The following is a 139,411-nucleotide window of genomic DNA, read 5'->3' as shown; positions in this document are numbered from 1 at the left end:
CCGTCAGCAAGAGCTGGGGCTTGGCCAGTGGGGCTCGGGGAATGGCACAGTGGAGCCCAGTGGTTGAGCGTGTGCTGTGGAGGGGTCCCGGCTCCACTAACCACTGGCTCTGTGACCTCGGGTTTATCGATTAACTTCTCTGCCCTTGAGTTTCCTCATCTGTAAGATAGTGACAGTAACAGTGCCTACATAAAGGGTGGCTGGGATCAGTAACGCCAAAACAACAGAAACAATCATTAACACTTCCAGTGCTGTCTGCCAGGCACTGTTCGAAGCCTTTTTATGTATCTGTAAAGGGGCATAAAAACCCGAGCACCTCTACCTCACAGGATTACTACAAGGAGTAAATGCGTAATAAACTGTAGCTTTTATTAATTAGTAGATAAGCCTGCTTAACTTGGCTGAAATATAGAATCCATCCCTCCCCTCTTTGTTACTCTTTGTAGTAACACCCTTTATAAAACTAGTAATTCTCAGAATACTCTGGGAAATGTTGCCTAGGACTAAGCTCCTGACATAACAGGGGCTGTCTTGTTTACGGTTGCACCTCCAGTGCCCACGCCATGCCTCCTGTGCCGGCTGGCGTGGAGCCCGCTGACTGAATCCAGACCTTCATCAGCTCTCCTGTCCCATAGGCATCGAGCCCCCCCGGGAATCCTTCAACCGCTGGATGTTGGAGCGCAAGGTCGTGGACAAAGGCTCTGATCCCCTGTTGCCGAGCAACTGCGAACCGGTCGTGTCACCTTCCATGTTTCGCGAAATCATGAATGACATTCCCATCAGGTACAGCCCGGCAGCTGGGGCCGACCCCAGCAACTTGGTTTGTGTGCCCAGGCCGGTATAGAAGGGCTCTAACTCTGCCTGCTCTCTAACCCAGGTTATCCCGAATCAAGTTCCGGGAGGAAGCCAAGCGTCTGCTCTTCAAATACGCAGAGGCTGCCAGGCGGCTCATCGAGTCCAGGTTTGGCTCTGTCTCGTGACCCTGGCACAAGGGGGCTCTGACCAGAGTTGGGGAGGGCACAGGCCATTTGGCCCGCTCTCAGGGCTCTGTCGTTGCTCTTGGTGGCAGGAGTGGGGCCAACTCCCAAAGGCAGAACAAGGGTCATGATGTCAACCTGGGTGTTGATGCCCAAATGCCAGTGGAAGTAGGATGGGAGGAGGAGGGAGGGTGGAGCAGACGCTTAACAGCCGGCCCCTTTATGTACCCTCCACTGGCAGGAGTGCATCTCCCGACAGCAGGAAGGTGGTCAAGTGGAACGTGGAGGATACCTTCAGCTGGCTGCGGAAGGACCACTCCGCCTCCAAGGAGGACTATATGGTGAGTGGCCCCAGCCGGTAGGCCAGTGGTGGAAAGGCTCTGTGGCCACTGTCTCCGAGAAGCCCACTCTGCCTGCCGAGGCTGGGCGGGCCCCACGGCAGCCTCCTGTGCAGTACAGTGGGCCTGTGACAGTCATCAGTCCCCAAACTCACGTCTGTGAAGATGTTCCTCTAGGCTCCTGGCTTTCTCCCAAAGAACATTTCTATCCGCGTTCTTAATAGAATCCTGTGCTCGGCCACACACCATAAGTAGCTGCCTTTTCAACTTAATGAATGTTCAACACCTCCCTTTAGATTTTTGGAAACAGATCGACAGACTGCCTTTTCTTGGGTGTGTGTGGCCCTATTTCAGTTAAGAGCTACCACCAGATTCAATCGCCCACTTTAATGTGTCCAAAACAATTCTGTTTTCTGGCCCAAACCCATCACTTCTTTAACTCTCCACCAGCGCTAGCAATGGGCTTTCTTTTCAGGACCCTTTTTCACAAGAGACAAGGTTTCGCACTTCACGATAGTAACTGTGTACTTGACACGTAGAGAGTGACAAAGGTAGGTGTACTCACTAGCCAGAGTGACTCATTTTCACCCATCACTTTGACACGTGCAATTCAGCATAATTACAAATGCCTACAGTTAACCTTACAAATTGCTAAAAGCTCAAATTGCAAATCTGCAGTGACCAAAGAGCCCCTGTTTTACAATAGTCTTTCTCCCCATAGACTGCAAATGCCTTATAAGCAAGGATTGTGCCTGGTTTGTCTGTTTCCCCAGCAAGTATCAAGGGATTTGGCCCAGTGTAACCCCAACAATAAGTGCTGGCATTTATTGGACACTTACTGTATGCCCGGGGCTTTCAAAGCCCTTAATGGGAATGATCGCATTTAATATTCAAACTGCCCTGTTAGGTAAGTATTTTGTGTTCCCTTAGCAGTTGAGGAATAAGATTCACAGATGCTGAGGGATTTGTCCAAGTGACACAGCTAGTAAGCAGCAGAGCCTGTTTCAGAATGAGGACTGTTGGAATCTAACAGCCCTCCCCAGCCAGCCCACTAGAGCCCTGATCAGGAGTGTCTCCTCCAGGATCGCCTGGAGCATCTACGGAGGCAGTGTGGCCCCCACGTCTCGGCCGCAGCCAAGGACTCCGTGGAAGGTATCTGCAGTAAGATCTACCACATCTCTCTGGAGTACGTCAAACGGATCCGAGAGAAGCACCTTGCCATTCTCAAGGAAAACAACATCCCAGGTAGGGCGCCATCAACTCAGTATCCAGGGCCCTGACTGAAGGGACAAATGAGGCTGAGCCTCAAGGCCGCCGACTGGTGTGGGGAAGCCTGTTTCTCCCGGCAGTGCTTGGGGCGAGACCTGCTGTGGCCTTCGGCTCTGGGGTTTCAGCACTCCTCTAGGAAACAGGAGAAGGGATGAGAAAGGGAGAGCCGGAGGAGGGAGAGCAAGACAGGCCAGGGGTAAGTAGTTAGGTGGACCTGCTTTCACATCCGTTCTCTGCAAGCCTCACTGAGGTGTGACACCTGGCCACAGGAGCATGTGAGGATTCCGTGGGAACTAAAGTGCTGAGCCCCAAAAGATCCCTAAATAAGGTATTGTGACTATTACGATGAAGGCAGTGCAGGTCTCATACTTCTGCATGGCAGCAAACCCACAGCTTGCCTACCAGGCCCCAAGGCATGGTGGCCCGGGGGCCCGAGTCAGTTCGGAGCGTGTTGACGTGGGCCACCGGTTCTTGCTCCTGCCAGTTGCCTAGCTGTTTCCTTAGTTACCGAACTGTCTGAGCTGCAGTTTACTCCTCCACAGGGTGAGACTTACCGCCCTTGGTTACTGGGATGCGCGTGTGAAGCGCCTGGCCCTCGGTAGGCACTGAGGCTGTCCAGGGTGAGAGTTGGCGGCCCCTCACTATCCTCCTGCCCACAGAGGAGGTGGAGGCCCCCGAGGTGGAGCCCCGCCTGGTGTACTGCTACCCGGTACGGCTGGCCGTGTCTGCACCTCCCATGCCCAGCGTGGAAATGCACGTGGAGAATAACGTGGTCTGCATCCGGTATAAGGGCGAGATGGTCAAGGTCAGCCGCAACTACTTCAGCAAGCTGGTAAGAGCTGGGGGGTGGGGGAGGCAGGTGCCCCCAGGAGGGGGATGTGAGGGCTGATCTTTCTGGACCTGGAGTCCTCTGCAGGAGGCAGTGACGAGGGAGGGAAGGGCTGCTGCTGAAGCCCCCTGCTTTCTGTCCTACAGTGGCTCCTTTACCGCTACAGCTGCATCGACGATTCTGCCTTTGAGAGGTTCCTGCCCCGAGTCTGGTGTCTTCTCCGCCGGTACCAGGTACGGGCCTGGGGCAGCTGGAGGGGGGGCTCCTCTGCGGGGGGGGGGGGGCGAGGCTGTGCCCCAAAGGCTGAGCACGGCTGCTCTGCAGATGATGTTCGGCGTGGGCCTCTACGAGGGGACAGGCCTGCAGGGGTCGCTGCCCGTGCACGTCTTCGAGGCCCTCCACCGACTTTTCGGCGTCAGCTTCGAGTGCTTCGCCTCACCCCTCAACTGCTACTTTCGCCAGTACTGCTCCGCCTTCCCCGACACGGACGGCTACTTTGGCTCCCGCGGGTGAGAGTCCGGGGCCGGTGGGTTCCCTCTTGCCCAGGCAGCCATCCTCCAGAGCACAGAGCCCACCTTGGTCAGCTGCTTCCCGAGGCTTGAGGGCTTTGGAGCTGGGCAGTTTTGGGTGGAATCCCTGCCCCGCCCCCCACCAGCTGTGTGACCTCGGACATGTGGCTCAATGTCTGGGAGCCTGTGCCACGCCCTCACCCAGCTCGTGGTACCCCTCACCCAGCCTGTGGCTCTCAAGAGAATTAGCCCAGGTGTGGAGTAGCAGCGCCTGGTTCCGGGCACTGAGAGGAGTGAGAGGCGTGGCGGGGGCCTGGGGGCGCAGACGGGAGGGGGAGGGGAGGGGGAGCTGCGGCCAGGCCGGCAAGAGGGCAAGCTCAGCAGCAGGGGATTCCTGGGCGTGGCTCGTGCTGTGGTGGCACTGGGGTCAGAACTGGACTGGGGCTCCAGCTCCTCCACTAACCAGTTCAGTGGACTTGGGCCACCAAGCCTGAGCCTCTGTGTCCTCATCCATTCAACAGAGATGGCCACACCTTGTCCCAGAACAAATCAAGGGTGACTCTTGGCCTCTGGCCTGACCAGAGCCATCTCTCCAACTTGGCTGCCTACACACGGGGGCAGCGCCTGTTCTTGGTGGAGGGACTGGGTCCTGGTGGGACCTGAAATGCTCACCTCTGTCCCCAGGCCCTGCCTGGACTTCTCCCCGCTGAGTGGTTCCTTCGAGGCCAACCCTCCGTTCTGCGAGGAGCTCATGGACGCCATGGTCTCTCACTTCGAGGTGGGTGTGTCGCCACGGGTGGGGGGCGGCGAGCAAGATGGCCGGCCGCTGGAGGGCAAGGCCCTGATGGCCACCGTGGGCCCCTCCCACAGAAACTGCTCGAGAGCTCGCCAGAGCCCCTGTCCTTCATCGTGTTCATCCCCGAGTGGCGGGAACCCCCGACCCCAGCGCTCACCCGCATGGAGGAGAGCCGCTTCAAGCGCCACCAGCTGGTCCTGCCCGCCTTCGAGCACGAGTACCGCAGCGGCTCCCAACACGTCTGCAAGAAGTGGGTGCTGGGCAGGTGGGGCAGGAGGGCTGGGCTGCCGGGCAGGGCTGACCAGGCCGGGCCGGGCCCCTCCCTGAGCTGCTGCCTCTGCCCGCAGGGAGGAAATGCACTACAAGGCCGTCCACAGCACGGCCGTGCTCTTCCTACAGAACGACCCTGGATTTGCCAAGTGGGGGCCAACGCCCGAGCGGCTGCAGGAGTTGAGCGCCGCCTACCGGCAGTCGGGCCGCAGCCATGGCTCTGTCGGCTCCTCGTCGTCCTCCTCGGAGGCCAAGGACCGGGACTCAGGCCGCGAGCAGGGCCCCAGCCGGGAGCCTCACTCCACTTAACACATCCTGCGGGGAGGAGGAGCCCCAGGGTGCTGGTCTGGACTGCTGGCGCTCAGGCCTCTTGGGGCTGAGTGGATCCCAGGACCCTCCTTCTGGGGTGGCAGCAGGACCCAGACTGCCAATGACATAGGAAGATTACAGCTCTGCCAGGGCTTCCCCTCCCTGCCCGCATCCCCCCAACCTCCCACCTCAAACTCACTCCAAGTCCCCTGTAAATAGGCCCCGTGCCTTCCCTTCCTTCCCCCGCCCCCATCGTGTTGCCACCTTGTTTCATTTGTAAAAGGAAATACAGAACCACCTCCCCCCTCAAGAATGTGTGAGGGTCTTGAGGGCAGAGAAGGCTGAGGAACCTGGAGCAACTTCTGGGACCACAGCCAGCTACACCCAGGCTCACCTTCTCATGAGCCCTGGGCCTTCACACCCAACGCAGGGCTCCAGTATCTTAACTAACTTCTCATCCTGTCGTCCCCACGACTGGGTCCCTGGTGGCCTCCGCCTATGCTCAGGAGGTCTGAAGGGTCCAGAGCCCTGCATCGATAATCTGCAAGCCCCAAACTCCCACAGCTGGTATCAGCTTCACTGATCCCTCTGGGGAGCAGAGGGCAGGTAGCTGTGTCCAGGCAGAAACCTAGATGCCTACTGGCCCTGGAGCCACCACAATGAGTGGGCAGCCAGGTATGTTTTACAGTCAAGGGTCAGGAGGAAGAGCAGGTCAGAGGCACCTGGTCTGGGGGTGTGGCCTCTGTGCAGGCACCTGGCTGTGCTCTGAGGACCTCTAGGCAAGGAGCCAGTGCTCCCCTGAGGCCGGGGAGGAAGCAGGGTCTGAAGGTGCTCAGTGGGGCTTTCACCAGCTTAGCCATCTCTCCCAGTATCAGGCCTCTGCCCCGAGGGTCTGCCCTACTGGGCCACTGTACTTACAGAGGCAGGCCAAGACGCACTGCGGGGCTGGGCAGCTTCCACCTCATTTCCACCCTGGGGGCTGTAGTGGGCTCCTCCTCCTTCCTAAATCCTTGCCTGGTTCTGGCTGTAGCAGCACATGGACAAAGTGAGCTGACCAAGGCTGGACTCTGGTCCCTTTATTGAGACTGAGGGCCCAGTGGGTCCATCCAAACAAAAATAAACTTCTCTCCCAAAGCCTGCCTGCAGGCTGGGGCCCCCAGCATGTCCTGGCTGGGGCCCACGGCTGTCCCCTAACCCCAGCAGCACAGGTCTGGCTCCCCAGGAGTGACAGGATGCTGGCTGCTCAGCATCTGGAGATCCTAGGTGGAGCAGTGAGGGAGTCCCAGTGGGCCCCCCACCCCGAGCAGGGCTGGCCCCAATATCCATGGTCTTCGTGGGGGCCCTGGGGCTCAGTCATCGGTCAGGGTGATGACGTCATACTCGATGCCCTGATGTTGCAGCTGTTGGATGTGTTCAGGCACTGCCTCCTCCGTGCCGAACAGGCCTTGGGCTTGGGCCATGGCAGCATCGGCCACCGCTGCCAGGGGAGGGGAAAGGATGGTGAGCCTGAGGCCCAGGAACTAGGCCTGGGCCCCAGGCCCCCAAGACTCTCAGGGTCCAGCCCCATACCTGTGACAGCTGAGTGTGCTGCAGCCTCAAGCTGGGCCTGTGTGACAAGCTGCTGGCCTGGGGACACCGGCACATACTGGATCTGGAGGAGAGAGGCAATGAGATGTAGCCTTAACAGGACCCCTACCCATGGCCCTGCTCCACCTGGTCCCGAAGGGCCCTACCTGGGACTCTTGAAGGAACGGCGCCCCTTGTTCATACTGGATGTGTGTGATCTGGCCCTCCTGTACCTGGAGAGAGGAAGCCAATCCAGTTATTCTCAAAGAAGGATGTACACTCCTCTTCTCACTCCTCACTCGCGTCCCAGGCCTGGCCTACCTGGATGTGATGGCCCTCTGGGACCACGACGTATTCCTGGGGGAGCAGGTGCTGGACTCCGTCCTGGGAGATGATGTACTGTACCTGAGGAAGGGGGGAGAAGAGGCAGGTGCTGCGGCCCCGCTCCCCGGGAGCTCAGCGAGGAAGGCAGAGTAGGGGGGTCAGGGACACCCCATCAGCAATGGCAGCTGGAGGAGTTGTTTGGAAAGTACTGTTCCCCCAACCCCCTCCTGGGAATGGGGCCTGGGGGTGGGGGGGGAGGAGGGCGGGCACTCAGGCCTGAGGTGGCGACAGCAGCTCACCTGGTTATCAGATGTCACCAGGTGCTGGACCATCTGGCCATCTGCTGTAGTGATCTCTTGGATGTAGGTGGCTTCCTCCTGTCAGGGCCAGGCCAGCTCTAGCTTCAGATTTCTGTGTGCCCTCACCCCTGCCCATGACCTGCCAGCAGGGCCCCCAGCCCAGGCTCTCACCTGATTGGTCACTGTCTGTTCCTGGGCCACAATGATGTGTTCCTGGCCCAGTGCCTGCTGTAGCCGCTCTGGGCCCAGGACCCCGTGACTGGACTGGAGCGCAGCTGGGCAGAGAGGGGTGGACGCTCGCTCAGGGGCTCCAGGGGAACCTGAGACACCCCGGCCCCACCCTGGCCCAAGGGTGCCCTCTGGGGCAGTGGCTCAGGGGGCCCCAGGCGCCACTCACTGTGCAGCGTGGCCAGCGTCTCGTCGTCACTGTTCAGGATGATGGTCTGGGTGGGGGTCTGGGCCGGGGCCCGCGCGGTCGGGGTCGCCGCCTTCCTCCCATCGGGACTGTGCAGCCGCTGGATGTGGAACTTGAGGTGCCCGTTCCGGTTGAAGCTGAGGGCGAAGGAAGGCGGCTCAGGGGCGGCCCCACCACGCGTGCCCGGCAGCGCCTGCCCGCCTGCGCCCGGCCTCACCGCTGCCCGCAGAGGTGGCACTCGAAGGGCTTCTCGTTGGTGTGGGTCAGCATGTGGCGCCGCAGATCCTTCTTGTTCTTGGAAGCGAAGCTGCACTGGTTGCACTGGTGGGGCCGCAGGCTTGAGTGCTGCGCCATGTGGGCCTGCAGATGGGGCGGAGTCAGGGCACCGGCTGGGTCAGGACAGGTGGCTCCCCACGGACAGGGGAGCCAGGGACCCCGACCTCAGGCGCGGTGGATCTGGGAGGAGCTGGGTGAGAAGTACGAGCCAGACCAAGGTCTGGCACTGCTGGGTGTTGAAGGGAAGAGCCACGGGCTCCGTCGTGAGGCCGCTCCGAAAGCCCTGTCCCCGTTGACACTCAGTTCACCCCTGTGAAATGTACAGGCTCAAAGAGGGGCCTCTGAAGGTCGCCCCCAGCTCTGACATTCTGGGTTCTGGGCCCCGCTCCCCTCACTGAGCCGCTGTGAGGATTCAGCACGCGCTCGGATCTGAGAACCGATGATTTTCGGGTGAACAGACGGAGTCCCCGGAACCTGGCCTGCTCCACACCGACCCCCACACCTCCCTGGGACCCTGTGCCCTCAGTGTTCTGGACAACTCGAATTTCCCCAGCTGCCTCATGCCACCGCCCCTCTGCTCCTGCAGGCCCAGCTCAGCCATCACCTCTGGGACGTCCCCCCAGCACCCCAAGTCCACGTGACTCGTTCCCCATCTGTGCTCTGCCGTGCGCACTTAGTTCACACCGGGGACACTGTCAGGTGTTAGTCACCGCCTGGTGTGCCTGCCCGCCAGACTGAGCCCCCCGAGAGCTGGGGCCTTGCTGAGTCATCTCTGACCCCAGCGGGGAGCGGAGGGCCTGGCCTGGGGGGGTGCTCAGTCCAGGCTTGTTACACAAACGGGTGCCAGCAGAGGGACGGGGGCACCTACCCGGACCTCGGGCCACTGGCGAGCGCTGAAGGGGCAGTCGGGGCACTTGAAGGCACTAGGCCCAGCATGGGCCCGTTTGTGGCTTTCCATCTCAGCTCGGCCGGGGAAGGCCTCGGCGCAGATCTTGCAGGAAAACTTCTTTGACGACGCAGTGGCTGCAGATGGTGGCGAGGGGGGCACTACCAGGCCCAGGGCTTTGCTGGCAGCAGGAGGTGGGGAGGCAGAGCCCTGGGGGTCCCCCACTCGGCGGGTCCTGGCTGGAGACGGGGGCTCAGGGCCGTCTCTGGGCAGCCCCCCACACTGCAGCAAGGGCCACTTGGCTCCAGAGGCCAAGGCATCTGGACTTGGGAAGGAGATGGAGCCATCTGCAGTCAGCTGTGGACAGGCAGGGGAGCGTGAGGCGCGGAGGGAGGGAGGGAGGAAGAAATGGGAAGAGTAGAGGTGACTACCCCCAGCCTCACCTCGATGTGGTGCAGCTGGGTCCCGTCGGCGGCCATGATGAAGTGGGTGCCAGCTTCTTTCAAGGTGTCACTCACAACCACGGCCTGGGCTGCCTCCCCGGGGGGCTCCTCGCTGTGGGCAGAGGAGGGGGTGGTGAGGCAGCGTTCCAGGAGAAGATGGGGGGGCCACAGGAGTCCCTTCCCCAAGAAAGGCATCAACTGAGTGACTGCCACCGCAGGTTGACCCCTGGCTCCTCCCTTTACCAGCCGAACCTCCGCTGCCTCTTGCGTAAATGGCGACCGAGCGTCCAGAGATCGTCCTTCTCAGAAGTGGTCATCCCTGCCCCCTCGATGGGCATGCTGGGGGTGGCGAGGTGAAGGGCTCCAGGGGTCAAGCCCAAGTCTGACCAGGTGGGGCAGGAGGAGAGGGCGAGTGGGGAGGCAGGACCGCAAGGACCCACGGGCCAAGGGTAAAGGGCAGATGCTGAGAGACTGGGCTGCCCAGGCGCGCCGGCCCAGGGATCCTGACTCCCATCCCAGCTGAACAATCCGCTACTTGAATTCAGGGCTTCCTCAGACTGCCCAGGGGTTCAACGAACATGCGAAACGTAAACATTTCTGCCCCAAATGTGCTCAGTGTAGAGAAAGCCAAGTGCAGCTGCAGGGCCTCCAATGTCGCTAAGGAGCCTGCGCTCGTTCCTAAGGTCAGAACTGGAAACCACCTCAGGGACCATCCCGTATAAGGAGGACGTGGGCTTTGGAACCACAGAGATCAGGGTCAGATCTACAGCCTGTCTGACCTTAGGCGAGTTACTTCACCTCCCTCCTCATTTGTAAAGAGAGGGAAACATGCATCTCGTGGGAATGGTTTAGGTGAGTTCACGAATGTCAAGTTCCTGGCACAACTTAAGTGGCTCTTGACCTCCTGAAGGGACACGACACCCCTACAGCCCAATTGTTTTACGTGTATTAGGAGTTTTACCTCCTGCCAGCTAGGCTTGGGTGGGCGGGGTCCTCATTTGACTCCCCCCAGCACACCTATAAATGGCTGGGGGGGGCTCTCGCAGGCAGCAGGTCTCACCTGTAAGGTGTGCCAGGAGCCGATGTGCCCTCCTCCATGGTGGGTGCCGTGATGACGCTGTAGCCAGCCCCGCCAAACGGCCCAGGCGCCAGGGTGATCTGATGTAGGTCCGGGGCGCCTAGCTGGCTCTCGGCGGCCGCGCTGCCCCCTGGCTCTGCCATGTGGAGGGCTACCACTTGGGGAGTGGCACCTGCTGGGGAGGGCTGCCCACCAGAGGTCGCGAACCCTGCTTCCACGTCCTCTGACTTCACCACGGCCACCTGCAACGGCACCAGCGGGCATTACGGGCGGGGTCTGTGGCAAAGGAGCTGGCGTTCATGGCCCTTTTCTATCTCAGGGCCTCAAAGCTCACCCACGGTCTGGCGGGACCCAGTGCCACCACCACGCATTCACACGAGCCCAACTGTGTGTTCCTGGCAACTGGAAAGAGAGTTAACAAGAACAGGCTAGAGCGTTACCGCCCCCCAAGGGCACTGGGTAACGTCTGGAGACATTTTTGGTTGCCACAATTGGTTGGCACGTAGGGGGCAGAAGCCAGAGATGCTGCCAAACATCCCAGACGAGCAGGACAGCCCCCCCAGCAAGGAATTATCCGGCCCAAAGTGCCAAGGGTGAGAAATCCTGAGGTAGAGGAACAAGTGGCAGACCATTTAAGAAAAAAATGCAATAGTCAGAGCTCTACCTCACATCCTACTCCAAAGCCTGCTTCAAATGTTTTAAAGATTGAAACGTAACAAATAAAACTCGAGATACATTAAAAGAAAATATGGATATTCCTATAATCCTTGGGGTGGGAAGATTTTCCTAATCATGACAGAGTATGTTAAAACCTACAAAAAACAAACCATAAAATGAGATCAGAAAACAAAGAAGCTGGGGGGGGGTGGGGGGAGATGGTATTTAATAATTCACGTAAGAGATAAAAAGTGGAGTTCCCACACATACAAACAGCCCTTGCAAAGTTATAAGAAAGAGACTAATAATTTAATGGAAAAATAGATACAGGACACAAACATACGTCAGAGAAGAAATAAAATGGTCTATGAACATACAGAAAGAAACTCGATCCCTTTTGTGATCACAAAATTATAAATTAAGACCCTGACATATACTTCCATCACATGGAAGAGATTTATAAAGACTGATGCCCAGCGCTGGCGAGGCTGTGAGGAAGCACGCTCTAGTGGTGGTCATGTAACTGACATAGCTTTTTATGAGGCGTCACGCCTTGGGACCCACTGATTCTATTTACTTCTAGGAGGCTTTTTTTTCCCCAAGTAAAAAACATGTTTATGAGCACCCGAAAATCTATGTGCACTGAAGCAATGCCTTGAGTTAATGACAAGGAAGCCACCCACGCGTAAAGGACTGACGAAATAAGCTTCAGAACATCCCTAGGACGGAATGACGTGGAGACATCAGGAAGGAGTGGACGCATGTGTGTGGCCAGGCCGTGCCTCACACGCTGCAGAGGGAAGAAAAGCTAGGCTGCCCGTGAGCGCGGATGGCGTGATCCCATTTTTTAAGGATCAAGAGGTCTCTGTGTTAGTGAGCACGTGGACAAAACTGCAGAAACGCTTATTAACCTGTTAACAGTGGAATCGGGGGGGGGGGGGGGGAGGGGGGGAGGGGAGGAACCTTAAGGACTTTCACCTTCTGAAGAGAACAATTCTTAACACTCATTTTGGGTTTCACAAGCATATGTTTTTGTAATCAGAAAAACCAACCAACCAAAATGGATGATACTGGCACGAGAACGGCAGACAGAGCAATAGAACAGAACTTGTCTAGAAACAGACTCCTGTACCCGGGGGAACCCAGTGCACGATAAAGGGGATGTTTTGAACCACTGGGGAAAACGAGAGGATTCGATTTATTGCACTGGACAACATTTGGGAAAAAAATAAACTTAGTCCCCTACCTTTCTGCACACACCAAAAGTGAATTCCAGGTGGAGTAAAAATTTAAGTGTAAAAAATGAAACCCTAAGAAGAAAATACAAACGAATGTTTATATAATCTTGAGGTGAAGAGGCCTTTCTAAGGATGATACCACAGGCAAAAACTACAAAAGCCTGACACGCTGAACTATCTAAAAATGTAAAACTTCTATACACCCCCAAATGCCACAAACTAAACCCTCTGAAGATTCTAGGTCCAACAGCAGGCTCCCCTCCACAGAGCTCTGTCCCCCAGCAGCATGTTACTGTTCCAAGTTGTTGGAATTCATCATCTCAAGCACACAGTCTCCATCTTTTCAAGAGGCTGGGAGACAGGAGGTGCTAACAAACCTCTCTCCGCCTTAGAGAAGCCTGGAGAGGTGCGGGGGAGGGGGAGGGAGAAGTAAAGATGATGAACCTGGGGGAAGATGTGCTAGGCTTAAGGTGCAAGGAACATGTGAGAGGTCGGAGCTCAAGAAAGCCTTGGGAGCCTCTGGGCTGTGGGAGGTGGCATGGAATGAGGGTGCTAGGCTAGATGGGAAGCTAGTTCACACTCATGGGCACGGGCGGTGCTTACTGCTCAGCATGGCGGAGACCGCTGGTGACTCCGGAGAGCGGAGTGGGAGAGCCTCTGCCCTCCCAGGGCCTCCCTGGCACAGCGGTCCCCCTCCTCTGCGTCTGCCCACTGGGTTTCAGTGGATCTGTCTCCCACTGACTGGGAGCTCCCTGAAGGCAGGGCACGTCTGCTCCATCACTAGCCTCCGCTCTCAGTGTCCAGCGCAGACCTCGCACCAAGGGTAAAGCCGGGCCGGGGAGGAGCTCACCTGCAGGGCCGCGCTGCCCAGCTCCCGCTGAGTGCTCATGTTCAGCAGCAGGTCCAAGGCTGTCTGTGTGGCCATGGCCGTCGACTCCTCAGCTCCTGGGTCGGGTGGGACCTGAGCCTTAGAAATGGCTGGAAAACTGGCACCCAACGCCCTCCTCCCCAGCTTCCGGCCCCCACCGGCACGAGCCCTGCCCCTGCTCCCACCGTCCCTCAGAACTCACCTTGCTGGTAGATGATGGTGGCACCACCCAGGGTGTCAGAACAGAGCAGCGGGGGGGTCTCGGGTGACTGGAGAGGTGCTGCCTCTGGGGGGATCTGCGGGGTGGGAATATGGCCAAATGTGACAGGGGGCAGCTCAGATTCAAGTGCTTTCACCAAGCACCTCCTATGTGCCAGACACTTTACAGCTATTGGCTTGTTTCATCTTCACACTCTTCAAGATATTTTCAAGATATGTACCAGCTCCATGCAACAGATGAACTGACTAAGGTTAAGGATCCCACAGCTAGTAAGTAGCAGAACTGAGACTTGAACACAAGACTATCTGACTCCAGAGCCTCTGTGTTCTACCAGCACATTGCGGTGGTCCATCTTTTGGGGAGGGGAGGGGGCAGGCAACATACTCAGCTACAAGACTATATTTCTCAGCCTCCCTTGCGGCTGGGTAAAGTGTGGCCATGTGGCTAAGCAGGAGCTTCTGGTAAAGTTCACGAGGAAGGTAAGATGGATAGATGGCGGGCATCATTTTTGCTCTTCCCCCATCCCTTCCTCCTGCTTCTTGCCTGGGATGTGGCTAGGAAGGCTGGAGCTCCTGCAGCTATATGGGACCATAAGTCAATCACAAAGATGGGAGTCACATGCCTAGGACGGCTGGGAAAAAGTACTGAGAAAGCTTGGTTCCTGATGACTGATCGAGGAGTTGCCACATCAGCCCTGGGTTGCTGACCTTTGGACTTCTTTTACATGAAGAGAATAATAAACTATCACCATAGTCAAGATACTGATATTTCCACACTCTATTACTAGCACTGGAAAGCCACCCCTACTCTGAGCTTAGGGGTGACGTATCTGTGACCTCAGCTGCTCTGCACCACAATCCAGAGAGGCAGGGGTCATTTCGCTGTACTCAGTGTGCAAGTGAGGACGCTAGGGCTGGGAGAGGCAGCGTCACACTGGCATCGCAGCCAACGCTCCTACCCCCCCGTCTGCTGCCTGAGCTTACCTCAGGAGGTCCTGGGGAGCGGGGCGGAGGTCCAGGGGCTGCGCCATGCTGCTGCTTCAGCTCCTCAATCTGCTGCAGAGAGAAGAAGGGGCGACGGCGGGAAGGGGGCTCCTCAGGGTGGCGCCGCCCCCACTCCTCAAAGCTGCTTGCATGTCGGCACCGTACGTGCAGGCGGAGGTTCTTCTTGTGTCGCGTGCTGAAGTGGCAGTACTCACAGGCAAAGGGCTTGGCCCCTGCAGGTACATGTGTAGGGATGCTTGGGCTTGCCCACCCCCTCTAGGAAGCCTTCTGTGACCCCAAGATCGTCTCCAACTGATTCACTCCCTGCGCTGTGTTCCCAAGCTCAGGGAAACCCACGCTCTGTGCATGCTGGTGTGCCAGGACAGGAACGAGCCAGGTCTCCCTCTGCGCTAACAGCCTTCCTCCGAGTGCCCATTTTCAAGGTCAGGTGACCACATACTTCTCTTATGACTCATCTCCCGAAGTGTCCCCCCCCCCAACCCCGCTCTCTCTCTTCTTCCCCAGTGTGTCTGCCAGAGGGCTAGGCACCGAGGAGGAGAAAGAACCAACTTTTGTTGTCCATCTTCTGTGGGCCAAGATGTGATGCTGCTTTAGCGGCTTCCTCTGTCGAGGGCAGCGCCTATGTAAGACCTCTCTCAAGCCCCAGCGCCCAGAACAGACAGGGCTCAGGGAACAAATGGAACTCACTTTTATAACAACCCCATGGTTGGTACTTCTGATTCTCTCCTTTCACAACTAAGAAAGGCTCAGAGAGAGCCAGCAACTGGCCCTGGGCCACACAGAGAAGAGCTGGCTGAGTTGGAACCTCAGCTGAGGTTAGAGTGACAGTCCCAGGGGGGATTCCCTGCAGTAGGAGGGCTGGGGCTGCCGAGGGGGATGAAGAGGACAGAGCTGAGCCTCCGACAGGGGGCCACGGTGTGTTGGGGGGTGGCTGGCCTGACCTGTGTGCTTGACGGCCACGTGGGACAGCAGGAAGTCCTCTCGGAAGGTGCGGTAGGGGCAAAAGCTGCACTTGAAGGGCTTGTCGCTGACGTGGGAAAGCTGGTGGTTCAGCAGCGCCTTCTTGTCCTCACAAACGAACTCGCAGAACTCGCACTTGAACCTGGAGGTGGTCGGAGCGGGGAGAGCTCAGCGACAGGGCGCGGTGGGGCACCGCAGCCCCAGGGGCCTCGTCGGGGATGTACCTGCGGTTGGCGACGGCCTGGATGTGCGTGAGCAGGTGCATCTTGAAGGTGTAGCGCTTCTTAAAGGACTTTCCACACTGTGCGGGGTGGCGAGGCGGGTCAGACGAGGGAGCCCCCAGGCGGGCCCCCTGCCCCCAGCCCCCAGCCCCACCCACCTTGTCACACATGTGGGGCTTCTCGGTGCTGTGCGTCTTCATGTGTTGCGTGAGTCTCTTCTGCATGGGGTAGACACGGCCACACACAGGGCAGGGGAAGGAGCTCAGCTTCGGGGTCTGGGAAGGGACAGAAGGGGCCGGGCGGAGAGAAAAGGGGAGGAGAGAGGGTGAGACCGTGCCTCCCCCCCACCCCACAATGCCCCAGCCACCCTCAAGCAGGCTCCCTTCCCGGCCTGGGGCCCCAGACTCACCGGGTCTGGCCTCTTCTTCCTGGGGGAGAAAGGCACAGGAGTCAGACCATCTTATCCCCAAGCCCACCCCAGACCCTCTCCCACTGACCAGACCCAGCCTCAGCCCTGACTGTCCTCAGCCCTGACTGTCCTCAGCCCCGACCCAAGCCCCTTTCCCTTAGAACAGTATTCCCCCAACTGGAGTTCGCTGGGGAAAATGCCAAGAGGTGTGCTGTAAATAAAGTTTCAAAGTCAACTAACTTTAGGAACAGTGCATTCTCTTTCTCTCTCTCTCTGTCTCTCTCTCTCTCTGTCACAAAATGCATTTGCATTTTAAAGGCTCTGAGAAGTCCTGCAGGGAAAAGAGCTGTTGAACCAGGTTTTCGACCTGGTGTCCCTAATCTTACGTGGACATAGAACTCCCCCTCCCTTTTTATTTTTTTTAAAGAAACACTTAAAAGCGGGAATTCCCTGGCTGTCCAGTGGTTGGGACTCAGCGCTTCCACTGCCGGGGGCCCGGGGTTCAATCTCTGGTCAGGGAACTAAGATCCTGCAAGCCACACAGTGATAATTCAGTGAACAATCACTAGGCCCTTGAGGATTTTTGTTTTTTCCACCCACTTGTCCTGCATCTGCCCTATCAGTGCCGTGAGAGATGGAGTATGGACGTGGAGCCTGGAAGACCTTCAAATCATTTTCTGAGACCCTTTAGGTACACAATTTCCTTTAATCACCTCAATAATGACTGTCCCCAATTTACAAAGCTCGAAGCAGGAGAGACCGAATAAGGGACCTCTAGACCCTGACACTGCCCTGTTCTGAGCCAAGTGATCTGGGATGAATCGCCCTGCCTTTCCCACATCTGTACTGTGCTGCGAAGCAGGCTGGCCCCGAGCAGGGGCTCAGTAAGGGGGAATCCGTGGTCACCCTGGGCCTCCACTTCCCCACCCCCACTGACCGGTCCCGGCTATGCACGGCTGCGTGCCGGATGACGTCCTTCCGGTAAACACTGGTGTAGCTGCATTCGTCACACTTGTAGGGCTTACTGCCCATGTGGTTAAACATGTGCTCCTGGGAGAGAGGCAGAAGGACAGGGGGCTGGGGTACAGCCTCCCTTCCTGCCCACCCGCCCTGTGCCTACAGCCGTAGAGTTGCCCCCTCCCCACTGCACCCCGGAACAACCCCCGCTCCCCACCACTACTGCAGGGGTCCAGAGGACAACTTCTAGGTCCGGGTCTGAGGGAGGAAGCGCTGCGTGCAGGAAGCACAGGGGCTCTGGCCATCTGTGCCCGAGCCACCCCCGACCCCCACCCGCAGCCAGCTCTGCCTCACGTTGGCCAAGCCAAGCTGCGGTTTCCTGCGTCAGTAAAATGGGGCTCTCAACACCTATGACCTTGTCGGGCTACGTGAGATCATAAAAAGGAACCCCTTTCTTGAGACACGTTACCGCCACCTGCTGGGAGACTTTCTAACACACTGAATTCGATTAAAGCAGTTGCACTGCCATCTGCCAGGTGCGGTGGTAGTGAAGCAAGTCTAAGTCTATGTCATGCCACTATGCAGCGTGAGGCCTACCACAGTGTGCCCTCGGCCCAGACGCGCACCCTGACACGGGGCAGGAGGGTGACCGCGGGTGCCCGTGACCTCCACTCCCCCTCGGGGCCTTCTCCCATCCAGCGTCCCTTCTCCCCCTGCCCTCCCGCGCCTCCGCTTCCCTCGGCCGCACCTTGAGCGAGGACCAGCGGCGGGAGCGGTAGCTGCACTGCAGGCACTTGAAGAGCTGGGGGTTGCCAGCCTCGTGGGAGTTGACGTGGAAGCGCAGGTCCTCGTGGGACAGGAAGCGGGAACCGCAGATGCGGCACAAGAAGGGCCGCAGGAGGGGTTTGGGCGACTTGTAATAGTACCTGCCAGGAGGGTGTTGGGGAGAGGTCTGGCTGGGCCAGGGGCCTGGCCACTTCCCCCTGCCCCCAGCCCTCATCTCTGCTCGCCGCGTACTTGCGGTATTTCTTGCCGAGGAAGCGCCTGGAGGGTCGCCCACGGCGGCGGGGCGGGGCGTCGGGCTCGTCCTGGCAGGACGGTGCTGCGTTCTCCACATCTGACTGGCTCACGCCGGGTTCCACGGGGGGCCGATTGGCCTTGCCCAGGGCCACCAGGCGTCCCGGGCCTGAGGAGCTGGGTGCCTCGGGGTCTTGTGGCTCCGCAGGGCTCTGTCCAGTCTGGGAGCTGACCAGAGGCTCTCCTTCCACACCTGCCATGGACACACCAGGACAGATGTGGACAGCTGTGCCAGAGGCCAGCCAAAATATCCTCCCCCCCACACACTGTCACAGACCACTGATGGGCCCGTCAGGTCACAGGACAGACGCAGGCAGCCCGTGGTTAGAGGGCAGCGTGGACATATGCCCCCTCCTGCAGCTGACGGGCTGTTAGCACAGCACGACTTAAATGGGACAGTCTGGAGCAGCACTGGGAGAGCTGGGACCTCGCGGCCAGGAGACCTGCGGGTAGGCTAAGCTCTGTCATCGACTTGCTGTGTGTTCTCAGGCAAAGCCACTCCCCTCTCTGAGTCTCATTTTCCCCATCTGTCAAATGGATATAATTGTTGCTCTAGCGACCTCATGGGAACGTTCTAAGGTCTGGGGAGCAACAGCAACACTTAAACACTGGTTTTCCCAATGGAGGCTGGGTAGTTGGAGGGCAGACGGGGGGAAGGGAAGAGACATCACCGCACACACTCGCAAAGCCTCTGACGTCTGAACATCCGAATGCGTTACGTATTCAAAAACACTAACAGCATTTCAATGTAATGCTTAAAAAATTCAAAATTCTATGCTACAGGCAATGCGGGTAACATTTTGTTTCTTAATGGGGTGCCAGGTTATTCAGGTGTGTTCACTTTGTGAAAATTCACTGAGCTGTGAATTAACTAAGCTGATTCACTTAGCATACATGTGCTTTTCCACACATACACTTCAGTAAAAAGTTATTTGAAAAAGAAGACTAAAAAATACAACACCCACAACCGCATGTACAAAAACAGCTACCGTGTATTTTTTCCATGTCTAGTTAAGCCTTAAAAAACGATCCTAAGAGGCGGGTGCTATCACCTCCATTCATAATAAGGGAACGGGAGATTCAAGAGGCAAAGTAACATGCTCCAGGGCACACAGCTGGTAGGTGGCAGAGCCGGCATTCATGCCCACGGCGGGTCTTTCCTGTCCCCGGCTTGTAATGCTCCAAGTCCGTGCTTCTCCAACATAGTCTCAGGCCTCAGACTTGTTCTCATTTTAGTAATAATTCTTAAAACTTATCTTATTAGTTCAGTTATAAATACTCAAACTTCCGTGCTGTGACAACTTACCACCGAAAAGCCTTTTCAGAAAGCTGCTATATCCTAACTCTCAAGCTTGGTATGGGAGAGCTTTCCCCTTTACGAGGAGGCCTGCAGGTCACCCGGGTGGGTCTGAGATGTGCTGCTCTGCAAGCACGTCTGCAAGGGCTCCATGGAAGCAAGCGGGGAACGAGGCCACCCCTGGGCCCCACCGCACAGCCCCTCCCACAAGTAAGTCTCACCGTCCAGGAGATCCGAGGTCTCCAGGCGAGGCAGCTTCCGGGGCCGGCCAGGTCTCCTGCGGGGTCTCGGTGTACTGGGAGTGGGGCGCTGGGGCCGTAGCTGCCGCCCCCGGGGCTCATCCTCAGCAGGGTTATAGTCGCTGTCCTCTGTGGGGACAACAAAAGAGGGGCATCAGCCTTGACCTTTCAGCCCTGACCCCTTGCCAGCTTCCCTGGAAAGAGGCCCACTTCCCTTTCCCTGCCTGCTCCTCCCTTCAAACCCACCAGTGATGCCTCCTCCGGGAAGCCCTCCTGATGTCCCCCTGGCTAACTGTGAGCGCCACTCTCTGGTCCCTGCAGTCCTTTCTCTGTACCTTCCCTAACACCTACCACTAGCTCAGATGGCACCTTTATGTGAATCAGAAAAAAACACTCCTTCCTCAATACACTTTACGGCCATTGTTAGAAAACAGTTGTCTAGTCACTCCAGTATACAAAGTAGGACTATGCTATCCACTGAGGGAGCCACTAGCTCCCTGACTAGCCATATGTGGCTACTGAGCAGTTGAAATATGCCTAGTCTAAATGGAGCCATAATTAAGTATAAAATACACATCAGATTTCCAACAATTAGTATGAAAAAAAACCGTAAAACTTACTAATAACTTTTCATAATCATTGCATATTGAAATAATAATACTTTAGACATAATGTGTAAATAAAATATATGACTGAACTTAAATTCATCTTTTTTTTACTTTTAACATGACAACAAAAAACACACGTGGTTTCCATTCTATTTCTGCTAGACAAATGTGAACGTGACCCTCTTAGACACAGTACTATTTTTCAGCGCATGGCCCGTACAGCTGCACACAAAGCTCCTGGTCCCAGAGCTCCAACTCCTCTATCTTATGCTGGAGGCACTCGTGGCTGCGTGTGCGCCAGTTCCTCTTCCCTGGCCCTCCCTACAGGCCACAGGGAGCTCGGTATTTGCAGATGTGGGTGTGGGTGACAGGCCCGAGAGCCACGGTAGCCTACCTTCCAGGTCATCGATGGCGCCGGCGTCTATGATGTCATCATCGTCTTCCTCCTCTGGGCCCTCTTCCTCCTGGGTCCTGGCGGAGGCGCCCCACTTCCGCAGACGTCCCTTTTTTCCGGCGGCAGCGGCTGCTGGCGGTACAACAAGCTTGCCGCGTCTGACTTTTGGCACCCCAGCCCCACCTGTGCAGGCGGCCAGGCAGGCCACCGTCAACGCACCTGGGCAGAAGTGCCGCTCCCGCATGTGGCGCAACAGTGTGGCCTTGGCGCTGCTCCGGTACTGGCACATCTTGCACTTGAACTGCTGCACCACCACCACCTCCATCATGGCCTCCAGGCTCTGCAGGTCTGGCTCCTCGGCGCCAGAACCCAGGCGTGGCTGCGCTGGGGAGCTGGGCCCACCCTGCACCTCCTCAGGTGGCTCCAGGCACGTGGATGTGGATGTGGGGCCATCGGCTAGAGCCTCGATGGCTGCCAGGCTGTGGGCCAGGGTGGAACTGGACATCGGTGATACCATGGGGGCCCCTGGGAAGGTGAGGGAATCAGAGGGAAGGAAGTGGAGGGGGAGGCCGGCCACGAACTACAGCTGCCCTTCCCAGGGAGGCCCAGGGATCCTAGAACCCCACTCCCCACCAGAGTAACAGTGGAGGAACTGAGAGGCCCAAGGCACTGGAGAAGCTGCCAAGATCACACAGTGAGTCTATGGCAGAGCCTCCCTGTCCTACTCCCCCGCCCACGGCAGGGTTCCCTGGGTCTGGCGCCTGGATTCTTACCATCGTCTGGTCCCTGCAGGATCAGGTACCGTGTGGTCTCGGAACCACTCCCCTCAGCACTGGTCACGGTGATGCAGCCTGGGCAGAGATGTGAGAAGGGGATGCACAGCTGATAAGGACAACTGTCACTGCCCACACTCATTCTGACTCACCCGTGCGACTGAGTCCGCTGCCCCATTGCCCACTTCCCGTCCAGGGCAGGGCTGTTGAGAGGTCTGCTGTGTGTGACATGCTAGCCCAGTAGCCAGTCCACAGCTGCCCACCTTTAACCATTAAAGGAGGACTGGCTTTTCAGGCCATCCCAGGGCTTTTCCAGGTGCTACAACCTTTACACGGATCATTAATAATAAAAAGTAGTTTGGTAAATCATGAGCACCCGCTCTGGAGTCACTGTCTGAGCTCATGCCCCAACACTTGCTGATGACAGCGGGTACGTTAGTTTACATCCTCTGTGCCTTGGCTTTCTCATCCAGACTGTGAGAACAATAACAGCATCTACCTTTTGGGGTTACCAAGAGAATTAATGAACTACTGCAGGTAAAGTATTTAGAAGAGACTCCGGTACAAAGTTAGGTATCACTGTTTCTATATTTATTGAGTGCTTTCACATGCCAGGAACTATACCGTACTATCTCATTAAATCCCCACATCGTTTACCACTATGAAACGGGGTTACTGTTTCCATGTTACAAACTCAGAGTGGTAAGGTTATCTGCCTGAGTCTGCACAGCTGGTTCTGCAGGGAAACCCTTATGGGGCAACTCTTGCCCCCTGTGGCCTGACTCACTCTGGATGAGGTCGGGCCCGATGGTGGACTCGATGATCTTGTCAATGGCCGAGCCCAGGTCTGAGGAAGAAGCCGTGCAGTCGGACACCAGCATGTTGGGGTCTGGGAGTGCGCTGGAGTGCACCAGGGCTGGGAGGCCACCTGTCACCCCTGCCACTGGCCCGTGGGAAACAGAAGATGAATCAGGGAGGTAGCCATGGGGCAGGGGGTCTGTGCTGGAGCTGCTCTCGGATACCTCCTCCTGGGGGATAGGAAACAGGCAAAGGGGGAGTTTAGGAGCCAGTAATGGGGCAGGGCAGGCTGCCCCCCACCCTGGCCCAAGGACGTGGTGGGTGGAGTCACCCATGCCCTCATACTCATTGAGGACCAGTGAGAGAAACCCTCTAGTCACAGACACCCCCAAGCACAAGCGCCAGGGTCCCTGGCTCCGGCCAGGTACAAGGCCCCACGTTTCCCACACCTCACACAACAGCCAGGTGAGGTTATTCTCGTCAGGCTTTCAAATAAGCTGTTCCCTCTGCCTGAAACGCTTCCTAGCATCACACCGTGGCTAACTCCTACTCAGCCTTCTCACTGCCGTTCAGCTGGTACCTCTCCTGGGAAGCTGACCCTGACCCCCAAAGCCAAGTTAGGACCTCTCCATCCTCAGTGCTATAGTCGCCTGTGTCCTGCCATCGCATTATGGTTCACTCTGCAATGTTACGTCTGCCAGGTCAGACTCCATAAGGGCCAGGACCACATCTCTCTTGTCTCCTGCTGTATCCCCTGGGTCCAGCACAAGCTGGGCACATGCTAAGTCCATCTCTGCTGAATTAATAAAACCCCTGGACCCCAAAGTGGGGGCTACTGTTGTGCACCTCTATAATGTGATGTCCTGAAAATGATCACTATCTTGCAGACAATGACAACGGTAATGGCTGATACTTATTGGTTGCTTAACATGTGCTGAGCCCTGTGTTAATTGCTTTGCATATATTAATTCATTTAGTTCTCAAAAAAAAAAAAAACCTATTGAGGCAAGTATATTTATTATGCCCACTCTACAGATGAAAAAACTAACAGCTAAAAGTTTGGGTAGCTTATCTAAGATCACAGAGCCAGGAGGTGGCAGAGCCAGGAGACTATTTTACAAAGCGTTTCCAAGAAAATGTCTGGTGGTTGCTCACAACAGAGCACCCTCAGGAGTAGGTACTTCTGCTCCGTTTTAAAGATGGAAGACCGAGGTTCAAAGAGGTGTCCCAGTGAATCAGTGGTACAGCCAAGACTTGAACCAGGTCACCTGCATCCCAAATAGTGAGGACAGTGGGTAGTGCAGTGGGTCAGCCCACAGCCTAGATTTGAATCCTGGCGCTGTGTCTCAGTTTGCTCCTCTGTAAGATGTGGAAAACAGTGGTATGTGCCTTACAAGGTATGAGACTTAAATGAGAAAATCCACGCTAAGGGCCTGGCATGGTGCCCGGCTCACAGTAAACCATAAACAAATATTAGCTATAAGCAAGCCTTGCTGGCTTCTTCCCCTTGGCCGCCAGGCCCTGCTGCCTGCGGTCCCTGCCACCACCCACGCCGGCCAGCAATGTCCATACCAGAGAGCTGGTGCCGCGGTCCGAACTCTGCCCCACGCCAGAGTCGTCGGCCTCGGCTGGCCCCGGAGCGGCCGCGGCGTCGCTGCTGTCGGCCGACACGGCTTCCGAGGTGCCCACACCCAAACCGCTCTCAGAGGGCTCCTCGGGCCGGCCAGGACCAGGGGCCGCGTCGCTACTGCTCTCCACCTCGTTCTCCTCCATCGGCTCGGGGGGCGGCCTGACAGGGGGGCCCAGGGTCCGGGGCCTTCACTCTGCGAGAAGAGGTGACGGGGGCTGGAACAGGTGGGCTTCATCCCGGGTCCCCGCGGCGCACCCAGCTGCACCCATATGCCCATTTCGCAGATGCAAACACTGACTCGCCGACGGGGCGGGGCTCTCTAGTGTATTGCGAGGGGAGCTTCGGGAAAACAGTACCAGGAAGCCTTGCCTCCCAGTCTCGGGTCCTTCCCCCATCCCCGGAGGGTGGTCCGTGGCGGGTAATCTTGACCCTTTTCTCCTCCCCTCCATGATTCCCGCAGAGTGGTTCACTCTACGGGCCCCGTCCGGGCTCAGTGGTTCAGCCCTTCGGTCCCCCGAGTCCCCCCGGGTGCAGAGGCTGTGGTACAGCCCGCAAGCCCCCTGGGTCAGCGGCTCGCTCCCCCCTCCCCTGGTTCCCGTGCGGAGGGAGCTGACAGCGACGGTCCCGGGGCCTGGAGACTCGGGGCTGTCCCCGGCGCTGCCTGAGCTCCAGGCCCGACGCCATCTTGTGGCGGCTCCGGGTTTCCGCTCAGGCAAGTGCGAGAGCGACTAAAGGGCCTGGGACCCCGGGGCCCTGTTCGGACAGCCCCGCCGGCCCGGGACCTCGCCCCCGGGTATCCCCGCAGTGTGGCTCCACTTCACGGCAGGGTGCAGTGTGGCGACCTGACTCCACCCGTCGCTCACCTGATGCTTTCGTAGCCGCGTTCCTCTCCGACTCCGGCATCGACGAAGTCGCCATCCTCTTTCCCCCGCTGCGGAGGGACCCATCGGCCTTCCGTAGGCCGGGACTACTTCCTACGCCGGCCCGGAGAAAGGCTTCCAGTGTGCCGGGAGGTGGCCCCGAGGTCTCAAAACCATACTAGAGTTCTCAGAGAATATAGGATTTTACATGTCTCCTAGTATGGGTGACGGAGTCCGCTATGGGTTGGGAGCTACTTTCTCTCCGGCGGAGGAATACATAGGAGTGGCTACGTGACGTCACTGCTGGGTCCCTTCCCTGGGCCGCAGGGCTGGGCGCGGCTCAGGCTGGCCCCACGTCCGGGGGCGAGGCTCCCAGTGGCCTGGCCACGCCCTTCCCGGAACAGCTCAGAAAAGCGTGAGACTGGGATGTTTTGGCTCGGTGGGAGAGGAGTAAATGTTACCGGTCTTTTCGCCTGGCTTTCAGCCGATTATTTTACGCTCTCAATCGAACCCAATCAAATCCTTCCCGATTAGGTTTGACGTGTCCTGGAAAGAGGGGAGCATATAATCCTTGTTTTACCGATGGGGAAACTGAGCCCCCGAGATGGGAAGTGGCTGGTCCAACGTCACATCTAGTAAAGGGACTTGGAATGCAAGCCCCGATGGCTGGAGTTGGGGAAATGGAGAAGAGTCAGTGCAGGGCCCTTACTGAGCTCTGTACACGTATTTGTTAACATAATAGAGCTGGGAAGTCAAGGCATTCTCCATAGCCTTCCTCTGCTCAGTGTAGATGTATTTAAAGGTCTGCAGCCTTTCAGAAAGGTATGACCGTCCTTCTGATGCCCGAAATGCCACTTTTGGCAACACCCTCTGCTTAAGCCTTTTTAGCATTTTGCGCAGGAACCTGGCGCCCCGGCTTGTCCTGAAGTCTCTGCGTTGCATAAGTTGTTTTCGTCGATTGAAAAATACAAATTTGGCGGGGGGTGGGGTGGGGAGAGCGGGGAGAATCTAAAAAAAATCCTGCAAAGAAAACCTATTTTAAAAGATAGGGTGCTTTGAGCTGTTATGATTTGTTGCACCTGAGTATGAGGGGGTTTCCCTGCTCCTTTCCTAGGAGCAGGTTTTGTTAGGGGGAATAGAGCATGAGGTCTCTGGATTGGCTATGCCTCCTCGTTCCCCCTCACCCCCATTCAGCAGGACCAGGCCGCCGAGCAGCCCTGGAAAGCTGGGTGAACAAGGGCATGACAGCAGGTTGGTTTTGTACCCACCAGGCAGTTTTCCAACGTGAACTTGATTCCTCAGCCCTACAGAGCCACCTTCAACCCCCATTCCATGGGAGTAGGATGTATCCTGCCTCCAAACAAGTCACCTCCCTCAAGGATGTCAGGGTACTCAGGAGTAGCTGCACACCACCCAATCCCATCCCCAGCCCAACTAAGGCTTAATCCTAACCTTGGCCTTTGCCACCACCTTTGCACAAGATTGCAAAATATCATGATACAGAAGGTAATAGCTTCGTCATGGAGCTCAAGACCAGAGAGGGAAAGCTCATGGCCCAAGGTCATGACTCCTTGAAACAATATATCAGAATTCTTCCATTACAAAGAGAAGGAAGCCAGCCTGGTTTTCTGACTGCCAATCAAGGGTTCTTCCCACCAGAACATGCCGTGTGTAGTTCTGGCCTCAGCTTTGATGGGGAGATTTCTAGAAGCAGTGAAGGGGCTCTGGGTCAGAAGGACGTTCAAGTAGACCGTTAAGAGAAATGCTGAGGAGAGGAGCCAAGAGGAAAAGAAGAGGGAAGGCATTTTCCATGAGCACCTACCACATGTACCACGTGCCAGGCACTGCACATGTGCTTTGCTGCATCAGGGAAAGCAAAGGGGTTGCTTAAGGAATCAGGGGTTGTTATAGTCTTCCAATGTAGAGAGGAGGAAGCTGAAACTCAGAGAGGGGAAGTGACTTGTCCAAGGTCACACAGCCTAAAGAATAGAGCTGGCATATGGAGGCAGGTCTCTGATTCTAAAGCCTCAAGCAATTTAGGTACCATGTGAAGTATGCATAGTAATCATAATACTTAAGATATTCTGTGCCAGAAATAGAGATACAGATGTAGAGAACAAACGTATGGACACCAAGGGGGGAAAGTGGCGGGGAGGGTGGTAGTGGGGGTGGTGGTGGGATGAATTGGGAGATTGGGATTGACATGTATGCACTAATATGTATAAAATGGATAACTAATAAGAACCTGCTGTATAAAAAATAAGTAAAATTCAAAAATTCAAAAAAAAAAAAGGATATTCTGTGCCTGTGACTGTACTAGGCACTTTACCTACATTATTTTATCCTCACAACTACTCTATGAGGTAGTTGCCATTATTATTTCCATTTTAAATATGAGAAAACAGGCATAGGATCGTAACCGAATCTAAGTAAGGGTGGAGCTAGGATTGAAAATCAGGCAATCTGGCTCTAACCTCTGCACTTTTTTTTTTTTTTTTTTTTTTTTTTTGCAGCACCGAGCAGCTTTTGGGATCTCAGTTCCCCAGTTAGGGGATCCAACCTGGGGCCCAGGAGTGACAGTGCTGAGTCCTATCTACTGGACCACCAGGGAATTCCCATAACCTCCACACTTTCTGATTGCTGTACTATTTCTGTAGTATTTCTCATGTAGTTATAATACTACTACCTGATTCATATATATATATATATATTTGGGGCTTTTTGTGTTTTTTTGGTTTTTTGGGTTTTTGTGGCCTCACCACATAGCTTGCAAGATCTTAGATCCCCGACCAGGGATTGAACCCATGCCCCCTGCAGTGGAAGCGTGGAGTCCTAACCACTGGACCACCAGGGAATTCCCTACCTGGTTCTTAGTTGATCCTTTAACTCTCTTTTCCTGAGCCAGGCAGCTTGGTTACTATTTTTTCCCGTTTTACAGATGAAGAAACAAGCCCAGAGAGAGAAAATTACTTGCTTAAAAGCACACAGCAAGTTTCCTGGTTCTAATGGAAAGGGCTGGGATTCTAGGCCAGATCTCCTGCAGCAAATAATAATCATACTAGCAAATGCTGACTGAGCACTTACCAAGTACCAGGTGCTTCATATGCATTTTTAAACTGTATTCATCACAACAACCAGAGATCCTAGGTACTCTCAATAGTCCCAGGTTACAGATGAGGAAACGGAGGCTCAGGAGCAGTGAAATGACTAGTCCAAGGTCATGCGCTTGATGGTCAGTAGAGCTGGGATTGAAACCCTCGTTTCCTGACTCCCGGCCCAGTCCAGTGCTCCTTCCACTGTGCTAGGTGCCCCAGGAGGGCAGCAGAGCTCAGAGCAGGCAGTCAGCAGGTGGGTGCTCTGGGGCGCATCTCTACCTTCTCTTTCCGTGTCACTGCCATCTATGGGTTTAGCTAAACCTGTTCTTAAAAGACCTATTTATAGCTTAACACTGTACCACCGCTCGGGATAATGAGTGCCTTAAGTTGACTCCCCATGGTGTAAATTAAGTCTTCGTTTTATTCGTCCTAAATCTTTCTCTGTCAGGATTGGAGGGAGAAAGGGGAAGTGGGTAAAGGCCCTAGGACCAGAACGCTTAGATTCAGAAAACAGGCTCTAGTCCAAATAGTGTTTGCCTAATGCTGGCAATTCCTGAGACCCAGGCAGCAGGTGACATTTATGCAAACATCTCATCTGATCATTACAGAGATATGAGGGGTAGGCAGCGCCTGGATTTTCATGTCTTTTAATCTGCCTTATTTCCTGTGATATTCCCAACACTTAGCACAGTTTTGCAGTCACAAGGAGCCTACTTAGCACAGTTTTGCAGTCACAAGGAACCTACTAGATACCTATTTGTTGAATGACTGGATGAATCTCCTTTTTTAAAAAAAATATTTATTTATTTAGTTTTTTGGCTGTGCCAGGTCTTAGTTGCAGCATGTAGGCTCTTAGTTGCGGCGTGTGGGATCTAGTTCCCAGACCAGGGATCAAACCCAGGCCCCCTGCATTGGGAGCACGAAATCTTAGCCACGGGACCACCAGGGAAGTCCTGAACCTCCAGTATATAGACAAGGAAACAGAGACACAATATCAGCGGTCTGGCCAGGAAAACAAGAGGAGGGCCAGATGATTCTAAAGAGGAAATCTAATTTAGAGAATTAGAAACAAAGTTGTTGGAAGGGCTGAAAGAGTGACTAAGGGAAATTGAGGCAAGCAAACCTGAGATTAGCAACTCAGGAAAGGCATGCCCTCCCGGAGGGCTAGCACTATAAAGAGGGGAGATGGTACTACCTAGACCAGGAACTGGGGCCACCCAGAGAACAGCAGGAACCACAGTGGGCCTTTCTAGCAGGATCTGAAACCACGGAGGAGACACTGTAGCTACTGAAACCACAGCTCTCTCCCCCTGCCCTCCCCAAGACTGAGAGAGGTGGGGAGAAATACCTCAGCTTTTCCCTTCTTCTTACTCTCTGATCTCTCACCAAAGCTTCCCACTGGCTGAACGGAGCCAGAAGTTAGTTGGCAAGGGAGCCCAGGAAACATGGTTTGCCATATGAAGTGGAGGAGGGCAGAGAATGGATTTGAGATTAAACAGAAAAATTGGCCTCAATAGTCCCATACCTAGGAAGAGGCCACGTCATGTATGTGTTGTCAGGCAACCCCCCTCTCCACAACTCCATATGATTCTTCTAGGCTCTTCGCCTTTCCACATCCACCTTAAGCATCACCTCCTCCAGGAAGCCTTCCAGGACTCCTTCCCAGTGGTTACTATCTCCCTAGTGTGAGTTCCCCTAGTATACTATATGTGTCACTGTCATAACATATACCACAGTGCGAGGCTGCCAGTTACCCACTGGCTTCCTCAATAGATTGAGCCTCTCAAGGCCAGACCTGAGTCTGATTTGTTTCTCTGCTGGGAAGAAAATGGTTGTAGAATGAGTCAGCTCTTGGTAGGGGTGATGTGGGGTCTGGAGTCAGGCCAAATCTTGGCTCCAAATATCCCAGCACCTACATTTATATGTTGTGTGACCTTGGACAGCCTTCATTCCCTCTGAGTCTCAGTTCCCTCATCTGTAAAATGGGAACAATAGAAACTTTGAGGGTAAGAGGGAGACTCTATGGCAGTGCAGTGAAGCTCAGCCTCTGGGATCAGACTGTCTGCAGTCAACCCCCAGCCCCTCTTTGTGTTACTTAACTCTCCACGTCTGTTTCCTCACCTATAAATTAGAGATGATATTAATACTTAAGATGGAATCTGAGAGGAATTTATGAAACCATGAATGGGAAACAGTGTGAGTGCTCAGGAAGTGGGCCTAGTAGCATCACGGATGGTGCTTAGCCCCAGGGCTGAACATTGAATAGGTAAGTTCTCAATGATATACATCAAACAGGGATCTTGTCTTGTTTACCACTGTTGCCCCATTACCAAGAACAGTTCCTGGCACATAGTAGGTGCTCAATCAGTCTCTGATGGGCCACTGAACAATGGCTGAGTTACATACGGTAATGTTATTCTGCCTGTGAGCCAGTGCCGGTATGCCGGTCCCCTCTGCCCCAGGAAACACAAAGGATGTGGCTTCTACACCAGCCCAAGCCTGGCTCGGAGACATCTTATTGCAGGTTGAGGGACTATCTTGGAAGGGAAGGTTGGGACTTCTGGGCCTGTGAGGAAAGGACATAAATAGCAGGGGACATAGGTCTGGAGCAAAGGAATCTAACATTTATTGAGCACCTACTGTGTACCAGATGCTGTACACACTTTATTGCATTTCATCCTCACAGGAGCCTGCAAAGCACTGATCATTACCCCCATCTCAGAGGTGATGAAATAGGAGTGCAGGGAGGTGATGAAACTCACCCAAGGTCATGCAGAAATGAAGGGGCGCGGCTGGATTAGAACTCTGGACTACCTGGCACCAAACTCCTGTTCCTTCCATGGTACCATCTGCCTCCCAGAGGGCAGGGGGATGGAATCTGAGCCTGCAGCCCTACAGGAAGCCCCAGGAGCCAATGCTGAGGCCAGGCTCAGGCTGACAGCTTAAGAGCACAACTTTGACAGCTGTGCTGAGGCTGGCCTGGAAGCAAGTAGTGCTAAACTTGGGTGCCTGGGAAGAGGAGCTGTGATTATAAAGACAAGAGATGTCCAGGGGCTGCAGCAGGGCGCTGCAGAGGTGCTGGGCCCCTGAATAGAATGTCCTTGGTCCCACCCCCGACAGAAAAAGCTCCCTACTAACTGACTCTGTGACCTTGAGCAAGTCACTCAGCCGTCTTAGTTCAGCATCCTCGTTTGTCACACAGGGTCACCATGCCTGCTGGGTTGTCATGGAACTACACAAGACAATGCAGAGAGACAGAACTGGGGCAAGTCCAGGCCAGGGCTCCACTACTAATTAGTTGTGTGATCTGAGGCAAGTCGCTTCACCTCTCTGAGCCTCAGTGTCCTCAGCTGTATAATGGGCATAGTACATGCCTCCCCAGATTGCCATGAGGATGTAGCAATAAGATATGGGCTCTGGAGTACAATTGCCTGGGTTCAAATAATACTCCACCACCGACAAGCTGTGAGCCTTTGGGCAAGTTGCTTGATCTCTCTGTGCCTCGGTTTCCTCCTCTGTAAGGTGGGGGTGAATATAAGTGCACTCACCGCGTGAAGTTGTGATGGTTAAATGATATAATCAACAGAAAGAACAGAGCAGCAGCTGGCACAAGTAATCTCTCTGTCTCGGTGAGAAATCATTAGCCCTGGGTCTGGCATCTAATAGTAACGAGTCCTTGCTGCATGCCAGGCACCACTTTAATCCTCAAAGCAGTCCTATGAGGTAGGTGACATTACTGTCCTGTTTTATTCTTGAGGAACCTCAGTTATTCAGAGGTCCAATGACTTGCCAGAGGTCACACAGCGATCAGAAGATTGATCGGGACTTGAGCCGCATAGATTCTCAAAGGCACTCCTTTATCCCTAATAAAGGCTCCATGAAAGGGAGCTATTAGAATGTCTATTTTATGTGTGAAGGTTTTTGAAAGCAGAAGAGATGGCAGTTATTTGCATCCCAGCGGAGATGGCCTTAAATGAGCGCTAGAGGTTGGAGGGAAAGGTAGGGGATGGGGGCGCGGCCGGGGGTGGGGTGGGGCGTAGGGGGGGTGGAGGGATGGGGGAACCCATCCGTTCAGCTTGCGTTTGTCTCCAGCAGGGGGCGCCCGCTGCCTCCATCACGTCTCCCAGATCGGAACCAGGCAGCTGGGCTGGTGGCCTGTGCAGCGGCCAGTCCAGGCAGACCTTGGGGACCGCAAGGAGGGGCAGCAGCAAGTGACAGTGTTAGCCTGTGCAAAGCCATGGACACAACAGGAGGGACTTACCTCACCGTGGTCCCCAAACTGGGCCGCCTAGATGCAGCGCGCAGAGCTTCCAAAAGGGGCAGATGCTTTAGCCCATGGAGCCCTTCACCTCCATCAGAATCTTCTGCGTGAGGGGCCAGGGATCCGAAACTTTTAAAACTTTAAAGAAATACTCTGTGGGAGTGAAAATCAATAAAGGAGATATAGCTATTAATATAGATAATGCTCAAAAAATGTAATGTTTCTGTGCATCCAAAGGCACAGAATTTAATGTGGGGAGAGTCCAAGGCAAGAATACCAACCAAGGCCAAGCCCCCATCTGCATCCCACCCCCGCTTTCGTGTGAGGGCACACTAGCCCAGGTTCACCCCATTTACTACCCCCCCACCCCTCCCCAGCAGTCGGTTCTTGGCCAGACCTCTGGCCTAGGGGTGCACACTTAGGTAGATGGCCCACCTCAGGAGGCTGGAGCCTGGAAAGAGTCCTGCGCAGAAGCTGGAGGCAGGCTTGGTGCCATTTGGGCTTGAAGTCCTGGGGTCCTGAGTACCCTGAGTGTGGTCTCGAAGAGGCTTACAGGCCCCAGGTGTGCACATTCCCTTGAACACAGACAGAGAAGGGCCAGAAGGAGACCCCTCAGGGCTTCCCTGGTGGCGCAGTGGTTGAGAATCTGCCTGCCAATGCAGGGGACATGGGTTCGAGCCCTGGTCTGGGAAGATCCCACATGCTGTGGAGCAACTAGGCCCGTGAGCCACAACTACTGAGCCTGTGCATCTGGAGCCTGTGCTCTGCAACAAGAGAGGCCGCGATAGTGAGAGGCCCACGCACCGCGATGAAGAGTGGCCCCCGCTTGCCGCAACTAGAGAAAGCCCTCGCACAGAAACGAAGACCCGACACAGCCATAAATAAATAAATAAATAAATAAATAAAAAATAAATAAATAAATAAATAAATAAATACAAATTTTTTAAAAAAAGGAGACCCCTCTAAAACTTGAGGACCAAGGCCAGATTTGCCTGGGTCTAAGAGCCATACTACATAAATTAACACTATTTGTATAAAGGAAAAACATGCAAAACAATATATTGTTTATTGATAGATATGGAAGTTATAAAAGACTTTTTGTATACATGGGAATAGAAACATGTATGTCTGATATTACCAAATTTAGAACAATGTTACCTCTAGGGAGGGAGGAGGGGAGTGGGATCATAGAAAAGTGTGCAGGAGTCTTCAAATTGTATGTCATGTTAAATTACTTAATCTGGGCGCTGGGAACCTGAGATCGTTTCATTATTATCTATACTTTGCCTATGCCTCAACTATTTCATAATTTTAAAATTAACCTTAAAAAGTAATATATCCAGGGACTTCCCTGGTGACTCAGTGGTTAGGAATCCGCCTGCCAGTGCAGGGGACACAGGTTCGATCCCTGGTCTGGGAAGATCCCACATGCCGCGGAGCAACTAAGCCCATGCGCCACAACTACTGAGCCCACGTGCCTAGAGCCCGCGAGCCACAACTACTGACCCCGTGTGCCACAACTACTGAGCCCATGTGCCTAGAGCCTGCGAGCCACAACTACTGAGCCCGCGTGCCGCAACTACTGAAGCCCGCGCGCCCTAGGGCCAGCACGCTGCAACTACTGAGCCCATGTGCCGCAACTACTGAAGCCTGCGTGCCTAGAGCCCGTGTTCCACAACAAGAGAAGCCACCACAATGAGAAGCCCGTGCACCACAATGAAGAGCAGCCCCCGCTTGCAGTAACTAGAGAAAGCCTGCACGCAGCAGCGAAGACCCAATGCAACCAAAAATAAAATTAATTTTTTTAAAAACCTGCTTGAAAAAAAGTAATATATCCAAAAACTAGTCTATGTTCATGGTTAAAAAAAATTTGAGAAGTACAAAAGGTGTGAAGTTCAGGCAAAAATCTCTCTCCCTGTCCGCCAATCTCAGTGACTTCCTAGAGGTAACCACTGTTGTCGGGTCCTTGTGTACCATCCAGAAATGTTTTAAGAATCTGCACACACTGGATATATAATACTCACTGCTGCAGACATTACCCCCCAACCCCACCCCAACACACACAATAGTTCTTGTCTTGGATAGTTTTCCATAAGCACATAGAGATATTTCTCATTCTTTTCTTTTTAAAATTTATTTATTTTATTTATTTTTGGCTGCATTGGGTCTTCATTGCTGCGCTCGGGCTTCCTGTAGTTGCAGCGAGCGGGGGCCACTCTTGGTTGTGGTGCGCGGTCTTCTTGTTGCGGTGGCTTCTCTTGTTGCGGAGCACGGACTCTAGGCGTGCGGGCTTCAGTAGTTGTGGCTCGCGGGCTTAGTTGCTCCACAGCATGTGGGATCTTCCCGGACCAGGGCTCGAACCCATGTCCCCTGCATTGGCAGGTGGATTCTTAACCACTGCGCCACCAGGGAAGCCCTATTTCTCATTGTTTTTAATGACTGGGTAGGATTCCACTTTATCGATGTACCATATATAATCAGTTCCCTACTAGTGGGCACTTAGGTTCATTGTTTGCTATCATAAACAGTGTGGCAATAAACATCTTTGAAACTATATTTGCTTGAGTTGCAAGAATAGTACAATTAACGTGTATGTTAGTATACTTGTAAAAAAAAATCTTAGCAGTGAAATTGCTGCATCAAAAGGTATGTCCATTTAAATTATTTCCAAATTACATTCTCAAAAGTTCGCACCTATTTCCATTCTTAGCAATGATATATGAGGTTGTCTGTTGCTCCATGCCCTTATTGATTTGTAAGCACTCTTTGTATATGAATTCTTTGTCTCCCCTTTGTGTTGCAATTTTTTTTTCCCATTGGAGCATTTGGGTGTGTTTTTTTTTTAGTTAACTTTAAAAAAAATTGTATTCTTTTTTTATTTATCTTTATTGAAGTAAAATTCACATAACAAAATGAATCATTTTAAAGTTTACAATTCAATAGTGTTTCATACATTCATAATATTGTGCAACCACCACCTCTATCAAGTTTCAAAACATTTTTTTATCACCTCAAAAGAAAACCTCATATTCATTAAGCAGTCTAGCTCCATCCTCCCCTCCCCTTAGGGCCATTTTGGTTTTGGCCATTTATTTTCCTGTATTAAAATTTTTTAATCTTTTTTTCTTTTTTCTTTTTTTGGCCACACCGCACTGCTTGTGGGATCTTAGTTCCCCAACCAGGGGTCAAACCTGTGCCCCTGTAGTGGAAGCATGGAGTCCTAACCACTGGACCTCCAGGGAATTCCCAAAATTTATTAATCTTTTTCATAATAGCTTTGCAATTTTGTATCTTGCATAGAAATGCTTTCCCCACTTGAAGATTATTAAAAAGCAAATAATTTAAAAATTATTATGAATGGTTAGTGAAATCTTAGAACCTGGGAACCACTGTTCTAGACAACCCTCATTAGTGTGATTTCCCAGAGAACAAGGGTCTCCACTGGTCCCCATCTCTAGCACCAAGCACAAAGTTAGAGAATAAATGTTCAGTGAATGTTTGTTGAAGGCAATTCCTACCTCAAGAGTATGAAAAAAAAATGTCTCACATTCTCTTGTAGTCCTTTCAGGGTGTTTTTTTTTTTTTTCTTAATTAAATTTTTCATCCATCTGGAATTTATTTTGGTGATTGGATGTAGAGATACAGCTTTATTTTTTTCCGAGTGGCTAGCCAGTTGGACCAACACCATATTGAATAATCTGTCTTCCTCCACTAATGTGAAATGCCACCTTTAGCAGATAGTACATTCCCGCATGTCTTCAGCTCTATTTCTGGACTCTCTATCTGTCCTGGTGACCTCTCTGTCTGGGATTCTGTATCTTTTAAAGCTCCCCAGGTGGTTCTGGTACAGCCCATCTGCAGCTGGTGCTTATCTATCAGGAGATATGTTTTCGGATGCTTAGTAAAATGAAGGAAAAAATTGTCATAAAGTTAAATGTCATTTGATGGGCCCATCTTTTATTTTATTTTATTTTATTTATTTATTTATGGCTGTGTTGGGTCTTCGTTTCTGTGCGAGGGCTTTCTCCAGTTGCGGCAAGTGGGGGCCTCTCTTCCTCGCGGTGAGCGGGCCTCTCACTATCGCGGCCTCTCTCGTTGCGGAGCACAGGCTCCAGACGCGCAGGCTCAACAATTGTGGTTCACGGGCCTAGTCGCTCCGCGGCATGTGGGATCTTCCCAGACCAGGGCTCGAACCCGTGTCCCCTGCATTGGCAGGCAGATTCTCAACCACTGCGCCACCAGGGAAGCCCCAGGGCTCATCTTTTATTTTGAGATTATGTCTTTACGAAACTTCCTCTTTAAAATTTTTAAAATAAATGAATGCCGATAGTAGAGAGTCATTCTGATTTCTTTAAGTACATGTCTCTATGTAGAGAAACACGCACAGATCTTAGGTGTACAGCTTGATGAATTTTCTTTAAGTGAACACACCGGTGTTCGTGCCCTAGGGCTGCTGTAACAGATAACCACAAACCTAGTGGCTTAAAACAACAGAAATTTATTCTCTTAGTTTTGGAGTTTCTCAGTCTGAAATCAAGGTGTTGGCAGGGATGCACTTAGCTCTGAAGGCTCTAAGGGAGAATCCTTCCTTGCCTCTTCCAGCCTATGGTGGTTCCAGGAGTTCCTTGGCTTGTGGCAGCACCACTCCAATCTCTCTGCCTCCATCTTCACGTGGGCTTCTTCCCTGTGTCTCTGGGTCCCAAATTTCCCTCTGCCTTTCTCTTACAGGAACAGTAGTCATTGGATTTAGGGCCTGCTCTAATCCAGAATGATCTCATCTCAAAATTCCTCACTTAATTAATCTGCAAAGACCCTTTTTCCCAATAAGGTTACATTTACAGATTCCAGGTGGATGTATCTTTTGCGGGGGGGGGGGGGTTGTGTGGAGGGGGGTGAGGAACAATTCAACCCACTATACCATCATGTAACCAACATCCTGTATCAAGAACTAGAGCATCAGCACAGCCCTCCAACACCCATCATACTCTGCCTGGCAGTGGGGTAACCATTATCTTCTTTCTCTCTCAACTTTTATTTTGAAAAATTCTCAAACTTTCAGAAAAGTTACAGGAATAGTACAATGAACAATCCTCTAAGCTTCAGCTAGATTCAGACATTCAGTTGTTAACACATCGACGCACTTGCTTTCCCTTTGTCTCTCTCTCTCTCTCTCTATATATATATATATATATACACACACACACATATATATAATACCTCTTTTTCTGAACCACAGGGAAGTTAGTTGCAGACATCCTCATATTTCACCCCTAAAACTCCACCCCTAATCTCCAAAGAACAAGGGTAGTCTCCTACATAACCACATACAGTTATCCAATATGCAATCTATATTCAAAATTTTCCAGCTGTCCCATGAATATCCCTTAATGTGGGGTTTTTTTCTTTTTCTTTTTTTTAAATTTATTTATTATTTATTTACTTTTGGCTGTGTTGGGTCTTCGTTTCTGTGCGAGGGCTTTCTCTAGTTGTGGCGAGCGGGGGCCACTCTTCATCGCGGTGTGCGGGCCTCTCACTGTCGCAGCCTCTCTTGTTGCAGAGCACAGGCTCCAGACGCGCAGGCTCAGTAGCTGTGGCTCACGGACCTAGTTGCTCCGCGGCATGTGGGATCTTCCCAGACCAGGGCTCGAACCCGTGTCCCCTGCATTGGCAGGCAGATTCTCAACCGCTGCGCCACCAGGGAAGCCCCTTAATGTGGGTTTTTAAAACTGAGAACCCGATCAAGAATTTCATATCCCTCTTAGTGTCCATGTTCTTTTTTAAAAAATTATTGTTAGCGCTTTTAAAATTTTCTGGCAAAATGAAGAGTTGACAACCTTACATCAGTTCCCAAGTACCTTGGAAAATGTACTGGTCCTGGAGTCCCTGCTCTAGACCAGCAGCACAGTCCGAAGAACTTTTGTGGTGATGCCAATGCTCTGTAACATGTGCTGTTCAGCGTGGTCGCCACCAGCCACGTGTGGCTTTTGTGCACTAGAAATGTGGCTAATGAAACCGGGGAATGGATTTTCAAATTTTATTTAATTTTAATTAAAACAGCCACTTGGGCCCCATGGCTATCAGTTCAGACAGCCCAGGGTGTAGACCAACCAGAGCACAAAGCTCAGGCAGAGCCTGGGTCTGAGTTTTCTTGTCCATCCCCACGACGGTGCTGAGTGATGGGAGAAGGGAGAGGGAGGGGCTCTGAGGTCTAAGGTGGCCCTTCCACCTTGCCAGCCCATCATCCCCATGTCACTCCTTCCTCGGTGCTCCACACGTATTTATTGAGCACCTACTATGTGCTAGGCCCTGAGAATAAGGGATGAACAATCTCTGATGTGGCTTTGTCAGAAGGGATTGTAAATGTCTGTGAATGTGTCTGTCTTACACACCCGTTTGCTACCCCCTGAGGTCAGGGGCCCGGCTGGGTGCCTAGTAACGGTTTGCTGAATGAATGAATGGGATGAATGAAGGTGGGGGGAAGAAGCTTCCAGATTGCATTCAAGAGGCCGGGACAGGAAGGACAGGAGAAGAGGCTGGTTCAGCTCAGGAGACGGGACTTCCTATCCAGATGCTGGCCCTGACCTGCTCTGTATTCTTGGCAAATCTCTTCCCTCCTCCAGGTCTCAGTTTTTCCAGCAGTAAAACGAGGTGGCTGGGCTAACATCAGGGCTCAGGGCTCCTCTCAAGGTCGGGGTCAGCAGAGATGGGGAGCCGCACAGCACTTCCTCTTAAACTATCTCATATGCTGTGATTCCCTTGAGATCCAGTTCCTTAAAAGGGTTCAGGGGTTTTAAAAGTTGGGGGACTCCTGAGCCAGTGGAGGCTCCCAGAGTTTGTAAGGTCACACTCAGGACAGCCTGAATGGGGTTTTGGGGAAACTCCCTGGCTCTCCAGGTCTGCTCTGGGCCTGCACCTGCCCGAAGGTGTGCTTGCCGGGAACTTCCCTCTGAGATGATGGTCCAGTCCCTGCAAGGAATGGGGATGTGGTTTGGGAAATGAGCCTCAAATCTGCGGGCAAGAGGGGAGGGGAGTGTACTTCTCACCCACCCAGGGACTGAAGGACTGGAGCCCCAGTGTTTGTATAACTTGCCTCGCCCACCCGTGGGTGACTCAGGCTGAAACTGGATGCTGTCCAAGGCACTCACTCTGTCTAAGCCTCCTTGGACAGTATCTAGAGAGTTAATTGCCTTCCACTTGCCCTTCAGGAAAATGCTGCTGCACTGACAGGTGGAGCCCAGATTGGAGGTTGGTGAAGCTGCAAAGCCCTGCTCCTTTTCCACATGGCAAACTCCTATTCACTCCTCAAAACCCAGCTGGGGTGTTGTTCCTGCTGAAGCCTTCCCTGACCTCTGACCTCTGTCCCATAGAGTTAATCACCCTCTTTTCCAATATACACACTCTGGAGCCAGACTGCCTGGCTTTGAATCCCTACTCTTCCACTTAGTAGCTGTGATACCTTAGGCAAGGTATCTTAAGTACCTACATAACCCTTACCTTACCTTAAGTAAGGTACCTTACTTAACTTCTCTGTGTCTCTATTTCTTCATCTGTAAAATGGGAAAAATAACAGCACCCACTGAACTGTGTAGTCATAGGATTAAATGAATTAATACATAGAAGTATTTAGGACAGTGCCTGAGCTCAAAAAAAAGCTGACCACTATTACTATTGGTTTTTCTATGTTTACGAAATACCTGCGAATACAGTGAACACAACAGATAAGGGTCCTGCCCTCAGAATTATCTCAACCTGTGGGGAGAGATAGATGAATAAGCAGGAAATTCACTCTGAATTATGAAAAATGCCACAATAAGGGAAGTGGTGGGTTGAGGGGAATCATGAGAATACGGAAGAGCCCCCCTTCCCAGCCTGGGGTGGGGGGGTCAGCAGCATTTTTCTGGAAGAAATGACATCTCAGCTGAAATCTAAAGGATGAATAAGATTTAGCCAGCATGGGGGGGAGGGCAGAGAGGGGAGATGTGGGAAGGGTTTGAGATGGAGCAGGGGTGGGGGGGGGGGGGGAGAATGGAGAGTGCAAAGGCCCAGAGGCCAGAGCATGAGGTTGGAGGAATAGGGGAATAGAGTGTGTGGGTGGACGCCCTTGGCATGTACACTGGTTATTGAATGCACGTCTTTGTGGTCTTTGTGGTCTGTCTCCCTCCTGGTTTGTGAGCCCCTACAGAACAAAGCTCAAGCCCCCTTTCATTCCATCTGCCCAACCAACGCCCAGCCTGGCACTCAGCAGGGCCTCAATAAATGTTTGCCAAATGGAAATGAGAGATGAGAAACTTGCCTTTCCCATCAGGGAGCAATCTCCGGCAACCTTTTCCTTTGTTTATACTTGTGAGTTAGGCATCGTTAATAGCCTTGCAGAGTCAAGTTCATTTGTGTGTTCAGAATTGTCATCTGCTGTGCATCCCAGACTCCTGTGAGTTGGATGGTTTTGACGGGACAAAGTCAAGTTTCTGACCCAACAAGGTGACCACAGGTCCCACTCCTGTGAGTCCCTGTCTGGATGCCTTTGGTGTCTGTAAGCTATCAAGCTCAGTGTGAATACAGGTGGCCTGGGGTCTGTGCAGGTGATACAGATTCTGATTCAGTAGGTTTGGGGCCTGGCCTGAGATTCTGCATTTCTGACAAGCTCCCAGGTGACGCTGATGCTGTAGGTCCATGAATTATACTTTGAATAGCAAAGCGCTAGACAACGTTGCCATTTTTCCTGGCCTTAATTGCAAGGATGATTGTAAGAGCAGGTTGGAGCCTGGTTCTGAAGGGCCTTGGATGCCAGGCTGAGGAGTTCAGTCTTTATTCTGGAGACGTTCGGAAGCTATGGAAGATTCCTGAGCATGGTCAGGGACAGCTGATCAATGAGATGAATCTGGAGTGTCGGTGCTTGGGTACAAGAGGGGCTGAGCTATTGTACTACCAGGTGAGAAGTGGCAGGGCTGCAGCTGGAGCAGTGGCAGTGAGGATACAGAGGATGGAGATTGTCATGGGCTGAACTGTGCCCCCCCCATTCATATGTTGAAGTTCTAACCCACAGCACCTCAGGTTGTGACTGTGTTTGGAGAGAGGGTCTTTAAAGAGGTGATTACGTTAAAACAAGGTCATTAGGGAGGATACCAATCCAGTATAACTGGTATCCTTATAAGAAGAAGAAATTAGGACATACAGATGCACAGAGGGAAGACCATGTGAAGACACAGGGAGAAGACGGCCATCTACAAGCCAAGGAGAGAGGCCTCAAAAGAAACCAACCCTGTCGACTCTTGATCTTGAACTTCCAGCCTCCAGGGCTATGAGAAAATAAATTTCTGTTGTTTAAGCCCCCCTAGTCTGTGGTACTTTGTTATGGCAGCCCTAGCAGACTGATACAGAGGGGATGGATCTAAGAGAATTATCTAGATTGTCAACTCTCTGGATGACATGAGAGTGGGAGGGCAGCGCTATAGGATTACATGCAGATGGTTTGGAAATTGGGAGGCTTGGAGAGGAGAGACTGCCATGAATAGAAGCAGGAGGGGGGAGCCAAAAGGGAGGAGCAGGGCTGGAGAGAAGTGGATTTGGGCCATGTTGCACTGGAAGAGGCTTTTGGAAATGAGGCTAGTGGTGCTTACAATCAAAGACACTCAGGAGATTGAAGAGAAGGAAGAGAATGGTCCTTGTGTCAATGGGGGCCCTTGGCTGCAAGCAACCAAAACTGGTTCAGGCTAACTTAAGCAAAAAGGAAGGTATAGAAAAGGTTTCTGGAGCCTCCCAGCAGTAATGTGAGGTCAGACTAGGAAAGTGAGCTGGAGGTAGGGGGAGCTGGTCAGCTGTGAGCAGGGACAGCCTTAGAGAATTCTCAGGGCTGCTGGGCTGGCAATGCCACTTGCACACACTAACAGATTCCTTACCGGTCTCAGAAGGGACCTAGTCCCTTTAGCCCATCACCGGGTAACCACATAAAGACATGACTCCCATCACCATGTAATGAGCTTATTACTCCCATTCTAAAGATGAGGAAACTGAGGCTCAGGGAGGGAAAGTCATTTACCCCAGTTCAAATCCAGGACTGTCAGATTCCAGCCCCTTCCACGGCACCAGCTGTCACATGGCAGGCTCTTCATGGAGCCTGTGGTTGGATATAGATGGGCCTTTGCGGTGGTCCCCAAGCCAGGCCCCTTCTAGGCTGGGAAGGAATCTCACCCACCCCTCTGAAAGGGGGAGCTCCTTCACCCTGTCTACTGGTGCTCCCTGTCTTTTCCCGCTGGAGAAATCCCGCATTGCCTGTCATCAGGGGCTAGGCTGTGGTTCCAGACCTCAGGAGGCTTCTAACTTGCGTCCTCTCCACCGGCCATCCTGCTGCATCCACGCCAAGCCTGTGCCATCTTCCCTTTATCCCATCGCCCTGGCTTCAAGTGTATCAAAGTCCCAGCACTGCGTGAGGTTCGAACACATCTCAGCGGGCTTTTTGAATACATTAATTTTATTTTCCTCTAACATGCCATGGGGCTTTGGGCCGGGGGAAGGAGGGGGGCGCTGGAGCTCAATATGCAAATGTATGCAGATCACATCTAAATGAGGGTGTCCCAGGATTAATGGGGAGGGAAGGCAATCCGCAGGCCTGGCGCTCTGCAGTGGAGCATCCAGAAAACGGCTCTCCTGGGAGGGTGTCTTGGGCTGGGTTTCAGAGCATGTTCTTTGAAGCAATGTCTCCGCAGCACAGGGGAAGGAAGAACTGCGGAAATTGGTTCTGGATACTTCCTGGCAAAATGTTCTCAATTGCTTCAACTATGTTGGGGGTGGTTTGGGGAAGAGGGGTGTGGAATCTCTGAGCCTCTCTCAGTTACCACAGCCTGCGGAGGTCACCGATTTAGAAACCAGGGGAGCTTGCTAACATCCAATTCCGGGCCCCACTGATTACTGAATCAGAGTCTCTTGAGAACCTGTATATACATATATATATATATATTTTTTTTTTTTTTTTAAGTCCCCAGCCTTGGGAAATACTGTTGCAAACGAGGAGCTCTTAATCTGGAGTCTCTCACAGGTTTCACGGGCTCTGTGGAGCATTGCTCTCATCCCCAGCTGCATATGAGAATCATGGGGGCTTTAAAAAAAAAAACCCAATGCTCAGGCCATACCCCAGGCCAATTAAGTCAGAATCTCTGGGGGTGAAACCCCAGCATCGCTATTCAAAAGAAAATCCCAAGAGACACCAGTGTGCAGCCAAATTTGGGAAGCGCTGCTAAACGGTATTCTCATAAGACATTTGTTATACCTGTGCTCTTTTGGGGCTAAATTTAGCTCCAGGACCTCCACCGGTGGTACAAGAAGGAGCCTCTCCTTCTAGGAAGGGGACTGTAGTCAGGGCTGAGGTTCAGCTGGTAAGCATCAGTAGTTAAAATATTGAAATAGGGCTTCCCTGGTGGCGCAGCGGTTGAGAATCTGCCTGCCAATGCAGGGGACTCGGGTTCGAGCCCTGCTCTGGGAAGATCCCACATGCCGCAGAGCAGCTAGGCCCGTGAGCCACAATTACTGAGCCTGCGCGTCTGGAGCCTGTGCTCTGCAACAAGAGAGGCCTCGATAGTGAGAGGCCTGTGCACCGCGATGAAGAGTGGCCCCCGCTCGCCGCAACTAGAGAAAGCCCTCGCACAGAAACGAAGACCCAACACAGCCAAAAATAAATAAATAAAATAAAGAATTATTAAAAAAAAAATATTGAAATAGTTCCCTACCCATTGGAAACAGATGCTGCTTCGAAAATTTTAAGTGCCCCAGAGCCCTAGTCCCTTCCTCCAGACCCCTAGGACTGCAGATCCAGGAATGAAAGGGTTAATAATGGTCTCATACACCCCACCCCACCCCACTCCCCAAGGGACCTCCTGGAGTTCTTTGGATAGAATCACTTCTGACTGGCGGAGAGGGGTGGCCTAGTTGTTAAATATTTGAACATCAATCCTTGTTATAATACTGGGGTTAGGATTATATTATCAGCTTTACAGTCAAAAGGCCTAGATTCCCACCTAATTTGGGTACGAGCTGTGTGACCTTGGGCAAGTGGCCTCATCTCTCTGAGCTTCAGTTTCCTCATCTGTAAATGGGGTCAAAAACTCTCCCCCTAAAGCAGAGGTCTCAAACTTGAAGCCGCGGAATCACTTGGCAGACTTGTTAAAACAGAGGTTGCTGCGCCCCACCCAGAGGTGCTGATTCAATAGTTCTGGGCCGGGGGGGTGGGCAGGTGAGGGTCTGCATTTCTAACCAGTTCCCAGGTGCTTGCTGCTGCTGGTCCTGGGACCACACTCGGAGAACCGCAGAACTAGAAGATGCATGAGAAAGTGTGCCCGGCCAAGAGCAGGGGTGCAACTCGGGTGTGTAAAACGGGCAGAGAAGCTGCCAGTTGCCCTGTGTGCTGTGTGGATTCTTCTCTCCTGCTCTGTTCCCCAGGGTTCTTTCTCCATGTATCTGGAGTGACCACTCCAAGTGACCACTGAATGTTTAACCTGGGATTTCCTGAGGGCTAGGGCCTCCCCCTGTCCCCCCCCCACCGCATTGTGAACAGCACCAGGTTTAGACCTTTAGAGGCTGCAAGCACTGAGAATATGGCTCCCCTCCCCTTATGTCACCCAAAGTAAAACAACACTAAACCCCAAAATGACTATATAAGGAAGTTCACCAAAGATCTGACTTTTCCCATGCTGGCTACTTTAAGGATATTTTTTTTTCAAATATCAAAAACAATCTTTGTGGCAGGAAGGGATGAATAAGTGGAGCACAGAGGATTTTTAGGGTAGTGAAACTACTCTGTATGATAGCATAATGATGGATGCATGTCATTACACATTTGACCAAACCCATGGAATAGGTACCGCCACGAGTGAGCCGGAAACTATGGACTTTGGGTGATGGTGATGGGTCAGTGAAGTTTCATCGATTGTAACAAAGGTACCACTCTGGTGGTTATGTTGATAATGGGGGAGGCTATGCACAGGTTGGGGTAGGGGTAGATGGGAAATCTCTGTGCTTCCCCTTCAATTTTCCTGTGAACTTCATACTGCTCTAAAAACAATAAAGCCTTAATTAAAAAAATACAGACATGCAAACTTTTAAATGTGTATTTGGGGGCTACACCTGCTTTGCTGGGACCCCAAGCATAGCCTTACCTGCCAGTGGGCAATCCGATGCCGGAGGAACTGGTCCCAGGTGCATCCTCTTACCCTCTCAATTCACACACCTCTCCCTCCACAGAATCACCACCTCTTTCCTTAAAGGAAACTCCGCTTGACTGTTCCTCTGCCTCTTCTAGCTACCTTGATCATTCCTTTTCCCTCTTTTATTCACCCCCCCTCCATTTTTTTTTCCTATGGAGCCCCGTCAAATACCCCACACCTGTTCCCTCTGTTGGTTCCTAGGCTTTAACCCCCTCTAGCCTGACTTCTGGGCATCCTACACCCCCGAGGCTGCTTCCCCCATCGACTTCCTTCTTGCCAGATCCAGTGACCTGATCTTAGCACGAGATGTGGTGTCAGAAGGCCTAGGCAGGAGCTCTGTCACTCATCAGCTGTGTGACAGTGAGCAACTTGAAGCACTTCTCTGGGCCTCGGGTCCGTCACCTTGAAAATGGCTTCCAATCTCTGCCTCCCATGAATGCCAAGGGATTCTGAAAGCTCAGATTCAAATAGGATGTTAAGAAGATCCGCCATTAGGTACAAATCAGAGGTGATGAGGTACATGACAGCGCTGGATAAGCTGTCAAGTGCCCCCCCCCCCAACCCCGACCCCAGCATTGACTATTAGAATGATCACTGACTGAGATGGCTGGGGGCACATGCGCAATCCCAGGTCTCCTCCTTGCTAACTGTGGGCAACTCCCTGAGCCTCACAGATTCCTCACCTGTAAAACGGGCTCATGAATCCTAATTTGTAAAGTTAAGTGAGATCATGAGTTCTACTTTGTACGGGTGAAAGCACTAGAGTAACAGAATCATAATAGCTAACATTCTGCCCCATCCCCACCCCTGTACCTACTATGTGCTAAAAACTTGCAGTGTCTAATCTCATTGAATCCCTCCACAGCACTATGAAGTAAGGACTGTTCTCTTTCCCATTTTACAGATGAGGAAATGGAGGCAGAGAGAGGCAAAGTAACTTGCTTCAGGTCACACAGCCAGAAGGAGTAGGAGCTGGAACTTGAACCCAGGAGGTCTGATTCCAAAGTCTATAATTCTATGACTTCCTGTAGAAGGAGCTCAACACAGATAGTGGCAGGCGTGATGGTATTATTATTATTAGGGCCTCTTCCGAGTCAGCATGGGAATTGCCAACACCCTGGGGCTAGGATAGTAGGTGTGTTTGTGGGTGGCGGGGAGGGAGCTTGATGATACTCTCCCCTCGGGCAGTGTCTTGCAGCGCACACGCCGCCATCCTGCTTTGTCCCAGACACCAGTGTCTTCCTCACATCCTGCCGGGGCCTCTCAGGCCCGGCTGCACCTCCCCTCTTGAGCAAGTTTGGGAGAAACAGGCTGGAGTTCCCCCAGTCTAGAGAGGGGGAGAGAATCCTCATCCCGTGAGGCTGACCTCTGTCTGGGGGCCTGGAGTTACTAATAGCAGCCTGCAGAGCTGTGTCATCCAGCTGGTGACTCAGGGCTCCAGGATCAGCCCCCTCCCCATCCTGATGGGGTCTCCACCTGGATGAAGGGCTTAGAGTCCAAGTTCTGACTCTAGACAGGGTTAGGAGGTGCGCACCTGGGGGTATACCCTGCTTTCCCAGTGCCTTGGCTAAACTCTCTTGTGGTGTTGGAAGGAGGGGCTGGGGGAAGTGGGGAAGGGATGTGGTGACAGAACCACTTCCTGCCATTGCTGTGTTGAAAGCCAAGCTCCCCCAAGTTCCCCTTCATGGGGGGTTGGGGAGCCCAGAGGTAAAGGAGGAAGTTGGGAGGTGGTGAGGAAAGGAGGGGTGAATTGACTCCAAGAATCAAGCTCTGGGGTTCCTGGCGGGGTGCCCTCTCCCTGCTCCACAGTTGGTAAAAACAGCCAGCTGGCCCAGAGGCAATCACAATTAGGGTAGCAGCAAGCACTTATTATCATGTGCCAGGCACTCTATATCTGTGAACTCATTTGATTCTCACAGCCCCATAAGGTAAGCACTATTATTGCCCCATTTTACAGATGGGAAAACTGGGGGCACTGACAGGTTATGTCAATGACTCAGATCACGCAGTAAGTTGGTACCAGGGTGGAGACTTGAACTTCTCAGCTGATTTCCAGAGCACAGGCTCTTAGCTACCACTCCTCTTTGCCCTCCCCACTCTGTCTCTGGCTTGCTCTGTGACCTAAGAGAGGTAAATTCTCCACTCTGGGCCTCAGTTTCCTCATCTGCATGGTGGCGGTAATTGGAGTAGATAAGTTCACCTCCTTCTTGTGACGTTTGTCTCTCCATTACTAATTACTCATTCTATTTCTCCCCTACTGGACTTTCAGCTCCATGAGCTTGGGGACAAAGCCTATTTTGGCCACTACTATATTCCCAATTCTTAGCACAATGCCTGGCCCATAAAAACTCAACAAATATTTCTTGAGTAAATGGCCTTTACGGGTTTGAAGATCATTATAAATGGCTTGAGTATATGATAAAAGTTTTGGACCCTTTACATAGAAAAATCAACATATATCAGTGGTTCTCAGCTGGGGGTGATAGTGACCCTCCCACACACCCAGGGGACATTTGGTAATGTTTGGCAACATTTCTGGTTGTCATAACTGGCAGGGGGAGGTGCTACTGGTGTGGGGTAGAGGCTGGGGATTCTACCCAACATCCCACAATGATAGGATAGCCTCTCAAAACAAAGAACTATCTGGCCCCAAACAACAATACCGTTAAATTTGAGAAATGTGACATATGTACATAGATATGGCATTTTGTACAATTTATGGCAAATTGGGGGTGGTTCATGGATTCTCCTAGAGCCCATGTCTGCTACCAGATGAAGATCCCCTCGATTGGAGGGTCTCTTTGTTTCCATCTCTAAAATCATATTGCTCTATGATCCCATACTCTCAAGTCTGGAATATAGTTCCCAAGTCCCCTGTCCTAACCTCTGATTCCCCAAAGACCGGAGCCTCCTCTCTGATCTGAAGTTGGTGCAGAGGATTAGGAGAGAAGGGTTCCAGTTTTAAGTCTCCCCCCACCTCCACCCCCTGGTCATCTCATTTCCTGTAAACGGTACTAAAGGTGAAAAGCTTCAGAACCAGATAGCCCTAGGCCTGAGTCCTGATTCTGTTGTATTAACTCACTGTGTGATCATAGCCAAGCGCCTTAACCACTCTGAATCTCCGTTTCCTCTTCTAAAAATGGGAAGGGTACTTAAACCTACCTCACAGAGTGGTGGGGATGAAATGAGATGCTTATGGGGAACTTAACACAGTACTCAACACAGTAAATATCAAAGAATGCATTATTATTATGGTTCAGAGGTGAAGTGACTTGCCCAGGGTCACACAGCCAGGAGATGGCAGAGCTGGGAATGAAAACCAGAACTGTGTGACTCCAAAACAGGTATTCATTAATTCGTGCACTCTAGGGCTTCAATTTTCCCATAAAGGAAGTTAACTGTCTCCATCTCATAGACTGATTTATTAGATAAGCATATAAAGTGCCTGGCACATAGTAAGCCCTTTAAATACAGCTTGTCAAATTGTTGCTGTAGTCCTTCCCAAATAATGCTTTGAAGAAGGCAAATATAGATCCTGCCTCACACTGGCTGGTTGGGAAGAAGGGAGGGAGGGAAGATGCTTGTTATTGGCATAAGGGGTGACAATTGGGGCTGGCGCTTGTGCTGGGTTGAGCAGTTCTGGAGAAGTGAAAGGGCTTCCAGAGATCATCCCCACCCCCCTCCTGCTATTTTGCAGCCGAAGAGTCCAAAGCCCAGAGAGGGGAAGGCATTTACACTAGTTCACACAGCAGATTAGAGTCCAAGACCCCATCTCCTGATTCCAGGTCAGAATCATGGTCTTGGCTCAGATAATTAAAAGCGATCACAGCCATCTCTTGAATACTTGCAACATACACTGTCCTAAGTATTTTATGTGTTGGATCTCATTTTACCCTCACATCAATTTAGGGACAAAGGGCCCTTTTAAATTTATTTTTATTGTTTAGTTATTTATTTTTTGGAGTTCACGTACATTTATTCAATTGACACCAGTGGGGAGTGGGGGGAGACAGGTTTTTCTTTTCTTCCACACAAACCGGAAGACAATTTCACACAGTTTCCCCAAGTGGGGAAGTCTAAATCAATGCACACCCAGTGGACAGAGAACGCAGATAGCAGCCCGCTGTCCAGATATTTGCACATAATTATAGGACCCCTGCCACAGGATGCGCCCTGGTCCACCACACCCCCCACCTCTCCAGACCCTCCTCTCCCACCCCAACCTCATTGCCTTTAGCTACAGTAAATATCCCAGGGCCTGGGACATAGCAGACCGCTTAGGGGGCTGCTGGCCCTGGATGGCTGGACCCAGCCGGCCACGGGAAAAGGGTAAAGCTCAGAAGGGCTTTTTTTACAGCTGAGGAAACAAACTCACAGTGGTGAAGACATTTGCCCAAGGCGCTGAAGGAATGAAGCCATGTCTGCTGGCTTCCAGATGCCACAAACTCCCCCTTTTACTATCCTGAACCATCCAGCCTGTCGAAGACAGGGGGTTGTCCCCGTGGAATCCCCCGATTCCTGCCAAGCAGAGCCCATGCCTTCTGCTCTCAGGTGGAGCAGAGGAGGAAGCTGAATCAAGGAAGGCTTCCAGGAAGAAGAGGACAGAGCCTGGGAGTGTAGGGAGGGGCCCACGAGGGGGTCTGACTGGGAAGGGGGATCATTAGGTTCAGAAAGAAGCCTCAGGGAATTTTCCATCCTTTTCTCTTAGGCTGACCACTTGGGGCCTTCAGATGGAGGGCTCAGGGAGTCCTCCGGCCGTGCCTCCCTCCCTCGCTCTCACACAGTTCTCACAACCTCTGCAGTTTGCAAAACCCAATCCTTCCCCTATGGGCCTGTGGTTTCCTGTGGGTCTGGGGTCCTGCCCGACTCGGCAATGGGGACTGTGGGCAGGAGGGAGAGGGGGAGGTGGTGTAAGCCCTTTCTTTGCCTTCTCATGCTGGGACTGCCCAACACACACACACACACACACACACACACACACCATTCCCTGAGTCAGCTCTCGCCCCGGCCTGTCGGGGAGGGGCGGGGTCACTGATTCATTTGACAGCGCCTCTTTAAAGCCCCCACAAGGGCAGCTGCAGCCAGACACTGCTACCCTCACCATGAACCCCTGGCAGCCCTTGGTCCTGGCGCTCCTGGTGCTGGGCTGCTCTGCTGCCCCCAGCCCACGCCAGCCCACCTTTGTGGTCTTCCCGGGAGAACTACAAAGCGATCTCACCGACAGGCAGCTGGCAGAGGTAGGCACACACTCCAGCCTAGAGTTGGGAAGGGCTGGCTAGGAGTCCCAGGAAGGACATGGGCTCTCAGAGGAGATACTTAGGGGCATGTTGGGGGGTGATGGGCACCTCTGGAGAACAGAGGTGTCCAGGCTCGGGCACTGGGATGCTCTGGACAGTGATTGCCAGGAATGGGTTGATGAGGGTTTCCTAGATGGGCAATGGGAAGTGGTGAAGGGGCATTGGAGGGTTCTGGAGTGGGGATGGGCTGGGGATGAACAGGGGTAAACCCTAGGAGGCCCTGAGGTAGGCATGGGCCAGGGGCATCCAGGGGTGGAAAGGAGCTGAGGATGTCTACAGGGAGGGGAGATTCTTGGGTGGGCACAGGCACTGGTATGCAGGGTACCCAGTCCTGGATACAACACCTTGTTGCCAGTCCCTGAGAGCCTGGAGGGATGGAGTCCTCACCCAGCAGGTCAGAGAAAGGAAGTCAGGGTTCTGGGATGTCTCTGCCCCTCCTTCCACAGGAATATCTGTACCGCTACGGCTACACTCATGTGGCAGAGATGAGCGAGGATGATCAGTCCCTGCGTCGGCCTCTGCAGCGTCTCCAGCGGCGCCTGGCCCTGCCGGAGACTGGCGAGCTGGACAGCACCACCCTGAATGCCATGCGTGCCCCGCGCTGCGGCGTCCCAGACCTGGGCAGATTCCAGACCTTTGAGGGCGACCTCAAGTGGCACCATCACAACATCACCTACTGGTGCGAGGCTGGGCCCCCCGGGGGCGAGCGGGGCGTGGTGGGGAGAGGCCGTCCCGGTGGTCAACACGTCCCGTCTTAGGCCCATCCCTGGGTTTCACTAAACCAGGGATTTAGTGAGCCCAGGGCAAGCGGCTACACCTCTGGGCCTTCGTTCCCCCATGGGAAACGACCTCGCAGTCTGAGTCCTCCTGTCGGGGCCTTTGTGAGTGTCCGAAGAGAAAAATGCGTCTGAAAGTGCTTTAGAGCTGAAAGCGTGGAGCGCAGACAGCGTTGTGTATCTGAAGTTGCTGAGACACGGGGTGTCGCTGCTGCTCCGGATCCCGCCTCTCACTTCCGACCTCTAGCCTCCTGCCTTTCCCCTGCAGGATCCAAAACTACTCGGAAGACTTGCCGCGCTCCGTGATCGACGACGCCTTTGCCCGTGCTTTCGCGCTCTGGAGCGCGGTGACGCCGCTCACCTTCACTCGCGTGTACGGCCGTGAAGCCGACATAGTCATCCAGTTTGGTGTTAGGGGTGAGAACGCGAGAAGGGGAATGCCAGGAGAATCTGAGAGGGGACAGAGGAGGGAGGACCTCGGAGAGAGTAGAGGGGGCCCTGGACCCGGATTTCTCTTGCTTGTCCCCGCAGCCCTGGCTGCCGCTCGCCCTTATGGCGCCCCCTGCTGACCGACACCTCACAGTGCGGGGACGCAAATCTTGGACAGCGGCTCCTAGGCTGGATTGCAGCCCGCACTCAGTCCAGCGCCCTTGGGCAGTGCACAACCTGCGCAGCCGTACGCGGCTAACTCTCTTCTCCACCTGCTTCTTCAGAGCACGGAGATGGGTATCCCTTCGATGGAAAGAACGGGCTCCTGGCACACGCCTTTCCTCCTGGCCCAGGCATTCAGGGAGACGCCCACTTCGACGATGAAGAGTTATGGTCTCTGGGCAAAGGCGTCGGTGAGATTCCCGAACCGCCCCGGTCCCCATTCCCTTCTCCTCTCACGCGCATCACCAGCCGCCCTGACCCCGTCTCCCTTTCCTGCAGTGGTTCCGACCTACTTCGGAAACGCGAAGGGCGCCACCTGCCACTTCCCCTTCACCTTCGAGGGCCGCTCCTACTCCGCCTGCACCACGGACGGCCGCTCCGACGACATGCTCTGGTGCAGCACCACGGCCGACTACGACACCGACAGCCAGTTCGGCTTCTGCCCCAGCGAGAGTGAGTACCCACCCTCCTCGAGGGTCCAGAACGCTGGGTTTTTACCCCAGCCTTGCCGCTAGTGCTGTGTGGCCTGCAAAGCACTGTCCTGTTCTCTGGGTCCGTTCCCCCGTTGTGAAAGGAGGCGAGGAGGGGTGGAGGACACAGGTAGCTTGTGGGTCAATAAACTCGTGGCGCCTTCGGGTAATCGCGTGGGCCTCCCAGGACTCTACACCAAGGACGGCAATGCGGACGGCAAGCCCTGCGTTTTTCCGTTCACCTTTGAGGGCCGCTCCTACTCTGCCTGTACCACCGACGGTCGCTCGGACGGCTACCGCTGGTGCGCCACCACCGCCAGCTATGACCAGGACAAGCTCTATGGCTTCTGCCCGACCCGAGGTACCTCTGCCCCACCTACCTGATTCAGCCTCGCCCCCTAATTCCGCGTCGGTCCCCGAGCGTGGCTCTTCCACCCATCAGTTTGTCCTTCTACTCCTAGTCGGTCCTCAGGACAGCCGTGACTCTGGCCGCCATCACCACGGCTCCTCCCCCTGCCTTCCTATTGCTGCCGCCGCATTCACGGAGGCCTCGCCTTTTAGCCCTGCTTGCAGCCTCTCCCTGGGCCTCTGATCCTCAGGCCCCGCCCACCAGTCTAGCCTGGTCTCCGCTGTGTGCGGCACCACGCCCCCTAAGCTTTTTTTTTTTTTTTTAATTTATTTTATTTTTGGCTACGTTGGGTCTTTGTTGCTGTGTGCGGGCTTTTCTCTATTTGCGGCGAGCGGGGGCTACTCTTCCTTGTGGTGCGCGAGCTTCTCATTGCGGTGGCTTCTCTTGTTGCGGAGCACCGGCTCTAGGTGCCGGGGGCTTCAGTAGTTGCAGTACGCGGGCTCGGTAGTTGTGGCTCGCGGCTCTAGAGCGCAGGCTCCGTAGTTGTGGTGCACGGGCTTAGTTGCTCCGCGGCATGTGGGATCTTCCCGGACCAGGGCTCGAACCCGTGTCCCCTGCCTTGGCAGGCGGATTCTTAACCACTGTGCCACCAGGGATGCCCCCCCCTCCCCCCCACAAGCTTTTAAAATAGGCCTCCAAGTGTCTCTCTCTCCATGATTGGCCCGCCCCTGGGTCTTTATTGGACCCACCCACTTGGCTCACCGGAGGCCCTGGGTCTCTCTAGTTGACGCGACGGTGACCGAGGGCAACTCGGCGGGGGAGCTGTGCGTCTTCCCCTTCATCTTCCTGGGCAAGGAGTACTCGGCCTGCACCAGAGAGGGCCGCCGTGATGGGCAGCTCTGGTGCGCCACCACCTCCAACTTCGACAGAGACAAGAAGTGGGGCTTCTGCCCGGATCAAGGTGGGCATGGTTCTGAGATTCCCAGGCTGGGACCTCAGCCAGGGCAGTAGTGTCCGGGAGGGATGGCCGGGGCTGGGAGCTCGGCTCAGGGCTCACGTCTCAGGCTCCCTCTTTCGTCCAGGATACAGCCTGTTCCTTGTGGCGGCGCACGAGTTTGGCCACGCGCTGGGCTTAGATCACTCGTCTGTGCCAGAGGCGCTCATGTATCCCATGTACAGTTTCACTGAGAAGCACCCCCTGCATAAGGACGATGTGCAGGGCATCCAGCATCTGTATGGTGAGGGTGTGGGGCAGGGACGGAGGGAGGAGAGGGAAAGGCTGGGCTCTGCCGGCCGCGAGTACCCCGAGAATGCAGAGGAGGGGAAAGTTAGGACCCCCAACATCTATCTTCTGGAGACCCTGGCCAATGGGTACAATTGTTGCCAGGTCAGTGCTTGGAGATGGTGATAAAGAGCCCAGACTCTAGAGTGAGACAGACATAGGTTCAAAAGCCAGTCCAGCCACTTCCTGGCTAGATGACTTTGGATATGTTACTTCACCCCTCAACTTCCTCATCTGTAAAGTGAGGCTAACACCTGCCTCATGGGGTTGTTAGGAGGCTTAAGTGAGCTAGAATAATGCCTGGCATATAGTAAGCACCATATAAGTGTTTGACATTTTTATTATTATCACCACTTATTATCATTAGTATATTTCCTCATTAAAAATGGGGATATTAAAGAATCTACTTCAGAGGTTTTTTTTCTGAAGATCAAACAAGCTAATGTGAATATTTTAAAATATAAATTTATTTATTTTTGACTGCGTTGGGTCTTTGTTGCCGTGCGCGGGCTTCAGTAGTTGTAGCACGTGGGCTCAGTAGTTGTGTCACACGCGCTTAGTTGCTCCACGGCATGTGGGATCTTCCCATGTGGGATCTTCCCGGACCAGGGCTCAAACCCGTGTCCCCTGCACTGGCAGGTGGATTGTTACCGCTGCGCCACCAGGGAAGCCCCTAATGTGAGTTTATAAAGCTCCTAGCACTGTTTGGCATTCAGGTTGAGAGCTCAAAAAACACTTCTCTCTCAGCAGCCTGGGGATGGGGGTGAGTATGTGAAAGGAAGCAGCCTGCCCAGGGTTGGGGGGAGGCAGGGTCCAGCGTCTAGAGTGCGGAGAGTGAGCGCCAGGGGCCTCACTGGTAGGCTTTGGGGGAGCAGACAGTCCATGGGCACAGCGCTCCGTAGGAACAGGGGCTGTCTCATGCGGTGTCTCTTTTTAGGTCCTCGCCCCGAACCTGAACCACGGCCTCCAACCACTGCCACAGCTGAACCGCAGCCCACCGCCCCTCCTACGGTCTGCGCCACGGGGCCTCCCACTGCCCCCCCCTCAGAACGCCCCACTGCTGGCTCCACAGGCCCCCCTTCCGCTGGCCCCACGGGTCCTCCCACTGCTGGCCCTTCTGCGATCCCTACAAGGTCCCTGGATCCAGCGGACGATGTCTGCAACGTGAACATCTTCGACGCCATCGCGGAGATCGGGAATCGCCTGTATCTCTTCAAGGATGGGTGAGGGGCAGGGGCTGTGAGGTTTCGGGAAGGGGCTTGGAGGCGGGACCTGCCTGTGTCTCCCCGCCCACTGACCTTGTGTTCAAGGTTCAGTGCCAGCCGTTCCCTTTTCTCGTCCAGGAGGTACTGGCGACTCTCTGAGAGTGGGGGACGCCGGTTGCAGGGTCCCTTCCTTATCAAGAACACGTGGCCTGCGCTGCCCCGCAAGCTGGACTCCGCTTTTCAGGATCCGCTCACGAAGAAGATTTTCTTCTTCTCTGGTTAGTTTCCTGCTTTCTTCCTTCCCTATCCGCCCCCCTCCACACACACACACACACACACACACACACACACACCCCAACCTGCTTTCTTCCTTCCCTATCCGCCCCCCTCCACACACACACACACACACACACACACACACACACACACACACACACACACACACACACCCCAACCTAGAAGGACCAAGAGACCGAGGACAATTCATAAAACGTCTTGTGTGCATTAGAAAAAGACGCCCCCTTCTGGCGGATACAATTTAGCAAATTTAGCAGGGGCTGAATTTCAGCCCTCCTCACCGCACCCTTGGACAATCGTACCGAGAGGCTCTGCTCCTTGGGCACACAGACTGCGGGCACGCCGGGCGCGGAAAGGCCTCGCTGCGTTCTCCCTCTTGATATTCAAGGAGAGTATATGCCCCGCCCCCAGACCGATGTGACCCTTCTCTCCTGCAGGGCGCCAAGTGTGGGTGTACACAGGCGCGTCGGTGCTAGGCCCAAGGCGTCTGGACAAGCTGGGCCTGGGCCCGGAAGTGGCCCAAGTCACCGGGGCCCTGCCGCGCGCCGGGGGTAAGGTGCTGCTGTTCAGCAGGCAGTGCTTCTGGAGGTGAGAGTCCCGGGACCGCCGGCAGGGGGAGCCCAGGCGCCATCCGACTGCCCGCCGGCTCAGCAACTGTCTCCTCGCTGCCGTCCTGCAGGTTCGACGTGAAGACACAGAAGGTGGATCCCCGGAGCGCCACCCCAGTGGACCAGATGTTCCCCGGGGTGCCCATGAGTACTCACGACATCTTTCAGTACCAAGGTGAGGGATGAGGACGAGGGTCGGGGGAGGATCCCTCCCTGAGACACCTCCCACGGTAGGTTCCCCTGCCTTAGTGATTGGTCAAATTCTGAGAGAGAGAAAGAAAAAGCCCGTGGAGATTGAGGCAAATGCCCCAGCACAGGTGAGTTCCCTATAGAGGCAGGGATCTTACCAGATCATTCAGGGACACAGGGGCACAACCAGAACTAGGACCCAGATTTCCTGTCTCCCCAGCTGAAAGCCCTTTCCCCTACAAGTACAGGACACCTGGTTTGCATGGAGGCTCATTCCTTTATTAGACAATATTTATCAAGTGCCTATAATGTGCCAGGCACTGTGCTGCCACTGGGGATACAGTGATAAATAAGACACTTCATAGCTGTGTGTCTTTGGGCAAGTCACTGCTACTCACAGAGCCTCAGTTTCCCCATCTGTAAAATGGGGGTGGTAGCTGGAGTTACACTTGCTTTCTCTTTCTCACTGCTCACCTCCAATCAGCTGACAAGTTCTGTTGACTCAGCCGCCAAAATATTCACAAGCTCCTCTGCAAACACCCTAGTCCAAGCCATACTGGTTGTCCAATACCTTTAATATATTCTGTGAGAGTCGGGAGGGGCTAGGAGTGGAGGGCGATGGTTTTGTGGGTGACTCTAGACCCATTCCAAGGTCAAAGAAATTAACATGACCTGATCTGACCCCCTCCCCCCTCCTCATCCCCTCCCACTACTCCTGTCATTCCCTTTGCTCTGCTCCACTCACACCAGCCTCTGGCTGTTCTCTGAACACATCAAGGTCATTCCCAGCTTAGGGCCTTTGTGCCAGTTGTTCCCTCTGTCTGGAAGGTTTTCTCCCCAGATTGTCACTGGGCTGCCTCCCTCTCATCCTTTAGGTCTCAGCACTAAGGCCACCTCTTTGGAGAGGCCTTCTCTGACCCTCATTATCTATTCACTTGCTCGCTCGCTTTTAATATTTCCTCCATCGCTTTCTCCATTGTCAAAACCAATCTCATTTATTTATGCATTTGCTTGTTAATTGTCTGTCTTACCCCACTAGGGTGTAAGCACCAAAAGAACTGAGGTCATGCCTGCATTTTTCCTCTGCTGTATCCCCAGTGCCTCTAACAGTGCTTGGCACGATAAATATTGTTGGATGAATGAATGGGATTTGTTGAATGAATTGTTCTGAGTATCAACTGTGTGCCAGGCTCTGTGTCAGTGCTTTGGACAAGGAGGTCTGTGCCCTCCAGCATCTCTGTGGGGGGCAGGGTGGGGATACAGGTGTCCTATGAAAGCCTTGGAAAGATCTCGAAAGGGCAGGAGGGATGATTGATCTCACTCCTGTTTCTGTATGTGTATGTGGGAAGGTTGGAATCACCCCTCTTGGTCCTGCCTTTCCCTTGCAGAGAAAGCTTACTTCTGCCAGGATCGCTTCTACTGGCGCGTGAGTTCCCAGAATGAGGTGAATCAGGTGGACTATGTGGGCTACGTGACCTTTGACCTCCTGCACTGCCCCGAGGACTAGGGCTCCCCAGCCTGCTTCAGCGCTGCAGTGGGAGCCCCCACAGGGACCATCCCGATAGGGAACGAGCCAGTCTGCCGGATCCAAACTGGTGGGTCTGTTCTGAAGGACAAGGAGAAGGGGAGGTGGGCTGGGCCCTCTCTTCCCACCTTCTTTTTTTGTTGGAATGTTTTTAATAAACGTGGATTCTTTAACCTTTAGGAGCAGATTTATGTATGTATTGTACGCATGCACGCATGTATGTATGTAACCAACAGAGGGCTTACTATGCGCCAGGCAATGTTCTAAGCACTTCATAAATATTAACGTTCAATCCTTCCTATTAGGAAGGTATAATGTAATTACTCCTATTTTATAGCCGAGGAAATGGCCAACCTATTATTCATTCATCAAACATTTATTGAGCCCTTACATGGAGCCAGGCCCTGTGCCGGGCACTGGGGATAGAGAAATGAGTTAAACTATGTTTCTATCCTCAACGACCTCTCAGTGGTCCTCAAATTTTCGGGTGCATGAGAGAGTCCTCAAAACTTGCTTAAAATGCAGGCTCCGGGCTCTAGCCCCAGAGAGTCCAGCTTAGTTACAAGGGTGATGATTCTGTGGCTGGTAGAGGTGGGGTCACACTTGGAGAGTGTGCAGCGTGTGACCCTTTTTCTAGAATAATGGCGCACATGCGCGCACGTGTGTGTGTTTGTGTGTGTGATTCTGCATGTTGTGGTTGAAGTCAGGAAACATTTCCCAGCCAAGATGACATGTGAACTTGAACTGAATCTGGAAGGGTGAGCAAGAGTTTCTTCTTGCGCAAGGAAGACTATCTTCTTCGAGGATAATTTACCAAGAACCATTAAACCTAAAAACGTTCCCACTCTCTAACCCTCACCCATGTGTGCACAAAACAACACCGAGAAGGATGTGAATTGCAGCATTGTTCATAGAATGAGAAACTGGCAACAACCTAAGTGCGCAGAAGCAAGGCAGTGGATAAATAAAATACGGATTATATACATGATGATAGGAACTACCCCTAGCAAGGCACTGACTAGGTGCCGGGCACTGTTGCACGTGCTTTATGTGCGTTAACACAGCCAATCCTTAAAACAACCCTATGAGACAGGTACTACTCTTACCTTAGAGGTACTATTACTATTGCTATCACTCCCTCCCCCTGCTTTATAAATGAGGTAGCTGTGGCACAGAATTACACAGCTGACCTGCAGTCTCCTAGCTGGTGAGTGGTGACCTTGGGATTGGAATGTGAGCTCTTGGGGTAAATGCTGGGAGGAGAGAAAAAGCAAGGGGGCGTTTGGGGGAACTAGAATTGGCTCAGAACTCTAGTATGTGGTTTGAGCAGAGAGGATTCTGGAATGGTTGAGATAGGAATGGTGGTGTGGGCTAGATGAGAGAAGGTCGAAGTGGCAGGCTGAGGAGGATGGATTTGACCCTCCAGGATGGCAGAGGGACTTGACTGAAGGGTCGGGGCAGGTGAGTGGAGGTGATGGGCTTGGTCAGCTTTGATCATCTTCCACACCCGGGGCCCAGGTGGGAGTGTAAGGAGGGGTTCAGGGAACTTCCTCCTAAGCTTCCTGTGGGTGGGGCCCCTCTCCCTTAACTCACCCATTTCTCACTCAGGAATGACCCACTTCCACTGGCATACAAATGTTCCTTAATATGGCTTGTTTAAAATCCCTCTAGACCCCTGTCTCTCAGTTCTGTTCCATTTCTCTACTCCCCACCCCCATCCACAGGAAAACTTCCCCAAAGTACAGTTTCTACTCACTGTCTCCCATTCTCTTCTCAGTCATTTGCAACCTGGCTCCCACTCCACTCCTCCACTGAAATGACTCTCTTCAAAGCCACCTGTGATCTTCCTGTAGCCCGATACAGTGGGTACTTCTCTGGGCTCATTCCATACCATCTCTTGGCTTTTTTGACCCAGTGGATAATGCCCTTCTTCCTGAAATTTTTCTTCACTTGGTCTCTGGGTCACCCCTTCCTCCTGATTCTCCTCGCCTCTCGCTAGCTGGATCTCCCTCTTTCCAACCTTTAAATGATGGTGTGCCCTTGTGCTCTATCCTTGGACGTCTTTGCTGTGTACACGCATTCCCTGTGATCTCGTCTAGCCCTGCAGCTTTACACAGCACCTCTCTGCTAAAGACTCCAAAATTTACATCCCCAGCCTTATCCTCTCCCCTGAGCTCCAGAATCAGATGTTCGACTGCCACCTCCGCATGATCCTTAGGTGCCGAAGAGATATCTCAGTATATCGGGTCCACCTGAGCTCTTGGGCTCCACCTTCCAAATATACTCCTCCATCGGTTGTCCCCACCTTAATAAAAGACGACGTCATCTGCCCTCAATCGAGCTTAAAACCTAATCAGTCCTAAAATCTAGGGATCTGTTAAATTCCTTTTTCTGGCACAGGGTTTCTCAACCTCGGCACTATTGACAATTTGGATCAAATTATTCTTTGTTGTGGGGGACTCTCCATACATTGTAGGATGTTTGATGTCTTCCTCCAGGAGGTAGTGGGATCCGTGGACAGATGCTGGACCCATTCAGGGTCAGTCTCCCTCCCTCTATCACGGGCCCTAACATGGCGACAGAGTGCAGGGAGGCGACGGTGAATCTGTGGCTCGTGGCTGGCAGTCTTGGTGTAGGACTAGATGGCACAGGTGGCCTCTACCAACTAGATGCAGTGCCACCCTCCTCCAGACAACAAAAACGTCTCTGAATATTGCCAAACGTTCCCTGGTGGGCAAAACTGCCCCGAGTTGAGAACCATTGCTCTAATGTAACAAACATTCAGACAGCTTGACCCGCCATAAGTGTACATTTCAACAAACTGAACACGACTGTCTAACCAGCAACCAGATCAAGAAACAAAACATTCTTAGCACCCTAAAAGCCCCCTCATGCCCCTTTTTAATCACTACCCCTTCATCCCAAGAGTTACCACCATTACTTCTAACAGCTTAAAGATAGATTTTGACTATTTTTTACTTGATTTAAATAGTATTTTACAGTCTATACTCTTTTGTGTCTGGCTTTTTTAAAAAAATAAATTTATTTTATTTATTTATTTTTGGCTGTGTTGGGTCTTTGTTGCTGCGCGCGGGCTTTCTCTAGTTGTGGTGAGCGGGGGGCTAGCTCGTTGTGGTGCACGGGCTTCTCATGGCGGTGGCTTCTCTTATTGCGGAGCACAGGCTCTAGGCCCGCGGGCTGCCGTAGTGGCACATGGGCTCAGTAGTTGTGGCTCGCGGGCTCTAGAGCACAGGCTCAGTAGTTGTGGCGCACGGGTTTAGTTGCTCCGCGTCATTTGGGGTCTTCCCGGACCAGGGCTCACACCTGTGTCCCCTGCATTGGCAGGTGGATTCTTAACCACTGCGCCACCAGGGAAGTCCCTGTGTCTGGCTTTTATTCCATGTTATATCTGTGAGATTTATCCATATTGTTTGTGAATTATAGACTGTTCATTCCCACTACTGTTTTCACTGTATTCACATACCATTACTTATTTGCCCATTTTACTGTTTATGGTTACTTGGGTAGTTTCTGATTAGAGGCTATTACAAATAATGCTGCTATGAACATTCTTGTAAATGTCTTCTGGTGAACATGGGCAGCCATTTCTTTGGGGCATATACCTTGGAGTGGAATTGCTGAGTAGACAGGTATGTATAAGTTCAGCTTTAGCTGACAGAACAATTTCCCCAAGTGGTGATGCCCATCTATACTCCCACCGGCAGCGCATGAGAGTCTAGGAGTCCTCCTTGACTCCTCTTTCCTTTACATGCAATGTCCAATCCAGCAGCAGGTCCTGTAGGTTCTACTTCCAAAATGTATCTGGAATTGGACAACTGCCACCACCCTAGCCCGGCTATCATCACCTCTTACCTGGGGGTTGCAGGAGCCTCCTAATTGACTCCCAGCTTCCACTCCTGCCCTTACTTGAGTCTTCACTCAGCAGCCATCATTCCCCTACTCAAAAAGTTCCCATGACTTCCCTTGTAGATTAGAAAAGAATCCAGACTCCTCCCTGAAGCCTTCAAGAGACCATCGATCTGCCCTCCTCTCCTCCCTCATCTCCATCACTCTACTCTCCGTTCACTCTGCTCCAGACACACTGGCCTTCTTGCTGCTCCCTGAACAGTCCAGGCTTCTTTTCACCCCAGGGCCTTTGTACTTGCTATTTTCTCTGCTAGAGAGCTCTTCCCCCAGATCTTTGCTTAGCTGGCTCCTTCTCATCAGTGAGGGCTCGGGTGAAATATCACATCTTCTGAGAGGTCTTCTTAGACCATCCCCTAAAGTAGTCCTTCCCCCTAGTCATTACCCCTTGGCCCTACTTTTTCTTCTTGACATAAACCACAGTCTCAAATGATCTTGTCTATGCGTTTGCTCACTTGTAATCTTTCTCCTCTCACTCATTAGAATTTGAGCCACACGAGGGCAGGAAGCCAGTCGATCTCATCCAGTGCTGTATCAGTACCTAGCACCAAAGCCTCAAACACAGGCGCGCTATCAAGATGTGCTGAATGAGTGAATTAAACCCAGGTGTTTAGGAGACCCCAGCCGAGGAGGGACCGGGCTCCTGGTGCAGGGGTGGCTCTCAGCAGCAGGTTGGATCCTCAAGCGCTTCCAGTGGAATTGACAGCCCAGGGCCTCAAAGCGCAGTGGCCAGATACAGAGGCGCAGCACAGCGGGCACTAGGACCCTGCGCGGCGCCGCGACCGGCGGGGGGCGGCCGGCGGGGATGGGGGAATACGCTCTTTCTGCCTCCTGGAGCCCGGCTGCGGCCACTTGTGCGATCCGGGCCCGTACCGCGGCCGCCCGGCTCCTTTCCGCACCATGAGCCGCAGGTTCACTGTCACTTCGCTGCCCCCCGCGGGGCCTGCCGGGACCTCTGACTCGGAGTCCCACCGGCATTCAGCAGCCGGTCTCGGTCGCCTCTCAGGAGAAGACGCCAAAGGTAGAGGCCGCAGGGGGCGGGGCCTGCCGGAGTGGGGCGGGGCGAGATAAGGGGAGGGGACACGGTGGGCGGGTCTTCTGTTGGGAGGGGTGGGACCAGGACTGGTAGGCAGAGGGTCCCAGCCGAAGGCCAGAAAAGGGAGAGGAGGTGGAACCTAGGGAACTGGGGGAAGGCTGAAGGGAAATGATGAAGGGAGGGACCACATTGAGGTGGGAGGGGACACAGGGAAGAGGGTGGGGCTAGAGGCGAAGGGGCGGATCTTATAAAGAAGCTAGGGTCCAGGGGGCTGGGCCGGAGCGCAATAAAGGGGCGGGGTCATCTCGGGTAGGGGGCGGGACCAGAGGGGGAGAAGGTGGAACCAGGGAAAGGGAGGGCCGTGTGCGTCCACAGCCAATGGGTGGAGGCAGGACTATCTCGTTTTGGGGGCAGAAAAGGGCGGGACCAGAGACGAAGGGGTTGGGCTAGTAGTATAGGGGTGGAGTTGAGGGCGGGAGGAAACATGAGTCCGGGTCGCTAGGTCTCCAATCCTCAGTCACCCAGGAGGCGTCGCGGACAGCGCCTGGGGATCCCGGGAAGAAGACAGGAGAATGAGAAATTTGGACCCCGCGCCGCTAGATCCTGGCAGGATTCCGTGGGCACTCTAGTCCCGTCCCTGGGGGATTCACTTAGCTCCTTCTACTCCAGCTCCACAAGCGGTGGGTGGAGCGAGCTCAGGCTGTTCTGGGGGCGTCTTCCTGGAGGGCCCACTGCAGTGATCTTGTAATGGAAGTTACATGCAGGGTACAGAAGAGAGAGGAGGGAAGGGATCGTTCTAGGCTTCGGTGAAGAATTAGCATCCTGGATGCACACGCAGTCTTCTCCGCAGGGGCCACTTGTCAGGGGTCCCCTGCCTGACTCTGGGCCCCTCAGGTCTGGAAGGAACGTGGAGAATTCGCTTGAAGTGGCCCCAGCGCGGGGAGGAGGAAGAGCCTCCCCGGGCCGCCAGGGGTCGCTGCTGAGCCGCAGGTGAGCTCACCCTGACCCCAGCAAAACTAAGCACCAAAAACCCTTTAGGGGTTTATTTGGTGAACCTCTGCATTGGATAGATGACCAAACTGAGGCCTATATTTCAGCATGGCTCCAATCCCGTGAACCAACCGCCTCCTGGACGTTGTCATTCAGATTTTTGGGGGCTCTTTCCTTTCTTCATCTTTCCCATAATCTGTCTGCCCCTTTTCTCATTTTCAGGAATGCCTTACCATTCTTACAGATTTAAAAGTCAGAGCTCTAGAAGCCATTCTCAACGGCCCCTTTTCTCTTCCCACCAGATCTGATTGGTCCTCATGTCTTGGCCACTTCACCTTCAAAACTTAGCCTGAATCTGGCCACATCTCTCCTCCTGTCATCATCACCCTGGTCCAAACCTCCATCATCTCTCACGTGGCCATGACCACAGCCTCCTCACTGGTCTGCCTGCCTCCAATCCTGTTCACACCACACAACCCCCCCCCCACCCCCCCATCGCTTGTAGGATAAATGGCAAACCCTTTAGTCTGTCATTCAAACCCTTCCCTCATCTGCTGCTGGTATACCTGTCCGTGTCCTTCTCCCACCTCCATTAGCCAGGGAAACTCCTCCTCACTCTGTAAGTTATAGCTCATTTAACCTTTTCTGAAAATCTTTTTCACGTTCCCTCACTTCCAGGCAGAGGCAGACATTCCTCTTCTGCCCGCCCACTGCACTATTATAGCACATGTCCCAATGGATGGAAGTTACTTACTTGTGTGTCTCCTACATCTCAAGGGCAGGGACCACATCCTTTTAACTTTGTGTTCCGAGTACCAAGCCCACAGCCTGGCACTTAGTAGGTGCTTACTGCTCATCAGATGAGAGGGGGAGTGGCTGTAGACTCCTGCTTCCCCTACCCTTGCCTTCTCTCCTGTCATTCCCCACCCCCTGGCCTGAGAATAAGATGGCTCGCTCTCTTATCCCAAGGTGACTGTTCCGTCTTCCCATTCCCATTTCCAAGCTCTTGCATAATGAAGTAAAATACGGCTCCCAGTGTTGGGTGTGCAGGTGTGTGTGCAAATTGGAGGTGAATCTGGAATGCTGTGGGCTTGTGGCAGAGGCGGTGTGTGTGTGTCTTTGCATGTCTTGAGGGAGAAGCATCCCACGCTAGCTCTGGTGACCTGTGGGGCAGTCAGTGAGTCAGTGCTTACGTGTGTCATTGTATGCCAGTGTGTTGATTGGCATGTTGATGTGTGTATTTCTGTGTCTATCTGTGGGATGGGTACCTGTGTGCATGAGTTTACTGAAGTTCCATCTTGAGAGTAATTCGGGGATTTTTAACCTCTTAGGCCCTGAGACAGCCTCCAGCACCTCTCCTTGGTAGGTCGCTACATGGGGAAGTGCACAAGAGCTCCCTAGGGGAACGTAAAATCTGCTGGTATCTTTCCCACAGCTGTTTTTGTGCCAGTGCTCTGGCCCCAGGGGGATGCTCTCGCCACCTGTTGTCATCACCCAGGCCCCTTAGGGAGAGATGGCAGCATGTGGAAGGTGGGGGAAGGGTTGGGGGAGGTTTTGTAGGTCATTTACATACAAGTGTTATCTTTCATTCTGGACCCAGGGAGTGGAGTTTGACCCTGGAGGTGCTTCCTGCTGCCAGGAGATCAGCTATAGATGGGAATGCGACTTACAGGGGAGGAAAGAAGCAAGTCAGAAGGTGATCCTTGAATCTACCACTAACACTGGGGGGCAGCCCACATGCCTCAGTTGCCTCATTTGTACCATGGGAAGATCGATGGTGACTTGGCTGGATAGAATTGAACCTGGGACCAACTGTTACAGTTCTGAGCTACTCCCCCATCCCTTTGCACCACTCCCTGCTGTGCCTCAGTTTCTCATAGAGGAAGACAGGGCACTGGGAAGAGAGCTGGGCCTGGTTAAGACTAACAGGAGTTGGGATGTGTCCCCATGGAGTGAGAGGGAGCCAACTTATGCTAGGGGGATGGAGTGAGACCACAATGTAGCCTATCCACTCTCTAGCACAGCCACTGTGATGTGGCCTTGGGCACATTGCTTCCCCTCTCTGGGCCTCAGTTTCCCCATCTGTAGTATAAAGAAGTTGAACAGGAAGCTACCTGAGGGTCCTTCTAGCCATAAAAATGCTCAGATTCTTTGATGATCTAGAAGGGTGATGTTCTCTACCTCCCCCATACCCAAACCTCATGTTTCAGTCTCTTTATCTGTAAATTGGGAAGAATGACACTGAATTATTGGTAAAAATACCTGATCTGGAGATCTCCAGCCTATCCAAGGAGTTCTCCAGTCACCCACTCCTCAAGCCAGGACTCAGAACCTCACGGCCCACTACCTCAGCCCAAGGTGAGCCCTGGAAATCTCCATGGCAACAAACTGGTTATGAACGGGGCTGTAGTTGCCATGGTGATGGGCTGCTCTCTCTCTCTCTCTCTCTCTCTCTCTCTCTCTCTCTCTCTCTCTCTCATCCCCCTCATCTCCCCTCCCCTCTTCTCAATGAACCAGAGCGATCTGCGGGCACCAGCTCTCCAGGTGGGGTGGGGATGGGGGTGGGTACAGTGAGAAAGGGGTCCTGATTGAGAAAGAGGGAAGCCGGGCTGAATCTGTAGAGGAATGGGGGGCTGTTGGGGTGCCATTTCCATGGTGACAGGGCTGCAGCCTGTTAATTAAGCCCCCGGTTACCACGGAGACGATGGTGGTTGACGTGTCTGCTGCGAGCCCTGTGTGTATGGGGTGTGCTCTGTGCCGGACTCGTCAATTCACAGCAAGGGTCTGGGGTCTGGAGGACGGGGCCTGCAGGTGGGGGAGAGAAGAGTGAAGAAAGGAGTTCAGGGCCTTGGCTCCATGAGGCCAGAGCTGGGGGTGGGTGGGTTAGGCCGTGGGGCTAATGATATAGAGACAAAGATGGATGGGGATTAAGCCATAAGGAGGAACACTGTGCCTGCCTTTCATGGAAAGAGGACCCAGTCAGGTGGCTCCAGTTTCTTCCAGACAGCTCCTTGTCCTGATTCAGTGGCTGGGGCCCTGGGCTGCAGGTCAGGAAGCCAGATTCTAGTCCCCAATCTGCCACAAGTTCACCTCATGGAGAAAATTTGTACCTTTCCATTTCTAGACTCCAATTTCCCCATAAATGAGGACTGACTAAAAAAATAACTTACAAAGTTCCTTCCAGTTCCCAAATCCTGATATTTAAGAGGCAGCTTCCCTGACCTTTTTTCTCTCTGAGAAGCATAAGGTGGGAGGGGAGAGGAATTTTAGAGACTCAGAGTTTAGAAATAAGACCCTGCCCAGCTCTGCATCTCGTGATGCTTTAATGAGAAGATTCTTCTGGCCCTAGATCTTCCAAGGGCTCTGGGTGGGGAAGCGGTGCTGAGCTGGCAGCCATGTTCCTGGGGCTCAGAGCTGAGGGTCATCTTACTGACCAAGGCCAGGCTGGCAGTGCAGGAGGTGCCTGCAATGTGTTTTCTGAAAGCCTCACTGCAGAGGGTTGGCCTGAGGCCAGAATAGGGATCAGTCTTCTTGAGAGGTGGGGGGGGGGTGTGTGTGTGAATCAAAGGACCGGGGTCTCCCCTTGTGGCTGTCTCTTCACTTGGTCTTGTCTCCTCATGAAGAGCTCCCTGGCTTTAGTCTGAGATAAATTGAGAGAGCACTGAGAGTTTTCAGGGTGGGAAGAAGGCCCATAGATTATGCAGCCTAACCCTTTCATTTTACAGATGGAGATACTCAGGCCCTGAGAGGAACTCAGTTTTGCCCAAGGAAACACAGAGTCTGAGGGCAGAGGACAGACAGCACCACTATCTCCTGAATCCCAGATGCCTCGTGAGATAGGAGGTCTGGTGAGGGTGGACAGATGGGACACCCAGGGGAAGAGGATCACCCCTGCCTTCACCTATACTCCCTTGGGATCTAGCTTTTCTCCATGGGCGGGCTCAGTCCCTGAGCAGCCAGGGCTCTGGACCACAAATGAAGAGAAATACCCCCAGGGGAACATCCCAGACCCGGGATTGCTGAAAAACCTCAGTATTTACTTCACAGCACTTCTCAAACAAACATACTACACATTTTACTATATTACCTGTCTCTACAGAGTAGTAGAAAACGATAATGGTGGCGATGGCGGTGGTGGTGGTGGTGTGTGGAGTGGAGTGCTTAGAAATTCTTGCACACTGGCCTACCCACCTGCAACCCTTTAAACCCCTGTCACCAGTCCAAACTCACTACACTTTTGTGTGTGTGTGGTTTTCTCTCTGGGAAAGCCAAGAGGACCAATTCTCACACCTGGTCTGAATACCTAGCTCTCCACCCTAAAGAGTCCTTCTGGCATCCATAAAACACAGTGGCAGGGACATCTTACTGGTGGATCCCTCAGAGGGCCCCTTCAGTCAGCTGCTGAAGACTCTGGTTGACCCAATCTGAAGCCACTGACAAATATGCGACCACGGAATCTGAGCAGCGGGCCCTGTCCATGGTCCTGAAAACTCCCATCCTAGAACTGGGCCTCTGGTCGTGTGGATAGTTTTGTTTTGTTTTGCTTTGTGTTTTAAGGATCCTTGAAGGTCTCTGGGCCCACCTCCAATTGCAAGCTGAGAGGCCACTCCAGCTGCACGTCTGAAGTCTGAGCGCAAGAAAAGGGAGAGAGCTCATCTCCGACCCAGTCCCTGTTCCTTTCTTAGTAGCCAAGGATCAGAGGCCACTGAGCAGTTTGGATATGACTGCATTCTTGTCCCTTCTATTGGAGGCAGGACCCATTTAAAAAGAGGTTATGTTGAGGAAAAGAGTCCAAAACGGGAATAAAGGAAACTGGATTCTAGACCAAGTTCTGCCATTCACTGGCATAGCATCCACAGGCAGTCATCTGCCCCCCCCCCACCCTTTGGGCCTTAGCTTTTTCACCTGTAAAATGAAAGCAGTGCATTAGCTAAGGTGATTGACACGACCCTCTCCAGCCCTGGAACTCTCCTGGAATTTAGAGGGCTAGTGTTGGAGGCTTGGGTGAGTCTGAAAATCATTTCCCCTTGATCTGCTCTCCTCCTTGGATGTTTAGGTTTTTCCAGGGACTCAAAGGGTCCAAACCTCTGTTGCCGCTTCCTGAGATCTCTCCACCCCTGGCTCAAGCCTGGATTCTAGGGGTGCTGAGGGGTCCCAGGACAATCAAGCCTCTAGGGGACTGGTGTCAGGGGAGGGGGAGGGACACAGAAAGCATGTCAGTTCTGGAATCCTCAGAAAGCAATCCTGGATTAGGGGATTAGACACTCCCACCCCGGGAGAAAATCTGGTCCCAAACCGACAGGCGGCCTCATTCTCCCCTCCCCCACTCTGTTCCCGGCCAGCCTCCGACCCGCCTGCCCTCCCCAAAGGCTGCACCATCCCCAGTGGGGAGGCAGCGCTCCCTGAAACCTCACTGCTGCCTTCTCTCTTCCTCACCACCTCTCCTTCCCAGGGTCATTCCACAGTCAGAGGGTCCTTGTCTTTGGACTCCAGTGATTTGCCTTGGAGGTGAGATGCTAAGACTTCTATCCGTCTAAGCACAGTAAAGTGTTCACGGCAACTCCTCAGACTCACGCCTCCCATTTTAAGACAGGATGAGCCAGACAGTTCAGCCCATGACCCTGAACCCCATGGGGGCAGCACAGTGCTTCAGTTAAAGGCTCTGGCCTCCACGCATCCCTAGCTCCAACCTCTTGAACAGTGATTATGGGAGAGGGTCTGGTTCTCCACCGTTCTTCGGGGCTGGCCTTCCCACCACCGTTCTTCGGGGCTGGCCTTCCCAGCTTTGCAGACAGGCTCTCCAGGGGCCCATATTCCATGGCGCCCTACCCCTGCCGCCTCAGCCCCCCTCATCTTCCCTCTAGGGGGAGGGTGACCCTCGGCCAGGCAGCCGCTGCGGGGCCGCCTCCCCGCGGCCGCGACCTAGTTCCCTGCCGTTATTTTTAGGGCGCGGGATGGCACCTGCCCACGTGCCGGCCCCGCCTGCGCCGGAGAGTGGGGGGCGGGCGGAGCTACGTCTGCTCAAGGGAGGCGAGGTCCCCATCCCCCGCAGCACCCTCTCCATCCCACCCGCGCAAGCCCCCAGTTTTCGTGCGAGGGGGCCTCCAAGAGCGCACTGCCCGCCCCTCGTCCCCTCTTCTTTCTCCCTCCCGCGCTCCCCCCCCCCCCCCGCAAAACCCCGCCAGTGGCTCATGCCTCCTGCATACGGGATGAGGTGAGCAGCGCCGCCGCTGAGAGGGGGCGCGCGCGGGTGTGAGCGTGTGTCCGTGTGCGAGTGTGTGTGCGCCGGGCGGGCGGGCACTGCAGCTTCTTCCTCCGTGGAGCGGAGAGCGAGAGAGAGCTAGAGCGAGCGAGAGAGCGGCGAAGGCAGGCAGAGGGGCGCGGGTGAGGCGGCGCAGCCATCCCCGGGCCCGGCGCCGCGCCGCCACCATGCTAAACAACCTGACGGACTGCGAGGACGGCGATGGGGGAGCCAACCCTGGTAAGCAGCGGTCCGGGGGCGGCGAGGAGAGGAAGCGGCTCTGGGGTTAGAGGCAGAGCGGGGGCCGCCTCCTTCAGAGGAGAGGCGGGGATTGACCGGGGCGGTGGGCGCCCAAGGCGGCCTGGAGCCCAGCTCCATTGGAATGCGCCAGGCACTGTATGAGGTGCTGGAATGCGCCGCGCCCGGGGACAGGGCTGGGGGCCAAGGGGCTGCCATTGCCCGCGGCCCGGGGGCAGACGTGGGTTAGCTAAGCGGGGGAGGCGGTGGGAAGGGGTTGGAGGAGCTAGAACGGGCTGACGTGTAGCTCGACGGGAGGGAGGAGGGCTCCTTTTCCCGAGGAGGGACCCTGGCGTCCTGGCGCAGAGCGCGGGGGTTGCGGGGGGCGCAGTCTGCGGCAGTCCCTCGCTCTGAGACTTCCAGCTGAAAGATGGGGGGAAGGTGCCTATGGGGGGACTGGAGCCATATGACAGCCCCCGTCCGGCTGCGGTGTCTCCTTAAGGGGTCACTTGATGCGGTCCGGGCCTCCTCCCCCAAAGCTGCCCGGGGTCCGACCTCAGACCGAAGCGTACCCCCTCCGGGGATTTTCAGCTCTACTTTGCGGAATCTCCTTCTCCCTCTCGCGTTCCCGTGGGTTCGGGACGGGTAGCAAGATCACCCTCCTTTCTTCCCCCTTTCCCCTTCCTCTGGGTACCCTGGCATAGCAGTGTGGTTTCAAGGGCGGGGCAGGGGGGAGTCTTTCCAGTCAGCTCTGCTAGCTTCCCCAGTGAGGCCTCGGGAATGGGGTCCCAGCGGCCGAATTCCTGGCGCCGTGGCGCGGACACTGCGGACGCGCTGCGGCGGGTGCGGAGACTCGCTAGGAGCAGAGGGGCTTGGAGCGAGTCCGTTCGCGGCTCCCGCTCTCCTCCGCGCTTTCCCTGCTCCGAGGTCTGCGAGGCCAGCCACCCCCTCGGGCTCTCGGGCCCCCCACCGCCCCCCCCCCCACGCGGTCTCAGCCACCCAGCACGGCTGTCAGCTGCCCCCAGCCCCCACCCTCCAGCGGCGCTGCGTCCCTTGCGCACTAGCGCGCCTCCCGCTCTGGCTGTCTGCGCTCAGCGCCTCAAACGCTCCCCTGGGCATTGCTTGACCCTGTGGGCCGAGACTCCTGCAGACCTCCCCCAGGGATGGCCCAAGGCTGAAAGAGCAGGGTCTTCCAGGGACCGGCAGCCTGGCCTTGAAGTCCTCCGGATCCTGGGTTCAAGTCAGAGCCAAGGGGCCGCTTGGGAAGTCTGTGGACACCAGGGTCCCCGATCCTTTGTCTGACACCCCTTCTTCCTCCCTGAGGCTGAGTACGGGTAGGAACTACTAGCTGCCTAACTCATCCATCTCCACAGTGACCCTGAGGTTACCTCAATCCGCAGCCGCCCTCCTCCACAGCAGGCTTAGGCTGCGGGAGGGAGGGGGTTTGGCGAAGTCGAGTCCTCAGCAGAGCCCGGCATCCCGTCGCGGTTCCTAGGGAACGAAGGGGGGCCATTTCCACCTGGGATCCCCTTCAGATGTCACCACTCTGAGGAGGGGGCCTCTGCTCCCGCAGACACGGGGTATGGGTCCAATCCCCCAGTCCCTGCTTTCTCTACCCTGAGGGCGCCATGGGATTTCCATGGGGTCTCACGTGGCCTAGAAAAGTGGCCTCTGTGTGTGGAGCAGGAGTCTAGGAACTCCCTTCAGTTCTACCCCCTCCCCATAAGTTTTCCAGACTCTGCGTGTAGCAGGCTCATGGGGAGACTTTCTCCCTAGATATCAGTGTCCAGGATCTGGAACTAGAGTGGCCAGGACCTGGGTCTGGCATTTTGGGTCCCAGAGAGAGAAAGAAGGCCTCCCAGTGGTGCCTGGAGACGATGATAGGGGGCTCTAAGGACCTACTGGGCTTGAGGGAAGACCACCAGACCGAGAACCACTGGCATCTCTGAACTTAGGTTCTTGGAAATGTAGGAGGGGACCTGGGTCCTGACCTCGGGGAGGTGGGAATGACCAGAGTAAGAAGGCTCCTGTGGACTAAAGAACACAAGGATATTGTCTCTGGCCCCCAGGTCTCCTTTCCTCTTGGGGTCTGACGCCTTCCCCTACTCCCCCGATCTGGCTTGGGGAATCCCCCAGGCCTGGCCCCAGGCCCCCAGGGGAGGCTCCTTAGCCCGCGCCGCTAGCCTGTTTCCTCCCCGGGAGCTCTGGCCGCCGCCGCTGAATTGAAAGCCGATTCGGGCTGAGAGCTCCCAGGGGGCGGGGGCGGGGGCCGAGAGGGCTCAGCCTCAGTCTGGCCCTGCTTCTCGCGCGCGCGCCGCACGGCGCTCTCCCATCATCCTGACTCCTGGCTCTGGGGAATCAGGGCGAGTTCCCCCTTCGTAGTCCTGCTCCTCTGAGAACTCATGAAGCTCACCCCTCCCCTTCAACCGGTGTTCCAGGGAGGGGACAAAATCAGCCCTGGCAGACGAGACCGGGGGCCTGGCGTCCCACCCAGGCGGCGGGTGGAAAGGCGGGACCCAGGACAAGCCTACGAACCGCCCCCTCCCCTGCCCTCATCTCGGGGCTGGGATCCGGCCGGGAGTCTGGCTCCGCGCTGCGCGTCGCGTTACATAAGCCGCTGCGGGCGCGTGGCCGGCTCTGCTCCGCGCGGCGCTCTCTGCCCGCGCCGTCGCCATGGAGACCGGCGCGGGGCTGCTTAGATGCCGGGTCTCGGGCCGGGACGCCCCCCATTCCCACCCTGCACGCGCCCCGCGCCCCCACGAAGAAGGAGAGGAGGGGGTGTGAAAGGAATGGGGGGCTCTTGTGTCTGGCTGTCCTGCCCCTAAGAGCGGACGCTGTGGAGAGAGGGACCCAGTCCCACAGGAGACAGGGCCCCTAAATCTTGCTGCCGGGGAAGGCGTGTGGGATAGGGAGCCCAGGCTGGACGCGGTACCACGTCTATTAGTAATCGTAATTGTAACAGTAACGGCAGTAGCTACACTTAGGTGCCAGGCACGCCCAACAGGCATTATTTTACTTAACCCCCACAACAGCCCTATGAGTTAAACACCATCATTATCCCTTTGCAAAGTAGGAAACTGAGGCTTAGTTTAAGTGACTTGCCCAACGTGTCGACACAGCCACCAAAGTTGGGACTGGAACCTAAATCTCCTTGGCTCCAGCCTGTTTTCTTAACCATTAAGAAATTTCTTCTCACCTCATCCCCCTTCAACCCCTCTAGTTACCGCCGTAGTGTGATAGGAACACGAGGCATCTTGCCAGCATTTTAAAAGGAGGAGGGACCCACCTCGCTTTTATTTCTCCTTTTCTCTGGCCCCAAACAGCTCTTCTGAGACGCTGGGGGTCAGGAAGGGAGCCTGGGGGAATTCACCTCCACAGACTTTTTCCTGAGCACCTATTACATGCCAGGCTCCCACTGGGAGGACCGGTCTGCGAGCCCCAGGAACCCCCATATGTGAGAAGAGTGAGCTGGGGGAGGCCCCTGTTGGGAGCAGTGCTTGGCTTGACGAGTGAAGTGGAGGTGGCGACAGGAGACGGTGGTGGTGGGTTTCCCTTGAGGATACGAGGCATCAGTTCCACAATTCTGAGTCGGGATGAGGATGAGATGGGCTATAGCAGGTCATGCTCTGGGGATGGACCCTGGCTGAGAGACGAAGGAAGGTTTCCAGGAGGAGAGGATGGGGAGGATTTGGGGAGATGGGGAGAGAGAGAGAGAGAGATCAGGAGATGAGGGGACAGGAAATTCAGAATATGTAGGGCCTCAACTTCACTTCTGTTTTGGTCATTGGAGAGTTTCTCCGGAGTCCAAAGAGATGTCTACTGCTGGGATTCAGCCCTGAAACTGAGAAAGTGTGTTGGCTGGAGCCAAGGGAGTGTGTCTGTGGAGGGCCCCTTATATCTCTTTGAAAGGACCCTCTCCTTAATGCCCTAGAGACTTTCTTCTTGGGTGATCTCCTCCAGGCACACGGTTTCACACACTTCCTACACCCCTTTTCATGGGCTACCCCCATGTCTTCCTCCTGTCCGGCCTCTCTCCTGGGCCCCAGACTGATCCGTACATCCAAGTGATTCTGGACATATTCACTTGAGTGTCCTATAGCGCCTCACCAGCAATCAAATTCAGCAACTTCCCCACCCCCAATCTCCTTCTTTCCCCTGTTTATTAAATAGCACCATATCCACCCATTTACCCATGCGAGAAACCCAGGCATTATCCTAGATTCCTCCTTCCCACATCCTCAAATATGTGGCATAGAAATGTGTGCCAATAATTCCGGAGTCTATTCATTGTTCCACACTGCTTCTGGTCTGGGTATCATTGGCCCTTGCCCAGATTTCTGAAAGTCCCTAACTAGCATTCTGTATTCTTCATCTAAAGGCCAGAGCAATTGCTCTAAAACACAAATCTGTTCATGGTATTTTTTTGCCTGAAACTCTTCAATGATTTCCCACTGTCCTCTGGATGAAGTCCAAAATCCTTAACATGGCCGGCTAGTCGTTTAAGGACCCGGCCCACAGTTACCTTCCTAGCCTCATTTTTTTTACATGCTACTCCCCATCCTTGCCCCCCACCCCACCATGCCCCTTCCTTAGACTCCTGCCAGATCAAGCTTCTTCCAGCTCCTCTAACCCACTCCTCTCACTCTCACCTCTGGGCCATCGAACATGCTGTTCTGCTGTTCTATCTGCCTGGAACACCCTCCCGCCTCCCTCCCAGTCTAGCTCTTACTCATCCTTCAGTTCTCAGCTGACACGTCACTTCCTCTGGGAAGCCTTCCGTGACCTCCCAGGCTGGGCTGAATGCTTCTCCTGTGTTACCCCAGCTCTTCTTTCATATTCTACCGCGGACCTGATCACTCTGGGTTGGAAATTCCTGGCTGCTGGTTTATCTCCCCTGCCTTTGGGTTCCCCAAGGGCTAGGATGGTGTCTTATTCTGTGTTTTACTCCCCCACGCCCATGCCCACACTGGCACACAGGAGACATCCAGTAAATACTCGTTGCCTGAAGATGAATGAGGGACATAGGAGATGCCCAAGGGGGTCACTCTTCCAAGAGGTGGAGTATCCTTAGGGCCCCAGCTGCAGTGTTCTCTGCCTTCCCCCCTAGGAAAGAGCGTGCTCCCACCCCCAAACACCAGGATGGGCTAGTTATGGTCAAGGAGGGGACGCTGGAGAGTCTAGGGTGCCCTGATGAATGAAGTAGGACCCCCAAGAGCAAGGGAGCACTTCCACGTTCATTAAACACCCCGTACGAGCCAGGGAGCGCGCTAGGCTCTTCGTATGCGCTGTCAACTCAAATTCTGCAAGGGAGGCAGTATTAGCTCCAGTTTCCCAATGTGCAGAGAGTTAAAGTGGCCTCTCAGCTGGACGTCCAGGTATGTGGGCGACAACCAGCTGGTGCCAGGCCCCTGACTCCTCTGCCTTCTCAGGTGATGGCAACCCCAAGGAGAGCAGCCCCTTCATCAACAGCACCGACACAGAGAAGGGGAAGGAGTATGATGGCAAGAACATGGCCCTGTTTGAGGTGGGTTGCTAGGGGAGTTGGGCCTCCAGCCACAGTTCACCTCCCCCTTCGTCAGCCACTCCCTCCCTCCTTCCCTGGGGAGCAGTCCCCTCCTCTCCATCTCTCCCTCAGGTCCACCTGCTTCCTGGAACCTCCCTGCCATTTCTTCTCCTCCCCTTTTCCCCTGCTACCCCCCTTCTTACCCTAACCCCCTCTCTCCCTGTTCTCCTTGCCTGTTCCCCCTCCTTGCTCATCTCATCCCAGCCTCAACGGTTTGCCCTCCTGGTCCCCATCTCTCTCGGCCTCCTACCATCTAGCTCACCCCCCACCCCCAGGCCCTAGCCTCCCAACACTGACAACCTCCCTCCCCAGGAGGAGATGGACACCAGCCCCATGGTGTCCTCCCTGCTTAGTGGCCTGGCCAACTACACCAACCTGCCCCAGGGAAGTAGGGAGCATGAAGAGGCAGAAAACAATGAGGGTGGAAAAAAGAAGCCGGTGCAGGTGAGGGTCTTGGGGAAGAAGGGCTGAGGGAGGAAGGAGGGTGGGAGGGGAGAGAGGGTGGGGGAGGAAAAATGGATTCAGATGAAGGGATGGATGATGGAGACAGAGGGGGGATGGGAGGCGGACGCTGAGGGAGGGGAAGGGATGGGAGGTGAGGGATAGAGATGGAGGGGAGAGGGAGGGGTGGCTTGAAGGATAGGTGATGGAGGCCTGAAGGGAGGAGGGAAGTGAGATGAGAATCAGAGGGAAGAGGGATGAAGGGATGGGGATGGAGAGAAGAGGAAAGTGGGGGATGGAGGGACCGGGGTAGGAGGAGTGGGCCTGGGGTGTTGGTAGTGATTGGGGGGGGCTGCAGAAACTGACGCTGGCCTCCCTGGCAGGCCCCCCGCATGGGTACCTTCATGGGCGTGTACCTACCGTGCCTGCAGAACATCTTTGGTGTCATCCTCTTCTTGCGACTCACTTGGGTGGTGGGCATTGCAGGCATCATGGAGTCCTTCTGCATGGTCTTCATCTGCTGCTCCTGTGTGAGTGACACCCTCCCCTCTCCTGATCCCTGACAGCTGGGGCTGAGCAGGGACCTGGGGGTGGGAGGGGGAGGGGGGGGAAGCATGAGACCTGATCTTTTTATAGGAACCACTGCGTGTAATCTTTGAGAGTAAATTAGGTCTGACTGGTCCTTCCAGCATCTCACAGGCTAGTGCCTGATGGCCATTAACAGGTTTCACCTGGCTGTGTGTGTGTGTGCTTGTGTGTAATTACACAGGTACCGCAGACTCATTGATGAAAAAGATAGGTGTACACTAATAAATAAAATTCACCTACAGTCTCACAGTAGTTAACATTTTGGTAGGTCTTGACTCACAAAAAATGGGATTACGGGTCCCAAACAGCTTTGTAACTGAATTATTCCCATCCTCTCTAAAAAATCACATGTTCACTAAACACCTACTTCTCATGACATTTACGTTTCCTCACACGTGACCCTTGAGCCCCCTCTGCGTGTGAGTAGCCAGTGTTGAAGCTAGTACACCTGCCTATTTAATAAATGAAGAAACTGAGGCTTAGAGAACTGAAGTGACTTGTCTCCGGTCAGAGAGCTGGTCAGAAGCCAAGCTGGGGTTTCCAGAGCTCTCTGATGCTATAGCTTGCGTCTCTTTCATGTGCTCGGTGAAGAAGGGGTTTTCTGGAAAAGAAGGACTTGGCAGGAGTAGGAGTTGGAACAGGACCGAGGACAAGCTCGGTGGAAGAGGACTTGTGGGTCTGGCGGGTGTTTATGGGCTAGAAGGTTTGGCCCCCACCCTACTCGCCACTCTGACGATCTCTCTCCTCACAGACGATGCTCACGGCCATTTCCATGAGTGCAATTGCAACCAATGGTGTTGTGCCTGGTATGTGAGTGGGGCTTCTTGGAGGGGAAGGCGCCTGGATGGTTGGGAGGGAGGCCTGAGTAGTTGGAAGGAGGGACAGTGTCCTGGGCTTTGGGTGCCATCAGGACCCCAGAGAGGCAATACTGCAGATTCGGGCGCTGGGTTACGGTGTTTTCGTGGGACAGATGGGGGCAGCCGTGTGAAGGGGAGGGGACGGAGGTGTTGATGGTGTTGAATGGGGTCAATGCAAGATCTCCTCCCTTTGCCTGAGACTCTCCTCTCCATCATCCTATTTTCTGAGCCATGACCTCCTTAGAGGGGTAATTAGCAACATGGGAATTAGTGCTATAAAAGCCACTCAGAGTGTCTGGCTGGGTCTCCCTTCAGTCCTAGGGCTACAGCTTGTAAGGCTTGGGAGGCCCAGAGCAACACCCTTCCCACCACTGTCTCTGATCCTCCCTCATCCCCTACGGCAGCCCAGTGCCCCTCGAACCTCTTGCTGATACTGGGTTCTTTCTGCAGCTGGCGGCTCCTACTACATGATTTCCAGGTCTCTGGGTCCAGAGTTTGGGGGCGCTGTGGGCCTCTGCTTCTACCTGGGCACTACGTTTGCTGGGGCCATGTACATCCTGGGCACCATCGAAATCCTGCTGGTGAGAGGGGCCGAGGAGGAGGTGTGGGCCCCAGGCTGTCAGTCAGTTAACTGATGCTCCCTGGACGCCTCCTGTAGGCCGGGTCACTAAGTAAGGCCAAGGGAAAATCAGACATGGTTCTGTCTTGAAAGAGTTCACAATCTAGTTGGGGAGACAGGATACACTAATTATGTAACATGAACAGCTGTCGTTTATCAGGCACCCACTGTGCTCTCAGCAGAGTTCCAAGTGCTTTACAGTCATTAGCTTGAATCCTCATGAGGTTTAAGTATTATTATGCCCATTTTACAAATGATAAGCTCAGAGAGGTGAAATGACTTGCTCAAGGTCACTCAGCTACCAAGTGGCAGAGGTGGGCTGGGAAGAGTAAAATCATGAAATAAGAAATAATAAGTCATGTCACACAAGGATTGCCTACTGTGTGCCAGGGACAGTGCTAAGCGCTCTGTGAACGTTAGTGGTAGAGGGCTGATGGCTAGCGGATTGCAGAGGAGAAGAAGAGGGAGCTGAGAAAGAGATCTGTTAGAAGCAGTGACTGATGAGAAGTCAGGTCCCTGGGCAGTGTTCGAAGTGGATGGCTGCTGACTTTGGTCTCAGTTCTTCCTGCCCCTGCAGGAGGAGGTGAGGTGGGAGCTGAAGAGGGTTCCTTGGTATATAGAAAGTGGGGCTGACCTTTATTTCCCAAACCCCTACTCTACCCAGGCCCCGTGGCCTTCAATGTATCATTTTATTTTATCCTCACGACCCTTGCATTAGTTAGAAGATGTCCCCATTTTCTGGATGAGGAAAGCAAGGCTCAGAGAGTTTAAGGGATGTATGGAAGGGATATGAACCTGTATCTTTCTGACCCTGAAGCCCATGATTGTCCACCCAACCACTCGGCTTCAGAGAACTAGAACTAACAGATGTTGCAGCTTCTGGTTTTGGGATGGAATGGAGGAGTCCAGGGGCAGGAGGATAGATGGGGAATAAAGGACCCAAAAAGCCAAATTATGAGAGAATAATAATAGACCTCTATGGCTTTTACAAAATCAAAAAACTATTATAAAAGCAATTCTACCCATTGCATAAAATTGGAAAAAAATCAAAGAATGTAAAAAAGGAAATAACAATCTCCTAAAGCAAATCATCATTATCATTTTGGTGTATCCTTCTAGTTTTTGTTTTTCTTTGTGATATTGTATTCTGTCTTTAGAAAATATAACTCTATATATTTCTCTAATAATGCAAAACTCTCTTTGCAAATATCACAAGTGAAAATAACTTTTGTAAGAATATAAATATATTAATATTTAGTATAGAAATTATGGAAAATACAGATGTGCAAAAAGAATAAAGATTATTCACATTTTTACCATTCAGGGGAAACGACTGTTAACATTTTGATGTATCTACACACAGACAGACATATATACACCTATGTGTGTATATAGTCACATGTAAGTACACATATATATTTACAAAAATGAGATAAGACACATTCTTTTTAAAAGTTGATTGTTTTAACCTAATATAACATGGATAGCTTTTTGAGTCAGTTCATATAGATCTATGTTGTCCTTTTTAACAGCTACATAGTCTATTCGGAAATATCATGATTTATTTACCCAGTCCTCTAGGGATGAATGTCTAATTTATATCTGCCTTCCTTATTGAAATAATAAAAACAATAAATAATCATTAAGAACTATACTTGATAACAAAATAATAGAACTTAATAATTGCTCCCAACATCTTTGCAATACAATCTTTTAATGACTGTATAATAGTCCTTGCAGGATAGACCATGCTTTCCTTAACTATTCCCCTATCATTGGATGTCATTTCCAGTCTTGTACTACTGTAAATATGCTGTGATGAGTATCTTTTCTCCAAAGGCCTGCCTGCACCTCAGGTTATTTCCTTGGGGTGATTCTTAGTTGGTTCTCACTGGGTTACTTACCTGACCTCCTCACCCCTTTCCCACAGGCTTACCTCTTCCCAGCTATGGCCATTTTTAAGGCAGAAGATGCCAGCGGGGAGGCAGCCGCCCTGCTGAACAATATGCGTGTGTATGGCACCTGTGTGCTCACCTGCATGGCCACCGTGGTATTCGTGGGCGTCAAGTATGTCAACAAGTTTGCCCTTGTCTTCCTGGGTTGTGTCATCCTCTCCATCCTGGCCATCTATGCCGGGGTCATCAAATCTGCCTTTGACCCACCCAACTTCCCGTAAGTGCTGCTGCCCTGAGCCTCAGGCATCCTCCTCCTCCTCCCCGGACTGGTTTCAGGGGCTTCACACTAGTCTCTGCCAACCCCCCTGCCCCCATCTCTCAGAATCAGAGTGGTTGTAGATTTACAATAAACTCCCTTGGGAGGGAACACCTCTCCTGGTTTAAGGGAAATCTCTTTAGGATGGGATAACATTTTTTGGAGGTGTGCACAGTTTTCCTTGTGAGGGTCAATGGCATGCTGGTGAGGTGGACTTAGGAAGAGCCAAGTGGAACAATTTCTAAAGGGAAGACCGGTCTGTGTTAGGGAACCTTTCTAGGGTGGAGACAACCTTCTGGAATGGGACAACCTCTTAGTATTAAACACCTTCTCTATCATGGGAAAGGACATAGAAGAGAGGGTCTAGGGGCTCAGATCCCTGTTGGTTCTGCCTCTCTCCCTAGGGCACATTCCCCTACATCCCACTGCCCAGAAGAACGGCACACGGAGACTGCTGTCCACGATGCTGAAACAGCATTGCCCGGAAGCAGTGGTTCTCTGCCGTGGCTGCGTATTAGAATCACTTGGGGGGAGGGAATTCCCTGGCGGTCCAGGGATTAGGACTCGGCGCTTTCACTGCCAGGGCCTGGGGGAAAGAAAAGAATCACTTGTGGGGAGCTTTGAAAAAACACAGATCCTGGGCTCCATCCCAATTAAATCAGAATCTCTGGATATGGGGCCCTGGCATCTATGTTTTTCGTGCTCCCATGGCGGTTCTACTGTGAAACCAGGGCAAAGTTACGTCCCTCACCACCTTCCTCCCTTGTTTCTCTCCCTAGGATCTGCCTCCTGGGGAACCGCACACTGTCTCGCCATGGCTTTGATGTCTGTGCCAAGCTGGCTTGGGAAGGAAATGAGACAGTGACCACACGGCTCTGGGGCCTTTTCTGCTCCTCCCGATTCCTCAACGCCACCTGTGATGAGTACTTCACCCGAAACAATGTCACGGAGATCCAGGGCATTCCTGGCGCTGCCAGTGGCCTCATCAAAGGTCTGAGGGAGGGAAGAGGTCTGGTGTCCAGGGAATGCTGCAGGGATTGTGGCTTAAACAGGATTAAGGGACTCCTTGGGATTCAGTTAAATTCGATCAGTTTTAATTGAGCACCCACTCTGGGCCATGTTCCAACCTTGGGATCACGGAGAGGTAGAGACGAAAGGGAGCCTTCGCGTACCTTACCTCCTAGTGGGAAAGAAAGTCATCAGCTTAACAAGTATTCACTAAGTACCTGCTAACTGCCTAGCACTGCATTGAGAACTAGGAACGCAACATAAATAAGTGACAGTTCTTGGCCTCAAGGAGTCTAATAGCAGAGACAGATGTAATAGCAAATAAATTAGGACATGTGTAGGTGTGCATTCAATGAACAGAGACCTCCCAAGGGAGGGAGTGGTCATGTGTATAAGGTGGTGAGACAAGGCTTCCTGGACTCATCTGAGAAGGGTTTTGAAGGACAAGTAAGAGATTTTCAGTTATACAAAGGGAATAAGGGAATTACAGGCAGAAGAACAGCTTGCCTAAAAGCATGCAGACACAGAAGAGCATATTGTGTCCTTCCAACCACAGGTAATTTGGTATGACTGGGGCATAAAGTACAAAGGAAGGAGGGGCAATCAAGAAATGATGTTGGAGAGGCTGGCGTGAGCCTGACTGTGGTCAGCCCTGGAAGCCACGTTGAAGAGTTTGGACAGTGTTCTGAGGGCAATGAACAGCCACCAAAGGGTTCTGAGTAAGGGATGGACGGGGTCAGCTTGTTGTTTGTGAAGGTTCACTCTGGCTGCTAACGTGGATGGGCTAAAAGCAGAGAGGGAACCGAGTCAGGGAGTCTAGGAGGAGGCTGATGCTGAGTCCAGGTGAGAGATGGTGGTTTTCTTACCTGGAGTGATGGAGTGACAGCGGTGGGAATGGCACAGTGGCTCTCCGCCAGGGCTGTTTTGCCCCCCAGGAGACATGTGGCAACGTCTGGAGACATTTTGGGTTATCACAACGGAAGGGTTATTACTGGCATCTGGTGGCTGAGGCCAATAATGTTGCTACACACCCTACAATGCTACGGGACAGCCCTCCACACAAGAATTGCCTGTTCTCATCACAATTATCACTAAATTTGACATTTAGTGCAGAAGTGGAGGAACCCTGGAAAGGAAAGAAGGGGCGTATTTGAGAAATATTTAGGAGGAATAAGGGACAGGAGTTGGAGATGGTTTTGAAATGGAGATGGGGAAAGGGAGCAGTTGAGGGCAATGTCAAGCTGTCTGAGTTGATGGTAGAGCCATTTACCAAAATAAGGGATATAGGAAAGGAGCCATTTGGAGTGAGTGGGTGGTGAGATCAGTTTGGGACACAAACTGAATCAGCCTGAGTTGTGTGTGTCTATGTCCCCCAGTAGATTGGACCACTTGAGGGCAAGCACTAGATCTGATTCATGTGCAAAGCCCCTGCACATGACCTGGCCCAAAGCAGGAGCTTAGGAAATGTTGGTGGAAATAAGGCCCAGGGGGAGTGAGAGGTGGTTGACCTTGACCCTTCTTTCTGCCCACCCCACCTCCTGGCCCCAGAGCTCTGGCACCCTGACGTCTGGTCTTCTCCTTGAGCATGCTCTCTCTCCCACAGAGAACCTCTGGAGCTCCTACCTGACCAAGGGGGTGATTGTGGAAAGGCGTGGGATGCCCTCGGTGGGCCTGGCAGATGGTACCCCTGTCGACATGGACCATCCCTATGTCTTCAGCGATATGACCTCCTACTTCACCCTGCTGGTTGGCATCTACTTCCCCTCAGTCACAGGTGAAAGGGAGCTCAGAAAGGGAGGACTCTGGCTGGGAGTGGATGGGTAGGGAGAGAGTCAGTCATGACGTGGGGAGTTTCTGAGTCCAACAGCCCCATTACATAGGCAGGAGCCAACGATTCAGTTCCCACTGGACACACAGGTGAGGGAATTAAGGCCCGGAGAAGCCAAGTAACACGCCCAAGTTCTCATAGGAGTCAGTGGACCAGGACTAGGTCCCCGGCTTCCTGACTCTGAGGCTGATGTCCTTTCTTCTCAGTCTGTCTGGTCTCCTGTGGCTCCTGTCCTAGCTGCTCCTCTGTTCACAGGGATCATGGCTGGTTCTAACCGCTCTGGGGACCTGCGGGATGCCCAGAAGTCAATTCCCACTGGCACCATCCTGGCCATCGCCACCACCTCCGCTGTCTGTATCCTTCACTGCTGGGCTGGGACCACCGTGGGTGGGGAGGGCTAGACGGAGGGCTTCTGAAGCCTCACCTGGCTGGCTCAGGAGGGGTGGGGAGGAAGGGGAGCGCCGCCCTGGGGATTCTCCTTCATCCTCTGCTGCAGACATCAGCTCCGTTGTTCTGTTTGGGGCCTGCATCGAGGGGGTCGTCCTTCGGGACAAGTAAGTAAGGGGATCAGGGAGGATACTGTTCTGGGGGCGGGGGTGGGGGGTGGGCGTGGAGGGCCGGGTTCTGGGAAACAAGCCTGGCGGGGGAGTTGACACCTGGGCAAGGGGCCTTGTGGGAGGGAGGCCACAGGGCTTGCTTGTCAACTCAACTCTCTTATAATTCACCTTTCTCTTGTCACTCCAACTCAAGAAGCATGAGTGGTGTCTGATTTCCTTTAAGATAATGATACTTTCCTTTCCTTTTTCTTTAAAATCTACTAATTCATTTACTATTTCCTGGATGTCTATGTGTTCCTTACTGTCCAGGGTTCTGGGGGCAGGGATAAATAACAAAGGTAAATAACTAATGATTTGTGTTCTGAAGGAGCTCTTTGGAGCTGCTCACCATACTTGTCAACAGACTTGAAGTGCAGAGCAGTAGGGGTGGCGATAGAGCAAAGCCTGGGGGTTATGCAGGCTGCGATCCAGTCCCAGAGGGTCGGGGAAGAGGAGACGCTGAGGAAGTGCCTTATACACGCTTTCTCACCTCTCCTTCCCACTTTACATGCTGAGTGGTATAGAGACTACCTAGGAAAGTAGGAGGGGGAAGGGCGCTCCAGGCAGCGGGAACAGCATGGACAAAGGTAGAGGAGACCAAGAGCCGTGTGTGTGTGCGCGCGCGCAGGCAGGGCTACCAGTAGCTGTAAGCATTCAGAGCTTCTGGAGCACACACCTCTGGAGGGTGTGTGCATACACAGCCAGCGGGCTGAAACAGGAGGTCCCGTCCCAGAAGTCAGTTTTCCGAGGCGCCATTCTGGCTTCCAGGAAGTGGGGACATGAGGCTGGAGACCTAGGCTAGGGCCAGTCCTGGAGGCCTGGGTTTTGGCACCAGGAAACTGGAGCTTTATTTTATAAAAAATGGGGGAAACCCTGAAGGATTTTAAGTAGGGAGGTGACCTGGCCAAATGGGCAGTTTGCATATATTACACCTATTAGCTTTTAGGGCAACTTAACCTCCATTTATCTCATTTCATTTCATCGTAGACCTCCCACAAGATTGCAAGGGATTCGGCAGGTCATTCAGGATAATCTTTCATCTGCTTCTTGAAGTCCTTCAGCAACGGCCCATTTGAGTGCACCTTTGCTTGCACGCTGCAGGGACAGGGCTCTCCCTACCTACTGAGGCCGCATCTTCCATTTGAAGACAGTGTCATTGTTAGAAAATGCTTTTCTTGATCCTCACACCACGTACCATCACTACATGATGAGGCCAGAACCCCCATTTTTCAGATGGAGACATTGAGGTTCTAATAGTTTGAGATATCTGCCCAGGATGACATAGTATTACACAATTGACCTCGTACTAGAATCACTACTGGGGGGAGGGGTGAGAAAAGGGTATTAGTACCACGTATCAGGCACCATGCCAAGTATTTTACGTATTGTATCTCCCTATTCCTCCCACCAATTGTATGAGATAGGTTTATAATGATCCTCACTTTACAGCTGAAGAAACTGAGGCACAGAGAGGTTGAATGTCTTGCCCAAGGTCACACAGACAGAAAGTGCCCAGGTCATCAGGGGCTTTGTCTGTCCCTTCTCCCCTGCACAGCCTAGCCTCATAGTGGACACACAGCTGGTCCCGCAGTCTGTGTGGGAGCCCTTGGAAATCCAGGTGGCGGTGCTCACGCAGCATCTCTTGTCCCTTTGCTGCTTCATTCCAGGTTTGGCGAAGCTGTGAATGGCAACCTGGTGGTGGGCACCCTGGCCTGGCCGTCCCCCTGGGTTATTGTCATCGGATCCTTCTTCTCCACCTGCGGGGCTGGGCTGCAGAGCCTCACGGGGGCCCCACGCCTGCTGCAGGCCATCTCCCGCGATGGCATAGTGCCCTTCCTGCAGGTCAGCGGCAGGGGCAGGGTGTGGGGACAACAGTCCACCCCCTACACCAGCCAGCCAGGCCCCTGCCCAGGGCGGCTACGCAGGGAGCAGGGGCCATGGCAAACCTTGACCTGCCTCCTGGGCCCTGCTGCTCTGTGCTGCCACTAAGAAGAACGGGTGTGCCTTTGGGCCCAACATCAGGGCCATCTCTTTGGGCAGGGTTGTCTGCTCTTAGGGGAAAAATGAATGGTCCTCCTTTGGCCTCGTGATTGGGCGGGGACTCAGGGAGGCAGCCAAAGGGCAAGTAAGAGAAGGGTTCTCTCTGTGGTACTTAAAAAGAAAAAGATTTATGGTGAACTCAGTCATGGCTGCTTGCTGGCCCCCTGTAGCTCCTCTTCCATCTGTCCCTTCCTTTTCCCCTTCAGGGATCATTTGAACTGCACTGCACTGGGGTACCAATGTCAGAGTGGGCAAGATACAGCAAAAACCTGGTATCCCCCTGGGTGCATTTAAAGGATGAGAAATACAGCATCCTCTCCCTGCCTCTGCCGTACTGGTCTCCAAGACTGGAAGAGAGAGACAAGAAGTGCTTAAGGTCTCAGGCCCCTGTGATGGTTGCTCTGTCCTCAGGTTTTCGGCCACGGCAAAGCCAACGGAGAGCCAACGTGGGCCTTGCTCCTCACCGCCTGCATCTGCGAGATTGGCATCCTCATTGCATCCCTGGACGAGGTCGCCCCCATCCTCTCTATGTGCGTGCTGGCCTCTTGCCCTCCCCATCAGCTCTGGGGGTCTCTCTACCTGGATCCTTCAGCTGTAACCCTGGACAGCCCACCCAAACACTTTATCGACCCCACTGTCGTAGAAACCTGTCCTTTGTTATACAGAGATTCATCCCCACATGCATCAGGCATGTGTAAGGGGATTTGGCCTTTGAACCTCTTCCTAAGCCCCAGAACATGACTCGGCCTTCTCCCCAGTTTCTTTCTCCCTTTCCTTTCTCTCCCTGTGCTTCTGTCTCTGTCTCCCCTTGCATCTCTGTCTCTCCTGGGACCTTTCTGTGTTCTAGGTTCTTTCTGATGTGCTACATGTTTGTGAACCTGGCCTGTGCGGTACAGACACTGCTGAGGACGCCCAACTGGCGGCCACGCTTTCGCTATTACCACTGGTGGGTGCCCGTTCCCCCTCCCTGCCCCAGAGGACCGGCCTCTCATCTCCCCCTCACCCCAGCCCGTCCCCTCCAGGTCTAAGGATCCCAAACTCCACTTTTCACAACTAGCATGAGAAAAGTCCTGGAGAAGGTCTCCTTATAATCACAAGTAATAACATAACACTGTATAAACAGTCTCAGCTAGAATCCCTCTCCTGTCCATGGTGTGCAACACCTTCCGGTCTTGACAAGGAAACCTCAGTTTCCTCAGCTGTGAAATGGGACAATAACTGCACCTACCTCATAGGCCCTTGTAAGCATTACACTGCTTGGTGCACGGAAGATGCTCCTTATTGGGGCTGGACTTCTGATCATTTTCCTTGATGGCTCTTTATCTTCACAACAGGCCTGTGGGGCAGACAGGGCAGGAGTGATCATGCTCGTTCTACCAAAAGGAAACGGAGGCTCCAATAGCGAAAGGTGGCCTAAGGCCACCCAGCAAGACTATGGCACACCTGGCCCAGAACCCAGGCTGCCTGCCTCCCATCTCAGTGCTACTGCTGTGCTAGTCACCTCTTCCCTGGGGTCACATTCCTCCTGGGAGATCTTGCCTCCAACTTTCCCCAGAGACTCCTGCCTTAGAACCTCCCTGGCAGGGCGGTGTGGCAGGGCGGTCTGGCAGGGTCTAAGGCACTGGGACAGGGCAGTGTGGTGACTTAGGAGTTGGGTGGGGCAAGGGGAGGTACCCTGTCTGTGGCTGCTCATTCATCCAGAAGGCCCCATGTCCCCGTGGTGCTCATGGAGATGATGGTGTGATTTCCCCTAGACCTGGCTGTAGCCTCCCAGGTCTTGCCCATGCCCCGCCCCATCTAACTCTTGCTGTCTGAGCCCGGGCACCAGTGACAGCCCCACCAGGGCTCAGAGGCCGGCTCTCCCTCCCCCTGTCCAGGACACTCTCGTTCCTGGGCATGAGCCTCTGCCTGGCCCTCATGTTCATCTGCTCCTGGTATTATGCCTTGGTGGCCATGCTCATTGCGGGGCTCATCTACAAGTATATCGAGTACCGTGGGTAAGCGCGGGGAAGTGGGGAGGGCTGGGTGAGACTCAGGGATGGGAGGAGGGGAGGAGGGGAGAGAGAGGGGTGATGAGTGCTCGGTGGTGGGGCGGTAGGGGGGATGAGGCAGGAAGTGGGAGAAGATGGCACTAGAGTGGTGGGCAAAGGGTGATGGGGTGGGATGGGGAGATACGGAACAGGAGCAGAGGGAGGGGCTGAAGCTTTGAGAAATGGAGGTGGCAGGAGCGACCTCCTTTCTGAGCCTGAGACAGACGGCTCTGCGCTGGGGTGGCCACTTCAGGGTGGACGGCTCTCCCTGACACTCCTTGGCTTTCTGCCTCTTGCGATCCCCCTTCCCGGCCCCAGGGCGGAGAAGGAGTGGGGCGATGGGATCCGAGGCCTGTCTCTCAGTGCTGCTCGCTACGCCCTGTTACGCCTAGAGGAAGGGCCCCCGCACACCAAGAACTGGAGGTCAGTGGTGGAGGCACAAGCGTGAGGGCTCAGCGGGGGGAGAGGCAGGGAGCAGGACCTAACCCACCCCGCTTGCTTCGTTTTGCTGTTGCTGAGTGTTCAGCCTTGTCTGAACCCTTCCCACCTACAACACCGAGGCTGACCTGAGTTCCAGACATTTGTTCTCCAAAACCCCACCCGCCATGCCGGTCTCCTGACCATCTATCCATCCATCCATTCATTCCATCATGCGTTAGAAAAAATATATGAACGCGTGATCTACGCCCTGCCCCCTTCCTGTCTCTGGGGATGTAGTGAGCTCCCAGTTCCGTGGACAAGGCATGCGCACAGACAGGTAAACGTAGTATCATGTAGCATTTGCTCTGGGAGAGGTGAATCATCCACTTTGAGAGTTATAGGGCCTCTTAGAAATCTCTAGATTAATAACGATCTCCATTTTATTCACGTGACAGTCAGGGCCTAGAGAAGGTCTCAGGGGTCATGGAAGGCAGAACTGGACCCAGAATCTTGACCTCCTGCCTCTCAGCCCAGAGTGCTTTCTAACTGATTGCTCTGCAAGGCCAATCCCTCCTTCTTCTCCCTCAGGTTCATTTTGCTAAGACTAAGGCCTGGAACTCTGAACTATGCCTAGGACATCGTTGGCTTGTCCTTGCTGATGTCTACTAAACTGGGCTTCCAGAGACTGGGGCTTTGCATAATTTGTCTGTGAATCCTCAAATGCTTAGCACAGGGTCTAGCCCAGAGTAGGTGTTTAGAGAATGCTATTCAATTGATGGGTGGCCGGCTGGCTGCAGTGGCTAAATGAATAAGGAAATGAACAGATAAACCAATGGGTAGATGGCTGAATGTGTATATGTATGGGAGGGTGGTTGGGTGAATAGGTGAATGTGTGAATGGATGGTGGTAGACGGATGTGTAGGTAAATTAACATGGATATGAGTGGATAACTGAAGGATAAAATGGGTGGGGGGGGGGGTGGATGGATACACATGGGTGAGTGAGGTAGATGGAGAGATGGATGGGTGGGTAGATGGATAGATGTGTGGGAGATGGTTGGATGGGTTGATACTCAAGGAAATGGATGGATGGACGCGTAGGTGGATGGGTGGGTGGTGGGTGTACAGGTGGATAGGAATATGGAGGTCGGGTGGTTAGTGAACTCACCAGTGTACGGTGTATGGGTGTATGAGTTTATGGTGGTTGGGCAGGTGGTGGATGGATCATGTGACCTTTCCCCCTCTTCAGGCCACAGCTGCTGGTGCTGGTGCGTGTGGACCAAGACCAGAACGTGGTGCATCCACAGCTGCTCTCGCTGACCTCCCAGCTCAAGGCAGGGAAGGGCCTGACCATTGTGGGCTCTGTCCTTGAGGGCACTTTTCTGGACAACCATCCCCAGGCCCAGCGGGCGGAGGAGGTAAGCAGAGGCCCTGGCGGGGAGGGCGGAAGGATGCAGCACTCAGGAAGACAGTCCTTGCTCCTTTCCACTTTCCCTCCTACCACCTTTGCCATCAGCTGGGGCTCAGGCTTTTCTGTCTTCTTCCTTAGAAGAGGGGTCCAAGGGCTCAGCAAGTGAGTTCCTTAGAATCCAACTCGCAGAGCCAAAGACGATTGGAGCCGGAAATGCCCATTTTATGGATAAGGAAACTGAGGCTTAGAGAAGTCAGGTCATTTGTTTAAGGACAGAAAACGGAGACTCACATTAGAACTGCTAGACCCCTACTCCACCTGCCGAAGCATAAATCTTTTAAAGCGTTTTCACATAGGCGGATTCTTTTGGTCCCCACACCAAGTGGAGTCGGCAGGGTGAATATCCCTGTTTGGCCCAGGGAGAAACAGAGGCCCAGAGAGGGAAAGCAGCTTGCTGGAAGTCACAAAGGTGGCTGGAAGCATAGTCAGGATTTGAACCCGGGTCCCTGACTCTGGGTCACCTGCTCTTGTTCCCATCCCCTGGTCCATGTCCACAGAGCAGTGTACACAGCCAGTGTGGGCTGGGGCAGCTGGGCTCTGCATTAAGCGTCATTAACAGGTGTCTGGTGGGTGACAGAGGAAGTGGGTTCTGTCTGCGATTCAGGTCTCTCTCCCCTCGGGGCCATGGCTAGAAGTGGAGAGAGGAAAGGGGGCCTGAGGGAGGTGAGATGAGACAGGGAGGGGCACCCCTAATGGCTTGCGACAGTTGCTGTTTCTGCCTCACTGGGCCGTTCACGCTGATCTGTCCGGGCCCAGGGCTGGAGGCCTCCACTGGTCCGTTTAATTTAACATGCAGGGGCTGCAAATGTGCTGTGTACCAGGCACCGGGCTAGGCCCCGGGGGACGTGGAGAGGTAGATGACCAAATCTCAGCCCTCAAGGTGGACACGGGCTGGTGGGGAAGACAGAACATACACAGAAGGCTCTCAAACCCGTCTGAGGTTAGAGTGAATAACTGCAGAGCAACAGAATGTGTTGAGTGTTTAGGATCTCTCAGGCTGTATATACTAAGCTCTACTCACATCACCGTTATGTCACCCACCCTCTTCCTGGACGAGGTAGCTGTCACGATGCCCATTTGACTGATGAGAAATCTGAGGCTCATAGAGGGAGGTGATTTGCCCAACGTTGCTCTGCAGTTATTAACTCTAACGTAGCACCTGTCAACCTCAGGTGGGCTTGAGAGCCTTCTGTGTATGTTCTATCTTCCCCACCAGCCTGTGACCAGCTTGAGGGCTGGGGTTTGGTCTTGTGCCTCTCCATCTCCCCTGGGGCCTGGCCCGGTGCACAGTGCATTCTCAGCCACTGCATGCTGAATTAAACAGGTGGGGGCAGAGGTAGAAATAGGAGCCCTTTCTTTTTTTTTTCTCTTGCTTTTTTATTTTTGGCTGCGTTGGGTCTTCGTTGCTATGCGCGGGCTTTCTCTGGTTGCGGCCAGCAGGGGCTACTCTTCGTTGCGGTGTGTGGGCTTCTCACTGTGGTGACTTCTCTTGTTGCGGAGCACGGGCTCTAGGCGCGTGGGCTTCAGTAGTTGTGGCATGCGGGCTCAGTAGTTATGGCTCACAGGCTCTAGAGTGCAAGCTCAGTAGTTGTGGCGCACGGGCTTAGTTGCTCCGCAGCATGTGGGATCTTCCTGGACCAGGGCTCGAACCCGTGTCCCCTGCATTGGCAGGGGTATTCTTAACCACTGCACCACCAGGGAAGCCCAGGAGCCCTTTCTGTTTGACATCAGAGGCTTGGTTAAGAGTGTGAAGGGGGGCTTCCCTGGTGGCACAGTGGTTAAGAATCCGCCTGCCAATGCAGGGGATACGGGTTCGAGCCCTGGTCTGGGAAGATCCCACATGCCGCGGAGCAACTCAGCCCACGTGTTGCACAACTACTGCAGCCCGTGCGCCTAGAGCCCGTGCTCCACAACAAGAGAAGTCACCACAATGAGAAGCCCGCACACCACGATGAAGAATAGCCCCCGCTCGCCGCAACCAGAGAAAAGCCTGCATGCAGCAACGAAGACCCAAAGCAGCCAAAAATAAATAAAATAAAATAAAATAAAATAAATTTATAAAAAAAAAAAAAAAAGAGCGTGAAGGATGGAGTCAGACCCCTGGACTCGAACCTCTACAGTAACATCCATTATCTGTATGGCCTGAAGCAAGTCTTAATTTCTCTGAGCCTCAATTTCCTTACTTATAAAGTGAGGGTAATAACACTTCCCTCATCGTGCAGATTGAATGTGTGTTTTAAATGCTTACCGTCATGCTAACTTTTACAAACTGTTAAAACCAAATTGTCTGGCTATGCAGAGGGGCCCAGTTTCATTGTGGTTTGGGTGGACAGGTGGTGTCTGAGGAAGGTGATGGTTGAGTTGGGCCAGGCAGGGTGTCATGGACAACAGGGTCGGCCGGGGAGGGGCTCTGGGTGGTGGGTGAGAGCTTGCAGGGGGACTGTGTGAGCAACGGCAGGGCCGTGGGAAGCGTGGGGTCCCAACATGCAGAGCTCTGACTGAGCAGCGAGGAACGGGGGCCATAGGTGATGGGGCGCCAGAGGCCGACATGATCAGAGCTGAGCTTCAGGAATGGGGGGGGCTGATGCGGGGGAGAGATGGGGGCTAGGGAGGCTGCAAGAGGCTGGGCAGGACTAGGGAGGCCTGAGGCTGGTCCTTTTCTGAGCCCTCCCCTCCCCGCAGTCCATCCGGCGCCTGATGGAGGCAGAGAAGGTGAAGGGCTTCTGCCAGGTAGTGATCTCCTCCAACCTGCGAGATGGCGTGTCCCATCTGATTCAGTCCGGGGGCCTCGGGGGGCTGCAGCACAACACCGTGCTCGTTGGCTGGCCCCGAAACTGGCGGCAGAAGGAAGATCATCAGACGTGGAGGAACTTCATTGGTAAAGCTGTGTGGGCTCGGGGTGGTAGAGGGCTGGGTGGGGGTGGTTTTCCTTCTTTGGGCCTGGGGACCATTTCCCAGGTGTAACAGGTATGGAGTCGGCATATGCAGGTGATGGCGTTCAAAGCCTCCCATGTGCCAGGCACTGTGCGGGGAGCCCGGGGACTCAGGTGTGGAGGAGACAGTCTTGGCTCCGGCAGGGTTCACAATCCTGGGAGGAAGACAGTGCAGGAAGTGGGAAGAGCTACAGCTTTGAAGTCGTTGAGACCCGGGTCTACATCTCCCCTCTGGCCCTTCCTTGCTGTGTGACTGTTCACAAGTGCCTCACCCTCTCTGAGCATCAGATGCCTTGGTAGTAGTGGGTACTAAGTAATACAATAACTAGCACTTACAGACTGTGTTCTGTGTGCCAGACAAGTGGAGGCTTTCTCTCATTCTCTCAGCAGGCCTGTGAGGGCTAGGCATTGCTGTCTCCATTTTATTGGTGTGAAACTGAGGCACGGAGAGATTAAGGTCACGCAGCTGGTAAACCCTGAGGCGGCTTTATCGGTAGATCCTAGTTAGAAGGTGGTTGGGAGGATTAAGTGAGCCCTGCATGGTCGAGTTCTTAGTCAGAAAGGGCAGGTGGTGTTATCACCACTTCAACCGTGGGGAAACGGAGGCCCAGAGAGGCTTCCCCAAATTCAAACAAGCGACGAGGCCCAGGTAGATGGGGGTTTTCTGACTCCTCAGCCCAAGGCCAAGGCGGGATGGGGTGGGGGTGGGGTGCTGGGTGCCAGAAGGGGACCAGGGTCACTGTTTTACCGTCTGGCCATCTCTTTGGTCTCCTCCAGAGCTGGTCCGGGAAACCACGGCCGGTCACCTGGCCCTGCTGGTCACCAAGAACGTTTCCATGTTTCCTGGTAACCCGGAGCGCTTCTCGGAGGGCAGCATCGACGTCTGGTGGATTGTGCACGACGGGGGCATGCTCATGCTGCTGCCCTTCCTGCTGCGGCACCACAAGGTGCGCATGCGCGTGCGTGAGTGAGCGTCCGCGTGTTTGTGCGCTCGTGCCCACATCCATGGGCGGGGCTTCTGGGCTCGTGCCCACATCCATGGGCGGGGCTTCTGGGCTCCGGAAGGAGCCGGCCTCCATGTGACCTCCTGGGAAAGGGCTCCAATCCCCTCCTTAATTCGGAGATGCTGGGAACTGAAGGTGTCTCCCCTTGCAGATGTCCTTGAATTATAAAGGAGAGCAATGTTTAACTCAAGCGAGAGATGCTTTCATGAGGGGACCCTCATCTACGCAGAGGCGTTTTTGTAGGGAGTGGCCGCTGAGATAGAGGATTGGGGAGCTGCGTGTATGTGTGGGAAGGTGCGTGGGAAGGGTGAGGGACAGGGTCCTGTCTACGTTCTGGCCCTGGGTCTCCGCACTGCGTCTGGGCTGGACCTTTCTGGGTCCCCTTCACCCCTCCAGGTTTGGCGGAAGTGCAAGATGCGAATCTTCACTGTGGCCCAGATGGACGACAATAGCATCCAGATGAAGAAGGATTTGACCACATTTCTGTACCATTTACGTATCACCGCGGAGGTCGAGGTGGTGGAGATGGTGAGTCCCCAGGAGCCACCTCTGATGTTTTGGAGTCCCTTCTGGACTCTTACCCCTTGGCCCCAGAACCAAATGCGGAACCGCAACTCCCATCAGCTTGTAATGCTGGATCCCTTCCCGGCATCCACTTTTTAGCCTCTCACATATTCACCCGAGAGCCCATCCATCCATCCATCCATACACCCTTCTCTCCTTCACAAGAATAGCCATGTCTAATAATGCTTAGTAGATGTGAGGCAGTGTACTATGCACTTTATGTATATCACGTCTCACAGCAATCAATGAAACAGGTACAATTGTCAGCATTTCCATTTTACAGATTAGGCAGTTGAGGCACAGAAAGGGTAAGGAATTTGCCCCGAACACACACTAAGTGGCAGGGCCAGGATTCAACCCCAAGCAGACTGGCTCTAGAGTCCGTGCTCCTCGCACTTACACCCTACAGCCTCTTGTCTGTCCATTCCTCTCAGCTTATTGATCCATTTACCCATCTCTCTGTGCACTCATTAATCCACCCACATGTCCGTTAATGTGTTTATTCACTCACTCATCCATTCATCCATGTACATAATTCATTCGTCTCTGTGTTCCTTTTTATATTTCTCCCCCCTCTCCATTCACCCAGGTAATTAATTACTCCACTCATTCATTAATTCACCCATTCATTTGCCCAGTCCTGTGCTTGGCTGAGGAGGGAATGAGCTGCATTGCCTTCACAGAGCATCGCCCTCTGCTTTGTCCTTGTCTCCCACAACTGCTGATTGAACTAGGTCATTGGATAGGGGGATCCTAGGTTGGCGGAAAGGAGGGGGCCTGCCTCCCTCCCCTTGGCCTTGCGCCTAAGCTCAGAGCTCATACCTTCCCCCCTTGCCCGTCCTGCCTGCCCACAGCATGAGAGCGACATCTCGGCTTACACCTACGAGAAGACGTTGGTGATGGAGCAGCGTTCCCAGATCCTCAAGCAGATGCATTTAACCAAGAATGAGCGGGAGCGGGAGGTGAGGTTGCCCTGGCTGGGCTCGGACAGTCTCAAGCTGCTGCCAGCTCTGGGTGTGCACGGGCTTGCGATGGCCCACTCCTGGCCATTGGCACATGCCACCTTGTGGCACCGGGTTCCCCAGCAGCAGGGCTACACACAGCAGCTGCATCTCTCAAGCCTCCCAGCCAGGATGCAGAGGGGCTCTGGCATGCGTGACAGACCTTCCGCTCACTATGTGACTTCTGGGGCCCAAGGGAGAAGAGTGGATCCTAAATATGTATGGATGATGATTCCTCAGGGGCGTGGGCTGCCAGTGTGGGGGACAAGGGATTATGTGATAGACCCTTAGAGAGTCTTAGAGAGTGGGTAACAGATGGATATTTCAGGACGCAGCGGATGATGAGAGTTGGGGGCAAACCTCCTGGGCTGTGGACGGTGGGTTCTCAGGGCTAACGATGATGAGCTCTCATGGGGTATGGCTGTAAGATCTCCCCAGTGTGGGTAGTGTTAGGCCCACTAGCCCTCTGGTATTTGAATGAAAGCCCCACCCCAGGGAGTGGGGTCCTTGGGGAAACGAGCTATGGTACCCTGGGGGTTGGGGACAGAAGAGATCTTGGAGGTGGGTGATAGTAAAATTGTAAGAAATGGCATGTGCTCTCACCAGTCAGCACTGGCACTGGACCGTAGTGCTATGGGTAGAGCCCAGCTGGGCCAGGTGTTAACCCTTTGGTTGCTGGATAGTGGAGAGGTCAGGGGTACTGGAGAGGGGTTGGAGTGGCCAGGTCAGTGGGGGCAATAGCTATTTGAGGTGGAAGCATTGCAACAGTTTAACAACTGGTAGGGGTCCCGAAAGTGCACATCCTGGCTGAACGTCAGCTCTGGGGGTAGCTCTTTGCTGGGCATGGGTAGTGATTTCCAGCAGAGCTGGCACCAACCTGTGTCACTTCCTAGATCCAGAGTATCACAGATGAGTCTCGGGGCTCAATCCGGAGAAAGAATCCAGCCAACACTCGGCTCCGCCTCAACGTCCCAGAAGAGACAGCTGGTGACAGCGAGGAGAAGCCGGAAGAGGAGGTATGCAGCGGGGGTGGTTTGGCTCCAGCCAGTGGGAGCAGGAACTTTGGCCTCCAAAGCAGTCACGTGCTGTCCCTTCTTTTATCCCTCAGGTGCAGCTGATCCATGACCAGAGTGCTCCCAGCTGCCCCAGCAGCTCACCGTCCCCGGGGGAGGAGCCCGAACGGGAGGGCGAGGCAGATCCAGAGAAAGTGCATCTCACCTGGACCAAGGACAAATCTGTGGCAGAGAAGAACAAGGGCCCCAGTCCTGTCTCCTCAGAGGGCATCAAGGACTTCTTCAGCATGAAGCCGTACGGGCCTGGGGGCTAAGGGCTAGGGTCTGGGGTGAGCCTACAGGGTCTTTGCTCCCCATGGCAGAGCAAATGAGCAGAAGGGGTCCTGGGTTTCCCCATCTGACGACTCAGGTTGGGCTTGACTGCTAAGGGTCAGAACTCCCAGGTGCAGGCAGTGGAAAGGCGAAGTCTGTGGGGCTGGGAGAGCGGGACCAGTTTGCACACAGGGTGGTTGATGGTGGCTCAAGTAGTCCTCAGCTTCTCCTGCTTTTTCTGACCCCTCTCTTTTTCTTCCTCTCTTTGCTTCTCTTATGTTTCCTGAAGGGAGTGGGAGAACTTGTAAGTGCTTCAGAATTTTTAACTTCTCCCCTAGGTTGGCCAGGGTCCCTCCTCTTCTCACTCCACCAGGAACCCTCAGTTCGTGCCCCTGACCTCTGGGGTCTCCGAATAGCCCAGCTTGGAGAAGTCTAGGGTTGGTGGTCCCTGGCTTGCAAGGACTAGATCCCAGCAGCGCAGTGCTGGGGCGGGGGGGCTGGAAGGGCGACTGGATCCAACTCTCCCCTCTCCCAGCCTCATGTGCCCTCCCTCCCTCCCTCAGGAACCAGTCCAACGTGCGGCGCATGCACACCGCTGTGCGGCTGAACGAGGTCATCGTCAAGAAATCCCGGGACGCCAAGCTTGTTTTGCTCAACATGCCTGGGCCTCCCCGCAACCGCAACGGTGACGAAAATTGTATCCTGGGCTTAAAATTGGGAGGAAGCGGGAGGTGGACGTCAGGGGACTAAGGTCCTGGCCCTGGGAAGGAAGAGTTGAGCCGGGTCTGCTTCAGAATCAGCACCGCGGACAGGGACGCGAGCCCAGCGTTCCCCTGGCGCCCAACACGCAAGACCCTAATTCCATCGGGAGGGAAGGGGACGGTCTTTCTCCTTGACGGGCGCTCAGACATGGAGTTCCTCGAGGTCCTCACCGAGCACCTGGACCGGGTGATGCTGGTCCGCGGCGGCGGCCGCGAGGTCATCACCATCTACTCCTGAGAGCCAGGACCTGCCACCCGGGCCCGAGCGCGTCCGGCCCGCGCGGCCCCGGAGCCCTCGCCGCGCCCCCCGCCGCTGTCACCGTTTACATACAGACCCTGTGCCCGCGCCCTGGCCCCCTTCCCCGCTGCCTGAAGCCCGGAGGCCACGTCGGTCGGGGCTGACTCGGAGAGGACCGCCCCGCGCGGAGACCAGAGCCCCGAGCGCCCTGTTGGCGCGTCGCCCTGTCGGCCCCGGCTGCCCTTTTTCTAAGCCCGGCCTCGCCCCGCCGGAGGAGACGCTGCAATAAAGGTCGGAGGAGGCGCAGAGAGGAGCGGAGCTGGGGCTTTGAGGACGCCCGGTAGTCCGCGCGGCCCTTTCCCTCTCTTCCCGCGCCCCGCCCCGTCCTCGCTCTGCACCCGTCCCCCGGCGGCCCGGAGGGCGCGGGGTGGGGAGGCTGCGCTCCGCCGTCTACGTCACTTGTCCTCGCGCGGCCGCCGGCGCCGGCCGGCCGAGCCTATACATAGTGTACAGGAGACATCGCGTGTATTTTTAACGTCCCCATATTTCTGTGACTAGAAGCGCAACGAACTTCTCGCCACTGTCGAGCTCTCCCGCTGGGGGCGCCCAGGGAAGGCGGAGGCCTCGGGAGGCTGGGTTTTCCTTGACGTCCGAGAGTTTGAGAGCAAAAGTGCTTTAGGCCCGGGCGGGAGTCGTGGTCCCTCGACACCCCCTCGACGTCTCCTCACCCTTTCCGCGCGCCCTTGGCTTCCGACCCTTCCCTCTAGTTCTTCTCGGAGACGAAGTGAGACAAGTGTCCAGCTTTTCCTGGATTCGCCTCCCAGCGGAGTGAGCTTCCACTGTGGCTGCCAGAGGCGGGCGCAGCCTCTTCTCATCGGCTCTTATGCAAGCTGGGGCCAGGATAGAGGAGGGGCGCTCCTCAAGGAGGAGAAACCGAGAGAGGCCCTCGCCCCACCGAGGAAGCCCCGCCCCGGTGCCTTCGCTGGGGGAGCAGGCGTCTCTCCTCAATCGGCTTGTCGCCTGCTCCCCCTATCCCATGGCTCTTCGCCAAAGACTGAAATCGGGGAGCTGGAGGGCGTCCCTTCCCCTGGAGTTTCCTTCCTGGGACAGACGAGGGAGGCGGGGGCGGTTCTGGGTTGGGGGCCCGACTCACCGGGGAGGCCCCAGCGCTGTCCCTGACGTTCCCTCCTCTGTCTCCATCTGGCAGCTCTGGCCTCGGGGACCCAGCCGCCTTCTCCGCGTCCCGGGCCGGCCTCGCTGCCTCTAGCTGCGTCTCCCAGGCACCTGGGCGTGGGGGAGGGCGGGAGTCGCCATGTGCTTTGTTCTTAGCGCCTCTCTGCCCTCCTCCAACTAGGACCCAAGGCCTTTGGCTTCTCCAACACCAGTCCTTGGCGCTCCTGCTCCACCAGCCCGGTTGGAGGTGCCCTCTACCCTTAGGGAAACCGCATTGGCCGGGTTCCCTTCCCCCAGGGCACCTTACTAAGGGGGGCAGGCACTGCATGCTCGTTCCAGCGCCCTCTGGGACTGGGTACAGTACCTACAGCCCCAGGGCCCTGAACTTCGCACCTAGTTAGACATCCTGCCCACCTCCCAGAGCTGAGGCTACTGGGTACTCCTGACCTCACCACCTCCTTTCCTTTGAGCCCAAGGCAGAGCTGGAGCTGGTGCCGCCTAGACTGGGCCAGGTGTGGCTGGAGGTAGGTTTGGATGTCTGCCGGTTAAGGCCAAGGCCGCTCTGAAATTTGATCAGGGGGCTGGATAGATTCTTCCGGGTAGTAATCAGAAGTCGGAGGTATTAGACACCAGCACTCCCCACCCTCATCCTCCAAAGAACCTCCCTCTGACAGACACAGCTGGGTCTAGACTTCTGGGGGCCTGAGCACTCCTGGGCTGAAGTGGTGGGCTAGGCAGAAGGGAAAGGGGGTATATTAACATCAGTTAGGGAACCAAAGTTGCACTATCTGGGCCTAGACTGTCTGGCTGGCAAGAGCAGTTTCCGTTGATGAAAACAGACATCCTACAACAAAACCCCAAGTTTTCTGTGCTACATGTGCAATATTTGTCATGAACGTTATCACACGTCACTCATCAAATTAGCTTTATAATCATGTAGCTAGATGTTTCATGTCCATTCAAGTGACTTTTATTCTGAGTGCAATATTTCAATAGCCTTGTAGTGATAACTAGTGTTGCTTTTGTTTTAGACCATCTATGTGCAGGGCAATGCAATGAAGTTGAAAACCCTTGTAAATAGGAAAGGTTGCAAACCAAATCAAGAGTATTTATTACTATTATTAGGCCTGCCTTTAACTTTACGTGTGTTTCAGTATTCCGCATTCTGCCTCAGTATTGATCTTGTGTTCTTTGTGCCAATATGAAAAGGAGAGGGTTGGTTCTTTCCTTTATTGTTGAATGCTCCCATTTAATGCTTTATAGCTTTTATGTATTAATTTTTTAGACTCCCGTCTGCACAAAATGCAATAAAAATAATTTTATTATACCCTTCACAGCCTGAGGTGTGTTGTTTGGACACTCCAGGGGGAAGAATTAGTAGGCGGGAAGAGGGGTGTAAAAGGTGGCCCTCCAGGAGGCCCCTAGACTCTTAACCAGAAACACTGACCACCACTCCAGGTGGGTTGCCTCGTGTACTGATAGCTCTGGGGCCCTGTCCTAGAGGGACAAAGGCACTGGCAGCAGGGGCAGTGCACCCACCACGTCTCCTACGAGACGGTGAGCACTTCCGGGTCAGCCTCAGCACTGTCAGCGTCTGGGTCCCTAACCCACTGGAGGCCTCGTGCCAGCCGCTTCACCACACCCACTCCAAGCCTCCTGATGGGGCTCTCTATTAAATGCTCTCCAGAGCTCCTACCTGTGACTCTGCTTCTGCCAACTCCTTGCATAACGGGCTGGACAGAGGGCGGCAAGTGAGACAAAATCAAAACAGGAGAGTACCCCACTCTCCACTCGCCTTTGGCCAGAAATGGCCTCTTCACAAGTCCTGTTTTCCTTTCCTAGAATAAGAGGACAAGCCTCTGACACAGTGCAAGTCCGCCACAAACACGGATGTTTACATAGCATTATAATTAACCAGCAGGCTTTTGCTCTGAGCTGTACTAGGTGAGCTGCGTAAGAAGAGAAGCTAGGGTTAAAAGAGGTTTTGAGGCCTGACTGCAGACTCAGGGCAGAGCGAAACTAGTCAGTGCTCTGTCAGGGAACCTCGCCTTCAAACTCGGGGAAGGAATGCTCACAAGGAGGCCCTGTGGATAGTGACACCCAAAAAAGACAACACAGCTTTCACTTCTTCGTTTTAATTAAAAAGTAATTATCTCATCTTATTAACAACACAAAAGTTCCAAAGAGGAAAAAAACACTATATAACACAAACAGGTCAGAACATAAAATGCTGCCATCTGGGGACCTTGAGTTTTTGAAACCACTGTTTACTCAGCCACTGGCAGGGACTCAGGTGAAGTCACTGCTCTCCCTCGCTTCTGCCAGGGGCCCCTTGAGACTGATCCACAAGGCTCTAATGAGCACCATCCCTAGGGAGTGGGCAGCTTCCTTTGTTTCCATGTAGAGCAGCAGCCAGAAGTCCTCCCTCTAGTAACTTCACTCTGGCTCAAAAGTTATGAACAGCCTCCTGTATCAAGAACATGTCCAGCTACCGAAAGTCTGACATCAAAATGGTCCCTATCTCCTGCTGCTTAGAAAACAGAACAAGAGCCTGATTTTTGAGCCAAAAGCTCAAAGCAATCACTGAAAAAAATGGGTGTTCACTGCCACAGTCTAGAGTTGCCTTCTCAGAGCCGATTCCATGAAACTACCACTGGTGAGGGAGAGGCTAACAGAAATATTAGGGGGTAAGAGTGGCTGGGGCCCAGATTCACAGTTTGTGTTAAACTGCTGGTCACTGGAGCTGTGCAGTCCACGGGAGATCTTTCATTGAAATGAAAGCCAAAAAGAAAAAAAGAGAAAACCAAAAACCAACAACCCTGGGTCAGGCAGAAAAGTGGCCGGCTTGGCCACTCCTCAACAACTCCAGTAGCTGAGTAGCCAGCCGGCTTCTGAATCCTCAAGCAGACCCCACGTTATGTGGGATGGGGTAAGAGGACACCGTGCTCACCAAGCCCAACCTGCTGCTCTGGAACCCTACACAGGAGCTGCAGGCAGGAGCTCGAGCTCTGGTGGGCCTGTGCGAGGCTGGACACCCGTGGTAGGTTCAGAATGAACAAAGGCAGTGGCTCTCAACATGAAAACGCTACCCCAAGCTCACCCAGCTGGGGCTCGGCTGCTTCTTCCTCCCTCGCCCCACGTCCAGCTGACAGAGAGACAACTGAAATACAAACGGAGCCCAGACACCTATACTGCCCATGACCCCAGAGATATTTACTTTCTACCAAAAGAAACCACAAAAAAACAAAAACAAAACCCCCCAAACCCCCACCCCACCACCAACAAAATACACCTCCAGTGCAGTATAAACTCGGACTCTGGAAGGGGTAAGCAACATAGCCTTAGGCAGGAGAGAGCAGATGGTAGAAACTTATGACATTCGATGTGGACCTGGATAGGTGCAGAGAACATCTTCCAAATAACTCTATTTAGCACGCAATAGGTGGGAGGCCAGAGGAAGAGGGGACCAGGAGTAGTTGAGATTTAGCCTCAGTAATGCCTCTGGTACGATCCCATGGGGGCCTGGGGCCGCCCCACCTGTGCTGTGGTCTGGCTAACCAGGTGGGAGAGAGCAGGGCCACTCTGGATCAGAGTGTCCAGAGCCTTCTGTACACTTGGATTGTCAAAGTTGATACCTGTGGAAGACACGGGCCTCTGGCTAGCCAAGTTGCTGGCGGGCACCAGGCGAGTGGAAGGCTGGCCAAAGAGCCCTTGGGAAGGAGCCCCAGGCCTGGGGCCCATGTTCCGAGCAGATCCTGCCTGTCCCAAAATGTTTGGAGGCTGATTGCCAGAGGCCTGTGATCTTTGCTGAGGCTGGCTGTTCGCTGCTATGGAAAAATTCTGGTTCTGGGTGTTTCCGGCAGCAACTGAAGGGGATGCAGAGCTGCTATTGGCCGCAACCGTGCCACTATTGAAGAGGCTGAGGATTTTGGCCTGAAGCTCTTGCTGGGAGGTGGGGGGTGCCGCTGGAGTGGGTGTAGCAGAGGGGAGCACTTGGCCGCTCTGGAGCGGTTGGGAGCTTGGCTGTGTCTTCAGTGAGGCACCCGAGGTCGCCCCGAGTGGTTGACGGGAAATCTGGCCTAAAACACAGAAGGAGGAGGTATCTGGTTGAAAAGTACCCTCCATGGGCAGGAGGCGTAGCAGCCCAGGGAAGAACAACAATCACTGATCACATCAATCACAGAGTACACAGACTATAACATCAATTTCCCAAAGGGGCCACTTCGTGGTATGTGCTGTTCCCGGAAAACAGCTTCGTTCCTCCAGACAACTACTTAAAGAAAGAAGGGCGTCCACCTTGGTTCCCAGGGAGCCAGCATACTAGCCCACCCACCACACTAACTACAGGGACCAGGATTCAGAGCCCAGATCTTAAGTTACCATCACACCAGCATGGATGGCCCACGGGAGAGCCCAAGGGATGTGCTCATTGCCCCTGCCCACCCCGAAGAGCCCTGGGCCTGCCACCCTCCCAACAGAGCGTGGGGATTAGAGAAATGCAGAGTGAGAACTTCACCTCGGCCCTGCCACGTAGCTCACCAGGCAGAGAGTCGGTGCTGCTCCTCATCAGCCGCTCCTTCCGCTCGCGAAGGTAGTTGATGATCTTGTCAGTCTCCTCGGCAGTGAGGTACCTGTTGTCGGCCAGCAGGTTGATGAGGCTCTGGATGGCTGGAGGGTGCCCCCCGCGCATTCCCTCCTCAGGGCCTCCTCGCTCTCGTTCCTGGAGGAGGGCTTCATCGGCCATCTTGGCTGCCTGTCTGGCAATCTCCTCGCGTTCCTTCTCCCGGCACTCATTCTTGTAGCGCTCATAATTTCTGGCCACCAGCACCATGGCATCTGCCTGGGGCATGTTGCGATGCTCTGTAGGGGGGAATGACATGAGTTATTTTCTCCGATGACAGATTTGAGTGCCCACCTACTGGACTCTACCAAGCCCTTCCTAACCTCAAATGAGCAAGAAAACCATTTCAGTTTCAAAAAGCCTTGGGATGGGGATGGGGAGAGGTTGGGAGAGGAGGGGGATGAAGGTTGGGGAGATAGGTGAATGGGTTTCTTTGGTGGGGAACAGACACCCTTGTACAGAGCTAGTTCTCTGGGGAATTCTTAGATCACAGACGTGTAGTAAAAACCAAAGAAATATGACAGTCTCACAGATTCAAAAAGACCATGTGGAGAATAACCACAGGAGGCAGGCCACGGGGGTCCAAAAAGCCCTTCTGTAAAGCCTGGCTCTCTACTGTGCTCCTAAGGATAGAGCTGGTGTTTTAATTCATCAGTTCAAAGGTTACGGATTAAGATCAAATTGTGACCCTAAATAACCTCCTCTCCTCACCCCTGGGCAACAATGATTTACAGGGTTGTGAGAAGACTTCTCAGCACTTGATATAAATGTCTTCACACATCTTGAGGACTGTTCCTCAGAAAGACAAATGACCCACTGGAGAGGCTTCTACACGCTATCCTTATGGGTAAAACTGGTGGGGCAAATAGCCCCAGGGTGGTGGGAAAAGCGAAAGGTTTGTGCTGTGTGAGCAAGCAATGAGCAGGGAATCAGCTGGCTGAGTCTCAACAATCTGGGAGCAAAGGACTAAAAGCTACTTCAGGGAAGGACTTCAAGGAACCTACTCTGGGCCTCCAGGAGCTCAGAGCCTCCTCCCTGTTCTCACAGCCCCTCCATCCACTTCTCTAGCACACTTACAAAGAGCATCCTAATTGCCTGTTGTATGCTTTGTCCCTCATTAGAAAATCTGGTGAAAGCAAGGACTCTATTGCATTCAGTGTAGTACGTGCCAGAGCTGCGCTGGAGCTGGCCCTCACTGGTGAGAGCAGACTGTGTGCATCTCCTCCCAACTGGCCCTGAAGTGACTTCATGTTGGTAGCTTGATATAGAACACAGTGGGAGTATTTACACCATGGAAATCAGCAAATGCTATAAACCACACCGCCCCCCCACCCCAGAACTGGTTGTTAAACATTTGCCAGCACATCACTGTATATACCTAAGTGCTAAATATAATGTCATATACAGCAGGCCCAGAACTGTATCCAGTGAGAGAACATCAGAAGACTAAATGACTGTGCAAGTCTCTGCCGTGCACTTAAAAAAGGGCCCTACCACATTTGAACTGAAATACATTTACCTAAAACCTGCTGCTTCTGAGTAAGGCATAAAAAAATTAATGGACTAGTGACTACTTCTGAAATTCTGACCCGCTTGGGCCTCCATACCTTGTGGGGTTCCAAACATGATGTTGACCGTACAGGAGCGGTGAATCTGGTGTTGCTGGGTGATGACAATAGCAAAGGGAGACCCTCCCCTGCTAACATCCTCCAAGGCTTGTGACAGTGACACCTCTGTGTTGAGGAAGATCAAGTCCACTACCATGCCTAGGTCTCGAACCTTCCGCCCCACAGATTCAGCATAATCTCTGTAGAAACAAACAGGATCCAGGTGAGTACTCCCTGACCAACTCCCAATCTGCACACTGTGGCACCTCAGCTAGCTGTGTGAGCTCCTATGAAGACTTCAAATCCTAGCTCTACCAGTGTCTCCCTAGCACCCTCTTCAGGCTCCAAGAATCTAGACCAATTCCTTCTCTATACTGGCTCAGAATGGTCACACATAAAGTTGCCAATAGCACAGTATTTAGTACCCAGGTCCTCCTCTTGATTCTCTAGTCTGATGGTCATTCTTAAACACCATCCTGATGCCTAAGACTTGTAACACATGTCCGTCTTTGTAGAGGCTGCACAATATAGTGAGAAAAGCATGGGTTTTAAATGCTAGAAAGACAGGTTTGGATCCTAACATTTACTTGCAAAGTTGAAGCTTTAAGCAAGTCCCTTTACCTCTTACAAACCTCAGTTTCTTTAACAGTCAGACAGGATTAATATGGCTCAGCTCATACGTCACTTCCTTGACTTTCTCTGCAATCTAAATCAGATCCTTGATATATTTCTTATAAGACACATCACCAATACATTTATTTCTGTCATTTGTCCAACTAGGGTATAAGCTCCACAAGAGGAAGGGGCCATGTGTGTTTGCTTATTAGCATTACAGCTCCAGGACCTAGCACCTGTCACACATAGAAAAAATTTGATGAGTGAATACACATGAAACATGATTACTGTGAAGATTAAAAAAATTATTTAAGTGCCTAGCATGTAGTAGTACGGAGTAGGTGCTCAGAAAATGACATTATCATGAGTCAAAAGGGGTGGGGGGCAAAAAAAAAGCCATCTACAAGTTAAAGCAGCATCTGTTTCTAAACAAGGCAGCCCCGAGCCTGTGAATGCTGCCTGCTGCTTGGTGACTCAACACCTATTTCCCTAGTCTCTGCCTTGAAATTAGCTCTTTAACCCCAAACTGCTAGAAAATACATGAAGTTATTTACTAACCACTTGGGGAAAGGGAACATAGCTACTCTCAAACTTGCAAGCTGCTATAAACTCCCTTCTACACCTCTGCTCTGCTACTTCAAGGAAAGAATGTGAAACAGAGGTAGAGTAAAATACTGCTGTGAACTCTGGCTTGGCTAGCATGGTCACCTAACAGCTCTACAAGGCCACGGCACTTCACAAAGAAAGCCTGGGCTCTTGGCTGACAAATGCAGAGACGTATGCCTTCCAAAGTACTGGGGATTCGGTGTTGTCTCACAAAGGGGACATTTATTGCTTTGCCTGACCAGCATATAGTCCCCTCTTTGATTTTCCTTGGGAAGGCACCCCTTTCCCACTCAGTACACATGGTTCCACAGGGCTAATCCCACTTTTAGCTCTAGGGGTGGGCACATGACCTAGCCCTGGCCAATCAGAGCATCCCAGCACTGCTGGTCAAAGTGATAGTTCAGGGATGGGAAAGTAAGCCTGGGCAATCCAATGAGAAACAATTCCAGGACTTCAGGTGGAAGCAATGGGAAAGAGCAGCTCTCTTTCCACTGGTTTGCTAAGCTAAGAAGATACATGTCTAGAGCCAGTGCTGTTCTGCCTTTTTGAGTAGAAAGCTTGTCTGAGAGTGAAGGCAATAGAGAGACCAAGTCTTTATGACAGTGTGACCCTGTATGTGGCCATGCCTGAACTTCCCAGTCAAGCAAACTAAACATTTCCCTTTGGGCCTAAGCCAGTTTGCAATGGGTCTTCTGTCACCTACAAGTGAAAGAACCCTGGTTAACACAGTATAACAATGCCAGAGTACACAGCCCAAGTTAAGTGGGTACAGCTGCCAACGAGCCTGAATTTCTCTTCTGATCCTTCTCCTCACTCAGGAAAAATATCCAAAGGGTTCTTACTTAGTCTGCTTGTTGACCACAATCACAGAACAATCAACAGGCCTCTCAGCATCAAAGCGTCTCTGGATTTCCTCAAAATACTGACGATAAAGCTCTTCTCTACGCCGTTCCTCACGTTTCAAACGCTCTGCAGGATGACACCAGAGAAAACTGAAACATGGACCGTGCCTTTCTATAAAAATAAGTCACAGGCCTTATTTTCAATCCTGAACTACTTGTAGGCAAAGGTCATAACACACACACACACACACACCCACCCACCCACACACACACACACTTTCTCTGAATTAATCCTCTAGACTACCTCCTAAAAATAACCCTTATTATTGTTTTTTACTATTATAAATTCATTGAAATGGAATGATTGGATTAAATGGCATGGTTGTTTTAATCTCATACATGCTGCCAAAATGCCCTCTAGAAAGGCTGTGACTAATTTATCCTTTCACAGGGGTGGAGCACCTAGTGCTATTTCTCCACATCTTAGTCAACATTGAGTATTGTCATTAAAAAGAAAACAAAACAAAAACCAAACCAAAAAAACCTCCTGCCAACTTGATAGGTAAAAGATGGTATTTCATTATTATTCTAATTTTCATTTTTGGGACAACTATTTAAGTCCCCTATTGACAGGTGATTGTAATTTGCTAAAAAAAAACCAGGCAGTAAACAAACACGAAACACCCCCCCAAACAAACAAACAAAATCAGGCAGTAAAGTGTAAGTTTCTTAACAAATTAAAAATGAGGTTCTTGGGCTTCCCTGGTGGCACAGTGGTTAAGAGTCCGCCTGCCAATGCAGGGGATGCGGGTTCGGGCCCTGGTTCAGGAGGATCCCACATGCCGCAGAGCAACTAAGCCCGTGCGCCAGAACTATTGAGTCTGCGCTCTAGAGCCCATGAGCCACAACTACTAGCCCACATGCCACAACTGCTGGGGCCCACACGCCTGGAGCCCGTGCTCTGCAACAAGAGAAGCCACCGCAGTGAGAAGCCCACGCACCGCAACGAAGAGTGACCCCTGCTCGCCCCAACTAGAGAAAGCCCGAGAGCAGCAACGAAGACCCAACGCAGCCAAAAATAAAGAAAGAAAGGAAGGGAAGGAAGGGAAGGAAGGGAAGGAAGGAAGGAAGGAAGAAAGAAAGATAGAAAAGATAGAAAACTTAACTTGACCAGGTGTAAAACAATCTAAAAATCTTTAAAGATGTATTGAATGTATTGAGAAAATCAAGGCTTTTATCAATAAAAAACATGTTTGTCTTTACCTAAAAAGTAAATGCTGTTAGGTAAAAATTATAAATAAAGCAAAAAACCCCACATACTACATAGGTAATGCAAACAGTTTTAGTTACTTGGTCAATGAGCAAAAAAAAAAGCAAACGACCTCTTCTGCTCCCATCTTTTGTTCATTTCTTTTCTTACTGCTGGAATTTCGTACTTATTTCTTCTTGTTAGATGACTAAACCAGATGATGGTACTACTTTGCATTTTAAAAATGATTTTCAAGCTGAATGTTCTCTACACATGAACAGGGTATTTGTATTTCTTCTTTCTGTGAATTGCTTAGCCAAGTCATTAGCCCCTTTCCAGTTGGTTATTAGCGTCCTCTTTCTTTTGTAAAGTGTCCTACCAGTGCTAAGTGCTGTTTCTGCTACTTTACCTTTTGCACGAGACTGACTTTCTGGGCCTGGAGGGCCTCGTCCATCAAAGCTATCTCTGTAACGGTCAAAGTAAGAGTCATCCTTCCTCCTGCAATAGTCATCCATTCGCAGGTATCGGTCGTAAGAGCCTTCTCTCCTGAAAAGTTAAAGAAATGTGCGCAAAGTTAAAAGTCTTATCCTGCAAACATCAAATACAGAGAATTCTTCAAGACCCAGCTGTCTGTGAGGAAGTAAAGCACAGTAAGGCACAGGACTTTGGGATCAGACAAACGAAATTAGTATCTGGGACTCACTGCTTATCAGCTCTGTGGCTGGGACTGAGTTAACCTACCTTCCAAAATGACTGGGAGGATGTACAGAAAGCTCTCAGCATAAAGTGAGCTCCCTGGCCTAAAGTAAATACAAAATAACTGGTAGTAATTATTGATATTAGTTTTGAGGAACCATTCCATGCCCCCACCCCAAGCCTCCTTCCCTGTGCTTTTGAAAAATTGTGGTTAAAAACCAAAACAAAAAAATCAAAAAAATCCACATAAATAATTTTTCATCACCCCGAACAGAAACTCAACCCCCTTTGCTGTTACTTTGTCTCTATGAATTTGCCTTTTCTAAATACTTCATATAAGTGAAAACATGTATTTGTCTTTTGTGTCTGTCTGGCTTATTTCACATAGCATAATGTTTTCAAGGACCATCAAGATTGTAGCAGGTGCCAGAATTACCTTTCTTTTTATGGCTGAATAATATTGTTTTATGGATATATTACATTTTTTTATCCATCTATTGATGGACATTTGAATTGTGTCTACCTTCTGGCTACTGTGAATAGTGTTGCTATGTATTCATCTGCGTGAGTTCCTCTTTTCAATTTCTTTTGGATATATATTCAGGAGTGGAACTGACGGATCATTAATTCTACTATATTTAACTTTTTGAGGAACCGCCAAACTTTTTCACAGTGGCCATACTACTTTACATTCCCACCAGCAATGTATGAGGATTCCAGTTTCTCCACACCTCGCCAACACTTTTTTTTAAAATAAATTATTATAGCCATCCTCGTAGGTATGAAGTGGTATCTCATTGTGGCTTTAATTTGCATTTCTCTGATAACTAAGGATGTCAAGCATCTTTTCACGTATTTATTGGCCATTTGTGCACCTTCCCTGCGGTTTTGCATGGCCAAAACAATTTGTACTCCATCTTTTTTTCCATTTGCACGATGTTGCCTTTCAGAGGCCACAGGGAGAGACCCAGATTCATTCACTAAGCACAGTTCATCATCATTCACACATTCACCAAATATTTATTAAGCAGCACATCTACCATTTGATAGACATTGGAAATATAGGGCTGATAAAGTCACTGCTATACAGAGCTTTCCATTAGTTCAGCAGAATACACATAAAAAAGACTATTACAAAAAAACCAACCAGAACAGCTGTACAGGTACCTGTACATGGGATCTCGTGAGTCTCTCATATCTCTGTATCTGTCGTACATGGGGTCCCGGTGATCTCGAAAATCCCTAGAGTCTCTTAGGTCACGAAAGTCTCTAGGATCCCTCATGTCCCGAGCATCACGCATACTTCTGCTGTCTCTGTGATCCCGAATGTCTCTGCTCTCTCTGTGGTCCCGCAAATCGCGGGGGTCTCGCATGTCTCTGCTATCTCGAGCATCCCGGCCATTTCTGCCATCCCTGGGCTCTCTTCTTGGACTTCCTCGAATGGGGGATCGATCGCGTCTTGTATCTCGGCTGTCTCCAAAGCCGTATGGATCCCTGTGGGAGGCAGCAAGAAGATGCTAAGACAAAGAAGTTGAAGGAGCCAACCTTTCAGCTCTTTATTGGAGGAAGCCCCCACCCTCCAAGCATTTTTCTCTAAAATACGGCAGTCAGTGAGAACATGATTAAAATTTTAAGGATAGTTACCATCTGGTCAGCAAATAAAGACTAGTAGGTTCTAGAATCTCAAAAGATTAGGATATTGAGGGAAGAATGTATGATCCAGAGTCAAAAGGTTCTGACTGGGATCATAGTGTTTATCAGGCTTCAGGAGGTAATTCAGTATTCTGTATACATGTCAAACTATCATCTCTATCTCAACAGGTTTTCAAAGTGAAAGTGTCTTCCCCCAGAACCTATTTCCTCCCATCAGACTTGTTCGAAAGAGACTTTAAAAAGAGGCAGAACGTTGCGGGGGTGTGTGTGTGTGTGTGTGTGTGTGTGTGTGATAATAAGGGGCAAGACTCATGAAGAAAAAATGAGCAAATGGCACCATCTCATACAAGGTAACGGTGATCAAAGGTGTTGTCCTTAAAGTACAGAAAACGTCACTTAAAACATCTAGCAGGATTAATCAAATTAAGGGGAAAAAAGAAAGAAGTACAATATGAGACATACAGTCAGGTACAGGAACACTCAGTTTCTCTACCTTCTTAACATACTTATTGAGAAGTGGTCTCTCTCAGTCTGAGGTTTATGTAGAACCTGGTTCCTTTTTGCCAAGGTGTTTTTTGTTTGTTTTAAAAAAAACAAAAACAAGAAAAAAAAAGTGTTTGAAGTCACAGGTATGTTTGGCCTGATCTGCTTCAATATTCTTCATGAGACATTCCACTCAACTGGAAACTCATCCCCAACATATCTAAAATCAAACTTCTTATTCAACCCAATCAGGCCCAGACTGACTTTTTCATTTCTGCCTAAAATCATCTTCCCATTTACCATGGTTTAAGTTCTTGAAAGTTAACTGATTTTTCTTCTCTATCCCCATTAAGTCACTTGAATCCTGTTTTTCTCGTTCATTCTCATTGGATTTCTTTTTTTTTTTTTTTTTTTTTGATTTGGATTTCTAAGTTCAATCCAAACTCTTATTTTTATGCTGGCACCACCAAGAGTTTCCAAAAAACAAAACCAAAACCCAATCTTCCAGATTTCAATTCATTCAGCAAATACCAGATTAACCATCTGAATTTCCACCTGTTACCAGCTGCAGCTTGGCTATCATGCTTCTGGGCACCCTTCCCTAACAGATCTGGCCCCTTCGCATTTATTATTTCTCCCCCATTTCCTGATCCAACCTCCTTAGTTCTACTTAAGCTGTTCTTATGACTCAACTCACGCTATGCATCTCAGTATTTCTGTTCATACGGCTTTTCAACATGGAATGTTCTTCCTGCACTAACTCAGGTATCACCCAATCCTCAAAGGCAAGTTCATGTCCCATGTCTTCCAAGAAATCTCTAATCTCTAGTAACCGCTGATCTCTCCTCCTGCTAAACTCTTAGAGCACTTACTATTTCTATTACTCATCTTGATCTGGTTTACCTTTTTACAACGTCTTCTTGTGTGACCCACTTTAAGGATTACCTCCTCCGTAAAACCTGCCCTGAACTCCTGATCTTTTCCAACAAATATGCTCCTCCTCCATTCTTTTCCATCTCATCTACCTACTCAGTTGCTCAAGCCACGAAACTGGATGTCATCCTTTCCTTAAAGTCGCATCCACTCTTCCAATCACATTTCCAAATTCTGTTAACTCTTTCTCTGAAATTGATATCCATTCTGCCTGTTTCTTTACCTCTATAAGGTACCACTGAAGGCCAACCCCAAACCATCTCTCCCCAAAACCACAACAATAGCCTTCTAAAGTAGTCTCCGCACCTCTTCTCTTGCCTGTTTCCCAATCTTTCTCCAGATTACTCTGAAGTGATCTTTTACATACATAAAACCCTTCACTGGTTTCCCACAGTATTTCGAATTCAGTCTAAAATCTCTACTGAAGTTAGTAAGATTCTCCCTGGCCTTGGCTCCTGTCTTCTCCAACCTAGTCTCACCTTCTCCCTAGTTCACCACTTTCTTACCATATTGACCTTTCAGCTGTAACTAGTCAAGGTTTTTCCTGATGCCTCTACTTGAGTAGCAGGAACGAATCCATACTCATTTTCCAGGTCTCAGGCTGAAGTATCCCTTACTCCCTGATTCTGTTACTTTAAAAGTTTATCTTCTGTCCCTAAATCCTGGCCACTCTCTCTCATAGCACTTTGTTTTCACTCATTTATCACAATTTGACGTCACATATCAATTTACCTGTGTAATGTCTGTTTGCCCTTAGACTGTAAGTCCATGAGAACAAGCACTGTCAGTTTCACTCTCCATGATAAAGCCACCGCATACGTTTATATTGTCTGGCATGTAGCAGATGCTCCACGAGTATGTTAAATGAGTCTTGCTCTGCACACATATTTCTACTGCTGCACTTATCATACTGTTCTGTAGTTATTTGTTTACATGGCTTCCCTACCAAACAGTAAGCTCTTCCGAATGCTTTGTATCCATAGGACACAGAAAAGAGTTCAGTAAATGTTTAATGAATTGAATTGTTCAACTAAAATGTAAGCCTCTCAAGAGCAGGCATCATGTTTTCTTTATAGTTTTGTCATCTACCATGACTACATATATGGGCATTCATCATGATGCCCTCAGCTTGGAAGAAAACCTCAATTTCACTTCATCCACATGGTCACAGAAAAAACAATTTAAATGCCAATTCTGCTTCTATGAAAAGTCCTTGTCATATGTTTTAAGGCTCACAAGTACTCCTGATTTGTGGGAGCAGACATATGGGAGACTAGAGAATTTAAATGAGGACAGCTAAACATTTTTCCTATTAAAATAAAGTGCAGACTAACCAAGATTCTTACTTCAACTTTTATTATGTCACATAAATCCGCCTAACATGTGTAACATCTGATCTAGTGTATAATGTGGGCAAATCCCCAGGATCTAATGGGAAGGGACAACTGTAAAGTATTTCTGGATTAATGATCGGCAGATAAACCTGCCTTGGGGAGCAGTTAGAAACAGTTATTAGAGGTGGAATCAGATTTCAAGTGTTCTCTGGCAATCAAGGCTGAAAGAGATCATGAACCTGACAGACCACAGACCACACACAAAGCTGTGGGCTGGTGAAAACAGGGCTGGGGACAGGGACAAGAACACCACGTCAGAGCATGTTTTTCACAGACTTAGGATAATTATAAATGCCATATTTGGTGCTCATTCTTTTGAATCCACTGAAATACCTTACTCACCTGTCAAGAGTTTATCCCTGGAGGTTGACCATAGCACCCTAGATTCCCAAAATCTGGGTTCGTGCTTCCAGTTTGAGAAGGCAAGCACTCTCCCCCCCTCAATGAATCTAAAGTCTGTGTGCAACAAAACTACAAATTTCCCCTCAATTACCTTCTGGGTAAAAATGTAGAAGAGACGATATTCACACGGGGAAGAACCAAAGGAGTGGTAGAAGCAGGGACAGAGAGGATAGTAATTCTCTAAAATGAAAAGGCAAAGCTTTTTTTCCTTTCTCCAAAAGATGAGCAGTATGGCAGACTGCTGCTCTTCTGGAGACAAAAACAAAAAACCCTTTAAGGTCACTTTAGAACCCAAACAAAGAACTCCCCAGAACAAAAGGGCTCCTGCTTCTGGCCCCAACATCTTTCTCAAAGCAAGAACCGGATAACAAAAAGGTGGTACAGTGTGCAGGATTCAGAGTGCCGCAAGGATGAAGCCTGCTGAATGAGATGCTTGACCTCAGATAACAAGTGGGTTAGAAGTAAGTTTCTGGAGAATACAGTTCACTGTATCATCCCACGGTACCAGAGGTGTTTAACTGGAGACCAATGCATTGTACCCTCAGGTACCAGGTCACTAGAGGCTAAAAAGAAACTGAATAGTGGTTAAAGAAATTTCAGAACCACAGTCCACAAACTGAAGGCAAATGATAAAAACCACTAAAATTCTGTTGCAAATTCCTCAGCTATTCAGCAGGAGGGGGGAAAAGGCCAAATACTCTTTGCCTTGAGAGAAATAAAGTCACACCATTTGGAAACATCTGAGAGGTAAGGAGGGATGGGTGAAGGGAAAAACCATGGCAAGTGAGGTGCTTCTGGTAGAAGTGCTTCTCTTCCTGGGGACAACAGGGGTATGCAGAGCACTAGGCATTTGACAGCTTACTGATAAGATGATTATCTTGGACAACTGATGGACTTTGATCTTCTCTTTGTCTAGAGACTGAGACCTCAAGCCCAGGATGGTGTTCTTTGGCCTTGGCTGTACAGAAGGTTAGGGAGGAAGGCCTCTGTCCTATTCTTTGTTGGCATCTCCTTTTTTTCTTTCTGTTCACAGTAATATTTTCCTTGGGAGGCCAGCCTTTTTTTTTTTTTTTTGCTCCTGAAAAAAAATCCTTCATCAGCTCTTCGTACTTCTGTTCTGTCACAGATACTGTCCACAAATACCATTCTCTAAATGGCCGGCTGCTGTGTGATGTTGATCCCCCACCATGCGCTCCATGCTGTTAGAAACAGAGACGACAGACTTGTACAGAATTTTGCCATTAGGTGCAGGTAGGATACTGGGGTGCAATGAGATATCACACATTACAAATCCAAATTTTATAAGTGCCCATGCTTCTCCCTAGGAAGCACACTGATGATTTTCTCAAACACAAATACGACTCTTCTGTTGGTAGAGAGAGGCAGCACTTGCTGAGAACTGACGGCTCTTCTTTAAGTGTTAGTGCAGAGGTAATCACAGCCTGCAATCTGTAATTGTGAAGCCCACCTAGAGCTAGGGCTGTCTCATACCCAAGAAGCAAGCAGTTATCAAAGGAATTAACACTGTGGATACACAGAAATCACCTCGGGCTACATAAGAAACTTGTCTACAGTTAGGTTATTTCTTTTCTTTTTTAAAGAACTGAAATATAGTTGATGATGTCTAGGTTATTTTTGATGAACCAATCCTTGACGATTTTCACCAAAGAGGCACCAGGCCTAACATCCTTCACGAATACATAGGGAAATTCTCTGCAGAGTTCTTGATGTAGACAAGTTAATTCTATTTGCTTTTTTTCAGGTCATGTAGGAAGGTTTAGGAAATGCAGAGTCTCACTTGGGAGGCCACGTCTGCATAAGGATATATTCCAGAACTGGACTGCTGAAGTGTTGAGCTGAAGATGAAAACTGAGAACTGAGGTACGACTAGAATCATGGTCCAGTCTCTGAGGAAGGTAAGGACTGATGCCTAGCACCAATGCTAGACAAGCTGCATGGTAACTATGCAATGTACTCAATGCATACAATGGAGTCCAGTGAAGTGGTCCAAGGATTAAATGATGAGAATTCAGGCTGAAATCTGATCCAGAGCAGGGATCCCTGATGCAGAATTTTGTGCTTGGCTGGGCCAATATTGTCAGAACCACATTCTGACAGCTGGAGTCACCAGGGAGGCATATTACTGAACGGAGAGCAAAGCCAGCAAAACCGTGGCTTACAGAGACATTTGAAGAGGTGATAATCCTGTGAAAATTCCCAAAGATACTGAGGTGTTTTGACACTCAAGGTTAAAGTCCAGCAAAACAAGATGTTACAAAAGTCCTGCCAACATGCTTAAAAACAGTTCTCTTATTAAAAGTAGCAACACTGAAGACACAGAGTTACAACTTAAGGGAAATGTTTGCTATAGGTAGTGGGTTTTTTTCCTGTGAATAATGCATTTCCTTATGCCTGGGGGCATATAAAATGATTAGGGTTGCCAAATGAAGGCAGCTGGATTGTTGTCAACATACTGCTTCACTTGGAATTATCTCAAGGTTCTGACTGGAAGCACGCACCCAAAAAGACAGTGCTATCCAGTGTTCACCCTCAGAGAAATGATTAGCCCCTTCCAGACTAACCACACACCTTGCCTACTTACTGTATTTTATTTCTACCCTATTGGTATATCTTAAGAGATAATACGTGATCAGGGCAATGATCAAAATGTTAGTGTTCTATTCTGAATACAATGTTCAATTTATCTGGCTTTAAGGTTTGAAAATTTTTATTTTTATTAAATGTAAAGAAACCTGGGACTCTGCTTAGATTTTTAGATGGGGCCCAGAAAAGATTTTACTAGATGTGAACATCCTCTTCCCCGAACCTTACTAAGCATGACTATATGAAACTTAATCATGGTAAACAACATGTTGAGGAATCCAGTTAGGGACTATCACCAAGGAAGACTGATTCTTAACGGAATTTGAATTAGCCTAGCTGTCCCTCCTATTGATTGTAAATAAAGCGGGAAGCCACAGCCCTATCCACATCCCAAACAACCTCATTTTAGAACTTATTTCTGAGGAAGATGATATATTAAAAGGTATATAAAAGTAACGTGTATTTATATTTGTAAATCTGGTAAGGAGAACATTTTAAAAGGCCCCCTCCAATGTTGTTTGTATGTTTTTCCTTGGGGGGGGGGTATTAAAAGAAGAAAAAAAGCATAAAAATATTTCTTCTATTACAGATGAAATTATGGAGTGGCATTTTAGGTTGGGATGAAATTAATCTTTTAAATTTAATGCAGTTTAAAAATATAAATTGCCCTGGCAATGGCTATATTGGATTCCAACCAGGTGAGTTGGTTATTTCCCCTACATTGCCAATGTAGGTTGAATACCTACAATCAACTGGAAATGTTAAAAGCATCTGGTTAGGTATATTGTTAATGGAATGACATAAAATATTCTTCTCAATCCATAGCACAAATGGGAACTACTCTGTATTCTGCGATGTGCATCCCCCCTTTTTTGCCTGTGGAAACACACCAACATTACCTAGAGATCATAAGCATCATGGGGACAACAGAGAGGAGGAGGATTTTACTAGTGGAGCTTTATAGTGACCAACTCCACACTCCTGGTAAGCTACCTACTTCAGAAACACACACATTAGAGCTCCTTAGAAATTAGATGTACACCGTATCTCCTTTCAAGTCATTTAGCAACCACAACTTCCAGTGGAGCCCCGTATTTCTGACCAATAGATGCAAACTCTTAGCCACCTATATTCCATGTTTATTGGGGCAACAAGGAGCAACACAGAAGGGACTGCCCAACATCTGCAGCATGGTTAGATGCAGCACAACGGAAGCAGACATTATATGGATTTGCTGAAGTTCTACAGGATTCGTTTATGTTCTTTAGCATACCCACACATACACACAAAATGAATCAATACAGTATACACCTGCAAGCTGCAGGTGTTCCTTATGGTGTTAGAGCGAACAAACAGAATACCAATGTATATGCTCATTTCTGCAGTGAAACCAATGGATGACCAGGGTGTCCACCTAACAGCTGTAGTGTAGCTATAGTTGTGGTGTCAGACTCAACTCCTCTGTGCAGGCAGAGTGCTCAAAGAATCTTACTAAAATCAGCAGCATTACTTTGCCTCTAGGGTCTGCTTGAACTCTACAGAACAGACACATGTAATTTAATCCTGGTAGCTTAGAAAATATCCTTACATCCAAGTGGGCGCATATACACCAAACACACAGCAGCCATTCCTACCTATAAGTAGGTAACAAACTATAGGTGTTTTTGTTCCAAAGCAGGACAGCAGTATGTTATGTGTAAATGCCCAGCTAGTTGGGTATATCCCTAAGTGACCTGTGGAGCTACCAGTACAGACTAGGATTCATTGTACTCAGCAGTGTTCAGTTTATCACATGAAATGTAGTTTACTGTGGTATATAGTTTAGGTACATAGTTTACTGCAGAAAACTGGCGTTTTACTTAGGGGCAAAGGCAAAACCCATACTGAATATCCACTTGGGCCATGAAGAGACACCAGATATGAAATATATATGCCTGCATTCCACACAAAACCGCACACACTACATCCACTTGTGTGCTGTTTACGGAGCCAGACAGTTTGAATACAATATTCTCATCTTTGGTATAAATGGTAACGTTAATAAGGCTCTTCTTTAAAAGAAGGGACCAATTTAATGCACATCTTGAATACCTCTTTTGTAAACAGTGGAAGAACATCTGGGGAAATGCCTTTTATTTCCAGGAAAGCTAAGAAAAAGGGAGACTTCTGAGAGGTGGGGTGTTTTTCCCTTTTTATTTCCCCTCGATAGGTAACCCAAGCACGCGAGCACACAGGGGATCTGCAGCACAGGCACAGTAGCAATCTCTCAAGCAGCACTTTCTGTAAACCTGGGTTAACATCTGGACCAGCAGCCATTTGGAATGAAGAGTCGAATCTCTGCTGCCTGCTGCAGTGCAGCGCAGCACACACCAACGACCCTCGGGCACTCCTCCTGCTGTGGAGGCTCCCATTGACACGTGAGCTGCGGACAGACAGAGGTTTATCCTCTTCCAATCGCCTGCAACTTATGTTGCAAGCTGAACTTGCTGGGTTTGTCACGGAAAACACAAAGCTTCCTCTGCATCTCCTGATGTAAGTTTTAAAAAAGCAGCAAGGCCCTTCACACAAGGTTCATGTTCTTATTGTTTGCTTGAGCGTTTCTGATTTGTTGGGGGGAAGAAAAGACCCTTGATGTACGAAGTTGGGCTTAACTCCCCAGAGCCCAACTCTCCCAAGGTAACTCACTGCTTCAGGGTACTTTACCTTCGTGTGGGGCTGGGTCTTGATGGAGCCGTATTCATATTTCTTCTTTCCGCTGCCTTATTAATATCTGAAAAGAATAATCAACCCATCTGTTCAATGCTACGGAATAAAAACAAGATCATCAGCACATTTCAAATGAAAGCAACAACAAAAAAACTACAATGACAACCAGATGGTGTAAGAAAATCCATTCAGCAGACGCACAGTCACTTGGGCAATTTTTATTAAGTTATGGCAGTACATTGTCATGGCTTCGTAGGGAATGTCCCTCAGTTTTCTAGCTAACACGTAATTTGTGTAAAACTGATTATGTCAATGCTTTAACACTATGCCAAGCCTAAACCTAACAACTGCCCCCTCTGAAAGGGGAAAAGGTTGTCTTCTAAACTCTTGGAGAACCAGCTGTAAGATTCTTTTTTGAGGGAGGAGAAAGGAAGAAAGAGAATTAAAAAAAAAAAAAAAAAAGAAAGAGCAAAGGCAAATAGTTCCATTTTATGCTATAAAGAAGTAATGGCTGGAATCCACTGTCTTAAAACTTCGAATATTCCATGAAGCAGGGCCTCCTTTTAGTTTGCCTTGTGTTGCATTCCACTGGATAGAATCTTCCAGGATGAGATGTAGGAAAGAAATTTATTATTTTCTAAACAAAGTATATGACATGTTGACATCTATAACCCTCATAGATAAGTACCTAAGAACAAAAACTGGCATTTGGTATAGTAAGGTTAGGTAACAAAACACTCATCGTAAGTTTTCGTTACAGAAGCCTAGCATACACAACCAGATAAAGAACAGTGGAAACATACAAACTTACAGAAAGCCAATTTGTGCACTTAAAGCCTCCCTGCTAAAAACAAAACAAACCTGCTCTGCAAAAACTGAAAAATAAAAACACCATTATGTAAGTAAGAACTGATGAAGTATCTAAAATACCAATCCATGCCCAAAGATAACACTTGACAATTTTTATATGCCTTAAAGATAAATAAGTACATTAAAGATTTCATACTTTAGTAAATGGAGAAATAAAACTGCTTTCTGCTGCAGTGTAATTTTATTCCCCTTGTTCCATATTAAGCAGTTAACAGTGTATCTAATGACATTAAATGGTATTAAGCACTTACATAGAGTGCTTTAAAACAGTAATTATGTGTTTGAAAAATTCTAACCAGAATCTTATCATGTGAAAGACCACAGTAATAACAAAACTTAAGAAGTCTTGTATAGCCTTTACCCTGCTATGTTGTCAACTTTTGAGTTCCTGTTCAAGCGAGAATGATCTTCAATTCCATTTTAAGTCAAAGTCCATTATCTTTAGGAGAATGGCTTTTGACCAAACTGAAGGTAACAAAATACGTTCTCTAAAGGACTTGGCCAGTAATACCTGACCATGGGTTTGGTACTGCATGTCACAAGTTACAACCCTTAAAGTTCACTAAGGCCTGAATTACATGTTGTATAATGACATGTCTTACAGGGAGTATCTAGTTCCTTTTATATGTAATTGTGAAGAGTATCAGTTCAGGTTTAGAAGGGCCTACTGACCTAGTCTGCTCACTTACTTTGTACTGCTTTCTAATATATGGCGACTATGATTCAGAGACAAATGTAATGTCTTTATTTAAGTAGTTTTCAAAGTATCTCTGGAATACATGGGGAGTGGTGTTAGTGGTGTGCAGATTCTTTTAAACAGGTATCATAGGGACTTCCCTAGTGGCACAGTGGATAAGACTCCACACTCCCGATGCAAGAGGCCTGGGTTCAATCTCTAGTCAGGGAACTAGATCCCACATGCATGCCGCAACTAAAAGTTTGCATGCCACAACTAAGGAGCCCACGAGCCGCAACTAAGGAGCCTGCCTGCCGCAACTAAGGAGCCCACTTGCCACAACTAAGACCTGGAGCAACCAAATAGCTATTTTAAAATAAATAAATAAATAAATAAATAAATAGGTACCATATTTCCCAGCAGGATTCCCTGTATTATTAAATGGCCTTGTGAATGAAGAAAACTCATCTAAACATTGACTTGACCTGGCAAATGTTTAGGTGACAGTATGGAACATATGGTACTACTCTAATTGGTGTCTATAAATACTATATAATTTTGCCCTCATCATATGAAAAGGACTACTATATTGTATAATTATATCCAATTCTGTGAGGGCCATTATATATAGGACTGGGGAGACCAAAGTAGTCACGTACCATACACCTTTGGAGCAAAACTGGTTCCAGTTAGAATGAATGAGGTACATATTTTCCTTTGAAGTTGGTGAAATTTTTTTGCGATCATTTGAAAGATTTAAAAATTCAAGATTATATCTTTAAACGATTCTGATTGTAATTTGCCTCCTAGTATCTATTTTCATGGAGTAGTCCAAAGGAATTATATTTGGATGGTGTGGCTTATGTTTCTTTTGCAAAAAAGAAAATTCTTAGACTATTTTCTTAATTTTAGGAGTTAGCAAACTTTTAGTGTGGTATGTCAAGTGTTTGTTTATTCATTCCTCTTTAAGAGTTCCTTAAACCTCCACCTTGAGTAAGATATGGAGAAAATGAGACCTGGAAAATTTTGATAGTCTCATTGCCATCTAAGAGGACTCACTGCTCAGGTTAGGGTAGAGGTGGAGAGGTTTTCAGTGAGAGTTATGAAAAACTATCATCACCACCAATTCCCATACAGAAAAAATCCTAACATATGTGCACACAGAACTTTTGGAAAACCTAGGAGTTCAGAAATACAGGAAGACTACAGAAGCTACCAAAAGTGGAAATAACTTCAGGGAGCTTATCATGGTACAGCAAAGATTTAAAGAATCAGAAAAAAAAACCTTGCCCCAGCCCAATTTTCTGTCACACAATTTGAAAACTCATCAATTGGAGGTTCATTTGAACAAGTTTCTCTCTGAAAATGCAAATACTGGGACTGGTAAAGGAGGCTTTTGTATTAATTAGTTGAATTAGATTATTTTATTTCTTAATCCTTACTGAGATACATAATCTACACCAAGGAAACAGAAATATTAATGTAAAGGAGAAGGGAAAACAGATGGAAAGACAATTTGGGAATCTTTCTGGACATTAGGTGGGAAACAAAATTGGAGAGAATATAATTAACAAGAGGGCAGTGGTAACTTAAGAGCCTCCAAGGAGAGGTGGAATGCCTCCTCTGCATATAAAAGGGAAGAAATGGTGCTTCTTTTCCCTCCTGCTTTATTTTATCCGGGCCAACTCAGTCTCTTAGTGTCTCTTCCACCTCAGTTTGGTTGGTAGTTCTATACTTTGTCAATTTATTAGCAATGTGAATGCCATTCAAAATCACCATCACCACAAGGTGCTTAACTTTCACCTGAATATCTATGATTTCCAAGGGGTGAAAACAGTTAAAAGTACTACTCAGGTAAGAATTTTTAGACAAGAAAAACAGCATCAATTGAAGGGATTTACATAAAGGGAAAAAATGGGAAAAAAATCTGGAAAACATAATGTTATACAGGAAGTGGCAGAGCTATTTTAAATCACAAAAGAATGGGGTAAAGAACTCCCAGAGGAAGACACAATGCCTAATCTACAACTTTATTTTAGACTAATATGCCAGACAGGGTTCACACAATGGTTCTTAGATATGTTATAAATAAAAATGCATGTTTCATTCATAGTATCAGAAACTGCTTTGCTCTATTTTTTTTTTTTTTTTAATTTATTTACTTTTGGCTGCATTGTTGCGGCGCACGGGCTTCTCATTGCAGCGGCTTCTCTTGTTGCGGAGCACGTGCTCTAGGTGCGCGGGCTTCAGCAGTTGTGGCACATGGGCTCAGCAGTTGTGGCACGCGGGCTCTAGAGCACAACAGGCTCAGTAGTTTGCTCCGCTACATGTGGGATCTTCCCGGCCCAGGGCTCAAACCCGTGTCCCCTGCACTGGCAGGCGGACTCTTAACCACTGCGCCAACAGGGAAGCCCCATGCTCTATTTTTTAATTGTATCACTGTAAAATAATTCTTTTCACCTTAAAACCAATTTTTATACTTCAAAGACGATCACAATGGAAAACAGTGAGAACAACTCTAAACAAGTGCATTTTGAACCACAACATTTGACAGTACCACTACTGGTTGAAATAACCCAGAAGCCTACACAATTTCTTTTTCTTTCTCTTCTTTTTTTTTTTGGCTGCGCCGCAGGGCTTGCAGGATCTTAGTTCCCTGACTAGGGATCGAACCCAGGCCCCGTGCAGTGGAAGCACAGAGTCCTAACCACTGGACTGCCAGGGAATTCACTACAATTTCAGTAAGTGATTACAAATGAAATACAGCTTGCCAAAAGGTCTAGTTGAAAAGCAACCAACAATCAGGAATTATTAAATTGGAGATACATGATGACAAAGATGATGCTACTTGGAAAACCATACTTGATGAGACAGCGGATATCACACAGTAACTCCTAAAATTGGGAAGGGAAAGGACAGGACTTCTCATTGAAACTATATTTATGAAGATGACTTTGATGATACATTGTAACATCCGGGATATTATAATGAGTTATACTGTAAAGAGTCAGGGATAAGAGAATGCCCTGCTTGCTGTTTCTAAATCAATCCTTTAAGCTCACTTTGAAAACTACACATTCCCTCATATTTGATTATCTCTTTCAATTTCTAATTAAAATAATTATTATGTCCTTAACAGTATTAGAATATTATTCCAGGGAACAGGAATGGGGGAAAGAGCCTGTATAAGAACATTATGTGCATTATCTCATGCAATCCTTTCTACAACTCTTGGGAGTTAAGTACTATTACGATCTCTATTTTGTGAATGAGGAAATTCGAAGTTTAGAGAAATTAAGTGACTTAGCTGAGGTCACAAGATGATCAAAAGGCAGAGCTAGAACTCAAAACCAGGTGTGTCTGACACTAAAGTGCTTAAACATGTTATGCTGACTCCAACAGGGAGTAGAAAGACCTATTTCCATTCTGAATACTGGCGAGGACTCCCTGATCAAATGCTGATGGAATCTGGAAAAGGCACAGTCTATGCTGATCACTGCAATGTGTAAGTGCCCCAGACACTCAATAGGATAGGACCTACTTATTCAATTACAACTTCGATTTCTATCACCTCAAACCACAATGTTTCTGGCTTTTGCTACTGACGTTCTATTCACTTCAACCCCTCAGACAAAAATTCTCTGTCAACATTTAATTTTCGGCCCTTTTGACTTCTTTTGATAAAAGAACACTTGGCTGGGATCAGCAAATCTGAGTTCTAGTCCTACTTTGGGGGGGTGGGGGTGGATTTAGTCAAGTCACTTAATTTCTCTGAACCTGATAAAGTGGATATTCTACCTGTATTAGTTATATTGATTCAAGATTATCAGCTAAGAGAAAAAGCTCACTAATTTGGACTGACAAAGGTTGAGCTAATCTAAACTACTAAAAAAGTTGTACCTACAAAAAATTCAAAATACAGGTTTATTTAAAACAGGTAAAATTTCAGTAAACTGTACAAGTAGAGATCCTTAGAAAACTAATGAACTTAAAAAGTACAGTACATCAAATGCTTCTATACATACCACGTGTCACACTCTATACTAGGTCTTAAGACATACGGAAACAACAAGGCTAAAGTCTCTGCCTTAAAGGAGTTCACTGCTTAATAAAGGAGAGAAGCACATGTATATAGATAATCACAATATAATTTAAAGTGAGATTGTGGCAGAGATAATGAAGGCCTAACTATGTTTATGTGTGTGGCAGGGCAGAGAGAAGACTGGGAGGAACAGGGGGCAAGAGAGAGGTGGAGGAGGTGGGAAGGCCTAAAAGTAACATTTAAGCTGAGTCCTGAAGAATGAGTAGAAGTTTACCAGAAAGAGAGAAGTCACTGCAGCACATGCAAAGGGAAAGGAGTGGTGTGAAGGACATAAGTTAGAAATACCGTAGGAGTTTAATGTAGGGGATGGGAGGATAGGAGCAGGAAAAGAGAGGAATTACAGATGCAAGCCAGAGTAGACTAGATAACAAAAAACTTTGCCATGGCAAAGGAAGAAATTGGTGGCAAGAGGGCCTGTTAGGAGGCTATGAACTGAACTACCATAAACAGAGTTTCAGTGAAGCCAAATTAATGAAGGTTTACTGTATGTATATTCAAAAAAAGAATGTATTTAAACCTCAGACATTCAAAATACTGCCCATTATAATCATGTCCTTCAAGGATCATTGGTTTGACACTGAAGGGAACATGTGGGAGAAAAATATTTAAAACGTTATGATTTCACCTTCAATAAAGGGATATAAAATGAACTGATGGCCAGAGGAATCAGTATTTAATATCAACAATCCACTGATTAGGAAGAAACAAACAACAAACCACTCTTCCTCATTTTTTTCTAATATCGTAAAAAAAAAATCTAATTGTGATAAAAAACACATCATATACATTTATCATCTTAACCATTTTTAAGTGTACGGTTCAGTATTGTTACGCATATTCACACTGTTGTGCAACAGGTCTCCAGAACTTCTTCACCTTGCAAAACGAACTCTCTTATACCCATTAAACAACTCCTCACCCTCTCCCTCCGTTTATATATATATTCTTTTCATTCTCCACATCACATTTCTTTAATGAAAATACATCAGCGCCACCTGAGAAGATGTTTAAAAATCAGATTCCTAGACCCCTTCTCAAACTTTTAGAATCTGAGGATGAAGCCTAGGAATCTGCATTTTAACAAGTTTCTCAGGTGATCCTTGGCAGGTATTTGGGAACTACGGTACTACTCTATTATCTATTTATCCCTGTAGTTTATGCATAACATATAATTAGGTTCTCCATTTAGAAACCCTTCTAAACTCCTGTGTTCAAGGGGAAATAGCTCATAAACATGTTACAAAGAACATCTCACAATGGCTAAAATCTGTAAAAATACAATCCCTGAAAACAGTATAGAAAGTATAATCACATAGCAACCTCCAAAGGAAATGGGATCAACCCAAGTTTCCATAGTGCTAAAGGTAATAATTATAATATCCAATTATAAGGTCAGTGCCTCCTCCTCCCACAAGGAGTGTGCAGTCCATCACTTCCCTTCAATTTCATCTGATCATTTAAAAAGTATCCTGAAAATTTAAGCTTCTTTTTCCAATCCTGTAGTTATAAACTGGCAGGAAAAATATTAACCACCAAGCTTGCCACTTTTAAATAGCATGTTATCCACTTCTTTGGCTAAAAAAGGTCAAACTACCCATTAAAGTTCTCTCTAAATTCTGCAAACTAGAGCTGTCAGTATAGTTTTGCTGGCAGGGGCTAGAACTTCTGAGGCATTTTGTTTTCACATCTAAATGCAACAAACAGAAAAATGGACACATACATATAATTTCACATTCACACTATTACAAGCAAAGTGAAGCAAATCTAAAGTTATTAAGCAGACCATGCAATCTTGGTAGGTATGCTTTCTTCTCAATAAGGTGAAAGCATCTGACTGATGTGAATGGAAGGGATTAAAATATTGAAAACTCCAGACATTGTAACTATTCTTCTTACCTCTAGTTCAAACTATGAAGCCAAAAAACATTTTACAGTTAAAATGTCTCTCTTAAAACAAATGCATTAACGGAAACTCAACCATAAACCAGAGCTGTCAATTCCCATTAGTAATCTTATACAAATAGATTAGTACTAGAATCCGCTTCAACCTTCCATTTCCAGTGAAAGCTCATTTTCTAAAGTCCTAAATCGGGGGTTCTCAAAACTTTAATGTACATAAAAACTGCATAGGTGGCTTCTGAAAGGCAGATTCTCCAGCTTCCTCTTCCAAAGATCGGTCAGTTAGGAGTTGGGGTGGGGAGCTGCAGCCAAGAATCTGTATTTCCAAAAAGCTGTTCTAGTGACTCTGATGCTGTCCTAATGTAAGTTTACCAAAGGCTGCAAAAAAGTTCAATTATATATTTATAACTCTAAGTTGTAAAATTGAGTGAAAGTCATGTTTTTCCTATTTTTTTCTTTTGGATATCAAAAGTAATTTCTGAATAGAGATTAAAAATAAATTTCTGGTAACATCTCTGACCCTAAATACTTGTTATTACTATCTCAATCTCCAACTGCATGATTAAATATGCAACTTGAAGCCAAAGTACTTATAATTCAAAGTTCTTCAAAGCTTGCCCACTAGCTGCAGAATCAACCTAACCTTCAGTAATTCAATCATTCCAGATCCAAACCAGGGGACCACTCAAGATATTTTTTAGAACTAAAGTTATAAGACACTCCGCTTTATAATTGTTCACTAATGCAACTTAAGTTCCCCTGCTCTTTGCCTAAAGTTGTTGGTCTTTGCATAGGTCAACAATAATGTTGTTCTGAACATGAAATAAAGGGAAAAGAGGCTTATGGTCTGGAAAAGTTCTGATTCTTTGAGGGGAATTATTTTCTTAACATAAAAGTAATTGGTCCAGTTGACCTATTATCTTTTATTTTTTAGTGACAGGATAAAGAATGAAAATGACCATCCCTATAAATACTCGTATTAAAAAGCAGCAGGCATGCTGGTATTATATATTTAGCTGTCAGTATAGTTCATATTTCCCTAATGTACTGCTGCTTCAGACAGTGGCCTTACCCTGATCCTTTCCTTAATGCCTCTCATTAATGAGAATTACAGAGGGTAATTTTCTGTTGGTCACTGCTCTTTTAACTTCTTGATAGTTTACTTCAAGTAACTGAATAGTCTGGACAATGTGTACGCTGTTCACAGGACAAATCTTTTGGCACAAAAAGGCTAATAGAGCTTTAAAAGTACTTGTCTTAAAGACATATGGTAATCATTAGTTAACGGCAAGGTACAGAGAGCAAACCGAGAATAGAAAAAAGAGTGGTCAGTTTGGGGGAACACTACTACCACAGGATGTTCATGGGAGGAGAGCAAGAGAAAGGCATCACAATACCTTCCTCTCTTGGACATCTACGTTGCACATGTTTAGTATATTAAAGCTTCTGAGAAGTTTTGGATTAAGAGCAATGCTTTACCTCAACATTTCCCAATTTTGCTTGACCACAAAATCTTTTACCTTCAATAATTTCCTGAATATGTTCTACTAATATGTTATTTGGGCAAGAAATATAACCTCTCTGAGCCACTGTTTCCTCATATGCAAAAAAGATATAACAATAAGACTGGTCTACCTATCTCACAAGAGGATTGGCAGGAGAAAATGAGTTGGTATTTGTAAACCTGCTTTGTGAATCATAAGCACTGCTGGTTGTATGTTATCATTACCACCAAGAGTAATAGTGAGTGTAGGAATAGATGTTTCATTCCTAGTGTGGAGAGTCAAAAACAAAGAAACAATGTAAACAGAACAGAATAAAATATTAAATATACTTCCTCCAAAGGCTTTCCATTCTTAAAAGCACAACTGAACTCCAACAATTTGCACAATAATAAGCTGTACAAAGGCACTGCCATCTGCAGGCCATAGAGAATGAATGCTTGCAATGGTTATTTAAAATGAAGTTTCAAACCATCAGGTGCTCTTTCTCATCAGACTTCTAAAGACTTTCCAAAAAATGTTTATTCTTAGCCTTTGAGCACTGGTAGATGAGGTCCATTTGCTGAAGTTCTGAAACTGACTGGAGTAAAATAAAATTCTCATTTCTTCTCCACACAGGACTGCTGCTTAGAAATGTGAAGAAAATTACCTTAGCCTTCCGTAAATTCTACACTGTGCTCATACAAAGCAATCCCAAGGAATATGGATTTTTTTACACAGCCTTTGAGGGAAAAAAACCCTTGAACGGCCTATGCTGACTTTTCTCTCAGTGAGTTAAAGTCAATCTACTATCTCACACACAAAAACAGAGCTTATGAACAGACTGCAAATAGGAACAGACGGTTAACTAATGAATAAGTTAATTCACCAATGTCTCCTTCAAAGTGTGGGTTCAGAGGCGTGTGCCATTGAACAACCTGCGCCTAGAAAAATTCCTCCCACTGGGCCTTCTCCAGCACAGCCTACAAGGAAAATCACTGTTTCTATGTTTTAGGTTAAAAGACTGTCAGAGGTTTCAAAGAGTATCTGGAGAGTGACAGATGAGCTAAAAGAAAGGCAAAGAAATCAGAATGAAGGAAGAAACTGATGTCGACATATAGCCAAGTGATCTCCAATATTCACAGCGCAAAGCTTGGACTTTACTGTTTTGGAAAAGTCAACATCAAAGTTAGTTTTCACACCCAGACTGACTCATACAGAAAACATTACACCTAGATTTGTCAAAAACCAAATCCATCGGCGTTTGCAGAAACATCTTTTTTGAACTGTCCGGTAGCTACCACACCACGATGCTACAAGAAAACCGAGGAGGCACACCGGGTGCCCTTGAGCGCACAGTCCCTGCAGTTCTCTGGGACTATCCCGCGTTAAGTCAATAACGAGAACAGTTTACAACGAGAAAGCTTACAACATTATTATCCCCGAAGACCCTGGGGCATTTCATGGAATCTGCTATGCCTCAGGGAACAATTCTGTGCACAGAGCTAAACGCAGAAGGACCACAATTAACCCCATACTCCTAGCGCAGCGTCTCCCAGAGCGTGGAACGCAGAATAATTTCAGGAGGAATCAGGACGCACTGTTTATTTTAATACATAAGTATTTATTTCTTTATGAGCATTAGAAAAATAACTGGCTTTCCATCATACGCTTCGTGATTTACGTTTCCACCTTAAACAAATATATTTTAAAAGGAGAAAAAAAAAGAGTCAGTTTAAAGAAGAAAAAAGTAACATTTGGTAAATAAACAGCAGTACAATGGGGACACGGACATAAAAGTGCAACGCGAGAGACTGAAACAGGGGAAACGCCGTTCTAAAAAAAGCCCCCGGCGGGTCGTCCGGGTTGCGGAAAGTGCCCGGGGTCCAGAGAAAGAGAGCCAGCCGGTTGGGACGCTGGCTCGGTCGCTAGTTGCCAGGGTAACCGCGGGCCCGGTTGCTTTCCCCGTTTTCTGGGCCCGGGTCCGCGTTATAAAACGGGTGTGTGGGGGGAGGGTGTCACATAACAACGAGACGCCTCGAGGATGCTGTCAAGGGGCCGCGAGGCGGGCGGCGGCGATGGGGGACAGAGCGTTCGGTTAGCCGCCCGGCGCCGCGCGCCCAGCGGAACGCCCGGCGAGGCCGGCCACCTCCTCCCAGGTTCGAATCCCGACTGCGCCACTGACTCGCTGAGGACCCGCAGGCGAGCGACTTCACGTTTCGAGAAGGGGGCGCGGGGTGTGCAGCCCTAGCTTACAGAGGAGCCCGGAGAACTATTATCGGCGGGTCGCGCACAGACCGGAGGCGGCAATGCGGCGCCGCCCGCCCGGAGCCCACCTCCGGCCGCCCCGACTGGCCGGGCCTGTGCCCGACGGGAGCCAGAGAAGGCCGCGCCCCGCACCGGGCATGCGCAGCCCCGCGCGCACCCGGAGAGGAGGCGAGGCCGCGGCCGCGCGTCGAGCTGGCCCTCCCGCCTCAGCCTCCCCATCCGGCCCCGGCCCCCCTCAACCGCCTGCCCATCAGCCCCACGCCTCGGCGGACGGCCACCGCTTCCCGGCACTCACCGCTACCAGCGCGGCGGGCTCCCGGCCGCTTCTTCGCCTTAGGCCCGCCGCTGCCGCCTCCGCCTCAGCCCACCTGCCCGCCGTAGGACAAAGGCGCCACCAACCGACCGGCGCGGGCACGAGGCAATGGCGGCCGGGGCGGAGAGTGGGGGCAGAGGGCGCGCACGCAGCGGCAGGCGCGGCAATGTCGCAAGAGCGCGCAGGTTTGCGGCAGGGCTGAGTTGGAGCGTCGATCTCCTTAGCAATGAGGGCGTGGAAGTGGTTCGGGCGGCGGTTGAGAACGCGAGGGGTTGCCTAGTAACGGCGTCCCCGGCTGAGGATGGGTCCCAGGCCTGGTCCCCTCCCCCTAAAAGGCTTCGCCTTTCTTCTGATGTTCAGAGTACTTTCTTTCCTCTCTAACTGTGGAAGTAGATCATTTAAATCCTAGAATACCTTGATTTCGTCTTTCATAAAACTCAACACCTAGAGGTGTGTGTATTGGAGACTAGTATATATATTCCCGTAATCTGCGGATCGCAAGGAACAAAGAGAGCAGAGAGGTAGAGAAAATGTTTTATTTAAATTTACATTTAAAGAGGCTGTGTGTCCTATTAGTTTCACTAACAAGAGGCAAAAGGATTCTGGTGATATAGTCACAGATTATTTTTGAATTATTTCTTTCTTTCTGGAATATTCATTCAGTGTCAAAAAGAAATTTCCCAGAATGTAGTTGTTGACCGTGAAGCATGTAAAATGTTGTATTGTTCATTTAATCTGTAGAATATATTTGTCACAGGGAATAGAATTTGCTCACACAATTGTAAATACACTCTATTAATCACACCGATGGCTATGTGAATCAGGTAGGCTTTTTTATTAGTTAGGAAATGCCCCAGACCCCATGGGGTCTAGTTTTTCTCCTTGTGAATAGTTCATGCAAAATAAAAATGGTGGCTGTGAAATTTGTACACTATGGGAAATCAGATTTCTTTGACACCAACTCATATGCTCCCTCCTTCACTAATTTATTCACTGCATGTTTATTATACACCTACTAGGTGGCCCTATGACTTATTATACACCTACTTGCTAGGCACTAGCATAAGCAAAGGCAGACCCATCCCTGCTATCTTGGAGATACTGTGCAGTGGAGAGATAGAATTAGGCGAATAATCACACTTGTGTACAAACAAAAATAACTGAAGGAAAGAAATAGGGATCCACTCTTTTGTCTAGTCTTTCTCCTTGTGAATAGTACAGGGTGTGTCTGATGCCTATGAGCAGGTATGTTTGGCCTTCAGATCCTTCCCATAATTCATCATGGCACCTGGGAAAACGGAAGCTGTGTGGTTTTTTCCGCCTCCACTGAGAGGTTCTGAAGGCAGATAGGGACTTCTCCTCCCAGGAATTTCCCCTTTATCCCAGGTTGTTCACTCACTCTAGGTGAGAAGGCTCAGGATTTTGTGGATTCACCTGCTTTCCTGATGTCCTTTTCTGGGTCAGGTTAAAAACCACACTGACTCAGTTTAGAATCTTCTGTTTCTTTCCTTGATTACACCTCTTTGATGTTTATGCCATAAAGTTGTACCCTTTTCTTTTTTTAAAAAAAATTTATTTATTTATTTTTGGCTGCCCTGGGTCTTTGTTGCTGCTCGCGGGCTTTCTCTAGTTGCGGCGAGCGGGAGCTACTCTTCTTTGCGGTGCACATGCTTCTCATTGCGGTGGCTTCTCTTGTTGAGAAGCACGGGCTTCAGTAGTCGTGGCACGCAGGCTTAGTTGCTCCACGGCATGTGGGATCTACCCGGAGCAGGGCTCGAACCCATGTCCCCTGCATTGGCAGGCAGATTCTTAGCCACTGCGCCGCCAGGAAAGTCCAAATTGTACCCTTTTCATTGTTTGGTTGAATTCTCTTAATTTTGGGGGGTATCCTTTAACTTAATTTTTTATTATTACTTTTTGGTTAGATACACAAGGACAGAGATTCTGTGACTCCACTGCATCTTGCTATCTTTACCCACCCAGAAGTTTCACATTATCTCATTTACTCTTCATAACAACTCTATGTGATAGATACTGTATATTTTTAAATTTTTATTTTTATTTCTGGGTTCTCTATTCTGTTCTGATACTATATAATTTAAACTTTAAAAATTCCTTAACATTTCAAACATACGTTAAACTACATAAAATATTATAATGCATACCTTTCTACTCACTACTAAGATTCTCCTTCCATTTCCTTCCCCTCTCTTCTAGAGATAATCACTCTCTATACATTTTCAGGTATATTTTGTATTTTTATTATAAAGAAAAAAATATATATATATCCATAATCTGTATGCTATTGTTTACTGTGTTTAGAGATATACTATGTATCTTTTCACAACTTGCTGGAAACTGGACTAGGTTTTCAAGATTTAACTGTGTTGAAACATACAGCTAGTTTAGTGGTTCTTAAAGTGTGGTCCCTAGACCAGCAAGCAGCAGTAGTAACATTGAGAACTTGTTAGAAATGCAAAAATTTGGCTCCACCCAAAATCCATGGAATCAGAAACTCTAGGGATAGGATCCAGCAATTCGCCCTTTGCCAAGTCCTTCTGATGCGCCCTAACGTTTGAGAACTACTGCTCTAAATTATTCATTTTATTTGCTGTATAGTATTTTATTGTATGAATCAGTCACAGTTTATGTATCTGTACTAAGGAATACTTAGACTTCTATTACAAGGAGTGCTACATTGAACACATTGGTACATACCTCCTTGTGTATACATGTCATACTTTTCTAGAATACACACTTAGGAGTGGAACTGATGACTTTGTAGTATATCACATCTTGAGCTTTAGGAGGTTTATAGCCAGATTGCTCTCCAAAGAATTGTTAATACATACTCCTGCCAGCAACGTATAAGTACCATTTCTAGATATCCTTGCCAACTTTTGATATTTTCAGACTTTATTCATTTATTTTTGCTTATGACAATAGGTGTGAAATGATATCTTTGTTGTTTTAGTCTTAATTTTCCTGAATTTAGTGATATTGGGCATCTTTTCTTACAGGCTATCCAGGTTTCTGCCTGTTGATATTTCCAGACCATTTTTCTAATGGGTTTATTTATGTTTTTCTTATTGATCCATAGGAGTTGTTTACATATTCTGGATACTGATTTTGCGTTAGTTAGGTCTTCTTTCTGTGGTTTGTCGATTTACTTTGTTAATGGTATCTCATCATTCAAAAGTTTAAAATTTTAATGTAGTCATATGTTTCAATCTTTCCCTTTACGGTTTGTAGTGTTCAGTGTCTTGTTTAAGGATTCCTTCCCTCTTGTGATGTCATGTAGATATTCTCCTAGGTAAATACTATTAGTATGTCAATCTTACAGGTGAGTCAGTTGAGGCACCGAGAGCTGATATGACTTGCCCAAGGCCACAGACTCAGAGACTGTGACTCAGATGAACTGTCCTACTCTCTGATATTATCCTTAAACATTTTTATGATTATTATATTTATATTCTATTTCTATACCCCAACCTATGTAGGCAAATTAGGAGATGGATCCTTTGAGAATTTCAAGGGAAGGGAGGCATTAATCAGATTCCCTGGTCATCTGAGCAGTACAAACAGCATTCAATTACCTATGTCAAAGAATTCTCTTTGGGCTTCCCTGGTGGCGCAGTGGTTGGGAATCTGCCTGCCAATGCAGGGGACGCGAGTTCGAGCCCTGGTCTGGGAAGATCCCACATGCCGTGGAGCGGCTGGGCCCGTGAGCCACAACTACTGAGCCTGCGCGTCTGGAGCCTGTGCTCCGCAACAGGAGAGGCCGCGATAGTGAGAGGCCCGCGCACCGTGATGAAGAGTGGCCCCCACTCGCCGCAACTGGAGAAAGCCCTCACACAGAAACGAAGACCCAACACAGCCAAAAATAAAAATAATAAATAAATAATAAATAAAAAATTAAAAAAAAAAAAAAAAAGAATTCTCTTTAAATGTTTTCACAAGTATATTTCACATGGCTCTGGAAATAAAATAACTAAATATATTCCATCTAGAGTAACAATAATTGAAATGGTGTGAATCGCCCCAAAAAGGAATATTATGAAAACAATGAATAGCCTTTAACTTAATCCTCCTATGGAAAAGAATGTTCTGTTTTATAATAAAGAAAAGATATAAAAATGGCACCTACCTGTGACATCATACATCAAAACCAATCTTAACTGAATTAAAGATTTAGTTATTTAAAAGGGGAAAGTAAATCATGGTAAAATTAGCAAAGGAAAATATATATTTATAAACTTTCTGGAGGGAGGAAAGTCAAAAGTCAAAAATGGGCCAGCAAGGCTGTGTTCCTTCTGGAAGCTCTAGGAGGAAATCTGTCTTCTCGCTCTTTCCTGCTTCTAGAGGCCTCCCGCATTCCTTGGCTTATGGCCCCATTCTCCATCTTCAAAGCCAGCAGTGCAGTAACATCTTCTGATCTTTCTCTCCCCCTCCCTCTCTCTATCTCTATCTCTATCTATCTCCATCTCCATCTCTATCTCTCACCCCTGCTCTGCTTTTGTCATCATATCTCCTTCTCTGACTCTGACCTTCCTACCTCCCTCTTATAAGGGCCCTTGTGATTACACTGGGCTCACCTGGATAATTGAGGACTATCTCCCCACCTGAAGATCCTTAGTCTAATGACATCTGCAAAGTCCCTGTGCCATATAAGGTGACATATCCACAGGTTCCAGACATTAGGCTGTGGACGTCTTTTGGAGGACATTATTCTGACTACCACAGTTGCATAGAGCTATCCTGACATAAATGGGTGTGTTGTGGAGGCCGGACTCCCTGATGGCTGGGAGGGACCTTAGGGTGACTGCGCTGCATTTCTGGAGCCACCTCTTTCAATGTACAGCAGCACTTGCCAAGTGGGGGCAAAGTCATTCTGATCCGCTTTGTTGGCAGAATCTTGCTTTGAGGAGCTATTAGCTCTGTTGGGCTCACCAGGAACTCATTATCATCACAATAAAGTCCCCTCCACCCCCACCCCAATGTCCTGGGGAAAAGGACTCACTGACCAGCTTCCAGCGACATTTATTCCATCTGTGAACATAGTAGGCCATGAAAAGCCAAGGGCCTCTGTTTTCTAGGGATGGTCTAACAACTGTTAGCACAAGCAAATCTATAGAAAGGCATAAACCATGTTGTCATAAAATAAACCTAGATGAGATCTATGAGCTGATGAGGCCACGTGGTGAGCCAGGCATGATATGTGCTACTTCATTTAATTTAACTTACTTCATACTGACCTTACGAGGTACGTCCTATTCTTATCCCCAACTTACAGATGAAGAAAAGGAGACGGGATGCAAACTATTATATACAGAATGGATAAACAGCAAGGTCCTACTGTGTAGCACAGGGAACTATATTCAATAGCCTGTGAGAAACCATAATGGAAAAGGATACGAAAAAGAATGCATATATATACGTGTGTGTGTGTGTATATATATATATACAACTGAACCACTTTGCTGTACAGTAGAAATTAACACAACATTGTAAATCAACTATACTTCAATAAAATACATTAAAAAATAAATAAATAAGAAAACGAGACATGGGAGGTTAAACAACAAGCTCAAGTTTGCCCAGCTAGAAAGTGATGAAGCAGAGTAGTGGACGTGGGACAGTCTGATTCCACAGTCCACATTTGGGGAATCTGGGTGAAGGACATTCAGGAATTCTTCATCCTACTTTAGCAACTCTATTGTAAATCTGAAATTATTTGAAAATTTTCAAAATATTTCTAAGAATCATGAAGTCTAGAGCCAGAGGGTTTCGGGATGTAGTAAATGAGAATTGCACTTAACCTGCAGCCTGTCTGAGCTCGGCACATCCTCCACATCTATAGAGAAAGGCCGAGAAGTGGTCTCATGAGACAACTAGCAGAACGGGCTGGCAAGGGACTCCTCGGTTGTGGAGTGCAGTGCAAGCCAGGGGGTCAAGAGCCCAAGTCACTCACCTCCAGTCTCTGTGAGTCAATGGCTCATTCTTTCCTGGCGATTATGATTCAGCGAGTCTAGGGTAGAACTTGAGAATCCATATTTTTGTTAAAAAAGCCCTCCCAGATTTGCAAACCACTGGGCTGGGTAATTAAAATTGCAGAGATAGCATAAGTAAATGCTAGTTACCATGTTTCAGAGTTCCTTACAAATAACCCCAAATGAGAATGTTGAATCTCTCTTACTAGGGTTAGAACTGGAAAACCGGCCAAGTCAATAGAGACAAAATCTGAAGGATGAGTGTTCCAGATTCTAACTTAGTGATGTAAAGCAGCCATTTTATCCTTGTTCATCGTTTCTGGGAATCAGGAATTTGGGAAGGGCCTGGTTGAGAAGTTCTGCCTCAGAGTTAGACAGTGGCTGCAGCTGGAACAGCAGGGGGATGGAGCAGCTGCAGGCTGGCTGGACATCTCTCTTCACATAGTCTCAGGGCCTCTCCACGTGGTCTCTCCACATGTGCTAGTTTGGGCTTCCTCACAGCATGGTGGTTTCAGAGCACTTGTGCTCCTTAAATGGAGCTCAGGGCTCTGAGAGAGTGGCTGAAAGAACCAGGCAGGAGCTGTATGGCCTTGTATGACATCGCCTTGGAAGTCGTATAGCCTCATAAGGCTGCCCAGATTCAAGGGGAAGGAACGTAGGCCCCCCTCTCCATGAGAGGAATAGCATGGTCCCACTGTAAGAAGAGTGTGTGAAGAGGCTTAATGTCATCAAAACAACCCAATCCAAAAGTGGGCAGAAGACCTAAATAGACATTTCTCCAAAGAAGACATTCAGATGGCCAAGAGGCACATGAAAAGATGTTCAACATCGCTAATTCTTAGAGAAAAGCAAATCAGAACCAAAATGTGATATCACCTCACACTAGTCAAAATGGCTCTCATCAAAAAAATCCACAAACAATAAAGGCTGGAGAGGGTGTGGAGAGAAGGAGACCCTCCTACTGTTGGTGGGAATGTAACTTGGTACAGCCACTATGGAGAACAGCATGGAGGTTCCTTACAAAACTAAAAACTAGAGCCACCATATGATTCTGCAATCCCACTTCTGGGCATATATCTGGAGAAAAACATGGTCCAAAAGGCTACATGCACCCCAATGTTCATTGCAACACTGTTTACAATAGCCAAGACATGGAAGCAACCTAAATGTCCATAGACAGAGGAGTGGATAAAGAAGATGTGGTACATATATACAATGGAATATTACTCAGCCATTAAAAAGAATGAAATAATGCCATTTGCATCAACGTGGGTGGACCTAGAGATTGTCATACTGAGTGAAGTAAGTCAGACAGAGAAAGAGAAATATCAAATGATATCGCTTATATGTAGAATCTGAAAAGAAATGATACAAAATGAACTTATTTACAAAACAGAAACAGACTCACAGACTTAGAGAATGAATTTATGGTTACCAGGGGGGAAGGGTGGGGGGAAGGGATAGTTAGGGAGTTTGGGATTGACATATACACACTGCTATATTTAAAATGGATAACCAAGAAGGACCTACTGTATAGCACAGGGAACTCTGCTCAATATTCTCTAACATCCTAAATGGGAAAAGAATTTGAAAAAGAATAGATACATGTATATGTATAACTGAATCACTTTGCTGTACACCTGAAACTAACACAACATTGTTAGTCAACTCTGCTCCAATATCAAATAAAAAGTTAAAAAAAAAAAAAAAAAGAAGAGTGTGTGGATGGGAGATATAGCTCTGGCTGTCTCTGGGAAATACAGTCTGCCCCAGAGTTATCCCTTGCCTCCACCTTCAGTGCACCTGATCCCAAGTCTTTCTCAAATCTGTCCACTTCTCTAGGTACCTTCTCTAGGTACCTCCTCTCGGTACCTCTGGCCACCACCCAGTCCAAACTATCATCACTCCTAGCTTACCTCCAAACTAGGCTCCTTGCTTCCACTTTTCTTCCCTCCAATTCTTTCTCTTCTACAGCTAGAGTTTGTTTGTATACATACATATTTATAAGAAATCTGATTGTCACTTCCCATTGTCCTTTAGGATAACGATAAAACTGCCTTCAAGGCCCTGCAAGATCTGGAAACCTTCTGCCATCCATCCTCATTTTATACCACTGTTCCCCTTGCTTTCCAACCTGCAGCCCCATTGGTGTTATTTCAGGCCCTACATTCACAGCATTCTTTCCACCTCAGGACTTTTGACCCTCCCATTCCCTCTCCTCCCTTCTCTGCCACCTCTTTAACTCCTATTCATCCTGAGGGCTTTAATTTAAATCTCACTCCCCCTCTCCAAACAGAGTAGAGAGATAGTA

At 50.6% G+C, this 139,411-nt stretch overlaps 5 protein-coding genes across 10 annotated transcripts in view; 3 read left to right on the top strand and 2 right to left on the bottom strand.

Annotated features, from left to right (window-relative positions):
* The window catches only part of PCIF1 (phosphorylated CTD interacting factor 1), an 11,643-nt gene extending 6,033 nt beyond the window's left edge, over positions 1–5,610 (top strand). For both annotated transcript variants that reach the window (XM_068524576.1, XM_068524575.1), the window contains exons 8-17: positions 636–783; positions 878–961; positions 1,219–1,318; positions 2,398–2,560; positions 3,244–3,416; positions 3,560–3,646; positions 3,738–3,922; positions 4,607–4,700; positions 4,793–4,968; positions 5,066–5,610. In XM_068524576.1, coding sequence (XP_068380677.1) covers positions 636–783; positions 878–961; positions 1,219–1,318; positions 2,398–2,560; positions 3,244–3,416; positions 3,560–3,646; positions 3,738–3,922; positions 4,607–4,700; positions 4,793–4,968; positions 5,066–5,297 — 1,442 coding nt within the window. In that variant the 3' untranslated portion in view covers positions 5,298–5,610. The remainder of the gene's footprint in view (positions 1–635; positions 784–877; positions 962–1,218; positions 1,319–2,397; positions 2,561–3,243; positions 3,417–3,559; positions 3,647–3,737; positions 3,923–4,606; positions 4,701–4,792; positions 4,969–5,065) is intronic.
* Positions 5,611–6,343: 733 nt separating this feature from the next.
* On the bottom strand, positions 6,344–24,887 carry ZNF335 (zinc finger protein 335). Of its 2 annotated transcripts, none has more exons than XM_068524573.1 (28): positions 24,798–24,887; positions 23,877–24,127; positions 22,294–22,534; positions 21,507–21,584; positions 20,953–21,258; positions 20,734–20,865; positions 19,714–19,860; positions 18,136–18,388; positions 17,867–18,044; positions 17,099–17,211; positions 16,162–16,180; positions 15,911–16,027; positions 15,756–15,832; positions 15,513–15,673; positions 14,551–14,783; positions 13,550–13,643; positions 13,330–13,424; positions 10,567–10,826; positions 9,507–9,618; positions 9,046–9,420; positions 8,119–8,261; positions 7,884–8,038; positions 7,658–7,761; positions 7,487–7,564; positions 7,185–7,268; positions 7,031–7,096; positions 6,867–6,948; positions 6,344–6,774 (listed from the first exon to the last, which is right to left on the bottom strand). In XM_068524573.1, the coding sequence occupies exons 2-28, from the start codon at positions 24,075–24,077 to the stop codon at positions 6,647–6,649; spliced, it is 4,032 nt and encodes a 1,343-aa protein (XP_068380674.1). In that variant the 5' UTR covers positions 24,078–24,127; positions 24,798–24,887; the 3' UTR covers positions 6,344–6,646. The 2 variants fall into 2 exon arrangements, with proteins under 2 accessions (XP_068380674.1, XP_068380675.1); XM_068524574.1 differs by having other exon boundaries at positions 20,734–20,862.
* A 25,558-nt stretch (positions 24,888–50,445) lies between these two features.
* MMP9 (matrix metallopeptidase 9) lies at positions 50,446–58,171 on the top strand. 2 transcript variants are annotated; one of them, XM_068565819.1, is made up of 13 exons: positions 50,446–50,580; positions 51,087–51,319; positions 51,685–51,833; positions 52,130–52,258; positions 52,347–52,520; positions 52,725–52,898; positions 53,671–53,847; positions 53,969–54,124; positions 55,241–55,391; positions 55,512–55,651; positions 56,108–56,258; positions 56,350–56,453; positions 57,856–58,171. In XM_068565819.1, the coding sequence occupies exons 1-13, from the start codon at positions 50,446–50,448 to the stop codon at positions 57,972–57,974; spliced, it is 1,992 nt and encodes a 663-aa protein (XP_068421920.1). In that variant the 3' UTR covers positions 57,975–58,171. The 2 variants fall into 2 exon arrangements, with proteins under 2 accessions (XP_068421920.1, XP_068421919.1); XM_068565818.1 differs by having other exon boundaries at positions 55,106–55,391.
* Positions 58,172–62,740: 4,569 nt separating this feature from the next.
* On the top strand, positions 62,741–98,017 carry SLC12A5 (solute carrier family 12 member 5). The gene is made up of 25 exons (XM_068565221.1): positions 62,741–62,937; positions 75,850–75,944; positions 76,296–76,427; positions 76,808–76,954; positions 77,764–77,818; positions 78,320–78,450; positions 80,419–80,660; positions 81,479–81,690; positions 83,311–83,481; positions 83,791–83,889; positions 84,032–84,089; positions 85,799–85,973; positions 86,583–86,701; positions 87,019–87,117; positions 88,049–88,168; positions 88,520–88,624; positions 89,870–90,038; positions 92,774–92,969; positions 93,802–93,971; positions 94,425–94,556; positions 95,447–95,554; positions 96,487–96,609; positions 96,702–96,901; positions 97,482–97,615; positions 97,826–98,017. Exons 1-25 carry the CDS (start codon positions 62,817–62,819, stop codon positions 97,915–97,917), a joined length of 3,405 nt encoding a protein of 1,134 aa, XP_068421322.1. The 5' UTR covers positions 62,741–62,816; the 3' UTR covers positions 97,918–98,017.
* A 3,192-nt stretch (positions 98,018–101,209) lies between these two features.
* On the bottom strand, positions 101,210–131,223 carry NCOA5 (nuclear receptor coactivator 5). 3 transcript variants are annotated; one of them, XM_068524107.1, is made up of 8 exons: positions 131,093–131,223; positions 119,499–119,565; positions 110,494–110,820; positions 109,040–109,176; positions 107,382–107,508; positions 105,319–105,518; positions 103,630–103,950; positions 101,210–103,169 (listed from the first exon to the last, which is right to left on the bottom strand). In XM_068524107.1, the coding sequence occupies exons 2-8, from the start codon at positions 119,534–119,536 to the stop codon at positions 102,580–102,582; spliced, it is 1,740 nt and encodes a 579-aa protein (XP_068380208.1). In that variant the 5' UTR covers positions 119,537–119,565; positions 131,093–131,223; the 3' UTR covers positions 101,210–102,579. The 3 variants fall into 3 exon arrangements, with proteins under 3 accessions (XP_068380208.1, XP_068380209.1, XP_068380210.1); XM_068524109.1 differs by having other exon boundaries at positions 102,916–103,169; positions 103,607–103,950; XM_068524108.1 differs by lacking the exon at positions 119,499–119,565.
* Between the last annotated feature and the right edge of the window lie 8,188 nt (positions 131,224–139,411).

The sequence above is a fragment of the Eschrichtius robustus genome, chromosome 16, assembly GCF_028021215.1.
Source record: "Eschrichtius robustus isolate mEscRob2 chromosome 16, mEscRob2.pri, whole genome shotgun sequence".
Lineage (NCBI taxonomy): Eukaryota > Metazoa > Chordata > Mammalia > Artiodactyla > Eschrichtiidae > Eschrichtius > Eschrichtius robustus.
This window is presented reverse-complemented; position numbering and strand designations above follow the sequence as displayed.

Bases quoted from the DNA above. Each gene is read 5' to 3' on its own strand.
- ZNF335 (XM_068524573.1), bottom strand. From the start codon at position 24,077: ATGGAGGAGAACGAGGTGGAGAGCAGTAGCGACGCGGCCCCTGGTCCT. The intron at 20,866-20,952 runs GTGCGTTGACGG...TTGTACCGCCAG, and splicing joins GGAGCGGCACTTCTGCCCAG to CAGCCGCTGCCGCCGGAAAA. The intron at 8,039-8,118 runs GTGAGGCCGGGC...CTTCGCCCTCAG, and splicing joins TGCCACCTCTGCGGGCAGCG to CTTCAACCGGAACGGGCACC.
- MMP9 (XM_068565818.1), top strand. From the start codon at position 50,446: ATGAACCCCTGGCAGCCCTTGGTCCTGGCGCTCCTGGTGCTGGGCTGC. The intron at 52,259-52,346 runs GTGAGATTCCCG...CCTTTCCTGCAG, and splicing joins GTCTCTGGGCAAAGGCGTCG to TGGTTCCGACCTACTTCGGA. The intron at 54,125-55,105 runs GTGAGGGTGTGG...GTCTCTTTTTAG, and splicing joins GGGCATCCAGCATCTGTATG to GTCCTCGCCCCGAACCTGAA.
- SLC12A5 (XM_068565221.1), top strand. From the start codon at position 62,817: ATGAGCCGCAGGTTCACTGTCACTTCGCTGCCCCCCGCGGGGCCTGCC. The intron at 76,955-77,763 runs GTGAGTGACACC...CTCTCCTCACAG, and splicing joins TCTTCATCTGCTGCTCCTGT to ACGATGCTCACGGCCATTTC. The intron at 81,691-83,310 runs GTCTGAGGGAGG...TCTCTCCCACAG, and splicing joins TGCCAGTGGCCTCATCAAAG to AGAACCTCTGGAGCTCCTAC.
- NCOA5 (XM_068524107.1), bottom strand. From the start codon at position 119,536: ATGAATACGGCTCCATCAAGACCCAGCCCCACACGAAG. The intron at 109,177-110,493 runs GTACCTGTACAG...TTAACTTTTCAG, and splicing joins TCACGAGATCCCATGTACAG to GAGAGAAGGCTCTTACGACC. The intron at 105,519-107,381 runs GTAAGAACCCTT...TTGTTTCTACAG, and splicing joins GTGGTCAACAAGCAGACTAA to AGATTATGCTGAATCTGTGG.